Below are 121,896 nucleotides of genomic sequence, written 5' to 3'. Positions count from 1 at the left end.
AAATGTTGATCCAAGCTCGTAATAAACGTGCATTAAGAAAGAACACCGTGATCGGCCTCATTCTTGCATTCTCCAGATCATCACAGAAACACCTACTCTCACAGTTAGTCCCAAATATAGACAGTTTTTACATAAGAAAATGTAACTGTGTTGTTAATGGGGAGAACAGGAAGGGTCTGTTTTATTTTTACAAGGTTATGCTCTGTTTAACTTAAAGGACAACTTCGGTATTTTTCAACCTGGGCCCTATTTCCCCATGTGTATGTGTGCGTATGATTCATGGGTACCACTCGTTCTAAAATTGGTTTAGTATTGAGGTGCGAAACGAGCTAAAACGGTAACGGGGGCAAATGCGTCCCGTATAAAAGTGCTTTTTTTCGCCACTGACCGGTTCAGATCGCCAGTGCTATCTCTGTAGATAGCATATTGTAGTGGCCCTGAAGTGTGAATGAGTGGAGTCAGCTTCTCAGTCAGTGTTGGAGCAGAGAGGGGGAGGGCTGCCCCGCTGGGTACTGTAAGTGAGTATGTGTGTATGAAGTGTGTGTTACTCTACAAGAGTCAGAGTTTGGGACAGAGTCTTTTATGTGCTACCCCCTGGAGTGTTACCAGAGTTTTTGGAGTGCTCAAACAAACGGGCCTTTTTCCCGAACGCAAGAACAGGATGTCGCACAACACCCCGTACAGCTTTCACAGGCTGCCTTTGTCGGACGATGAGATGCTGAAGTTGTGGCTAGTTGTGCTACAAATGGATGCTAACACTCCTGTCCAGACACTGCGCCTTGCAGACCATCGGGTCTGCAGTGTTCACTTCTCCCAAGATGACTACTGCCAGCCAAAGAAGAGAAGACATCCAATCCCGAAATACCTCTTCCTCAAGAAGACGGCTGTCCCACAAGTAGAGAGAGCTACAGACACAGTGGAGCAAAGCTCGTGACATCACACAGCCCAGAGGTAAGGGAAAGGCTAGTATGCTATTTACAGAGATAGCACTGGTGATCTGAACCGGTCAGTGGCGAAAAAACACACACTTCATACACACATACTCACTTACAGTACCCAGTGGGGCAGCCCTCCCCCTCTCTGCTCCAACACTGACTGACAGCTGACTCCACTCATAGCACTCATAGCACTGGCGATCTGAACCGGTCAGTGGTTTCCAATGCTCATTTTCAGCCTGTAGCAGCAATGCACCAATTCCGTCCTTGAGGCATCCATCAACACTTTGATCCTCTTTGTCGGGTCAAAGAACGTTAGCACAGATGCTGTTGTTAGTGTTTCTTTGAGCCTTTGCCACTCTTGGTCATGTTTAACTGTCCACTTAAAGTCATTGGGCCTCATTCACTAATATGTGCGTGGAAATGTTCTTACTTTGTGCACAAAATAAGTGTGTACGCAAAATCACCTTGGGATTCATGACACCTGCGCACCGGCCAATTTTGTTCTCACCACCTTGCGCATATGTGTGAATCAGAATCATTCTAAATTGACAGGCACGTGCTCACAATTTGTGATTAGCATAGTACCACGCCCCCATTTCTCCATATAAGGAAACTGCTTGCCTAGAGTTGATTCATGAATGAAGGAAGTGGTTACGCGAGGAGAGAACGACGTGTCAGGTGATTTAGATGCTCCAGAGAATCGCATAGTTGCAGTGCACATGCCTTGGCAATCGGAAACAGCTGATAAGCCATTCATCATTTTCCTCGAACATGTTGTGTCGGCCCCTGAATATGCGCTCTCTCCTCAGGGCACGGGCTGCAATATCCTCTAGCAAGGCTAGATATGCCATTTTAACATTTGGTCAGGTGAATCAGAATCGTTCATATACCCTGCATGCCCTTTAACATGCTACCAATTAACCAATTGCCTTTGGCCACAGATGCGTAATTTCATGGCACAAGAAATTGTTGGGAGTGGGTGATCATTATTGGCCAAAACAATTAAATGAAAGCCAAAACTGTTAGGCCTACATTTCGAAATGTACATTCTCATATATTCCTTTGTAAAGTAGGACTGTTGTTATCGTTGAATATTTTAATTGTCACAATTATGAGGGTGAAAGTGTGTCACAGGGTTTCCGCGGGTCATTAAAAAGCATTAAAAGTCATTAAATAGATTTTGCGAAAATTAAGGCCTTAAATGGAATTAAAAAGCATTAAATTCGATGTCCAGAGGCATTAAAAAATTAAATACACTCGATGGAAAAAAAAACATTGTTATTCATGATTTATTTTGATTATATAAACATTTAATAATTTTGTTCATAAGTATAATGTGATGATTGACAGGCAGAACCCTTTAATTGGCTATTGTTCACGGCTGGTGCACGAAGTCACAACACCGGATGCTTGGAATGCAACGTTCTGTGAGCGTGCTCATGCTGTGGCGAAAGAGCAGAGGGAATATTAGCAAATGTCGGAAAAATGGGAAAATGCAAGTTTCAGCAGAAGTGGTTGGATGAGGAGCTATTCTGCCCTAGGCGTTTTTGGGGTATTTTTATTGCCTTTATTTTTAAACTCATATCACAGTCATTATAAAGGCTACATACACATGCTATATCTTGTTTTTTTCAGGACAATCTGGGCTAACCAGATTTGCCATCATTCCATGTCCTTCTATGTGCCTGTATTTTATATTGATTTTTATATCAATGAAAAAAACAAATCCGTGTGACTAAATTCTTACATTTTTACATGTATCTCACCATAGCATTTGGAAGAAGACATATTCTGCCATATATGAAGAGGGGAGACTCTCTGGAATCTGGCAATATAAGAACCATGATGGTGGGACATTCTGTCACTTCACAGCTGTCCAAAACATGTGGTTTGTGCCAGGCAGACATGATTGCCAGTATTTTTTCATTATTGCAAGAAATTCCATTGACTCATTCACAAGTCAAATATATGTTTTATCTGAAAGAAACATGCAATATTTACATCTAAGATCACAGAAAAATAGTCAACCAAGTGCAATGATGTCCTCCAAGATAATATTTGACACTTTGTTTGCAGTAAACAAAGTTTGTTGTTGTTTTTCAGTTTCAGTTATATACTGGGGGAACATTTTGGGCATTGGTGGGGGGGCACGTGTCCCCCTCAATGTATATGGTGACTACGGCCCTGTCAGCATGCATAATTAGGCTGCAGTTGTCTGGGTGCGCAAAGGTGAAGTGCTCTGGTCTTGTCATACAAAGTTTGATGGAGTGTCAACTGGACAATATGGAGATATTTGCATCTTGAAAGCCGGACTACAAATGTGGATAGACAGGGAGAAACACACGCAAGCCTAAGACGTGGTAAGATACTGTAATGAACCAGCCCGGAATGGGCGTTGTCAGAGGCCAACAAACACTACAACTCAGGATGTAAATAAAAGACAAAACTTTATTTAAAGATACTATTTAAAATGTACAAAATAGGGCAGCGAGACACTGAAATAACTGATTCACCTATGGGCAGACTTCTACCGTAACCGGCAAAACACATGCAGATAATCAGTGCAACATACACACATGTTTAAGAGTGAATACACACAGCCAATTCTAGGACTCTGCACAGCAAACAGAAAACTGCACGCAACAGATGAACACACAAGCCAAAGTGTAAACGGGGCTGTATCGCCCAAAACCCCTACAGTGTGGCCAGTGTCAAATGTCCCCCCACCCACAGGTTAACAGTGTCGTCAGTGTAACTCACTCGGCAATCTAAAACGAGCTCATATGTGGACTACAATAAAGCAAAACATTACAAGTCAAATATGTATAAACAGAGAGAAGAATGAAAGTGATAAAACTTATCTGCTGGCGAGACCCTCCCCCGGGGTCTGAGCGTTAGCACCGTCCGACTCCCTGGGGTAAGTAATGTTGGCCAGCGGTGCAGGTAGCGGGCGGCGGCGTGCCGAGTGCTGGAACACAGGACTGGCGAGAGGAGGTCAGCCTACACGCTCCTAAACCCCAGGCCCTAGCTAACTACAGGCTAGGCGACTAGCCCCCCCTCCTGACTCTGGTACAGCTCCCCTATTCAGCTGTCTTCATCGCCGGCAGCATTAAAAGCTGCGAGCGATGCCTCCCCCCAACGAGCGTGCAAGCTCACAGAACAGAACAACTCTCACCAGTGACAAAGAAAGTCTGCCTGCCACTCTCCTTTTGACTCAGCGTCTCAGTTCAGTCACACAGCTGCTGGCACTCAGCTCATCAAGTGTGTGAAGACGTGCAGCTCCTGCAGGTCTCCTCCCACCACAGGTGTACTACACTCTTCCCCTCCATGAAGAAAAAACTCATCCTCGAGTTATGGGTGGGACATCTCGTAGTCTCTAGACCAGAGCGGTGGTCTCCTTGGGCGACTGGGATACGGCCCCTGGCAATCTGGAACCTCCGACACAACTTCCTCCAGTGTGAGAGAGTGCTGTCCCGGCAACTGGTTCTCTGAGTGACCCCCATGGGCGCCTCCTGTGCCAGCGGTCTGGGAAGGTGCTGGTTGAGGTTGCTCCCCGCCCAGCTGATCAGAATGTCTCTCTCTTGGTCCAGGCGCCTGCAATGGTGAAGGCCCCTCTGCATTCCCCCCTGTCATGACGTGGGGAGCAGCTGCTGCTGCTACTTCTGGTGGCAGCAATGGCGGGACCCCTCCAGTAGACTCTGGCGTCTGTGTGGGCCCTTGTCTCACTCCCCCAGCATGTTTTCCCAATGGACTCCTCTCCCGATGATGGACCCAACTGCCATTCAGGGGTACCCCGGTGGAACTTCTGGGAGGAAATCCTCTGCTGGGCCTGGCCAAAGTTTCCATAGTCTCTGAAAATGAACCAGAAACAAAAGGTTTGAGTCTGTTGAAATGGATTACAAATTCAGGCCCCCCTCCTTCCAACGCCACCCGGTATAACACGTCTGTTACCCTCTCGTCTGTTACCCTTTGTACGGTCCTTTGTATCGCCTTTGCAGTTTAGGGCATAGACCTCGCTTTCTAGTTTTATTCTGTACCCATACCATCTCCCCTGCTGAATAATATTGGAAATTGGCACGGAAGTCGAAGGTAGCCTTCTGCTGCTTCGAGGCACTGGTCTGATGTCGTTTTACTGCCTCCACTACAGTAGAGAGGGTGTCGGCTGTTTTGGTCACATAATCACTGACAGAAGTAAACCTGCCTTGGGGGGCCACAGCTAGCATAACATCGACAGGCAGAACTATCTCTTGCCCAAACAGGACTTTATATGGTGTAAAGCCTGTGCTAGTGTGAACACTACTTCTGTAAGCCATCATGACATAAGGCAACAAAGAATCCCAATTTGAATGGTTGTTGTCTACAAACAAGGACAACTTGGTTAACAAGGTACGGTTGAACCTCTCAATCAAACCATCAGACTGTGGATGATAAGGAGATGTGCGGGTTTTGTTAATATCTAATAACCTACACAGCTCCTTAAACAGATTGGACTCAAAATTTCTCCCCTGATCAGAATGAATACTACGGGGGGCCCCAAACCGACACACCCATTCTTCTGCTAGAATGCGGGCAATGGTGCGGGCTTCTTGGTTGGGCATGGGAAACGCTTCAGTCCACTTTGAAAAATAATCACCGATCACAAGAACATACTTATTTTTCTGTTGGGTTTCTGGTAGGGGACCCAGAACATCAAGTGCAATACGCTCATGGGGCCGAGAGGGGACCGACTGAGTCAGTGGAGCGCGAGGAGGCCGCCCCTGATCTTTGCGGGACGCACAATCCGTACATTCCCTGCACCACTGCCTCACATCCCCAAACCAACCCGGCCAGTAGAAGCGATCTTTTACTTTAGCCTGCAATTTCTGAATTCCCAAATGACCCCCAGTGACTGAGTTGTGTAACGTAGCCAAAACGGCGGGGACAATAGACCTAGGCAACACAACTTGGACTCTAGATGCTGCAACAGAATGGGGGGGCGGGACACGGACTAAACGGTGGTCCAGTATCTGGAGTTGGTCCCATACAGGGGCATACTTCTTCAAGCCTTGGCTACCCTGTAAATCTGTCTGCACCACCCCAGCACCCCCTTTAAGTTGGAGAAGTTGACTAATCTCTTCATCGTCTCACTGAGCTTGGGCCAAGTCATCTTCCAGATCTACCTCAGAGGACCCCTCCCCCCGGGCATTCACTGCGTACACTGAGGCCTCGGGTACAGGCTGTAAGATTGGAGGGTCAACAGCCAGGGCCTGAGTACTGTTCCCCTCAACAAAGGCTGGCAGCCGAGATAAGGCATTTGCATTAAAATGCTGTTTCCCAGGGTGGTGTACTATTTCATAGTTAAAGTTAGCCAGCTGCTCCACCCATCGAGCCAACTGCCCCTCTAAGCCCTGGAAATTGTGTAACCTTAAGGAGCCATGGTCGGTACACAAAATAAACTGCTTACTCAACAGGTAATGTTTGAAGAACTTGGTAAAAGTCACCATGGCCAATAGCTCCTTTTTGGTGGTTGCATACCTGCGCTCCTCCTTAGTTAGAGCCCTGCTGGCATAAGCTACTACATGCTCTGCACCCCCCTCCTCCTGGGACAATACCGCACCAATCCCAGCATCGCTGGCATCGGTATCCAGGATAAACCTCCTTTGGGGGTCGGGGTATGCCAAAACAGGGGCTGTAATTAAACGGGACTTTAGCTGCATAAAGGCCTGTTGACAATCTCCCCCCCACTTGAATCTCCTACCCTTCTCTGTTAACTGATGCAAGGGACGGGCTATTTCTGCAAATCCCTTAACAAACCGTCTGTAATAGGAGGCTAACCCCACAAAGCTTTTAACTTCTGTCTGTCTCACGCACACTCTCAACCTTAGCAGGATCTGCCCTAATTCCCTCTGCTGAGATAATATGGCCCAGATATTTTACTTGGGTAGAAAAAAGGTCGCATTTAGATGGTTTGACTTTTAGATTAGCTGCACACAGCTTGGACAACACTTCATCCAGGTGACTGAGATGCTCAGGGAATGTACGACCAAAGACAATAATATCATCCAAATAGACTAAATGTGTGTCCATTGGAGATCTGCCAACACCAAGTCCATGAGCCTTTGAAATGTGCTTGGTGCATTGCACAAACCAAAGCTTAGAACATTAAACTCAATGAGTCCCTGTCTGGTGGAAAAGGCTGTTTTAGGCCTGTCTTTGGGGTCAACCTCCACTTGCCAGTAACCACTGGCAAGGTCAAGAGTGGAAAACAAAGTGGCGTTGGCTAAGCTATCCAGAGCATCATCAATTCTCGGAAGTGGATATGCGTCTTTTGCGGTGACATCAGTTTCCTATAATCTACACAAAATCTCAACCCACCCCTCTTTCTCCGCACTCCGTGAGTTCTTCCTAGGTCAGTATCGCTAGTACTAAAAACTGAGGCATGCCGATGTAAAAGGTCATGAACAGACTGAAGTTGGCCAGAGGAGAGGCCCTTCCCTTCTAGACCAAATTCTTTTAACAAGGAATCACCTGACCAAGCGTATGTTTCAGAGGCCCCCTCACCACTTTTAGCTGTGCCATCCATAACTGTAATATATGTGAACAGTGTGCCTACTTTCATGCCCTGCTTTAGAATTAGTGGATCTTCGGTGACATTAATGACTCTAACGGGCACTCTGCCCTGGTTCACATTACAAATAACTCTAGCAACGAGCATATTACAATGCTTGGAAAAAGAGGCCAAAGGCTCCAGCATGGCAGTTGTACACCCCCCTGACAAGCCCTCAACAGTCCCTGAGATTATGAACTCTGTTCGAGATGGCACAGTGGCATCTGTGTGAACAGTAACAACTTGGGGAGTGATTACATCAGAAGCAGAAATCAAAGGGAACTTTCTCCCCAGCAGCTGGCAGCAAGGGTTACCCACATCAACAATAGCCCCATACTTAGACAGGAAGTCTAAGTCTCAGTTCAGTCACACAGCTGCTGGCACTCAGCACATCAAGTGTGTGAAGACGTGCAGCACCTGCAGGTCTCCTCCCACCACAGGTTTACTACAATATGATATTCCTCACTATATGAAGTGACTGATATAATGGATTGTAAAGAAATTCGTCAGGTTTTTATTTTGTAGACAATCAATCTGTATTTATAGCATGATGGGATGACAGTACAATGATGTGGGTGGTATCCCTGGAAAGCTCTGCTCCCGCACTTTCATGTAATATGTGTGGCATATCTGTGCGAGCCTGCGTTCGCGAGTAATCCATCCAACAGTAATGTGTGTGCAAAGCTGTATGAAAGCTCTGTTATACATCATTTTAGTGTAACTTTATCATTTTTTTTTGTTGTGAAAACATTGGACTACCGACAAGTGCTTGGCCTTCTCGGAAAGCTACAGTTCCGCTGTTTCACGTGATATGCGTGGCTTCTCGCTATGACACACAGTCGCGGAGAAAATCAATAGAGAAGAACGGGTGTGAATTTGGACGCACTATGCGTCGTTCGGGCCCATAGGGTTAAAGCCCGTCGATGGTAAACCCGGAGAGGCATTTTGCAGCGTGTGCAAAAAGATCTTCAAACTTTGCACAATGGGCGTCAGTGCGGTGAAATTACACATGCTGTCAGATAGTCACAAGTCGGTGATTAAAGGCAGGCGGCAGTTAACTGTGCCGAATTTCTTTGCTGTGACCAGCAACGCAACTTTGTGCTGTCACCACCACAACTGCAGCTGCTGCTGCTACCACCACCACCACACCTACCGCTACAGTGACCGCCTCCAGCCTTTTCAGGTTAGAGTTAGTTTTTCACATCATTCTTCAGGCTGGTTTTGTTATTTTTGAAATGTGCAAATAAATTCTGAAGCTGTAAACCATCTTGTGAGCCATTTCTAATTCACTATAGAGTGACAGTTAATGTAAATTTAGATTTTCTCAAATATTCAAGATTAGCATTGTCAAATGCTTACAATTTTGTCTATATATATATATATATATATATATATATATATATATATATATATATATATATATATATATATATGTATACAAGAGCCTTGTATTCCTTTAGCCTTGTATTCCTTTAGCCCTTAGCAGTAATGATTTTATGAGCTTTTTTAATGACAAAATTCTAACTATTATAGGCAAAATTCATGACCTCCTGTCCTCAGATAGTACCTATCTAACCTCAGACACAGCTGTAAGACCTAATATATATTTAGATTGCTTCTGCCCAATTTCTCTTCAAGAATTGACCGCAGTGATTTCTTCATCTAAATCATCGTCTCTTAGACCCCATCCCAACTAGGCTACTTAAGGAGGTCTTACCTTCAGTTAACACTCATATATTAGATATGATCAATATATCCTTAATAAGAGGCTATGTACCACAGTCTTTTAAGGTAGCTGTAATTAAACCTCTCCTAAAGAAGCCCACCCTGGATCCAGAGGTGTTAGCCAACTATAGACCAATATCTAATCTTTCCTTTATGTCAAAGATCCTTGAGAAAGTAGTCGCAGACCAGCTGTGTGATTTTCTCCATGATAATAATTTATTTGAGGAATTTCAGTCAGGATTTAGAGTGCATCATAGCACTGAGACAGCACTAGTTAAAATTACAAATGACCTTCTGATTGCTTCAGACAAAGGACTCATCTCTGTACTTGTTTTATTAGATCTTGGTGCTGCTACAGAGACTGGAACACTTAATTGGCCTAAAAGGTTCTGCACTAAGCTGGTTTAAATCTTATTTATCTGATTATTTTCAGTTTGTTGATGTTCATAATGAATCATCCTTACGTACCAAAGTTTGTTTTGGAGTTCCGCAAGGTTCTGTGCTCAGACCAATCCTATTTACTCTATATATGCTTCCTTTAGGTAACATCATTAGAAATCACTCTATAAATTTCCGTTGTTATGCGGATGATACTCAGTTGTATTTATCGATGAAGCCAGAAGAAAGTAATCAATTAACTAAACTCCATAACTGCCTTAAAGACATAAAAACTTGGATGAGCACCAATTTCCTGATGTTAAATTCAGACAAAACTGAAGTTATTGTTCTTGGCCCCAAACAACTCAGAGACTCTTTATCTGATGACATAGTTTCTCTAGATGGCATTGCTCTGGCAACATTTGATCAAGATTTGTCATTTAATTCTCATTTAAAACAAATATCTTGGTGTCTGGCAGCTACTGGTATACTACAGTAAACTGGACTACGGATGGGATTGGAACCCATGCAGGCAGAGCACAATCGATTAGCAGTACATTGCCTTAAGCTGGGAAACTTCACCTGAGGTTCCTTGTGTTTTCCAGTAAAAGTCAGATCCAGCTCACCTTCCAGAATCTTTACATTGGACCTGAAAGTCAGAAAAAGTGTGGCATCGAGATGAAGTGGAAGGGACGAGGAAGGTGGGGCTGTACTACTGTACTTTGTACAGGGCAGTAAGTTCAAATGGTGGAGCCCTTGCTTAGCACGTGAGAGGTACTTGGGTCGATGCCTTCAGTCTCCCGAGGAGTTTGGGTTGTACTGTGTTTGTAATTACTGGAAATAAATGACTGAAATAAAGAACACAGTGGGACTTCTTGCATCAGTTCAATGAAAAAAATGAAGCTATGTTTTGGTTTCTGGTAGGTTTAAGACCACACCGTAGCTATGATGACAGTTTTGATGCCTACCACCTTAGGGGAGGATGGAGATGAGATGAAGAAACTCCCTGTGTTTCAGAGCTCTTGAAAGCACCAATCTGGTCACGCGACTTGCTTTTACACTTAAAGTGCATTCTTAACGTTAGTTGGCTTGCTTTGGACATGGTCTGGAGGATCTGAGCTTTTTGTTCCAAAGATAACGGAGAAGGTTATTTCGTTGACAGGTAATTTTTTAGGGCAGCTTAAAGGCAACTGAATTAGGACGAGAGTGGGATTCGAACCCACGCGTGCAGAGCACAATGGGTTAGCAGTCCATCGCCTTAACCACTCGGCCACCTCGTCTCTGGTGAGTCACTTTTCAGGTGACCACCGCGCCGGATACCATAAAGACGAACAAAGAACAAAGTTGACCCTAACTCAACTTTTTTTGCAATGCAATTCATCACTTTTCAAAGGGGAATTAGCTCAAATGGTAGAGCGCTCGCTTAGCATGCGAGAGGTAGCGGGATCGATGCCCGCATTCTCCACATGCTTTACTTCCAGTTGAGGAGATAATGAGTGAAAGTCAGTGATATATAAAACACTGACTGGATGGAAAGAGTGACATACTGTCTAGCACCTCATATCACTGCCTGAAGTGAAACCTGTGGTTTGCAAGCTTAGAGGCCGTTTACACGTCGCCGGCTATTTTCATAAACGGACATTTCACCATCTCCGTTTTCAAAAAGATCTTCGTTTACACTTACCCGTGTATATATACACAAAAGCATGCCAAACCTGTAGGTGGCAGTGTAACGAGAGGCTCAAGCCTTCCATGTATCCATTGTCACCATAGCAACATAGGTCGCACTTTTGACAAAGGCGCAAGTTCCGGCGCATACTGTGACGTCGGCTGCCTATAACTCCGTTTATCTCCGTTTATCTCAGTTTATCTCAGTTTACATGCAAACGCGCAACCGGAGATTTCCAAAATCTCCACTCTGGCCGGAGTTTTTAGAAAGACTCGTTTTCAGAGGAGAAATCTCCGTTTGCGTGTAAACGAAGGGCACAAACGAAGGAAGATATCTCCGTTTATCAAAATCACCGAGTATGTGTAAATGGCCTCTTAGTCACACTGCTCATTGCTTGAAAGGGTGTAACATGTATCCCTTTGAGAGGGCAAGTAGGTTCCCTGCAACATCTGCCTGTGACAAATCAGAGTGCATCTTGCAAGAATGGCCCTCTTTCCTAACCCATTGTCTTTGGTTTACTACGGAGACTCAAAAATTCTAACAAAAATTGCCTCCACCACATGGCAATACCCATGCCACTGAACAAGCGGCCCTCTGCACGCATGGACACTTCTCTTCAGACTATCCATTGCAGGAGTGAATTCAGCCCTGTTTTTGGCTGGTCTAAGCTGCCCTGTGGTTGCTTTATCCTGGTGTCTGGCAGCTACTGGTATACTACAGTAAACTGGACTACGGATGGGATTGGAACCCATGCAGGCAGAGCACAATCAATTAGCAGTACATTGCCTTAAGCTGGGAAACTTCACCTGAGGTTCCTTGTGTTTTCCAGTAAAAGTCAGCTCCAGCTCACCTTCCAGAATCTTTACATTGGACCTGAAAGTCAGAAAAAGTGTGGCATCGAGATGAAGTGGAAGGGACGAGGAAGGTGGGGCTGTACTACTGTACTTTGTACAGGGCAGTAAGTTCAAATGGTGGAGCCCTTGCTTAGCATGTGAGAGGTACTTGGGTCGATGCCTTCAGTCTCCCGAGGAGTTTGGGTTGTACTGTGTTTGTAATTACTGGAAATAAATGACTGAAATAAAGAACACAGTGGGACTTCTTGCATCAGTTCAATGAAAAAAATGAAGCTATGTTTTGGTTTCTGGTAGGTTTAAGACCACACCGTAGCTATGATGACAGTTTTGATGCCTACCACCTTAGGGGAGGATGGAGATGAGATGAAGAAACTCCCTGTGTTTCAGAGCTCTTGAAAGCACCAATCTGGTCACGCGACTTGCTTTTACACTTAAAGTGCATTCTTAACGTTAGTTGGCTTGCTTTGGACATGGTCTGGAGGATCTGAGCTTTTTGTTCCAAAGATAACGGAGAAGGTTATTTCGTTGACAGGTAATTTTTTAGGGCAGCTTAAAGGCAACTGAATTAGGACGAGAGTGGGATTCGAACCCACGCGTGCAGAGCACAATGGGTTAGCAGTCCATCGCCTTAACCACTCGGCCACCTCGTCTCTGGTGAGTCACTTTTCAGGTGACCACCGCGCCGGATACCATAAAGACGAACAAAGAACAAAGTTGACCCTAACTCAACTTTTTTTGCAATGCAATTCATCAGTTTTCAAAGGGGAATTAGCTCAAATGGTAGAGCGCTCGCTTAGCATGCGAGAGGTAGCGGGATCGATGCCCGCATTCTCCACATGCTTTACTTCCAGTTGAGGAGATAATGAGTGAAAGTCAGTGATATATAAAACACTGACTGGATGGAAAGAGTGACATACTGTCTAGCACCTCATATCACTGCCTGAAGTGAAACCTGTGGTTTGCAAGCTTAGTCACACTGCTCTTTGCTTGAAAGGGTGTAACATGTATCCCTTTGAGAGGGCAAGGTAATTTTTTAGGGCAGCTTAAAGGCAACTGAATTACGACGAGGGTGGGATTCGAACCCACGCGTGCAGAGCACAATGGATTAGCAGTCCATCGCCTTAACCACTCGGCCACCTCGTCTCTGGTGACTCACTTTTCAGGTGACCACCGAGCCGGATACCATAAAGACGAACAAAGAACAAAGTTGACCCTAACTCAACTTTTTTTGCAATGCAATTCATCAGTTTTCAAAGGGGAATTAGCTCAAATGGTAGAGCGCTCGCTTAGCATGCGAGAGGTAGCGGGATCGATGCCCGCATTCTCCACATGCTTTACTTCCAGTTGAGGAGATAATGAGTGAAAGTAAGTGATATATAAAACACTGATTGGATGGAAAGAGTGACATACTGTCTAGCACCTCATATCACTGCCTGAAGTGAAACCTGTGGTTTGCAAGCTTAGTCACACTGCTCATTGCTTGAAAGGGTGTAACATGTATCCCTTTGAGAGGGCAAGTAGGTTCCCTGCAACATCTGCCTGTGACAAATCAGAGTGCATCTTGCAAGAATGGCCCTCTTTCCTAACCCATTGTCTTTGGTTTACTACGGAGACTCAAAAATTCTAACAAAAATTGCCTCCACCACATGGCAATACCCATGCCACTGAACAAGCGGCCCTCTGCACACATGGACACTTCTCTTCAGACTATCCATTGCAGAAGTGAATTCAGCCCTGTTTTTGGCTGGTCTAAGCTGCCCTGTGGTTGCTTTATCCTGGTGTCTGGCAGCTACTGGTATACTACAGTAAACTGGACTACGGATGGGATTGGAACCCATGCAGGCAGAGCACAATCGATTAGCAGTACATTGCCTTAAGCTGGGAAACTTCACCTGAGGTTCCTTGTGTTTTCCAGTAAAAGTCAGCTCCAGCTCACCTTCCAGAATCTTTACATTGGACCTGAAAGTCAGAAAAAGTGTGGCATCGAGATGAAGTGGAAGGGACGAGGAAGGTGGGGCTGTACTACTGTACTTTGTACAGGGCAGTAAGTTCAAATGGTGGAGCCCTTGCTTAGCATGTGAGAGGTACTTGGGTCGATGCCTTCAGTCTCCCGAGGAGTTTGGGTTGTACTGTGTTTGTAATTACTGGAAATAAATGACTGAAATAAAGAACACAGTGGGACTTCTTGCATCAGTTCAATGAAAAAAATGAAGCTATGTTTTGGTTTCTGGTAGGTTTAAGACCACACCGTAGCTATGATGACAGTTTTGATGCCTACCACCTTAGGGGAGGATGGAGATGAGATGAAGAAACTCCCTGTGTTTCAGAGCTCTTGAAAGCACCAATCTGGTCACGCGACTTGCTTTTACACTTAAAGTGCATTCTTAACGTTAGTTGGCTTGCTTTGGACATGGTCTGGAGGATCTGAGCTTTTTGTTCCAAAGATAACGGAGAAGGTTATTTCGTTGACAGGTAATTTTTTAGGGCAGCTTAAAGGCAACTGAATGACGACGAGGGTGGGATTCGAACCCACGCGTGCAGAGCACAATGGATTAGCAGTCCATCACCTTAACCACTCGGCCACCTCGTCTCTGGTGACTCACTTTTCAGGTGACCACCGAGCCGGATATCATAAAGACGAACAAAGTTGACCCTAACTCAATTTTATTTTGCAATGCAATTCATCAGTTTTCAAAGGGGAATTAGCTCAAATGGTAGAGCGCTCGCTTAGCATGCGAGAGGTAGCGGGATCGATGCCCGCATTCTCCACATGCTTTACTTCCAGTTGAGGAGATAATGAGTGAAAGTAAGTGATATATAAAACACTGATTGGATGGACAGAGTGAAAGTAAGTGATATATAAAACACTGATTGGATGGAAAGAGTGACATACTGTCAAGCACATCTTATCACTGCCTGAAGTGACACCTGTGGTTTGCAAGCTCAGTCACACTGCTCTTTGCTTGAAAGGGTGTAACATGTATCCCTTTGAGAGGTCAAGGTAATTTTTTAGGGCAGCTTAAAGGCAACTGAATGACGACGAGGGTGGGATTCGAACCCACGCGTGTAGAGCACAATGGATTAGCAGTCCATCGCCTTAACCACTCGGCCACCTCGTCTCTGGTGACTCACTTTTCAGGTGACCACCGAGCCGGATACCATAAAGACGAACAAAGTTGACCCTAACTCAACTTTATTTTGCAATGAAATTCATCAGTTTTCAAAAGGGAATCAGTTCAAATGGTAGAGCGCTCGCTTAGCATGCGAGAGGTAGCGGGATCGATGCCCGCATTCTCCACATGCTTTACTTCCAGTTGAGGAGATAATGAGTGAAAGTAAGTGATATATAAAACACTGATTGGATGGAAAGAGTGACATACTGTCTAGCACCTCATATCACTGCCTGAAGTGAAACCTGTGGTTTGCAAGCTTAGTCACACTGCTCATTGCTTGAAAGGGTGTAACATGTATCCCTTTGAGAGGGCAAGTAGGTTCCCTGCAACATCTGCCTGTGACAAATCAGAGTGCATCTTGCAAGAATGGCCCTCTTTCCTAACCCATTGTCTTTGGTTTACTACGGAGACTCAAAAATTCTAACAAAAATTGCCTCCACCACATGGCAATACCCATGCCACTGAACAAGCGGCCCTCTGCACACATGGACACTTCTCTTCAAACTATCCATTGCAGGAGTGAATTCAGCCCTGTTTTTGGCTGGTCTAAGCTGCCCTGTGGTTGCTTTATCCTGGTGTCTGGCAGCTACTGGTATACTACAGTAAACTGGACTACGGATGGGATTGGAACCCATGCAGGCAGGGCACAATCGATTAGCAGTACATTGCCTTAAGCTGGGAAACTTCACCTGAGGTTCCTTGTGTTTTCCAGTAAAAGTCAGCTCCAGCTCACCTTCCAGAATCTTTACATTGGACCTGAAAGTCAGAAAAAGTGTGGCATCGAGATGAAGTGGAAGGGACGAGGAAGGTGGGGCTGTACTACTGTACTTTGTACAGGGCAGTAAGTTCAAATGGTGGAGCCCTTGCTTAGCATGTGAGAGGTACTTGGGTCGATGCCTTCAGTCTCCCGAGGAGTTTGGGTTGTACTGTGTTTGTAATTACTGGAAATAAATGACTGAAATAAAGAACACAGTGGGACTTCTTGCATCAGTTCAATGAAAAAAATGAAGCTATGTTTTGGTTTCTGGTAGGTTTAAGACCACACCGTAGCTATGATGACAGTTTTGATGCCTACCACCTTAGGGGAGGATGGAGATGAGATGAAGAAACTCCCTGTGTTTCAGAGCTCTTGAAAGCACCAATCTGGTCACGCGACTTGCTTTTACACTTAAAGTGCATTCTTAACGTTAGTTGGCTTGCTTTGGACATGGTCTGGAGGATCTGAGCTTTTTGTTCCAAAGATAACGGAGAAGGTTATTTCGTTGACAGGTAATTTTTTAGGGCAGCTTAAAGGCAACTGAATGACGACGAGGATGGGATTCGAACCCACGCGTGCAGAGCACAATGGATTAGCAGTCCATCGCCTTAACCACTCGGCCACCTCGTCTCTGGTGACTCACTTTTCAGGTGAACACCGAGCCGGATACCATAAAGACGAACAAAGTTGACCCTAACTCAACTTTTTTTGCAATGCAATTCATCAGTTTTCAAAGGGGAATTAGCTCAAATGGTAGAGCGCTCGCTTAGCATGCGAGAGGTAGCGGGATCGATGCCCGCATTCTCCACATGCTTTACTTCCAGTTGAGGAGATAACGAGTGAAAGTGATATATAAAACACTGATTGGATGGACAGAGTGATAATAAGTGATATATAAAACACTGACTGGATGGAAAGAGTGACATACTGTCAAGCACATCTTATCACTGCCTGAAATGACACCTGTGGTTTGCAAGCTTAGTCACACTGCTCTTTGCTTGAAAGGGTGTAACATGTATCCCTTTGAGAGGGCAAGGTAATTTTTTAGGGCAGCTTAAAGGCAACTGAATGACGACGAGGGTGGGATTCGAACCCACGCGTGCAGAGCACAATGGATTAGCAGTCCATCGCCTTAACCACTCGGCCACCTCGTCTCTGGTGACTCACTTTTCAGGTGACCACCGAGCCGGATACCATAAAGACGAACAAAGAACAAAGTTGACCCTAACTCAACTTTTTTTGCAATGCAATTCATCAGTTTGCAAAGGGGAATTAGCTCAAATGGTAGAGCGCTCGCTTAGCATGCGAGAGGTAGCGGGATCGATGCCCGCATTCTCCACATGCTTTACTTCCAGTTGAGGAGATAATGAGTGAAAGTAAGTGATATATAAAACACTGATTGGATGGAAAGAGTGACATACTGTCTAGCACCTCATATCACTGCCTGAAGTGAAACCTGTGGTTTGCAAGCTTAGTCACACTGCTCATTGCTTGAAAGGGTGTAACATGTATCCCTTTGAGAGGGCAAGTAGGTTCCCTGCAACATCTGCCTGTGACAAATCAGAGTGCATCTTGCAAGAATGGCCCTCTTTCCTAACCCATTGTCTTTGGTTTACTACGGAGACTCAAAAATTCTAACAAAAATTGCCTCCACCACATGGCAATACCCATGCCACTGAACAAGCGGCCCTCTGCACGCATGGACACTTCTCTTCAGACTATCCATTGCAGGAGTGAATTCAGCCCTGTTTTTGGCTGGTCTAAGCTGCCCTGTGGTTGCTTTATCCTGGTGTCTGGCAGCTACTGGTATACTACAGTAAACTGGACTACGGATGGGATTGGAACCCATGCAGGCAGAGCACAATCAATTAGCAGTACATTGCCTTAAGCTGGGAAACTTCACCTGAGGTTCCTTGTGTTTTCCAGTAAAAGTCAGCTCCAGCTCACCTTCCAGAATCTTTACATTGGACCTGAAAGTCAGAAAAAGTGTGGCATCGAGATGAAGTGGAAGGGACGAGGAAGGTGGGGCTGTACTACTGTACTTTGTACAGGGCAGTAAGTTCAAATGGTGGAGCCCTTGCTTAGCATGTGAGAGGTACTTGGGTCGATGCCTTCAGTCTCCCGAGGAGTTTGGGTTGTACTGTGTTTGTAATTACTGGAAATAAATGACTGAAATAAAGAACACAGTGGGACTTCTTGCATCAGTTCAATGAAAAAAATGAAGCTATGTTTTGGTTTCTGGTAGGTTTAAGACCACACCGTAGCTATGATGACAGTTTTGATGCCTACCACCTTAGGGGAGGATGGAGATGAGATGAAGAAACTCCCTGTGTTTCAGAGCTCTTGAAAGCACCAATCTGGTCACGCGACTTGCTTTTACACTTAAAGTGCATTCTTAACGTTAGTTGGCTTGCTTTGGACATGGTCTGGAGGATCTGAGCTTTTTGTTCCAAAGATAACGGAGAAGGTTATTTCGTTGACAGGTAATTTTTTAGGGCAGCTTAAAGGCAACTGAATGACGACGAGGGTGGGATTCGAACCCACGCGTGCAGAGCACAATGGATTAGCAGTCCATCGCCTTAACCACTCGGCCACCTCGTCTCTGGTGACTCACTTTTCAGGTGACCACCGAGCCGGATACCATAAAGACGAACAAAGTCGACCCTAACTCAACTTTTTTTGCAATGCAATTCATCAGTTTTCAAAGGGGAATTAGCTCAAATGGTAGAGCGCTCGCTTAGCATGCGAGAGGTAGCGGGATCGATGCCCGCATTCTCCACATGCTTTACTTCCAGTTGAGGAGATAACGAGTGAAAGTGATATATAAAACACTGATTGGATGGACAGAGTGATAATAAGTGATATATAAAACACTGACTGGATGGAAAGAGTGACATACTGTCAAGCACATTTCATCACTGCCTGAAGTGAAACCTGTGGCTTGCAAGCTTAGTCACACTGCTCTTTGCTTGAAAGGGTGTAACATGCATCCCTTTGAGAGGGCAAGGTAATTTTTTAGGGCAGTTTAAAGGTAACTGAATGACGACGAGGGTGGGATTCGAACCCACGCGTGCAGAGCACAATGGATTAGCAGTCCATCGCCTTAACCACTCGGCCACCTCGTCTCTGGTGACTCACTTTTCAGGTGACCACCGAGCCGGATACCATAAAGACGAACAAAGTTGACCCTAACTCAACTTTTTTTGCAATGCAATTCATCAGTTTTCAAAGGGGAATTAGCTCAAATGGTAGAGCGCTCGCTTAGCATGCGAGAGGTAGCGGGATCGATGCCCGCATTCTCCACATGCTTTACTTCCAGTTGAGGAGATAACGAGTGAAAGTGATATATAAAACACTGATTGGATGGACAGAGTGATAATAAGTGATATATAAAACACTGACTGGATGGAAAGAGTGACATACTGTCAAGCACATCTTATCACTGCCTGAAATGACACCTGTGGTTTGCAAGCTTAGTCACACTGCTCTTTGCTTGAAAGGGTGTAACATGTATCCCTTTGAAAGGGCAAGGTAATTTTTTAGGGCAGCTTAAAGGCAACTGAATGACGACGAGGGTGGGATTCGAACCCACGCGTGCAGAGCACAATGGATTAGCAGTCCATCGCCTTAACCACTCGGCCACCTCGTCTCTGGTGACTCACTTTTCAGGTGACCACCGAGCCGGATACCATAAAGACGAACAAAGTTGACCCTAACTCAACTTTTTTTTGCAATGCAATTCATCAGTTTTCAAAGGGGAATTAGCTCAAATGGTAGAGCGCTCGCTTAGCATGCGAGAGGTAGCGGGATCGATGCCCGCATTCTCCACATGCTTTACTTCCAGTTGAGGAGATAACGAGTGAAAGTAAGTGATATATAAAACACTGACTGGATGGACAGAGTGAAAATAAGTGATATATAAAACACTGACTGTATAGAAAGAGTGACATACTGTCAAGCACATCTCATCACTGCCTGAAGTGAAACCTGTGGCTTGCAAGCTTAGTCACACTGCTCTTTGCTTGAAAGGGTGTAACATGTATCCCTTTGAGAGGGCAAGGTAATTTTTTAGGGCAGCTTAAAGGCAACTGAATGACGACGAGGGTGGGATTCGAACCCACGCGTGCAGAGCACAATGGATTAGCAGTCCATCGCCTTAACCACTCGGCCACCTCGTCTCTGGTGACTCACTTTTCAGGTGACCACCGAGCCAGATACCATAAAGACGAACAAAGAACAAAGTTGACCCTAACTCAACTTTTTTTGCAATGCAATTCATCAGTTTTCAAAGGGGAATTAGCTCAAATGGTAGAGCGCTCGCTTAGCATGCGAGAGGTAGCGGGATCGATGCCCGCATTCTCCACATGCTTTACTTCCAGTTGAGGAGATAACGAGTGAAAGTGATATATAAAACACTGATTGGATGGAAAGAGTGACATACTGTCTAGCACCTCATATCACTGCCTGAAGTGAAACCTGTGGTTTGCAAGCTTAGTCACACTGCTCATTGCTTGAAAGGGTGTAACATGTATCCCTTTGAGAGGGCAAGTAGGTTCCCTGCAACATCTGCCTGTGACAAATCAGAGTGCATCTTGCAAGAATGGCCCTCTTTCCTAACCCATTGTCTTTGGTTTACTACGGAGACTCAAAAATTCTAACAAAAATTGCCTCCACCACATGGCAATACCCATGCCACTGAACAAGCGGCCCTCTGCACACATGGACACTTCTCTTCAAACTATCCATTGCAGGAGTGAATTCAGCCCTGTTTTTGGCTGGTCCAAGCTGCCCTTTGGTTGCTTTATCCTGGTGTCTGGCAGCTACTGGTATACTACAGTAAACTGGACTACGGATGGGATTGGAACCCATGCAGGCAGGGCACAATCGATTAGCAGTACATTGCCTTAAGCTGGGAAACTTCACCTGAGGTTCCTTGTGTTTTCCAGTAAAAGTCAGCTCCAGCTCACCTTCCAGAATCTTTACATTGGACCTGAAAGTCAGAAAAAGTGTGGCATCGAGATGAAGTGGAAGGGACGAGGAAGGTGGGGCTGTACTACTGTACTTTGTACAGGGCAGTAAGTTCAAATGGTGGAGCCCTTGCTTAGCATGTGAGAGGTACTTGGGTCGATGCCTTCAGTCTCCCGAGGAGTTTGGGTTGTACTGTGTTTGTAATTACTGGAAATAAATGACTGAAATAAAGAACACAGTGGGACTTCTTGCATCAGTTCAATGAAAAAAATGAAGCTATGTTTTGGTTTCTGGTAGGTTTAAGACCACACCGTAGCTATGATGACAGTTTTGATGCCTACCACCTTAGGGGAGGATGGAGATGAGATGAAGAAACTCCCTGTGTTTCAGAGCTCTTGAAAGCACCAATCTGGTCACGCGACTTGCTTTTACACTTAAAGTGCATTCTTAACGTTAGTTGGCTTGCTTTGGACATGGTCTGGAGGATCTGAGCTTTTTGTTCCAAAGATAACGGAGAAGGTTATTTCGTTGACAGGTAATTTTTTAGGGCAGCTTAAAGGCAACTGAATGACGACGAGGGTGGGATTCGAACCCACGCGTGCAGAGCACAATGGATTAGCAGTCCATCGCCTTAACCACTCGGCCACCTCGTCTCTGGTGACTCACTTTTCAGGTGACCACCGAGCCGGATACCATAAAGACGAACAAAGTTGACCCTAACTCAACTTTTTTTGCAATGCAATTCATCAGTTTTCAAAGGGGAATTAGCTCAAATGGTAGAGCGCTCGCTTAGCATGCGAGAGGTAGCGGGATCGATGCCCGCATTCTCCACATGCTTTACTTCCAGTTGAGGAGATAACGAGTGAAAGTGATATATAAAACACTGATTGGATGGACAGAGTGATAATAAGTGATATATAAAACACTGACTGGATGGAAAGAGTGACATACTGTCAAGCACATCTTATCACTGCCTGAAATGACACCTGTGGTTTGCAAGCTTAGTCACACTGCTCTTTGCTTGAAAGGGTGTAACATGTATCCCTTTGAGAGGGCAAGGTAATTTTTTAGGGCAGCTTAAAGGCAACTGAATGACGACGAGGGTGGGATTCGAACCCACGCGTGCAGAGCACAATGGATTAGCAGTCCATCGCCTTAACCACTCGGCCACCTCGTCTCTGGTGACTCACTTTTCAGGTGACCACCGAGCCGGATACCATAAAGACGAACAAAGAACAAGGTTGATCCTAACTCAACTTTTTTTGCAATGCAATTCATCAGTTTGCAAAGGGGAATTAGCTCAAATGGTAGAGCGCTTGCTTAGCATGCGAGAGGTAGCGGGATCGATGCCCGCATTCTCCACATGCTTTACTTCCAGTTGAGGAGATAACGAGTGAAAGTAAGTGATATATAAAACACTGATTGGATGGAAAGAGTGAAAGTAAGTGATATATAAAACACTGATTGGATGGAAAGAGTGACATACTGTCAAGCACATCTTATCACTGCCTGAAGTGACACCTGTGGTTTGCAAGCTTAGTCACACTGCTCTTTGCTTGAAAGGGTGTAACATGTATCCCTTTGAGAGGGCAAGGTAATTTTTTAGGGCAGCTTAAAGGCAACTGAATGACGACGAGGGTGGGATTCGAACCCACGCGTGCAGAGCACAATGGATTAGCAGTCCATCGCCTTAACCACTCGGCCACCTCGTCTCTGGTGACTCACTTTTCAGGTGAACACCGAGCCGGATACCATAAAGACGAACAAAGAACAAAGTTGACCCTAACTCAACTTTTTTTGCAATGCAATTCATCAGTTTTCAAAGGGGAATTAGCTCAAATGGTAGAGCGCTCGCTTAGCATGCGAGAGGTAGCGGGATCGATCCCCGCATTCTCCACATGCTTTACTTCCAGTTGAGGAGATAATGAGTGAAAGTAAGTGATATATAAAACACTGATTGGATGGAAAGAGTGACATACTGTCTAGCACCTCATATCACTGCCTGAAGTGAAACCTGTGGTTTGCAAGCTTAGTCACACTGCTCATTGCTTGAAAGGGTGTAACATGTATCCCTTTGAGAGGGCAAGTAGGTTCCCTGCAACATCTGCCTGTGACAAATCAGAGTGCATCTTGCAAGAATGGCCCTCTTTCCTAACCCATTGTCTTTGGTTTACTACGGAGACTCAAAAATTCTAACAAAAATTGCCTCCACCACATGGCAATACCCATGCCACTGAACAAGCAGCCCTCTGCACACATGGACACTTCTCTTCAAACTATCCATTGCAGGAGTGAATTCAGCCCTGTTTTTGGCTGGTCTAAGCTGCCCTGTGGTTGCTTTATCCTGGTGTCTGGCAGCTACTGGTATACTACAGTAAACTGGACTACGGATGGGATTGGAACCCATGCAGGCAGAGCACAATCGATTAGCAGTACATTGCCTTAAGCTGGGAAACTTCACCTGAGGTTCCTTGTGTTTTCCAGTAAAAGTCAGCTCCAGCTCACCTTCCAGAATCTTTACATTGGACCTGAAAGTCAGAAAAAGTGTGGCATCGAGATGAAGTGGAAGGGACGAGGAAGGTGGGGCTGTACTACTGTACTTTGTACAGGGCAGTAAGTTCAAATGGTGGAGCCCTTGCTTAGCATGTGAGAGGTACTTGGGTCGATGCCTTCAGTCTCCCGAGGAGTTTGGGTTGTACTGTGTTTGTAATTACTGGAAATAAATGACTGAAATAAAGAACACAGTGGGACTTCTTGCATCAGTTCAATGAAAAAAATGAAGCTATGTTTTGGTTTCTGGTAGGTTTAAGACCACACCGTAGCTATGATGACAGTTTTGATGCCTACCACCTTAGGGGAGGATGGAGATGAGATGAAGAAACTCCCTGTGTTTCAGAGCTCTTGAAAGCACCAATCTGGTCACGCGACTTGCTTTTACACTTAAAGTGCATTCTTAACGTTAGTTGGCTTGCTTTGGACATGGTCTGGAGGATCTGAGCTTTTTGTTCCAAAGATAACGGAGAAGGTTATTTCGTTGACAGGTAATTTTTTAGGGCAGCTTAAAGGCAACTGAATGACGACGAGGGTGGGATTCGAACCCACGCGTGCAGAGCACAATGGATTAGCAGTCCATCGCCTTAACCACTCGGCCACCTCGTCTCTGGTGACTCACTTTTCAGGTGAACACCGAGCCGGATACCATAAAGACGAACAAAGTTGACCCTAACTCAACTTTTTTTGCAATGCAATTCATCAGTTTTCAAAGGGGAATTAGCTCAAATGGTAGAGCGCTCGCTTAGCATGCGAGAGGTAGCGGGATCGATGCCCGCATTCTCCACATGCTTTACTTCCAGTTGAGGAGATAACGAGTGAAAGTGATATATAAAACACTGATTGGATGGACAGAGTGATAATAAGTGATATATAAAACACTGACTGGATGGAAAGAGTGACATACTGTCAAGCACATCTTATCACTGCCTGAAATGACACCTGTGGTTTGCAAGCTTAGTCACACTGCTCTTTGCTTGAAAGGGTGTAACATGTATCCCTTTGAGAGGGCAAGGTAATTTTTTAGGGCAGCTTAAAGGCAACTGAATGACGACGAGGGTGGGATTCGAACCCACGCGTGCAGAGCACAATGGATTAGCAGTCCATCGCCTTAACCACTCGGCCACCTCGTCTCTGGTGACTCACTTTTCAGGTGACCACCGAGCCGGATACCATAAAGACGAACAAAGTTGACCCTAACTCAACTTTTTTTTGCAATGCAATTCATCAGTTTTCAAAGGGGAATTAGCTCAAATGGTAGAGCGCTCGCTTAGCATGCAAGAGGTAGCGGGATCGATGCCCGCATTCTCCACATGCTTTACTTCCAGTTGAGGAGATAACGAGTGAAAGTAAGTGATATATAAAACACTGACTGGATGGACAGAGTGAAAATAAGTGATATATAAAACACTGACTGTATAGAAAGAGTGACATACTGTCAAGCACATCTCATCACTGCCTGAAGTGAAACCTGTGGCTTGCAAGCTTAGTCACACTGCTCTTTGCTTGAAAGGGTGTAACATGTATCCCTTTGAGAGGGCAAGGTAATTTTTTAGGGCAGCTTAAAGGCAACTGAATGACGACGAGGGTGGGATTCGAACCCACGCGTGCAGAGCACAATGGATTAGCAGTCCATCGCCTTAACCACTCGGCCATCTCGTCTCTGGTGACTCACTTTTCAGGTGACCACCGAGCCGGATACCATAAAGACGAACAAAGAACAAAGTTGACCCTAACTCAACTTTTTTTGCAATGCAATTCATCAGTTTTCAAAGGGGAATTAGCTCAAATGGTAGAGCGCTCGCTTAGCATGCGAGAGGTAGCGGGATCGATGCCCGCATTCTCCACATGCTTTACTTCCAGTTGAGGAGATAATGAGTGAAAGTAAGTGATATATAAAACACTGATTGGATGGAAAGAGTGACATACTGTCTAGCACCTCATATCACTGCCTGAATTGAAACCTGTGGTTTGCAAGCTTAGTCACACTGCTCATTGCTTGAAAGGGTGTAACATGTATCCCTTTGAGAGGGCAAGTAGGTTCCCTGCAACATCTGCCTGTGACAAATCAGAGTGCATCTTGCAAGAATGGCCCTCTTTCCTAACCCATTGTCTTTGGTTTACTACGGAGACTCAAAAATTCTAACAAAAATTGCCTCCACCACATGGCAATACCCATGCCACTGAACAAGCGGCCCTCTGCACACATGGACACTTCTCTTCAGACTATCCATTGCAGGAGTGAATTCAGCCCTGTTTTTGGCTGGTCTAAGCTGCCCTGTGGTTGCTTTATCCTGGTGTCTGGCAGCTACTGGTATACTACAGTAAACTGGACTACGGATGGGATTGGAACCCATGCAGGCAGGGCACAATCGATTAGCAGTACATTGCCTTAAGCTGGGAAACTTCACCTGAGGTTCCTTGTGTTTTCCAGTAAAAGTCAGCTCCAGCTCACCTTCCAGAATCTTTACATTGGACCTGAAAGTCAGAAAAAGTGTGGCATCGAGATGAAGTGGAAGGGACGAGGAAGGTGGGGCTGTACTACTGTACTTTGTACAGGGCAGTAAGTTCAAATGGTGGAGCCCTTGCTTAGCATGTGAGAGGTACTTGGGTCGATGCCTTCAGTCTCCCGAGGAGTTTGGGTTGTACTGTGTTTGTAATTACTGGAAATAAATGACTGAAATAAAGAACACAGTGGGACTTCTTGCATCAGTTCAATGAAAAAAATGAAGCTATGTTTTGGTTTCTGGTAGGTTTAAGACCACACCGTAACTATGATGACAGTTTTGATGCCTACCACCTTAGGGGAGGATGGAGATGAGATGAAGAAACTCCCTGTGTTTCAGAGCTCTTGAAAGCACCAATCTGGTCACGCAACTTGCTTTTACACTTAAAGTGCATTCTTAACGTTAGTTGGCTTGCTTTGGACATGGTCTGGAGGATCTGAGCTTTTTGTTCCAAAGATAACGGAGAAGGTTATTTCGTTGACAGGTAATTTTTTAGGGCAGCTTAAAGGCAACTGAATGACGACGAGGGTGGGATTCGAACCCACGCGTGCAGAGCACAATGGATTAGCAGTCCATCGCCTTAACCACTCGGCCACCTCGTCTCTGGTGACTCACTTTTCAGGTGACCACCGAGCCGGATACCATAAAGACGAACAAAGTTGACCCTAACTCAACTTTTTTTGCAATGCAATTCATCAGTTTTCAAAGGGGAATTAGCTCAAATGGTAGAGCGCTCGCTTAGCATGCGAGAGGTAGCGGGATCGATGCCCACATTCTCCACATGCTTTACTTCCAGTTGAGGAGATAACGAGTGAAAGTGATATATAAAACACTGATTGGATGGACAGAGTGATAATAAGTGATATATAAAACACTGACTGGATGGAAAGAGTGACATACTGTCAAGCACATTTCATCACTGCCTGAAGTGAAACCTGTGGCTTGCAAGCTTAGTCACACTGCTCTTTGCTTGAAAGGGTGTAACATGCATCCCTTTGAGAGGGCAAGGTAATTTTTTAGGGCAGTTTAAAGGTAACTGAATGACGACGAGGGTGGGATTCGAACCCACGCGTGCAGAGCACAATGGATTAGCAGTCCATCGCCTTAACCACTCGGCCACCTCGTCTCTGGTGACTCACTTTTCAGGTGACCACCGAGCCGGATACCATAAAGACGAACAAAGAACAAGGTTGATCCTAACTCAACTTTTTTTGCAATGCAATTCATCAGTTTGCAAAGGGGAATTAGCTCAAATGGTAGAGCGCTTGCTTAGCATGCGAGAGGTAGCGGGATCGATGCCCGCATTCTCCACATGCTTTACTTCCAGTTGAGGAGATAACGAGTGAAAGTAAGTGATATATAAAACACTGATTGGATGGAAAGAGTGAAAGTAAGTGATATATAAAACACTGATTGGATGGAAAGAGTGACATACTGTCAAGCACATCTTATCACTGCCTGAAGTGACACCTGTGGTTTGCAAGCTTAGTCACACTGCTCTTTGCTTGAAAGGGTGTAACATGTATCCCTTTGACAGGTCAAGGTAATTTTTTAGGGCAGCTTAAAGGCAACTGAATGACGATGAGGGTGGGATTCGAACCCACGCGTGCAAAGCACAATGGATTAGCAGTCCATCGCCTTAACCACTCGGCCACCTCGTCTCTGGTGACTCACTTTTCAGGTGACCACCGAGCCGGATACCATAAAGACGAACAAAGTTGACCCTAACTCAACTTTTTTTTGCAATGCAATTCATCAGTTTTCAAAGGGGAATTAGCTCAAATGGTAGAGCGCTCGCTTAGCATGCGAGAGGTAGCGGGATCGATGCCCGCATTCTCCACATGCTTTACTTCCAGTTGAGGAGATAACGAGTGAAAGTAAGTGATATATAAAACACTGACTGGATGGACAGAGTGAAAATAAGTGATATATAAAACACTGACTGTATAGAAAGAGTGACATACTGTCAAGCACATCTCATCACTGCCTGAAGTGAAACCTGTGGCTTGCAAGCTTAGTCACACTGCTCTTTGCTTGAAAGGGTGTAACATGTATCCCTTTGAGAGGGCAAGGTAATTTTTTAGGGCAGCTTAAAGGCAACTGAATGACGACGAGGGTGGGATTCGAACCCACGCGTGCAGAGCACAATGGATTAGCAGTCCATCGCCTTAACCACTCGGCCACCTCGTCTCTGGTGACTCACTTTTCAGGTGACCACCGAGCCGGATACCATAAAGACGAACAAAGAACAAAGTTGACCCTAACTCAACTTTTTTTGCAATGCAATTCATCAGTTTGCAAAGGGGAATTAGCTCAAATGGTAGAGCGCTCGCTTAGCATGCGAGAGGTAGCGGGATCGATGCCCGCATTCTCCACATGCTTTACTTCCAGTTGAGGAGATAATGAGTGAAAGTAAGTGATATATAAAACACTGATTGGATGGAAAGAGTGACATACTGTCTAGCACCTCATATCACTGCCTGAAGTGAAACCTGTGGTTTGCAAGCTTAGTCACACTGCTTATTGCTTGAAAGGGTGTAACATGTATCCCTTTGAGAGGGCAAGTAGGTTCCCTGCAACATCTGCCTGTGACAAATCAGAGTGCATCTTGCAAGAATGGCCCTCTTTCCTAACCCATTGTCTTTGGTTTACTACGGAGACTCAAAAATTCTAACAAAAATTGCCTCCACCACATGGCAATACCCATGCCACTGAACAAGCGGCCCTCTGCACACATGGACACTTCTCTTCAAACTATCCATTGCAGGAGTGAATTCAGCCCTGTTTTTGGCTGGTCTAAGCTGCCCTGTGGTTGCTTTATCCTGGTGTCTGGCAGCTACTGGTATACTACAGTAAACTGGACTACGGATGGGATTGGAACCCATGCAGGCAGAGCACAATCGATTAGCAGTACATTGCCTTAAGCTGGGAAACTTCACCTGAGGTTCCTTGTGTTTTCCAGTAAAAGTCAGCTCCAGCTCACCTTCCAGAATCTTTACATTGGACCTGAAAGTCAGAAAAAGTGTGGCATCGAGATGAAGTGGAAGGGACGAGGAAGGTGGGGCTGTACTACTGTACTTTGTACAGGGCAGTAAGTTCAAATGGTGGAGCCCTTGCTTAGCATGTGAGAGGTACTTGGGTCGATGCCTTCAGTCTCCCGAGGAGTTTGGGTTGTACTGTGTTTGTAATTACTGGAAATAAATGACTGAAATAAAGAACACAGTGGGACTTCTTGCATCAGTTCAATGAAAAAAATGAAGCTATGTTTTGGTTTCTGGTAGGTTTAAGACCACACCGTAGCTATGATGACAGTTTTGATGCCTACCACCTTAGGGGAGGATGGAGATGAGATGAAGAAACTCCCTGTGTTTCAGAGTTCTTGAAAGCAATAATCTGGTCACGCGACTTGCTTTTACACTTAAAGTGCATTCTTAACGTTAGTTGGCTTGCTTTGGACATGTTCTGGAGGATCTGAGCTTTTTGTTCCAAAGATAACGGAGAAGGTTATTTCGTTGACAGGTAATTTTTTAGGGCAGCTTAAAGGCAACTGAATGACGACGAGGGTGGGATTCGAACCCACGCGTGCAGAGCACAATGGATTAGCAGTCCATCGCCTTAACCACTCGGCCACCTCGTCTCTGGTGACTCACTTTTCAGGTGACCACCGAGCCGGATACCATAAAGACGAACAAAGTTGACCCTAACTCAACTTTTTTTGCAATGCAATTCATCAGTTTCCAAAGGGGAATTAGCTCAAATGGTAGAGCGCTTGCTTAGCATGCGAGAGGTAGCGGGATCGATGCCCGCATTCTCCACATGCTTTACTTCCAGTTGAGGAGATAACGAGTGAAAGTGATATATAAAACACTGATTGGATGGACAGAGTGATAATAAGTGATATATAAAACACTGACTGGATGGAAAGAGTGACATACTGTCAAGCACATCTTATCACTGCCTGAAATGACACCTGTGGTTTGCAAGCTTAGTCACACTGCTCTTTGCTTGAAAGGGTGTAACATGTATCCCTTTGAGAGGGCAAGGTAATTTTTTAGGGCAGCTTAAAGGCAACTGAATGACGACGAGGGTGGGATTCGAACCCACGCGTGCAGAGCACAATGGATTAGCAGTCCATCGCCTTAACCACTCGGCCACCTCGTCTCTGGTGACTCACTTTTCAGGTGACCACCGAGCCGGATACCATAAAGACGAACAAAGAACAAAGTTGACCCTAACTCAACTTTTTTTGCAATGCAATTCATCACTTTTCAAAGGGGAATTAGCTCAAATGGTAGAGCGCTCGCTTAGCATGCGAGAGGTAGCGGGATCGATGCCCGCATTCTCCACATGCTTTACTTCCAGTTGAGGAGATAATGAGTGAAAGTAAGTGATATATAAAACACTGATTGGATGGAAAGAGTGACGTACTGTCTAGCACCTCATATCACTGCCTGAAGTGAAACCTGTGGTTTGCAAGCTTAGTCACACTGCTCATTGCTTGAAAGGGTGTAACATGTATCCCTTTGAGAGGGCAAGTAGGTTCCCTGCAACATCTGCCTGTGACAAATCAGAGTGCATCTTGCAAGAATGGCCCTCTTTCCTAACCCATTGTCTTTGGTTTACTACGGAGACTCAAAAATTCTAACAAAAATTGCCTCCACCACATGGCAATACCCATGCCACTGAACAAGCGGCCCTCTGCACACATGGACACTTCTCTTCAAACTATCCATTGCAGGAGTGAATTCAGCCCTGTTTTTGGCTGGTCTAAGCTGCCCTGTGGTTGCTTTATCCTGGTGTCTGGCAGCTACTGGTATACTACAGTAAACTGGACTACGGATGGGATTGGAACCCATGCAGGCAGAGCACAATCGATTAGCAGTACATTGCCTTAAGCTGGGAAACTTCACCTGAGGTTCCTTGTGTTTTCCAGTAAAAGTCAGCTCCAGCTCACCTTCCAGAATCTTTACATTGGACCTGAAAGTCAGAAAAAGTGTGGCATCGAGATGAAGTGGAAGGGACGAGGAAGGTGGGGCTGTACTACTGTACTTTGTACAGGGCAGTAAGTTCAAATGGTGGAGCCCTTGCTTAGCATGTGAGAGGTACTTGGGTCGATGCCTTCAGTCTCCCGAGGAGTTTGGGTTGTACTGTGTTTGTAATTACTGGAAATAAATGACTGAAATAAAGAACACAGTGGGACTTCTTGCATCAGTTCAATGAAAAAAATGAAGCTATGTTTTGGTTTCTGGTAGGTTTAAGACCACACCGTAGCTATGATGACAGTTTTGATGCCTACCACCTTAGGGGAGGATGGAGATGAGATGAAGAAACTCCCTGTGTTTCAGAGCTCTTGAAAGCACCAATCTGGTCACGCGACTTGCTTTTACACTTAAAGTGCATTCTTAACGTTAGTTGGCTTGCTTTGGACATGGTCTGGAGGATCTGAGCTTTTTGTTCCAAAGATAACGGAGAAGGTTATTTCGTTGACAGGTAATTTTTTAGGGCAGCTTAAAGGCAACTGAATGACGACGAGGGTGGGATTCGAACCCACGCGTGCAGAGCACAATGGATTAGCAGTCCATCGCCTTAACCACTCGGCCACCTCGTCTCTGGTGACTCACTTTTCAGGTGAACACCGAGCCGGATACCATAAAGACGAACAAAGTTGACCCTAACTCAACTTTTTTTGCAATGCAATTCATCAGTTTTCAAAGGGGAATTAGCTCAAATGGTAGAGCGCTCGCTTAGCATGCGAGAGGTAGCGGGATCGATGCCCGCATTCTCCACATGCTTTACTTCCAGTTGAGGAGATAACGAGTGAAAGTGATATATAAAACACTGATTGGATGGACAGAGTGATAATAAGTGATATATAAAACACTGACTGGATGGAAAGAGTGACATACTGTCAAGCACATCTTATCACTGCCTGAAATGACACCTGTGGTTTGCAAGCTTAGTCACACTGCTCTTTGCTTGAAAGGGTGTAACATGTATCCCTTTGAGAGGGCAAGGTAATTTTTTAGGGCAGCTTAAAGGCAACTGAATGACGACGAGGGTGGGATTCGAACCCACGCGTGCAGAGCACAATGGATTAGCAGTCCATCGCCTTAACCACTCGGCCACCTCGTCTCTGATGACTCACTTTTCAGGTGACCACCGAGCCGGATACCATAAAGACGAACAAAGTTGACCCTAACTCAACTTTTTTTTGCAATGCAATTCATCAGTTTTCAAAGGGGAATTAGCTCAAATGGTAGAGCGCTCGCTTAGCATGCAAGAGGTAGTGGGATCGATGCCCGCATTCTCCACATGCTTTACTTCCAGTTGAGGAGATAACGAGTGAAAGTAAGTGATATATAAAACACTGACTGGATGGACAGAGTGAAAATAAGTGATATATAAAACACTGACTGTATAGAAAGAGTGACATACTGTCAAGCACATCTCATCACTGCCTGAAGTGAAACCTGTGGCTTGCAAGCTTAGTCACACTGCTCTTTGCTTGAAAGGGTGTAACATGTATCCCTTTGAGAGGGCAAGGTAATTTTTTAGGGCAGCTTAAAGGCAACTGAATGACGACGAGGGTGGGATTCGAACCCACGCGTGCAGAGCACAATGGATTAGCAGTCCATCGCCTTAACCACTCGGCCACCTCGTCTCTGGTGACTCACTTTTCAGGTGACCACCGAGCCGGATACCATAAAGACGAACAAAGAACAAAGTTGACCCTAACTCAACTTTTTTTGCAATGCAATTCATCAGTTTTCAAAGGGGAATTAGCTCAAATGGTAGAGCGCTCGCTTAGCATGCGAGAGGTAGCGGGATCGATGCCCGCATTCTCCACATGCTTTACTTCCAGTTGAGGAGATAATGAGTGAAAGTAAGTGATATATAAAACACTGATTGGATGGAAAGAGTGACATACTGTCTAGCACCTCATATCACTGCCTGAAGTGAAACCTGTGGTTTGCAAGCTTAGTCACACTGCTTATTGCTTGAAAGGGTGTAACATGTATCCCTTTGAGAGGGCAAGTAGGTTCCCTGCAACATCTGCCTGTGACAAATCAGAGTGCATCTTGCAAGAATGGCCCTCTTTCCTAACCCATTGTCTTTGGTTTACTACGGAGACTCAAAAATTCTAACAAAAATTGCCTCCACCACATGGCAATACCCATGCCACTGAACAAGCGGCCCTCTGCACACATGGACACTTCTCTTCAAACTATCCATTGCAGGAGTGAATTCAGCCCTGTTTTTGGCTGGTCTAAGCTGCCCTGTGGTTGCTTTATCCTGGTGTCTGGCAGCTACTGGTATACTACAGTAAACTGGACTACGGATGGGATTGGAACCCATGCAGGCAGAGCACAATCGATTAGCAGTACATTGCCTTAAGCTGGGAAACTTCACCTGAGGTTCCTTGTGTTTTCCAGTAAAAGTCAGCTCCAGCTCACCTTCCAGAATCTTTACATTGGACCTGAAAGTCAGAAAAAGTGTGGCATCGAGATGAAGTGGAAGGGACGAGGAAGGTGGGGCTGTACTACTGTACTTTGTACAGGGCAGTAAGTTCAAATGGTGGAGCCCTTGCTTAGCATGTGAGAGGTACTTGGGTCGATGCCTTCAGTCTCCCGAGGAGTTTGGGTTGTACTGTGTTTGTAATTACTGGAAATAAATGACTGAAATAAAGAACACAGTGGGACTTCTTGCATCAGTTCAATGAAAAAAATGAAGCTATGTTTTGGTTTCTGGTAGGTTTAAGACCACACCGTAGCTATGATGACAGTTTTGATGCCTACCACCTTAGGGGAGGATGGAGATGAGATGAAGAAACTCCCTGTGTTTCAGAGTTCTTGAAAGCAATAATCTGGTCACGCGACTTGCTTTTACACTTAAAGTGCATTCTTAACGTTAGTTGGCTTGCTTTGGACATGGTCTGGAGGATCTGAGCTTTTTGTTCCAAAGATAACGGAGAAGGTTATTTCGTTGACAGGTAATTTTTTAGGGCAGCTTAAAGGCAACTGAATGACGACGAGGGTGGGATTCGAACCCACGCGTGCAGAGCACAATGGATTAGCAGTCCATCGCCTTAACCACTCGGCCACCTCGTCTCTGGTGACTCACTTTTCAGGTGACCACCGAGCCGGATACCATAAAGACGAACAAAGTTGACCCTAACTCAACTTTTTTTGCAATGCAATTCATCAGTTTTCAAAGGGGAATTAGCTCAAATGGTAGAGCGCTCGCTTAGCATGCGAGAGGTAGCGGGATCGATGCCCGCATTCTCCACATGCTTTACTTCCAGTTGAGGAGATAACGAGTGAAAGTGATATATAAAACACTGATTGGATGGACAGAGTGATAATAAGTGATATATAAAACACTGACTGGATGGAAAGAGTGACATACTGTCAAGCACATCTTATCACTGCCTGAAATGACACCTGTGGTTTGCAAGCTTAGTCACACTGCTCTTTGCTTGAAAGGGTGTAACATGTATCCCTTTGAGAGGGCAAGGTAATTTTTTAGGGCAGCTTAAAGGCAACTGAATGACGACGAGGGTGGGATTCGAACCCACGCGTGCAGAGCACAATGGATTAGCAGTCCATCGCCTTAACCACTCGGCCACCTCGTCTCTGGTGACTCACTTTTCAGGTGACCACCGAGCCGGATACCATAAAGACGAACAAAGAACAAAGTTGACCCTAACTCAACTTTTTTTGCAATGCAATTCATCACTTTTCAAAGGGGAATTAGCTCAAATGGTAGAGCGCTCGCTTAGCATGCGAGAGGTAGCGGGATCGATGCCCGCATTCTCCACATGCTTTACTTCCAGTTGAGGAGATAATGAGTGAAAGTAAGTGATATATAAAACACTGATTGGATGGAAAGAGTGACGTACTGTCTAGCACCTCATATCACTGCCTGAAGTGAAACCTGTGGTTTGCAAGCTTAGTCACACTGCTCATTGCTTGAAAGGGTGTAACATGTATCCCTTTGAGAGGGCAAGTAGGTTCCCTGCAACATCTGCCTGTGACAAATCAGAGTGCATCTTGCAAGAATGGCCCTCTTTCCTAACCCATTGTCTTTGGTTTACTACGGAGACTCAAAAATTCTAACAAAAATTGCCTCCACCACATGGCAATACCCATGCCACTGAACAAGCGGCCCTCTGCACACATGGACACTTCTCTTCAAACTATCCATTGCAGGAGTGAATTCAGCCCTGTTTTTGGCTGGTCTAAGCTGCCCTGTGGTTGCTTTATCCTGGTGTCTGGCAGCTACTGGTATACTACAGTAAACTGGACTACGGATGGGATTGGAACCCATGCAGGCAGAGCACAATCGATTAGCAGTACATTGCCTTAAGCTGGGAAACTTCACCTGAGGTTCCTTGTGTTTTCCAGTAAAAGTCAGCTCCAGCTCACCTTCCAGAATCTTTACATTGGACCTGAAAGTCAGAAAAAGTGTGGCATCGAGATGAAGTGGAAGGGACGAGGAAGGTGGGGCTGTACTACTGTACTTTGTACAGGGCAGTAAGTTCAAATGGTGGAGCCCTTGCTTAGCATGTGAGAGGTACTTGGGTCGATGCCTTCAGTCTCCCGAGGAGTTTGGGTTGTACTGTGTTTGTAATTACTGGAAATAAATGACTGAAATAAAGAACACAGTGGGACTTCTTGCATCAGTTCAATGAAAAAAATGAAGCTATGTTTTGGTTTCTGGTAGGTTTAAGACCACACCGTAACTATGATGACAGTTTTGATGCCTACCACCTTAGGGGAGGATGGAGATGAGATGAAGAAACTCCCTGTGTTTCAGAGCTCTTGAAAGCACCAATCTGGTCACGCGACTTGCTTTTACACTTAAAGTGCATTCTTAACGTTAGTTGGCTTGCTTTGGACATGGTCTGGAGGATCTGAGCTTTTTGTTCCAAAGATAACGGAGAAGGTTATTTCGTTGACAGGTAATTTTTTAGGGCAGCTTAAAGGCAACTGAATGACGACGAGGGTGGGATTCGAACCCACGCGTGCAGAGCACAATGGATTAGCAGTCCATCGCCTTAACCACTCGGCCACCTCGTCTCTGGTGACTCACTTTTCAGGTGACCACCGAGCCGGATACCATAAAGACGAACAAAGTTGACCCTAACTCAACTTTTTTTGCAATGCAATTCATCAGTTTTCAAAGGGGAATTAGCTCAAATGGTAGAGCGCTCGCTTAGCATGCGAGAGGTAGCGGGATCGATGCCCACATTCTCCACATGCTTTACTTCCAGTTGAGGAGATAACGAGTGAAAGTGATATATAAAACACTGATTGGATGGACAGAGTGATAATAAGTGATATATAAAACACTGACTGGATGGAAAGAGTGACATACTGTCAAGCACATTTCATCACTGCCTGAAGTGAAACCTGTGGCTTGCAAGCTTAGTCACACTGCTCTTTGCTTGAAAGGGTGTAACATGCATCCCTTTGACAGGGCAAGGTAATTTTTTAGGGCAGTTTAAAGGTAACTGAATGACGACGAGGGTGGGATTCGAACCCACGCGTGCAGAGCACAATGGATTTGCAGTCCATCGCCTTAACCACTCGGCCACCTCGTCTCTGGTGACTCACTTTTCAGGTGACCACCGAGCCGGATACCATAAAGACGAACAAAGAACAAGGTTGATCCTAACTCAACTTTTTTTGCAATGCAATTCATCAGTTTGCAAAGGGGAATTAGCTCAAATGGTAGAGCGCTTGCTTAGCATGCGAGAGGTAGCGGGATCGATGCCCGCATTCTCCACATGCTTTACTTCCAGTTGAGGAGATAACGAGTGAAAGTAAGTGATATATAAAACACTGATTGGATGGAAAGAGTGAAAGTAAGTGATATATAAAACACTGATTGGATGGAAAGAGTGACATACTGTCAAGCACATCTTATCACTGCCTGAAGTGACACCTGTGGTTTGCAAGCTTAGTCACACTGCTCTTTGCTTGAAAGGGTGTAACATGTATCCCTTTGACAGGTCAAGGTAATTTTTTAGGGCAGCTTAAAGGCAACTGAATGACGATGAGGGTGGGATTCGAACCCACGCGTGCAAAGCACAATGGATTAGCAGTCCATCGCCTTAACCACTCGGCCACCTCGTCTCTGGTGACTCACTTTTCAGGTGACCACCGAGCCGGATACCATAAAGACGAACAAAGTTGACCCTAACTCAACTTTTTTTTGCAATGCAATTCATCAGTTTTCAAAGGGGAATTAGCTCAAATGGTAGAGCGCTCGCTTAGCATGCGAGAGGTAGCGGGATCGATGCCCGCATTCTCCACATGCTTTACTTCCAGTTGAGGAGATAACGAGTGAAAGTAAGTGATATATAAAACACTGACTGGATGGACAGAGTGAAAATAAGTGATATATAAAACACTGACTGTATAGAAAGAGTGACATACTGTCAAGCACATCTCATCACTGCCTGAAGTGAAACCTGTGGCTTGCAAGCTTAGTCACACTGCTCTTTGCTTGAAAGGGTGTAACATGTATCCCTTTGAGAGGGCAAGGTAATTTTTTAGGGCAGCTTAAAGGCAACTGAATGACGACGAGGGTGGGATTCGAACCCACGCGTGCAGAGCACAATGGATTAGCAGTCCATCGCCTTAACCACTCGGCCACCTCGTCTCTGGTGACTCACTTTTCAGGTGACCACCGAGCCGGATACCATAAAGACGAACAAAGAACAAAGTTGACCCTAACTCAACTTTTTTTGCAATGCAATTCATCAGTTTGCAAAGGGGAATTAGCTCAAATGGTAGAGCGCTCGCTTAGCATGCGAGAGGTAGCGGGATCGATGCCCGCATTCTCCACATGCTTTACTTCCAGTTGAGGAGATAATGAGTGAAAGTAAGTGATATATAAAACACTGATTGGATGGAAAGAGTGACATACTGTCTAGCACCTCATATCACTGCCTGAAGTGAAACCTGTGGTTTGCAAGCTTAGTCACACTGCTTATTGCTTGAAAGGGTGTAACATGTATCCCTTTGAGAGGGCAAGTAGGTTCCCTGCAACATCTGCCTGTGACAAATCAGAGTGCATCTTGCAAGAATGGCCCTCTTTCCTAACCCATTGTCTTTGGTTTACTACGGAGACTCAAAAATTCTAACAAAAATTGCCTCCACCACATGGCAATACCCATGCCACTGAACAAGCGGCCCTCTGCACACATGGACACTTCTCTTCAAACTATCCATTGCAGGAGTGAATTCAGCCCTGTTTTTGGCTGGTCTAAGCTGCCCTGTGGTTGCTTTATCCTGGTGTCTGGCAGCTACTGGTATACTACAGTAAACTGGACTACGGATGGGATTGGAACCCATGCAGGCAGAGCACAATCGATTAGCAGTACATTGCCTTAAGCTGGGAAACTTCACCTGAGGTTCCTTGTGTTTTCCAGTAAAAGTCAGCTCCAGCTCACCTTCCAGAATCTTTACATTGGACCTGAAAGTCAGAAAAAGTGTGGCATCGAGATGAAGTGGAAGGGACGAGGAAGGTGGGGCTGTACTACTGTACTTTGTACAGGGCAGTAAGTTCAAATGGTGGAGCCCTTGCTTAGCATGTGAGAGGTACTTGGGTCGATGCCTTCAGTCTCCCGAGGAGTTTGGGTTGTACTGTGTTTGTAATTACTGGAAATAAATGACTGAAATAAAGAACACAGTGGGACTTCTTGCATCAGTTCAATGAAAAAAATGAAGCTATGTTTTGGTTTCTGGTAGGTTTAAGACCACACCGTAGCTATGATGACAGTTTTGATGCCTACCACCTTAGGGGAGGATGGAGATGAGATGAAGAAACTCCCTGTGTTTCAGAGCTCTTGAAAGCACCAATCTGGTCACGCGACTTGCTTTTACACTTAAAGTGCATTCTTAACGTTAGTTGGCTTGCTTTGGACATGGTCTGGAGGATCTGAGCTTTTTGTTCCAAAGATAACGGAGAAGGTTATTTCGTTGACAGGTAATTTTTTAGGGCAGCTTAAAGGCAACTGAATGACGACGAGGGTGGGATTCGAACCCACGCGTGCAGAGCACAATGGATTAGCAGTCCATCGCCTTAACCACTCGGCCACCTCGTCTCTGGTGACTCACTTTTCAGGTGACCACCGAGCCGGATACCATAAAGACGAACAAAGTTGACCCTAACTCAACTTTTTTTGCAATGCAATTCATCAGTTTTCAAAGGGGAATTAGCTCAAATGGTAGAGCGCTCGCTTAGCATGCGAGAGGTAGCGGGATCGATGCCCGCATTCTCCACATGCTTTACTTCCAGTTGAGGAGATAACGAGTGAAAGTGATATATAAAACACTGATTGGATGGACAGAGTGATAATAAGTGATATATAAAACACTGACTGGATGGAAAGAGTGACATACTGTCAAGCACATTTCATCACTGCCTGAAGTGAAACCTGTGGCTTGCAAGCTTAGTCACACTGCTCTTTGCTTGAAAGGGTGTAACATGCATCCCTTTGAGAGGGCAAGGTAATTTTTTAGGGCAGTTTAAAGGCAACTGAATGACGACGAGGGTGGGATTCGAACCCACGCGTGCAGAGCACAATGGATTAGCAGTCCATCGCCTTAACCACTCGGCCACCTCGTCTCTGGTGACTCACTTTTCAGGTGACCACCGAGCCGGATACCATAAAGACGAACAAAGTTGACCCTAACTCAACTTTATTTTGCAATGCAATTCATTAGTTTTCAAAAGGGAATTAGCTCAAATGGTAGAGTGCTCGCTTAGCATGCGAGAGGTAGCGGGATCGATGCCCACATTCTCCACATGCTTTACTTCCAGTTGAGGAGATAACGAGTGAAAGTAAATGATATATAAAACACTGATTGGATGGACAGAGTGAAAATAAGTGATATATAAAACACTGATTGGATGGAAAGAGTGACATACTGTCTAGCACCTCATATCACTGCCTGAAGTGAAACCTGTGGTTTGCAAGCTTAGTCACACTGCTCATTGCTTGAAAGGGTGTAACATGTATCCCTTTGAGAGGGCAAGTAGGTTCCCTGCAACATCTGCCTGTGACAAATCAGAGTGCATCTTGCAAGAATGGCCCTCTTTCCTAACCCATTGTCTTTGGTTTACTACGGAGACTCAAAAATTCTAACAAAAATTGCCTCCACCACATGGCAATACCCATGCCACTGAACAAGCGGCCCTCTGCACACATGGACACTTCTCTTCAAACTATCCATTGCAGGAGTGAATTCAGCCCTGTTTTTGGCTGGTCTAAGCTGCCCTGTGGTTGCTTTATCCTGGTGTCTGGCAGCTACTGGTATACTACAGTAAACTGGACTACGGATGGGATTGGAACCCATGCAGGCAGGGCACAATCGATTAGCAGTACATTGCCTTAAGCTGGGAAACTTCACCTGAGGTTCCTTGTGTTTTCCAGTAAAAGTCAGCTCCAGCTCACCTTCCAGAATCTTTACATTGGACCTGAAAGTCAGAAAAAGTGTGGCATCGAGATGAAGTGGAAGGGACGAGGAAGGTGGGGCTGTACTACTGTACTTTGTACAGGGCAGTAAGTTCAAATGGTGGAGCCCTTGCTTAGCATGTGAGAGGTACTTGGGTCGATGCCTTCAGTCTCCCGAGGAGTTTGGGTTGTACTGTGTTTGTAATTACTGGAAATAAATGACTGAAATAAAGAACACAGTGGGACTTCTTGCATCAGTTCAATGAAAAAAATGAAGCTATGTTTTGGTTTCTGGTAGGTTTAAGACCACACCGTAGCTATGATGACAGTTTTGATGCCTACCACCTTAGGGGAGGATGGAGATGAGATGAAGAAACTCCCTGTGTTTCAGAGCTCTTGAAAGCACCAATCTGGTCACGCGACTTGCTTTTACACTTAAAGTGCATTCTTAACGTTAGTTGGCTTGCTTTGGACATGGTCTGGAGGATCTGAGCTTTTTGTTCCAAAGATAACGGAGAAGGTTATTTCGTTGACAGGTAATTTTTTAGGGCAGCTTAAAGGCAACTGAATGACGACGAGGGTGGGATTCGAACCCACGCGTGCAGAGCACAATGGATTAGCAGTCCATCGCCTTAACCACTCGGCCACCTCGTCTCTGGTGACTCACTTTTCAGGTGACCACCGAGCCGGATACCATAAAGACGAACAAAGTTGACCCTAACTCAACTTTTTTTGCAATGCAATTCATCAGTTTCCAAAGGGGAATTAGCTCAAATGGTAGAGCGCTCGCTTAGCATGCGAGAGGTAGCGGGATCGATGCCCGCATTCTCCACATGCTTTACTTCCAGTTGAGGAGATAACGAGTGAAAGTGATATATAAAACACTGATTGGATGGACAGAGTGATAATAAGTGATATATAAAACACTGACTGGATGGAAAGAGTGACATACTGTCAAGCACATTTCATCACTGCCTGAAGTGAAACCTGTGGCTTGCAAGCTTAGTCACACTGCTCTTTGCTTGAAAGGGTGTAACATGCATCCCTTTGAGAGGGCAAGGTAATTTTTTAGGGCAGTTTAAAGGCAACTGAATGACGACGAGGGTGGGATTCGAACCCACGCGTGCAGAGCACAATGGATTAGCAGTCCATCGCCTTAACCACTCGGCCACCTCGTCTCTGGTGACTCACTTTTCAGGTGACCACCGAGCCGGATACCATAAAGACGAACAAAGTTGACCCTAACTCAACTTTATTTTGCAATGCAATTCATTAGTTTTCAAAAGGGAATTAGCTCAAATGGTAGAGTGCTCGCTTAGCATGCGAGAGGTAGCGGGATCGATGCCCACATTCTCCACATGCTTTACTTCCAGTTGAGGAGATAACGAGTGAAAGTAAATGATATATAAAACACTGATTGGATGGACAGAGTGAAAATAAGTGATATATAAAACACTGATTGGATGGAAAGAGTGACATACTGTCTAGCACCTCATATCACTGCCTGAAGTGAAACCTGTGGTTTGCAAGCTTAGTCACACTGCTCATTGCTTGAAAGGGTGTAACATGTATCCCTTTGAGAGGGCAAGTAGGTTCCCTGCAACATCTGCCTGTGACAAATCAGAGTGCATCTTGCAAGAATGGCCCTCTTTCCTAACCCATTGTCTTTGGTTTACTACGGAGACTCAAAAATTCTAACAAAAATTGCCTCCACCACATGGCAATACCCATGCCACTGAACAAGCGGCCCTCTGCACACATGGACACTTCTCTTCAAACTATCCATTGCAGGAGTGAATTCAGCCCTGTTTTTGGCTGGTCTAAGCTGCCCTGTGGTTGCTTTATCCTGGTGTCTGGCAGCTACTGGTATACTACAGTAAACTGGACTACGGATGGGATTGGAACCCATGCAGGCAGGGCACAATCGATTATCAGTACATTGCCTTAAGCTGGGAAACTTCACCTGAGGTTCCTTGTGTTTTCCAGTAAAAGTCAGCTCCAGCTCACCTTCCAGAATCTTTACATTGGACCTGAAAGTCAGAAAAAGTGTGGCATCGAGATGAAGTGGAAGGGACGAGGAAGGTGGGGCTGTACTACTGTACTTTGTACAGGGCAGTAAGTTCAAATGGTGGAGCCCTTGCTTAGCATGTGAGAGGTACTTGGGTCGATGCCTTCAGTCTCCCGAGGAGTTTGGGTTGTACTGTGTTTGTAATTACTGGAAATAAATGACTGAAATAAAGAACACAGTGGGACTTCTTGCATCAGTTCAATGAAAAAAATGAAGCTATGTTTTGGTTTCTGGTAGGTTTAAGACCACACCGTAGCTATGATGACAGTTTTGATGCCTACCACCTTAGGGGAGGATGGAGATGAGATGAAGAAACTCCCTGTGTTTCAGAGCTCTTGAAAGCACCAATCTGGTCACGCGACTTGCTTTTACACTTAAAGTGCATTCTTAACGTTAGTTGGCTTGCTTTGGACATGGTCTGGAGGATCTGAGCTTTTTGTTCCAAAGATAACGGAGAAGGTTATTTCGTTGACAGGTAATTTTTTAGGGCAGCTTAAAGGCAACTGAATGACGACGAGGGTGGGATTCGAACCCACGCGTGCAGAGCACAATGGATTAGCAGTCCATCGCCTTAACCACTCGGCCACCTCGTCTCTGGTGACTCACTTTTCAGGTGACCACCGAGCCGGATACCATAAAGACGAACAAAGTTGACCCTAACTCAACTTTATTTTGCAATGCAATTCATCAGTTTTCAAAGGGGAATTAGCTCAAATGGTAGAGCGCTCGCTTAGCATGCGAGAGGTAGCGGGATCGATGCCCGCATTCTCCACATGCTTTACTTCCAGTTGAGGAGATAACGAGTGAAAGTAAGTGATATATAAAACACTGACTGGATGGACAGAGTGAAAATAAGTGATATATAAAACACTGACTGTATAGAAAGAGTGACATACTGTCAAGCACATCTCATCACTGCCTGAAGTGAAACCTGTGGCTTGCAAGCTTAGTCACACTGCTCTTTGCTTGAAAGGGTGTAACATGTATCCCTTTGAGAGGGCAAGGTAATTTTTTAGGGCAGCTTAAAGGCAACTGAATGACGACGAGGGTGGGATTCGAACCCACGCGTGCAGAGCACAATGGATTAGCAGTCCATCGCCTTAACCACTCGGCCACCTCGTCTCTGGTGACTCACTTTTCAGGTGACCACCGAGCCGGATACCATAAAGACGAACAAAGAACAAAGTTGACCCTAACTCAACTTTTTTTGCAATGCAATTCATCAGTTTTCAAAGGGGAATTAGCTCAAATGGTAGAGCGCTCGCTTAGCATGCGAGAGGTAGCGGGATCGATGCCCGCATTCTCCACATGCTTTACTTCCAGTTGAGGAGATAATGAGTGAAAGTAAGTGATATATAAAACACTGATTGGATGGAAAGAGTGACATACTGTCTAGCACCTCATATCACTGCCTGAAGTGAAACCTGTGGTTTGCAAGCTTAGTCACACTGCTCATTGCTTGAAAGGGTGTAACATGTATCCCTTTGAGAGGGCAAGTAGGTTCCCTGCAACATCTGCCTGTGACAAATCAGAGTGCATCTTGCAAGAATGGCCCTCTTTCCTAACCCATTGTCTTTGGTTTACTACGGAGACTCAAAAATTCTAACAAAAATTGCCTCCACCACATGGCAATACCCATGCCACTGAACAAGCGGCCCTCTGCACACATGGACACTTCTCTTCAAACTATCCATTGCAGGAGTGAATTCAGCCCTGTTTTTGGCTGGTCTAAGCTGCCCTGTGGTTGCTTTATCCTGGTGTCTGGCAGCTACTGGTATACTACAGTAAACTGGACTACGGATGGGATTGGAACCCATGCAGGCAGGGCACAATTGATTAGCAGTACATTGCCTTAAGCTGGGAAACTTCACCTGAGGTTCCTTGTGTTTTCCAGTAAAAGTCAGCTCCAGCTCACCTTCCAGAATCTTTACATTGGACCTGAAAGTCAGAAAAAGTGTGGCATCGAGATGAAGTGGAAGGGACGAGGAAGGTGGGGCTGTACTACTGTACTTTGTACAGGGCAGTAAGTTCAAATGGTGGAGCCCTTGCTTAGCATGTGAGAGGTACTTGGGTCGATGCCTTCAGTCTCCCGAGGAGTTTGGGTTGTACTGTGTTTGTAATTACTGGAAATAAATGACTGAAATAAAGAACACAGTGGGACTTCTTGCATCAGTTCAATGAAAAAAATGAAGCTATGTTTTGGTTTCTGGTAGGTTTAAGACCACACCGTAGCTATGATGACAGTTTTGATGCCTGCCACCTTAGGGGAGGATGGAGATGAGATGAAGAAACTCCCTGTGTTTCAGAGCTCTTGAAAGCACCAATCTGGTCACGCGACTTGCTTTTACACTTAAAGTGCATTCTTAACGTTAGTTGGCTTGCTTTGGACATGGTCTGGAGGATCTGAGCTTTTTGTTCCAAAGATAACGGAGAAGGTTATTTCGTTGACAGGTAATTTTTTAGGGCAGCTTAAAGGCAACTGAATGACGACGAGGGTGGGATTCGAACCCACGCATGCAGAGCACAATGGATTAGCAGTCCATCGCCTTAACCACTCGGCCACCTCGTCTCTGGTGACTCACTTTTCAGGTGACCACCGAGCCGGATACCATAAAGACGAACAAAGTTGACCCTAACTCAACTTTTTTTGCAATGCAATTCATCAGTTTTCAAAGGGGAATTAGCTCAAATGGTAGAGCGCTCGCTTAGCATGCGAGAGGTAGCGGGATCGATGCCCACATTCTCCACATGCTTTACTTCCAGTTGAGGAGATAACGAGTGAAAGTGATATATAAAACACTGATTGGATGGACAGAGTGATAATAAGTGATATATAAAACACTGACTGGATGGAAAGAGTGACATACTGTCAAGCACATTTCATCACTGCCTGAAGTGAAACCTGTGGCTTGCAAGCTTAGTCACACTGCTCTTTGCTTGAAAGGGTGTAACATGCATCCCTTTGAGAGGGCAAGGTAATTTTTTAGGGCAGTTTAAAGGTAACTGAATGACGACGAGGGTGGGATTCGAACCCACGGGTGCAGAGCACAATGGATTAGCAGTCCATCGCCTTAACCACTCGGCCACCTCGTCTCTGGTGACTCACTTTTCAGGTGACCACCGAGCCGGATACCATAAAGACGAACAAAGTTGACCCTAACTCAACTTTATTTTGCAATGCAATTCATTAGTTTTCAAAAGGGAATTAGCTCAAATGGTAGAGTGCTCGCTTAGCATGCGAGAGGTAGCGGGATCGATGCCCACATTCTCCACATGCTTTACTTCCAGTTGAGGAGATAACGAGTGAAAGTAAATGATATATAAAACACTGATTGGATGGACAGAGTGAAAATAAGTGATATATAAAACACTGATTGGATGGAAAGAGTGACATACTGTCTAGCACCTCATATCACTGCCTGAAGTGAAACCTGTGGTTTGCAAGCTTAGTCACACTGCTCATTGCTTGAAAGGGTGTAACATGTATCCCTTTGAGAGGGCAAGTAGGTTCCCTGCAACATCTGCCTGTGACAAATCAGAGTGCATCTTGCAAGAATGGCCCTCTTTCCTAACCCATTGTCTTTGGTTTACTACGGAGACTCAAAAATTCTAACAAAAATTGCCTCCACCACATGGCAATACCCATGCCACTGAACAAGCGGCCCTCTGCACGCATGGACACTTCTCTTCAGACTATCCATTGCAGGAGTGAATTCAGCCCTGTTTTTGGCTGGTCTAAGCTGCCCTGTGGTTGCTTTATCCTGGTGTCTGGCAGCTACTGGTATACTACAGTAAACTGGACTACGGATGGGATTGGAACCCATGCAGGCAGAGCACAATCGATTAGCAGTACATTGCCTTAAGCTGGGAAACTTCACCTGAGGTTCCTTGTGTTTTCCAGTAAAAGTCAGCTCCAGCTCACCTTCCAGAATCTTTACATTGGACCTGAAAGTCAGAAAAAGTGTGGCATCGAGATGAAGTGGAAGGGACGAGGAAGGTGGGGCTGTACTACTGTACTTTGTACAGGGCAGTAAGTTCAAATGGTGGAGCCCTTGCTTAGCATGTGAGAGGTACTTGGGTCGATGCCTTCAGTCTCCCGAGGAGTTTGGGTTGTACTGTGTTTGTAATTACTGGAAATAAATGACTGAAATAAAGAACACAGTGGGACTTCTTGCATCAGTTCAATGAAAAAAATGAAGCTATGTTTTGGTTTCTGGTAGGTTTAAGACCACACCGTAGCTATGATGACAGTTTTGATGCCTACCACCTTAGGGGAGGATGGAGATGAGATGAAGAAACTCCCTGTGTTTCAGAGCTCTTGAAAGCACCAATCTGGTCACGCGACTTGCTTTTACACTTAAAGTGCATTCTTAACGTTAGTTGGCTTGCTTTGGACATGGTCTGGAGGATCTGAGCTTTTTGTTCCAAAGATAACGGAGAAGGTTATTTCGTTGACAGGTAATTTTTTAGGGCAGCTTAAAGGCAACTGAATGACGACGAGGGTGGGATTCGAACCCACGCGTGCAGAGCACAATGGATTAGCAGTCCATCGCCTTAACCACTCGGCCACCTCGTCTCTGGTGACTCACTTTTCAGGTGACCACCGAGCCGGATACCATAAAGACGAACAAAGTTGACCCTAACTCAACTTTATTTTGCAATGCAATTCATCAGTTTTCAAAGGGGAATTAGCTCAAATGGTAGAGCGCTCGCTTAGCATGCGAGAGGTAGCGGGATCGATGCCCGCATTCTCCACATGCTTTACTTCCAGTTGAGGAGATAACGAGTGAAAGTGATATATAAAACACTGATTGGATGGACAGAGTGATAATAAGTGATATATAAAACACTGACTGGATGGAAAGAGTGACATACTGTCAAGCACATCTTATCACTGCCTGAAATGACACCTGTGGTTTGCAAGCTTAGTCACACTGCTCTTTGCTTGAAAGGGTGTAACATGTATCCCTTTGAGAGGGCAAGGTAATTTTTTAGGGCAGCTTAAAGGCAACTGAATGACGACGAGGGTGGGATTCGAACCCACGCGTGCAGAGCACAATGGATTAGCAGTCCATCGCCTTAACCACTCGGCCACCTCGTCTCTGGTGACTCACTTTTCAGGTGACCACCGAGCCGGATACCATAAAGACGAACAAAGTTGACCCTAACTCAACTTTTTTTTGCAATGCAATTCATCAGTTTTCAAAGGGGAATTAGCTCAAATGGTAGAGCGCTCGCTTAGCATGCGAGAGGTAGCGGGATCGATGCCCGCATTCTCCACATGCTTTACTTCCAGTTGAGGAGATAACGAGTGAAAGTAAGTGATATATAAAACACTGACTGGATGGACAGAGTGAAAATAAGTGATATATAAAACACTGACTGTATAGAAAGAGTGACATACTGTCAAGCACATCTCATCACTGCCTGAAGTGAAACCTGTGGCTTGCAAGCTTAGTCACACTGCTCTTTGCTTGAAAGGGTGTAACATGTATCCCTTTGAGAGGGCAAGGTAATTTTTTAGGGCAGCTTAAAGGCAACTGAATGACGACGAGGGTGGGATTCGAACCCACGCGTGCAGAGCACAATGGATTAGCAGTCCATCGCCTTAACCACTCGGCCACCTCGTCTCTGGTGACTCACTTTTCAGGTGACCACCGAGCCGGATACCATAAAGACGAACAAAGAACAAGGTTGATCCTAACTCAACTTTTTTTGCAATGCAATTCATCAGTTTGCAAAGGGGAATTAGCTCAAATGGTAGAGCGCTTGCTTAGCATGCGAGAGGTAGCGGGATCGATGCCCGCATTCTCCACATGCTTTACTTCCAGTTGAGGAGATAACGAGTGAAAGTAAGTGATATATAAAACACTGATTGGATGGAAAGAGTGAAAGTAAGTGATATATAAAACACTGATTGGATGGAAAGAGTGACATACTGTCAAGCACATCTTATCACTGCCTGAAGTGACACCTGTGGTTTGCAAGCTTAGTCACACTGCTCTTTGCTTGAAAGGGTGTAACATGTATCCCTTTGAGAGGGCAAGTAGGTTCCCTGCAACATCTGCCTGTGACAAATCAGAGTGCATCTTGCAAGAATGGCCCTCTTTCCTAACCCATTGTCTTTGGTTTACTACGGAGACTCAAAAATTCTAACAAAAATTGCCTCCACCACATGGCAATACCCATGCCACTGAACAAGCGGCCCTCTGCACGCATGGACACTTCTCTTCAGACTATCCATTGCAGGAGTGAATTCAGCCCTGTTTTTGGCTGGTCTAAGCTGCCCTGTGGTTGCTTTATCCTGGTGTCTGGCAGCTACTGGTATACTACAGTAAACTGGACTACGGATGGGATTGGAACCCATGCAGGCAGAGCACAATCGATTAGCAGTACATTGCCTTAAGCTGGGAAACTTCACCTGAGGTTCCTTGTGTTTTCCAGTAAAAGTCAGCTCCAGCTCACCTTCCAGAATCTTTACATTGGACCTGAAAGTCAGAAAAAGTGTGGCATCGAGATGAAGTGGAAGGGACGAGGAAGGTGGGGCTGTACTACTGTACTTTGTACAGGGCAGTAAGTTCAAATGGTGGAGCCCTTGCTTAGCATGTGAGAGGTACTTGGGTCGATGCCTTCAGTCTCCCGAGGAGTTTGGGTTGTACTGTGTTTGTAATTACTGGAAATAAATGACTGAAATAAAGAACACAGTGGGACTTCTTGCATCAGTTCAATGAAAAAAATGAAGCTATGTTTTGGTTTCTGGTAGGTTTAAGACCACACCGTAGCTATGATGACAGTTTTGATGCCTACCACCTTAGGGGAGGATGGAGATGAGATGAAGAAACTCCCTGTGTTTCAGAGCTCTTGAAAGCACCAATCTGGTCACGCGACTTGCTTTTACACTTAAAGTGCATTCTTAACGTTAGTTGGCTTGCTTTGGACATGGTCTGGAGGATCTGAGCTTTTTGTTCCAAAGATAACGGAGAAGGTTATTTCGTTGACAGGTAATTTTTTAGGGCAGCTTAAAGGCAACTGAATGACGACGAGGGTGGGATTCGAACCCACGCGTGCAGAGCACAATGGATTAGCAGTCCATCGCCTTAACCACTCGGCCACCTCGTCTCTGGTGACTCACTTTTCAGGTGACCACCGAGCCGGATACCATAAAGACGAACAAAGTTGACCCTAACTCAACTTTATTTTGCAATGCAATTCATCAGTTTTCAAAGGGGAATTAGCTCAAATGGTAGAACGCTCGCTTAGCATGCGAGAGGTAGCGGGATCGATGCCCGCATTCTCCACATGCTTTACTTCCAGTTGAGGAGATAACGAGTGAAAGTAAGTGATATATAAAACACTGACTGGATGGACAGAGTGAAAATAAGTGATATATAAAACACTGACTGTATAGAAAGAGTGACATACTGTCAAGCACATCTCATCACTGCCTGAAGTGAAACCTGTGGCTTGCAAGCTTAGTCACACTGCTCTTTGCTTGAAAGGGTGTAACATGTATCCCTTTGAGAGGGCAAGGTAATTTTTTAGGGCAGCTTAAAGGCAACTGAATGACGACGAGGGTGGGATTCGAACCCACGCGTGCAGAGCACAATGGATTAGCAGTCCATCGCCTTAACCACTCGGCCACCTCGTCTCTGGTGACTCACTTTTCAGGTGACCACCGAGCCGGATACCATAAAGACGAACAAAGAACAAAGTTGACCCTAACTCAACTTTTTTTGCAATGCAATTCATCAGTTTTCAAAGGGGAATTAGCTCAAATGGTAGAGCGCTCGCTTAGCATGCGAGAGGTAGCGGGATCGATGCCCGCATTCTCCACATGCTTTACTTCCAGTTGAGGAGATAATGAGTGAAAGTAAGTGATATATAAAACACTGATTGGATGGAAAGAGTGACATACTGTCTAGCACCTCATATCACTGCCTGAAGTGAAACCTGTGGTTTGCAAGCTTAGTCACACTGCTCATTGCTTGAAAGGGTGTAACATGTATCCCTTTGAGAGGGCAAGTAGGTTCCCTGCAACATCTGCCTGTGACAAATCAGAGTGCATCTTGCAAGAATGGCCCTCTTTCCTAACCCATTGTCTTTGGTTTACTACGGAGACTCAAAAATTCTAACAAAAATTGCCTCCACCACATGGCAATACCCATGCCACTGAACAAGCGGCCCTCTGCACACATGGACACTTCTCTTCAAACTATCCATTGCAGGAGTGAATTCAGCCCTGTTTTTGGCTGGTCTAAGCTGCCCTGTGGTTGCTTTATCCTGGTGTCTGGCAGCTACTGGTATACTACAGTAAACTGGACTACGGATGGGATTGGAACCCATGCAGGCAGGGCACAATTGATTAGCAGTACATTGCCTTAAGCTGGGAAACTTCACCTGAGGTTCCTTGTGTTTTCCAGTAAAAGTCAGCTCCAGCTCACCTTCCAGAATCTTTACATTGGACCTGAAAGTCAGAAAAAGTGTGGCATCGAGATGAAGTGGAAGGGACGAGGAAGGTGGGGCTGTACTACTGTACTTTGTACAGGGCAGTAAGTTCAAATGGTGGAGCCCTTGCTTAGCATGTGAGAGGTACTTGGGTCGATGCCTTCAGTCTCCCGAGGAGTTTGGGTTGTACTGTGTTTGTAATTACTGGAAATAAATGACTGAAATAAAGAACACAGTGGGACTTCTTGCATCAGTTCAATGAAAAAAATGAAGCTATGTTTTGGTTTCTGGTAGGTTTAAGACCACACCGTAGCTATGATGACAGTTTTGATGCCTGCCACCTTAGGGGAGGATGGAGATGAGATGAAGAAACTCCCTGTGTTTCAGAGCTCTTGAAAGCACCAATCTGGTCACGCGACTTGCTTTTACACTTAAAGTGCATTCTTAACGTTAGTTGGCTTGCTTTGGACATGGTCTGGAGGATCTGAGCTTTTTGTTCCAAAGATAACGGAGAAGGTTATTTCGTTGACAGGTAATTTTTTAGGGCAGCTTAAAGGCAACTGAATGACGACGAGGGTGGGATTCGAACCCACGCATGCAGAGCACAATGGATTAGCAGTCCATCGCCTTAACCACTCGGCCACCTCGTCTCTGGTGACTCACTTTTCAGGTGACCACCGAGCCGGATACCATAAAGACGAACAAAGTTGACCCTAACTCAACTTTTTTTGCAATGCAATTCATCAGTTTTCAAAGGGGAATTAGCTCAAATGGTAGAGCGCTCGCTTAGCATGCGAGAGGTAGCGGGATCGATGCCCACATTCTCCACATGCTTTACTTCCAGTTGAGGAGATAACGAGTGAAAGTGATATATAAAACACTGATTGGATGGACAGAGTGATAATAAGTGATATATAAAACACTGACTGGATGGAAAGAGTGACATACTGTCAAGCACATTTCATCACTGCCTGAAGTGAAACCTGTGGCTTGCAAGCTTAGTCACACTGCTCTTTGCTTGAAAGGGTGTAACATGCATCCCTTTGAGAGGGCAAGGTAATTTTTTAGGGCAGTTTAAAGGTAACTGAATGACGACGAGGGTGGGATTCGAACCCACGGGTGCAGAGCACAATGGATTAGCAGTCCATCGCCTTAACCACTCGGCCACCTCGTCTCTGGTGACTCACTTTTCAGGTGACCACCGAGCCGGATACCATAAAGACGAACAAAGTTGACCCTAACTCAACTTTATTTTGCAATGCAATTCATTAGTTTTCAAAAGGGAATTAGCTCAAATGGTAGAGTGCTCGCTTAGCATGCGAGAGGTAGCGGGATCGATGCCCACATTCTCCACATGCTTTACTTCCAGTTGAGGAGATAACGAGTGAAAGTAAATGATATATAAAACACTGATTGGATGGACAGAGTGAAAATAAGTGATATATAAAACACTGATTGGATGGAAAGAGTGACATACTGTCTAGCACCTCATATCACTGCCTGAAGTGAAACCTGTGGTTTGCAAGCTTAGTCACACTGCTCATTGCTTGAAAGGGTGTAACATGTATCCCTTTGAGAGGGCAAGTAGGTTCCCTGCAACATCTGCCTGTGACAAATCAGAGTGCATCTTGCAAGAATGGCCCTCTTTCCTAACCCATTGTCTTTGGTTTACTACGGAGACTCAAAAATTCTAACAAAAATTGCCTCCACCACATGGCAATACCCATGCCACTGAACAAGCGGCCCTCTGCACGCATGGACACTTCTCTTCAGACTATCCATTGCAGGAGTGAATTCAGCCCTGTTTTTGGCTGGTCTAAGCTGCCCTGTGGTTGCTTTATCCTGGTGTCTGGCAGCTACTGGTATACTACAGTAAACTGGACTACGGATGGGATTGGAACCCATGCAGGCAGAGCACAATCGATTAGCAGTACATTGCCTTAAGCTGGGAAACTTCACCTGAGGTTCCTTGTGTTTTCCAGTAAAAGTCAGCTCCAGCTCACCTTCCAGAATCTTTACATTGGACCTGAAAGTCAGAAAAAGTGTGGCATCGAGATGAAGTGGAAGGGACGAGGAAGGTGGGGCTGTACTACTGTACTTTGTACAGGGCAGTAAGTTCAAATGGTGGAGCCCTTGCTTAGCATGTGAGAGGTACTTGGGTCGATGCCTTCAGTCTCCCGAGGAGTTTGGGTTGTACTGTGTTTGTAATTACTGGAAATAAATGACTGAAATAAAGAACACAGTGGGACTTCTTGCATCAGTTCAATGAAAAAAATGAAGCTATGTTTTGGTTTCTGGTAGGTTTAAGACCACACCGTAGCTATGATGACAGTTTTGATGCCTACCACCTTAGGGGAGGATGGAGATGAGATGAAGAAACTCCCTGTGTTTCAGAGCTCTTGAAAGCACCAATCTGGTCACGCGACTTGCTTTTACACTTAAAGTGCATTCTTAACGTTAGTTGGCTTGCTTTGGACATGGTCTGGAGGATCTGAGCTTTTTGTTCCAAAGATAACGGAGAAGGTTATTTCGTTGACAGGTAATTTTTTAGGGCAGCTTAAAGGCAACTGAATGACGACGAGGGTGGGATTCGAACCCACGCGTGCAGAGCACAATGGATTAGCAGTCCATCGCCTTAACCACTCGGCCACCTCGTCTCTGGTGACTCACTTTTCAGGTGACCACCGAGCCGGATACCATAAAGACGAACAAAGTTGACCCTAACTCAACTTTATTTTGCAATGCAATTCATCAGTTTTCAAAGGGGAATTAGCTCAAATGGTAGAGCGCTCGCTTAGCATGCGAGAGGTAGCGGGATCGATGCCCGCATTCTCCACATGCTTTACTTCCAGTTGAGGAGATAACGAGTGAAAGTGATATATAAAACACTGATTGGATGGACAGAGTGATAATAAGTGATATATAAAACACTGACTGGATGGAAAGAGTGACATACTGTCAAGCACATCTTATCACTGCCTGAAATGACACCTGTGGTTTGCAAGCTTAGTCACACTGCTCTTTGCTTGAAAGGGTGTAACATGTATCCCTTTGAGAGGGCAAGGTAATTTTTTAGGGCAGCTTAAAGGCAACTGAATGACGACGAGGGTGGGATTCGAACCCACGCGTGCAGAGCACAATGGATTAGCAGTCCATCGCCTTAACCACTCGGCCACCTCGTCTCTGGTGACTCACTTTTCAGGTGACCACCGAGCCGGATACCATAAAGACGAACAAAGTTGACCCTAACTCAACTTTTTTTTGCAATGCAATTCATCAGTTTTCAAAGGGGAATTAGCTCAAATGGTAGAGCGCTCGCTTAGCATGCGAGAGGTAGCGGGATCGATGCCCGCATTCTCCACATGCTTTACTTCCAGTTGAGGAGATAACGAGTGAAAGTAAGTGATATATAAAACACTGACTGGATGGACAGAGTGAAAATAAGTGATATATAAAACACTGACTGTATAGAAAGAGTGACATACTGTCAAGCACATCTCATCACTGCCTGAAGTGAAACCTGTGGCTTGCAAGCTTAGTCACACTGCTCTTTGCTTGAAAGGGTGTAACATGTATCCCTTTGAGAGGGCAAGGTAATTTTTTAGGGCAGCTTAAAGGCAACTGAATGACGACGAGGGTGGGATTCGAACCCACGCGTGCAGAGCACAATGGATTAGCAGTCCATCGCCTTAACCACTCGGCCACCTCGTCTCTGGTGACTCACTTTTCAGGTGACCACCGAGCCGGATACCATAAAGACGAACAAAGAACAAGGTTGATCCTAACTCAACTTTTTTTGCAATGCAATTCATCAGTTTGCAAAGGGGAATTAGCTCAAATGGTAGAGCGCTTGCTTAGCATGCGATAGGTAGCGGGATCGATGCCCGCATTCTCCACATGCTTTACTTCCAGTTGAGGAGATAACGAGTGAAAGTAAGTGATATATAAAACACTGATTGGATGGAAAGAGTGAAAGTAAGTGATATATAAAACACTGATTGGATGGAAAGAGTGACATACTGTCAAGCACATCTTATCACTGCCTGAAGTGACACCTGTGGTTTGCAAGCTTAGTCACACTGCTCTTTGCTTGAAAGGGTGTAACATGTATCCCTTTGAGAGGTCAAGGTAATTTTTTAGGGCAGCTTAAAGGCAACTGAATGACGATGAGGGTGGGATTCGAACCCACGCGTGCAAAGCACAATGGATTAGCAGTCCATCGCCTTAACCACTCGGCCACCTCGTCTCTGGTGACTCACTTTTCAGGTGACCACCGAGCCGGATACCATAAAGACGAACAAAGTTGACCCTAACTCAACTTTTTTTGCAATGCAATTCATCAGTTTCCAAAGTGGAATTAGCTCAAATGGTAGAGCGCTCGCTTAGCATGCGAGAGGTAGCGGGATCGATGCCCGCATTCTCCACATGCTTTACTTCCAGTTGAGGAGATAACGAGTGAAAGTGATATATAAAACACTGATTGGATGGACAGAGTGATAATAAGTGATATATAAAACACTGACTGGATGGAAAGAGTGACATACTGTCAAGCACATTTCATCACTGCCTGAAGTGAAACCTGTGGCTTGCAAGCTTAGTCACACTGCTTATTGCTTGAAAGGGTGTAACATGTATCCCTTTGAGAGGGCAAGTAGGTTCCCTGCAACATCTGCCTGTGACAAATCAGAGTGCATCTTGCAAGAATGGCCTTCTTTCCTAACCCATTGTCTTTGGTTTACTACGGAGACTCAAAAATTCTAACAAAAATTGCCTCCACCACATGGCAATACCCATGCCACTGAACAAGCGGCCCTCTGCACACATGGACACTTCTCTTCAAACTATCCATTGCAGGAGTGAATTCAGCCCTGTTTTTGGCTGGTCTAAGCTGCCCTGTGGTTGCTTTATCCTGGTGTCTGGCAGCTAGTGGTATACTACAGTAAACTGGACTACGGATGGGATTGGAACCCATGCAGGCAGAGCACAATCGATTAGCAGTACATTGCCTTAAGCTGGGAAACTTCACCTGAGGTTCCTTGTGTTTTCCAGTAAAAGTCAGCTCCAGCTCACCTTCCAGAATCTTTACATTGGACCTGAAAGTCAGAAAAAGTGTGGCATCGAGATGAAGTGGAAGGGACGAGGAAGGTGGGGCTGTACTACTGTACTTTGTACAGGGCAGTAAGTTCAAATGGTGGAGCCCTTGCTTAGCATGTGAGAGGTACTTGGGTCGATGCCTTCAGTCTCCCGAGGAGTTTGGGTTGTACTGTGTTTGTAATTACTGGAAATAAATGACTGAAATAAAGAACACAGTGGGACTTCTTGCATCAGTTCAATGAAAAAAATGAAGCTATGTTTTGGTTTCTGGTAGGTTTAAGACCACACCGTAGCTATGATGACAGTTTTGATGCCTACCACCTTAGGGGAGGATGGAGATGAGATGAAGAAACTCCCTGTGTTTCAGAGCTCTTGAAAGCACCAATCTGGTCACGCGACTTCCTTTTACACTTAAAGTGCATTCTTAACGTTAGTTGGCTTGCTTTGGACATGTTCTGGAGGATCTGAGCTTTTTGTTCCAAAGATAACGGAGAAGGTTATTTCGTTGACAGGTAATTTTTTAGGGCAGCTTAAAGGCAACTGAATGACGACGAGGGTGGGATTCGAACCCACGCGTGCAGAGCACAATGGATTAGCAGTCCATCGCCTTAACCACTCGGCCACCTCGTCTCTGGTGACTCACTTTTCAGGTGACCACCGAGCCGGATACCATAAAGACGAACAAAGTTGACCCTAACTCAACTTTTTTTGCAATGCAATTCATCAGTTTTCAAAGGGGAATTAGCTCAAATGGTAGAGCGCTCGCTTAGCATGCGAGAGGTAGCGGGATCGATGCCCGCATTCTCCACATGCTTTACTTCCAGTTGAGGAGATAACGAGTGAAAGTGATATATAAAACACTGATTGGATGGACAGAGTGATAATAAGTGATATATAAAACACTGACTGGATGGAAAGAGTGACATACTGTCAAGCACATTTCATCACTGCCTGAAGTGAAACCTGTGGCTTGCAAGCTTAGTCACACTGCTCTTTGCTTGAAAGGGTGTAACATGCATCCCTTTGAGAGGGCAAGGTAATTTTTTAGGGCAGTTTAAAGGCAACTGAATGACGACGAGGGTGGGATTCGAACCCACGCGTGCAGAGCACAATGGATTAGCAGTCCATCGCCTTAACCACTCGGCCACCTCGTCTCTGGTGACTCACTTTTCAGGTGACCACCGAGCCGGATACCATAAAGACGAACAAAGTTGACCCTAACTCAACTTTATTTTGCAATGCAATTCATTAGTTTTCAAAAGGGAATTAGCTCAAATGGTAGAGTGCTCGCTTAGCATGCGAGAGGTAGCGGGATCGATGCCCACATTCTCCACATGCTTTACTTCCAGTTGAGGAGATAACGAGTGAAAGTAAATGATATATAAAACACTGATTGGATGGACAGAGTGAAAATAAGTGATATATAAAACACTGATTGGATGGAAAGAGTGACATACTGTCTAGCACCTCATATCACTGCCTGAAGTGAAACCTGTGGTTTGCAAGCTTAGTCACACTGCTCATTGCTTGAAAGGGTGTAACATGTATCCCTTTGAGAGGGCAAGTAGGTTCCCTGCAACATCTGCCTGTGACAAATCAGAGTGCATCTTGCAAGAATGGCCCTCTTTCCTAACCCATTGTCTTTGGTTTACTACGGAGACTCAAAAATTCTAACAAAAATTGCCTCCACCACATGGCAATACCCATGCCACTGAACAAGCGGCCCTCTGCACGCATGGACACTTCTCTTCAGACTATCCATTGCAGGAGTGAATTCAGCCCTGTTTTTGGCTGGTCTAAGCTGCCCTGTGGTTGCTTTATCCTGGTGTCTGGCAGCTACTGGTATACTACAGTAAACTGGACTACGGATGGGATTGGAACCCATGCAGGCAGAGCACAATCGATTAGCAGTACATTGCCTTAAGCTGGGAAACTTCACCTGAGGTTCCTTGTGTTTTCCAGTAAAAGTCAGCTCCAGCTCACCTTCCAGAATCTTTACATTGGACCTGAAAGTCAGAAAAAGTGTGGCATCGAGATGAAGTGGAAGGGACGAGGAAGGTGGGGCTGTACTACTGTACTTTGTACAGGGCAGTAAGTTCAAATGGTGGAGCCCTTGCTTAGCATGTGAGAGGTACTTGGGTCGATGCCTTCAGTCTCCCGAGGAGTTTGGGTTGTACTGTGTTTGTAATTACTGGAAATAAATGACTGAAATAAAGAACACAGTGGGACTTCTTGCATCAGTTCAATGAAAAAAATGAAGCTATGTTTTGGTTTCTGGTAGGTTTAAGACCACACCGTAGCTATGATGACAGTTTTGATGCCTACCACCTTAGGGGAGGATGGAGATGAGATGAAGAAACTCCCTGTGTTTCAGAGCTCTTGAAAGCACCAATCTGGTCACGCGACTTGCTTTTACACTTAAAGTGCATTCTTAACGTTAGTTGGCTTGCTTTGGACATGGTCTGGAGGATCTGAGCTTTTTGTTCCAAAGATAACGGAGAAGGTTATTTCGTTGACAGGTAATTTTTTAGGGCAGCTTAAAGGCAACTGAATGACGACGAGGGTGGGATTCGAACCCACGCGTGCAGAGCACAATGGATTAGCAGTCCATCGCCTTAACCACTCGGCCACCTCGTCTCTGGTGACTCACTTTTCAGGTGACCACCGAGCCGGATACCATAAAGACGAACAAAGTTGACCCTAACTCAACTTTATTTTGCAATGCAATTCATCAGTTTTCAAAGGGGAATTAGCTCAAATGGTAGAGCGCTCGCTTAGCATGCGAGAGGTAGCGGGATCGATGCCCGCATTCTCCACATGCTTTACTTCCAGTTGAGGAGATAACGAGTGAAAGTAAGTGATATATAAAACACTGATTGGATGGAAAGAGTGACATACTGTCTAGCATCTCATATCACTGCCTGAAGTGAAACCTGTGGTTTGCAAGCTTAGTCACACTGCTCATTGCTTGAAAGGTTGTAACATGTATCCCTTTGAGAGGGCAAGTAGGTTCCCTGCAACATCTGCCTGTGACAAATCAGAGTGCATCTTGCAAGAATGGCCCTCTTTCCTAACCCATTGTCTTTGGTTTACTACGGAGACCCAAAAATTCTAACAAAAATTGCCTCCACCACATGGCAATACCCATGCCACTGAACAAGCGGCCCTCTGCACACAAGGACACTTCTCTTCAGACTATCCATTGCAGGAGTGAATTCAGCCCTGTTTTTGGCTGGTCTAAGCTGCCCTGTGGTTGCTTTACCCTTGTGTCTGGCAGCTTCTGGTATACTACAGTAAACTGGACTACGGATGGGATTGGAACCCATGCAGGCAGAGCACAATCGATTAGCAGTACATTGCCTTAAGCTGGGAAACTTCACCTGACGTTCCTTGTGTTTTCCAGTAAAAGTCAGCTCCAGCTCACCTTCCAGAATCTTTACATTGGACCTGAAAGTCAGAAAAAGTGTGGCATCGAGATGAAGTGGAAGGGACGAGGAAGGTGGGGCTGTACTATTGTACTTTGTACAGGGCAGTAAGTTCAAATGGTGGAGCCCTTGCTTAGCATGTGAGAGGTACTTGGGTCGATGCCTTCAGTCTCCCGAGGAGTTTGGGTTGTACTGTGTTTGTAATTACTGGAAATAAATGACTGAAATAAAGAACACAGTGGGACTTCTTGCATCAGTTCAATGAAAAAAATGAAGCTATGTTTTGGTTTCTGGTAGGTTTAAGACCACACCGTAGCTATGATGACAGTTTTGATGCCTACCACCTTAGGGGAGGATGGAGATGAGATGAAGAAACTCCCTGTGTTTCAGAGCTCTTGAAAGCACCAATCTGGTCACGCGACTTGCTTTTACACTTAAAGTGCATTCTTAACGTTAGTTGGCTTGCTTTGGACATGGTCTGGAGGATCTGAGCTTTTTGTTCCAAAGATAACGGAGAAGGTTATTTCGTTGACAGGTAATTTTTTAGGGCAGCTTAAAGGCAACTGAATGACGACGAGGGTGGGATTCGAACCCACGCGTGCAGAGCACAATGGATTAGCAGTCCATCGCCTTAACCACTCGGCCACCTCGTCTCTGGTGACTCACTTTTCAGGTGACCACCGAGCCGGATACCATAAAGACGAACAAAGTTGACCCTAACTCAACTTTTTTTGCAATGCAATTCATCAGTTTTCAAAGGGGAATTAGCTCAAATGGTAGAGCGCTCGCTTAGCATGCGAGAGGTAGCGGGATCGATGCCCACATTCTCCACATGCTTTACTTCCAGTTGAGGAGATAACGAGTGAAAGTGATATATAAAACACTGATTGGATGGACAGAGTGATAATAAGTGATATATAAAACACTGACTGGATGGAAAGAGTGACATACTGTCAAGCACATCTCATCACTGCCTGAAGTGAAACCTGTGGCTTGCAAGCTTAGTCACACTGCTCTTTGCTTGAAAGGGTGTAACATGCATCCCTTTGAGAGGGCAAGGTAATTTTTTAGGGCAGTTTAAAGGTAACTGAATGACGACGAGGGTGGGATTCGAACCCACGCGTGCAGAGCACAATGGATTAGCAGTCCATCGCCTTAACCACTCGGCCACCTCGTCTCTGGTGACTCACTTTTCAGGTGACCACCGAGCCGGATACCATAAAGACGAACAAAGAACAAGGTTGATCCTAACTCAAGTTTTTTTGCAATGCAATTCATCAGTTTGCAAAGGGGAATTAGCTCAAATGGTAGAGCGCTTGCTTAGCATGCGAGAGGTAGCGGGATCGATGCCCGCATTCTCCACATGCTTTACTTCCAGTTGAGGAGATAACGAGTGAAAGTAAGTGATATATAAAACACTGATTGGATGGAAAGAGTGAAAGTAAGTGATATATAAAACACTGATTGGATGGAAAGAGTGACATACTGTCAAGCACATCTTATCACTGCCTGAAGTGACACCTGTGGTTTGCAAGCTTAGTCACACTGCTCTTTGCTTGAAAGGGTGTAACATGTATCCCTTTGAGAGGTCAAGGTAATTTTTTAGGGCAGCTTAAAGGCAACTGAATGACGATGAGGGTGGGATTCGAACCCACGCGTGCAAAGCACAATGGATTAGCAGTCCATCGCCTTAACCACTCGGCCACCTCGTCTCTGGTGACTCACTTTTCAGGTGACCACCGAGCCGGATACCATAAAGACGAACAAAGTTGACCCTAACTCAACTTTATTTTGCAATGAAATTCATCAGTTTTCAAAGGGGAATTAGCTCAAATGGTAGAGTGCTCGCTTAGCATGCGAGAGGTAGCGGGATCGATGCCCACATTCTCCACATGCTTTACTTCCAGTTGAGGAGATAACGAGTGAAAGTAAATGATATATAAAACACTGATTGGATGGACAGAGTGAAAATAAGTGATATATAAAACACTGATTGGATGGAAAGAGTGACATACTGTCTAGCACCTCATATCACTGCCTGAAGTGAAACCTGTGGTTTGCAAGCTTAGTCACACTGCTTATTGCTTGAAAGGGTGTAACATGTATCCCTTTGAGAGGGCAAGTAGGTTCCCTGCAACATCTGCCTGTGACAAATCAGAGTGCATCTTGCAAGAATGGCCCTCTTTCCTAACCCATTGTCTTTGGTTTACTACGGAGACTCAAAAATTCTAACAAAAATTGCCTCCACCACATGGCAATACCCATGCCACTGAACAAGCGGCCCTCTGCACACATGGACACTTCTCTTCAAACTATCCATTGCAGGAGTGAATTCAGCCCTGTTTTTGGCTGGTCTAAGCTGCCCTGTGGTTGCTTTATCCTGGTGTCTGGCAGCTAGTGGTATACTACAGTAAACTGGACTACGGATGGGATTGGAACCCATGCAGGCAGAGCACAATCGATTAGCAGTACATTGCCTTAAGCTGGGAAACTTCACCTGAGGTTCCTTGTGTTTTCCAGTAAAAGTCAGCTCCAGCTCACCTTCCAGAATCTTTACATTGGACCTGAAAGTCAGAAAAAGTGTGGCATCGAGATGAAGTGGAAGGGACGAGGAAGGTGGGGCTGTACTACTGTACTTTGTACAGGGCAGTAAGTTCAAATGGTGGAGCCCTTGCTTAGCATGTGAGAGGTACTTGGGTCGATGCCTTCAGTCTCCCGAGGAGTTTGGGTTGTACTGTGTTTGTAATTACTGGAAATAAATGACTGAAATAAAGAACACAGTGGGACTTCTTGCATCAGTTCAATGAAAAAAATGAAGCTATGTTTTGGTTTCTGGTAGGTTTAAGACCACACCGTAGCTATGATGACAGTTTTGATGCCTACCACCTTAGGGGAGGATGGAGATGAGATGAAGAAACTCCCTGTGTTTCAGAGCTCTTGAAAGCACCAATCTGGTCACGCGACTTCCTTTTACACTTAAAGTGCATTCTTAACGTTAGTTGGCTTGCTTTGGACATGTTCTGGAGGATCTGAGCTTTTTGTTCCAAAGATAACGGAGAAGGTTATTTCGTTGACAGGTAATTTTTTAGGGCAGCTTAAAGGCAACTGAATGACGACGAGGGTGGGATTCGAACCCACGCGTGCAGAGCACAATGGATTAGCAGTCCATCGCCTTAACCACTCGGCCACCTCGTCTCTGGTGACTCACTTTTCAGGTGACCACCGAGCCGGATACCATAAAGACGAACAAAGTTGACCCTAACTCAACTTTTTTTGCAATGCAATTCATCAGTTTTCAAAGGGGAATTAGCTCAAATGGTAGAGCGCTCGCTTAGCATGCGAGAGGTAGCGGGATCGATGCCCACATTCTCCACATGCTTTACTTCCAGTTGAGGAGATAACGAGTGAAAGTAAATGATATATAAAACACTGATTGGATGGACAGAGTGAAAATAAGTGATATATAAAACACTGATTGGATGGAAAGAGTGACATACTGTCTAGCACCTCATATCACTGCCTGAAGTGAAACCTGTGGTTTGCAAGCTTAGTCACACTGCTCATTGCTTGAAAGGGTGTAACATGTATCCCTTTGAGAGGGCAAGTAGGTTCCCTGCAACATCTGCCTGTGACAAATCAGAGTGCATCTTGCAAGAATGGCCCTCTTTCCTAACCCATTGTCTTTGGTTTACTACGGAGACTCAAAAATTCTAACAAAAATTGCCTCCACCACATGGCAATACCCATGCCACTGAACAAGCGGCCCTCTGCACGCATGGACACTTCTCTTCAGACTATCCATTGCAGGAGTGAATTCAGCCCTGTTTTTGGCTGGTCTAAGCTGCCCTGTGGTTGCTTTATCCTGGTGTCTGGCAGCTACTGGTATACTACAGTAAACTGGACTACGGATGGGATTGGAACCCATGCAGGCAGAGCACAATCGATTAGCAGTACATTGCCTTAAGCTGGGAAACTTCACCTGAGGTTCCTTGTGTTTTCCAGTAAAAGTCAGCTCCAGCTCACCTTCCAGAATCTTTACATTGGACCTGAAAGTCAGAAAAAGTGTGGCATCGAGATGAAGTGGAAGGGACGAGGAAGGTGGGGCTGTACTACTGTACTTTGTACAGGGCAGTAAGTTCAAATGGTGGAGCCCTTGCTTAGCATGTGAGAGGTACTTGGGTCGATGCCTTCAGTCTCCCAAGGAGTTTGGGTTGTACTGTGTTTGTAATTACTGGAAATAAATGACTGAAATAAAGAACACAGTGGGACTTCTTGCATCAGTTCAATGAAAAAAATGAAGCTATGTTTTGGTTTCTGGTAGGTTTAAGACCACACCGTAGCTATGATGACAGTTTTGATGCCTACCACCTTAGGGGAGGATGGAGATGAGATGAAGAAACTCCCTGTGTTTCAGAGCTCTTGAAAGCACCAATCTGGTCACGCGACTTGCTTTTACACTTAAAGTGCATTCTTAACGTTAGTTGGCTTGCTTTGGACATGGTCTGGAGGATCTGAGCTTTGTGTTCCAAAGATAACGGAGAAGGTTATTTCGTTGACAGGTAATTTTTTAGGGCAGCTTAAAGGCAACTGAATGACGACGAGGGTGTGATTCGAACCCACGCGTGCAGAGCACAATGGATTAGCAGTCCATCGCCTTAACCACTCGGCCACCTCGTCTCTGGTGACTCACTTTTCAGGTGACCACCGAGCCGGATATCATAAAGACGAACAAAGTTGACCCTAACTCAATTTTATTTTGCAATGCAATTCATCAGTTTTCAAAGGGGAATTAGCTCAAATGGTAGAGCGCTCGCTTAGCATGCGAGAGGTAGCGGGATCGATGCCCGCATTCTCCACATGCTTTACTTCCAGTTGAGGAGATAACGAGTGAAAGTAAGTGATATATAAAACACTGATTGGATGGACAGAGTGAAAGTAAGTGATATATAAAACACTGATTGGATGGAAAGAGTGACATACTGTCAAGCACATCTTATCACTGCCTGAAATGACACCTGTGGTTTGCAAGCTTAGTCACACTGCTCTTTGCTTGAAAGGGTGTAACATGTATCCCTTTGAGAGGGCAAGGTAATTTTTTAGGGCAGCTTAAAGGCAACTGAATGACGACGAGGGTGGGATTCGAACCCACGCGTGCAGAGCACAATGGATTAGCAGTCCATCGCCTTAACCACTCGGCCACCTCGTCTCTGGTGACTCACTTTTCAGGTGACCACCGAGCCGGATACCATAAAGACGAACAAAGTTGACCCTAACTCAACTTTTTTTTGCAATGCAATTCATCAGTTTTCAAAGGGGAATTAGCTCAAATGGTAGAGCGCTCGCTTAGCATGCGAGAGGTAGCGGGATCGATGCCCGCATTCTCCACATGCTTTACTTCCAGTTGAGGAGATAACGAGTGAAAGTAAGTGATATATAAAACACTGATTGGATGAACAGAGTGAAAATAAGTGATATATAAAACACTGACTGGATGGAAAGAGTGACATACTGTCAAGCACATCTCATCACTGCCTGAAGTGAAACCTGTGGCTTGCAAGCTTAGTCACACTGCTCTTTGCTTGAAAGGGTGTAACATGCATCCCTTTGAGAGGGCAAGGTAATTTTTTAGGGCAGCTTAAAGGCAACTGAATGACGACGAGGGTGGGATTCGAACCCACGCGTGCAGAGCACAATGGATTAGCAGTCCATCGCCTTAACCACTCGGCCACCTCGTCTCTGGTGACTCACTTTTCAGGTGACCACCGAGCCGGATACCATAAAGACGAACAAAGAACAAAGTTGATCCTAACTCAACTTTTTTTGCAATGCAATTCATCAGTTTGCAAAGGGGAATTAGCTCAAATGGTAGAGCGCTTGCTTAGCATGCGAGAGGTAGCGGGATCGATGCCCGCATTCTCCACATGCTTTACTTCCAGTTGAGGAGATAACGAGTGAAAGTAAGTGATATATAAAACACTGATTGGATGGAAAGAGTGAAAGTAAGTGATATATAAAACACTGATTGGATGGAAAGAGTGACATACTGTCAAGCACATCTTATCACTGCCTGAAGTGACACCTGTGGTTTGCAAGCTTAGTCACACTGCTCTTTGCTTGAAAGGGTGTAACATGTATCCCTTTGAGAGGTCAAGGTAATTTTTTAGGGCAGCTTAAAGGCAACTGAATGACGATGAGGGTGGGATTCGAACCCACGCGTGCAAAGCACAATGGATTAGCAGTCCATCGCCTTAACCACTCGGCCACCTCGTCTCTGGTGACTCACTTTTCAGGTGACCACCGAGCCGGATACCATAAAGACGAACAAAGTTGACCCTAACTCAACTTTATTTTGCAATAACATTCATCAGTTTTCAAAAGGGAATTAGCTCAAATGGTAGAGCACTCGCTTAGCATGCGAGAGGTAGCGGGATCGATGCCCACATTCTCCACATGCTTTACTTCCAGTTGAGGAGATAACGAGTGAAAGTAAATGATATATAAAACACTGATTGGATGGACAGAGTGAAAATAAGTGATATATAAAACACTGATTGGATGGAAAGAGTGACATACTGTCTAGCACCTCATATCACTGCCTGAAGTGAAACCTGTGGTTTGCAAGCTTAGTCACACTGCTCATTGCTTGAAAGGGTGTAACATGTATCCCTTTGAGAGGGCAAGTAGGTTCCCTGCAACATCTGCCTGTGACAAATCAGAGTGCATCTTGCAAGAATGGCCCTCTTTCCTAACCCATTGTCTTTGGTTTACTACGGAGACTCAAAAATTCTAACAAAAATTGCCTCCACCACATGGCAATACCCATGCCACTGAACAAGCGGCCCTCTGCACGCATGGACACTTCTCTTCAGACTATCCATTGCAGGAGTGAATTCAGCCCTGTTTTTGGCTGGTCTAAGCTGCCCTGTGGTTGCTTTATCCTGGTGTCTGGCAGCTACTGGTATACTACAGTAAACTGGACTACGGATGGGATTGGAACCCATGCAGGCAGAGCACAATCGATTAGCAGTACATTGCCTTAAGCTGGGAAACTTCACCTGAGGTTCCTTGTGTTTTCCAGTAAAAGTCAGCTCCAGCTCACCTTCCAGAATCTTTACATTGGACCTGAAAGTCAGAAAAAGTGTGGCATCGAGATGAAGTGGAAGGGACGAGGAAGGTGGGGCTGTACTACTGTACTTTGTACAGGGCAGTAAGTTCAAATGGTGGAGCCCTTGCTTAGCATGTGAGAGGTACTTGGGTCGATGCCTTCAGTCTCCCGAGGAGTTTGGGTTGTACTGTGTTTGTAATTACTGGAAATAAATGACTGAAATAAAGAACACAGTGGGACTTCTTGCATCAGTTCAATGAAAAAAATGAAGCTATGTTTTGGTTTCTGGTAGGTTTAAGACCACACCGTAGCTATGATGACAGTTTTGATGCCTACCACCTTAGGGGAGGATGGAGATGAGATGAAGAAACTCCCTGTGTTTCAGAGCTCTTGAAAGCACCAATCTGGTCACGCGACTTGCTTTTACACTTAAAGTGCATTCTTAACGTTAGTTGGCTTGCTTTGGACATGGTCTGGAGGATCTGAGCTTTTTGTTCCAAAGATAACGGAGAAGGTTATTTCGTTGACAGGTAATTTTTTAGGGCAGCTTAAAGGCAACTGAATGACGACGAGGGTGGGATTCGAACCCACGCGTGCAGAGCACAATGGATTAGCAGTCCATCGCCTTAACCACTCGGCCACCTCGTCTCTGGTGACTCACTTTTCAGGTGACCACCGAGCCGGATACCATAAAGACGAACAAAGTTGAACCTAACTCAACTTTTTTTTGCAATGCAATTCATCAGTTTTCAAAGGGGAATTAGCTCAAATGGTAGAGCGTTCGCTTAGCATGCGAGAGGTAGCGGGATCGATGCCCGCATTCTCCACATGCTTTACTTCCAGTTGAGGAGATAACGAGTGAAAGTAAGTGATATATAAAACACTGATTGGATGAACAGAGTGAAAATAAGTGATATATAAAACACTGACTGGATGGAAAGAGTGACATACTGTCAAGCACATCTTATCACTGCCTGAAGTGACACCTGTGGTTTGCAAGCTTAGTCACACTGCTCTTTGCTTGAAAGGGTGTAACATGCATCCCTTTGAGAGGGCAAGGTAATTTTTTAGGGCAGCTTAAAGGCAACTGAATGACGACGAGGGTGGGATTCGAACCCACGCGTGCAGAGCACAATGGATTAGCAGTCCATCGCCTTAACCACTCGGCCACCTCGTCTCTGGTGACTCACTTTTCAGGTGACCACCGAGCCGGATACCATAAAGACGAACAAAGTTGACCCTAACTCAACTTTATTTTGCAATGAAATTCATCAGTTTTCAAAGGGGAATTAGCTCAAATGGTAGAGCGCTTGCTTAGCATGCGAGAGGTAGCGGGATCGATGCCCGCATTCTCCACATGCTTTACTTCCAGTTGAGGAGATAATGAGTGAAAGTAAGTGATATATAAAACACTGATTGGACAAAGTTGACCCTAACAAAGTTGACCCTAACTCAACTTTATTTTGCAATGCAATTCATCAGTTTTCAAAGGGGAATTAGCTCAAATGGTAGAACGCTCGCTTAGCATGCGAGAGGTAGCGGGATCGATGCCCGCATTCTCCACATGCTTTACTTCCAGTTGAGGAGATAATGAGTGAAAGTAAGTGATATATAAAACACTGATTGGATGGACAGAGTGAAAGTAAGTGATATATAAAACACTGATTGGATGGAAAGAGTGACATACTGTCTAGCACCTCATATCACTGCCTGAAGTGAAACATGTGGTTTGCAAGCTTAGTCACACTGCTCATTGCTTGAAAGGGTGTAACATGTATCCCATTGAGAGGGCAAGTAGGTTCCCTGCAACATCTGCCTGTGACAAATCAGAGTGCATCTTGCAAGAATGGCCCTCTTTCCTAACCCATTGTCTTTGGTTTACTACGGAGACCCAAAAATTCTAACAAAAATTGCCTCCACCACATGGCAATACCCATGCCACTGAACAAGCGGCCCTCTGCACGCAAGGACACTTCTCTTCAGACTATCCATTGCAGGAGTGAATTCAGCCCTGTTTTTGGCTGGTCTAAGCTGCCCTGTGGTTGCTTTACCCTGGTGTCTGGCAGCTACTGGTATACTACAGTAAACTGGACTACGGATGGGATTGGAACCCATGCAGGCAGAGCACAATCGATTAGCAGTACATTGCCTTAAGCTGGGAAACTTCACCTGAGGTTCCTTGTGTTTTCCAGTAAAAGTCAGATCCAGCTCACCTTCCAGAATCTTTACATTGGACCTGAAAGTCAGAAAAAGTGTGGCATCGAGATGAAGTGGAAGGGACGAGGAAGGTGGGGCTGTACTATTGTACTTTGTACAGGGCAGTAAGTTCAAATGGTGGAGCCCTTGCTTAGCATGTGAGAGGTACTTGGGTCGATGCCTTCAGTCTCCCGAGGAGTTTGGGTTGTACTGTGTTTGTAATTACTGGAAATAAATGACTGAAATAAAGAACACAGTGGGACTTCTTGCATCAGTTCAATGAAAAAAATGAAGCTATGTTTTGGTTTCTGGTAGGTTTAAGAGCACACCGTAGCAATGATGACAGTTTTGATGCCTACCACCTTAGGGGAGGATGGAGATGAGATGAAGAAACTCCCTGTGTTTCAGAGCTCTTGAAAGCACCAATCTGGTCACGCGACTTGCTTTTACACTTAAAGTGCATTCTTAACGTTAGTTGGCTTGCTTTGGACATGGTCTGGAGGATCTGAGCTTTTTGTTCCAAAGATAACGGAGAAGGTTATTTCGTTGACAGGTAATTTTTTAGGGCAGCTTAAAGGCAACTGAATTACGACGAGAGTGGGATTCGAACCCACGCCTGCAGAACACAATGGATTAGCAGTCCATCGCCTTAACCACTCGGCCACCTCGTCTCTGGTGACTCACTTTTCAGGTGACCACCGAGCCGGATACCATAAAGACGAACAAAGTTGACCCTAACTCAACTGTTGTTTGTAATGCAATTCATCAGTTTTCAAAGGGGAATTAGCTCAAATGGTAGAGCGCTCGCTTAGCATGCGAGAGGAAGCGGGATCGATGCCCGCATTCTCCACATGCTTTACTTCCAGTTGAGGAGATAACGAGTGAAAGTAAGTGATATATAAAACACTGATTGGATGGACAGAGTTAAAATAAGTGATCTATAAAACACTGACTGGATGGAAAGAGTGACATACTGTCAAGCACATCTCATCACTGCCTGTAGTGAAACCTTTGGCTTGCAAGCTTAGTCACACTGCTCTTTGCTTGAAAGGGTGTAACATACATCCCTTTGAGAGGGCAAGGTAATTTTTTAGGGCAGCTTAAAGGCAACTGAATGACGACGAGGGTGGGATTCGAACCCACGCGTGCAGAGCACAATGGATTAGCAGTCCATCGCCTTAACCACTCGGCCACCTCGTCTCTGGTGACTCACTTTTCAGGTGACCACCGAGCCGGATACCATAAAGACGAACAAAGTTGACCCTAACTCAACTTTATTTTGCAATGAAATTCATCAGTTTTCAAAGGGGAATTAGCTCAAATGGTAGAGCGCTCGCTTAGCATGCGAGAGGTAGCGGGATCGATGCCTGCATTCTCCACATGCTTTACTTCCAGTTGAGGAGATAACGAGTGAAAGTAAATGATATATAAAACACTGACTGGATGGACAGAGTGAAAGTAAGTGATATATAAAACACTGATTGGATGGAAAGAGTGACATACTGTCAAGCACATCTTATCACTGCCTGAAATGACACCTGTGGTTTGCAAGCTTAGTCACACTGCTCTTTGCTTGAAAGGGTGTAACATGTATCCCTTTGAGAGGTCAAGGTAATTTTTTAGGGCAGCTTAAAGGCAACTGAATGACGACGAGGGTGGGATTCGAACCCACGCGTGCAGAGCACGATGGATTAGCAGTCCATCGCCTTAACCACTCGGCCACCTCGCCACCTTTTCAGGTGACCACCGAGCTGGATACCATAAAGACGAACAAAGTTGACCCTAACTCAACTTTTTTTTGCAACGCAATTCATCAGTTTTCAAAGGGGAATTAGCTCAAATGGTAGAGCGCTCGCTTAGCATGCGAGAGGTAGCGGGATCGATGCCCGCATTCTCCACATGCTTTACTTCCAGTTGAGGAGATAACAAGTGAAACTAAGTGATATATAAAACACTGACTGGATGGACAGAGTGAAAGTAAGTGATATATAAAACACTGATTGGATGGAAAGAGTGACATACTGTCAAGCACATCTTATCACTGCCTGAAGTGACACCTGTGGTTTGCAAGCATAGTCACACTGCTCTTTGCTTGAAAGGGTGTAACATGTATCCCTTTGAGAGGGCAAGGTAATTTTTTAGGGCAGCTTAAAGGCAACTGAATGACGACGAGGGTGGGATTCGAACCCACGCGTGCAGAGCACAATGGATTAGCAGTCCATCGCCTTAACCACTCGGCCACCTCGTCTCTGGTGACTCACTTTTCAGGTGACCACCGAGCCAGATACCATAAAGACGAACAAAGTTGACCCTAACTCAACTTTTTTTTGCAATGCAATTCATCAGTTTTCAAAGGGGAATTAGCTCAAATGGTAGAGCGCTCGCTTAGCATGCGAGAGGTAGCGGGATCGATGCTCGCATTCTCCACATGCTTTACTTCCAGTTGAGGAGATAACGAGTGAAAGTAAGTGATATATAAAACATTGATTGGATGGAAAGAGTGACATACTGGCTACGGTTACATGATGGCTTCTCATTCGGAATGAAATAAATCTGAATGAAATCATTCGGAATTAAAGTCTTTCCAGGTAGTTTACATGGAAAATATTCATTCCGAATGAGGGTTTTGTAGTGTAAAAGTCAAAACCCTCATCAGATATTAGACCATATAAGTTGGATGAGATACAAATAGCTATATAACTATGTTAGTGTGTAGTCGTTTGCAAAAAAAACTAATCCTGCATTCATGTGTAATATGCAATATAACAGTGTGAACTCTTAGTGACATCTCAGCTGTGAACTCTTATTGACACACATAACCTATCACGCGCTGTGAAATGATATAATGCATTAACCTACACTCACATGATGTTGTGAACTTATAGTGACACTCATACAAGTTACCACGTGCTGTGTGAAGAAGATAGCACACTCACTTGATTGTACTGCTTAATGCACTTAGGAGTTTATATAAAGGTCACACATACATTCAAATGATTGTGTCACGAAGATCTGTAGCATGTGAGTCACCAGGGATCACATGTTTTTCTAAAAATAAGAGCACGAGGGACTATAGCATGTGAGTCCCCACAGATCACATGGGTTTTTAAAAAATAGAGTGAGGGCGGCCCCAGAAATACTGGTGGCAGATTCCAGCTTGAGCAGGAATAAAGGCAAAAGTCTGCTACCAGTAAAAATGGGTCGAAATGGGAAGGGCTACAGAAATGGGTGGAGATCTCCTCGACCTCCACCAGCATATAAGCCAGAGCGCTGAGAGCAGTTTTTCAGTCGTCCTCCGGAGGCTGACTCGTGAGTTTGTCTGTGTTGTTGCCTGTGAACACAATAAACTCGATTGCACCAGATTCTGCCTATCTCCAGTGTTTTTCTAAGTACCTGCCAGCCGAACCTAAGATACTGAATTGACAACAAAAGACATTTTAGAGGAAACAAGGAGGACGGGGTCGGGAGCCGTCAGGCCCAATACCAGGCACCGATTTCAGTCACCTCAAGTGGCGCAGCCAGCCAGGAGGCAAGGAAGGTCGAAGCCAGAGATCGGGAGCACTGGGCTGTATGTCAGACACACAGGTGGCGCCACCAAATAAGGTAAGCAGAGCCTTTTTCTGGTTAAAACCGGGTGTGTCTGGGGTGCAGTGCTGGGAGCCGCCCAGGTCAAAGGTATTTGACAAATTCCTCTCCTAAAGAACCTAGTTATATAATGTACTGATTAAAGAGATATCACGAAAAAAGCAACTAACATCACTGGAGACGGATAACTCTGCTGCAATAAGGTGTGATCGTGGAGCGGAAAGAGTGAATGTGTGTGTTGGATGAATAATAACTAATGAGGTACAGGCAATAAGGTGGTAAGAGTATTTAAAGTATTTAAAGAGACAAAAGTGCACAATAAGAGAAGAAAAGAGTCAGAGATACTCAAAAGCATATACGTGGTTACCACTGCCGAAACTTGCCAACACTCCCTTTAGCCTGTAGGGGCGGGGGTGTTGAAGCCAGCCGGCAGGTTTGCGTGGGCGGAATGCTAAAGCAAATCCGCGGATACCGCTGTTGGCTTGCCTAGCACACCTTTAAGCCTATAAAAGGAGGGTGTGTCTAGGGGAGACATCAGGACTGCATGGGCGGTTTGCTATAAAGAATAAGTGAATAAAGGCCTAAAAAGCTTCTGTGGATACCGCTGTTTTGAGGAAAGTGACCTCCCAGCCAAGAAGGAGGGGAGGTCACCGTAGACAAAACGGGACTGAACGAGCAGAAAGCTAAAAAAGTGAAGTTAAAAAAGCTCCTGTGGATACCGCTGTTTAGGGGAGACCTCTTAGCCAAGAGGGCAGGGGAACTACCTCAGAAAACAGGTCTGAACGGGCAGGTAGCTAAGGAAAAGGAAAAAGAAATAGAAAAAATTAACTGATCGATCTAAGTGTAAAAACTGTAAATATATCTAAAAGTAATCTGTAAAATAGTATAAACATAATCCTTGACGTCGTTGTGCATGTCATTTACATAGTGTTGTAAATATAGTAAGCTATAGAAGAAATTGTAAAATTGTGGATGTAGAAAAGTGTTGGCAACAGAGATCTAATTAAGTTGTCGAATAAACCAACTAAACAGGCTGCACGGTTGCAATATTGTGTTAAAGGGAAATTAATAGGGCAAACACATAGAGTTACTACTAATAGTCAAAAGGTGAGGGCAAACATAATTCACAGCTGCACCTAAAATAGATGGAAGAAGGGGAAATCATTGAGGACGAAATTTGGGGAGAAGAACACTGTCTAACAGAGGGCCCTGCAGAATATAGCGGGGTGCGCACACACTTTTGGTTAGAACGAAGCTACATAGATAGTGAAGGGGCTGAGCATTGGCAAGACGAACAAGAAATCCAACAAAAACTCTGGCAAATCACTAAATTTGTTAATTTAAAGAGAGTAAAGGAAGAGTATCCAGGGGCCCCGTGGGAAGCGATTTTGCGAAGGCTGTGGGTTCCTTATTCACTAAATCCGCTACTACAGAGTCTGTGTGACAATTATCAGAACACACCAGTAGCCACACTTCCTCTGCATCAAATACGCATACAAAGCCCAGCAGGAGGGGAAATGTACAACCCGCGGCTGCAAATTGTCATTGTGCCCAGAAAAGTTGAGTGGGAAACAGGTAAATTTGGGTGTCTAAGTAAACGGAAACCCCAAGAAGACGGGTCCTGTGACTTAGAGTACAACCCTTATAGAGAAAAGAAATACAAAACTGCCATAACAGTAGGGAAGATAGTGGTGTTAATACGCACAACAGAAACAGACGAACAGCCAGAAATCCCAAGAGCTAGTGCAGTAAAACAAGGCTTCATGGGAGCCAACCAGGGAAAAATGAAAGAAAGGGTTCTGACCCCGATAGAAATGGTAATAAAACAACACCCAAGTCGAGCCAAGCGCATTCAGCGCTGTGTGGCCAAATGGCACAAAAGAACCTCCGGGAAGAATTGCTGGCCTATGGATGGTACCTTCAATTTGGCATGCTGTGATGAAGTAGAGTCAGAATTAAGACATATTGAAGCTCGAGACACCAAGGCAAGCTACAAACTAAAAAACAAGAGAGCCAAAGAAAGAGAAGTGCTAGGATGGTTCAGACAAACTGGAACAAGAATAATGGTTCAGCTGGAGGAAAGAGACAAAGAACACCAGATACAGGAAGAAGTAACGCCCACAGCACCACCCCCACCTATACCGCCACCACCCCCATACCCACAGGAGCAAACACAGCCAGCAATGGGACAGTACGCACTAAGAGGCTCCAAAGTTACGGAAATGGAGGGCCAATTAGAAGGGAGATTCACAGTGACCCTGACAAAAAATGATGACAAGAAACCCAATAGGAGAGGACTACAGGGGCCAAGGAAAAAGTTAAGACTGGAAACAGAACCGTCCTCAGAAACGGAGAGCACCGATGGGTCAACAAGTGACGAGGAGGATGGAGAGTTCACTGACAGTGAAACTGGACAGCCTCCAATGATATACAAACATCGTAGTAGAAGGAGCAGTGACTGCACCGGAACTACTGCTAGAGAGACGACAGACGGCGCCAGTGATGAAGGCTCTCGCTCCACTGAAGGGCAAGTACCAACTGCGGGGCGCAAAGACAGAGGGAGACAGAAGCAGGTGAAAAACGGGAGCAAAGCTCACCATAAAAGTTGTTCGAGCCTCCCCACAGAGAGATCTGGCTCCCCTACAATAGAATTGCGTAAGAAAAAAGGAAAGATTGAGGAATTGAAACCCAGGCCTATGAGTACCTTTGGGTACGAGTACTGGCAACAGATGTTGGAATGGGAGGTAAAGAACCTCCAGATGCGCGAGGAAGAAGATCGCCAGAGGCCAGCTACCATTAGCCCGCCACCATATCCAGACCCACCGACGGAAAGAGAGCCACACAATGAAAGTGATCACAGTCTCCAAGAACACACTCCCAGAGGTGCGTCACTGATCGACACCCGAGGACAGGAGCTGCTCAAAGAACTGGAAGGGATCAGCCGGAGAACAGAAGGCAGATTGCAGCAAATGAGTCAACTATTGGAGACAATACAAGAACAGCAGTTAAAAGAAGAGGGTCTCCAGCAGGAGCCAGAGGAGCCTCAAGCTAGCCCCACCACAGAGCACATCACCTTGACTCTCCAAGGTACAATGAAATCGAACAAAACACAGCCCAAAGAGGTACGGGACACCAACAGACGACCACCAACAGACAACAGAGCTCAAAGTCAAGGAGGCATGAGATTGAGAGGAGGAAAAGTCCTCGGAGAGACTGAGGATCTCATATATCTGTATGATGAGGAAGGTAACAGAACCACCATGTGTCCCCTTATAACACAACCTAATGGACAAAGGCAGTACGAGCCCTGGCCTTTCATGGACATGATAGGCCTGGCTGAGCGCCTACCGGCACTCACCGATGGTGCAGATAAATGGATAATGGCTCTAGAAGAAACAACAGCTGGAATACAGCTAGCCTTGGGAGATGTTAAAGCTTTGCTCACCTATGTGGCTGAGAAGCAAACCACCCAGGAAATATTCACAGAAGCCAATGTGGGAGCGGCAATTGGAAACAATTACAGCGACGATGTGGACTTTGGGCATTACCGCTCCAAGGTGTGGCGCCAATTGAGAAAACACTACCCGGCAAAGAGAGACCCATCCAAGTTGGAAGGGGAAAGGCTGGGAGAGGACGAATGTCCCTCTAAGTTCCTACACACCTTCCAAAAGAAATGGAAAGAAGAAACAGGAGAAGCATGGAATGCCAATAAAACCACTCAAAGCCTATTCAAAATGATGGTTAAGAAGGCCATGCCAGAGAGTGTACAGCGATGTTTGGAAGATGTGGTGGGACTAATGAAAATGGACTGGCCACTGTTCTCAGAACACATCGTCCACCATGTTGAGCTCTACAGAAAAGACAGAAAGAAAAAGGATGAAGAAGACAAACAACTAGTCAACAAATTGACCCAGCTGCAGCTGGGAGAACTGAGCAAGCTGGTCAAAAAGGAAAAAGAGAAATCTAAAATCCAAGCTCCTGTGGTGGCAGCGACCCAAGCAGCTCCTCCAACTATCCAGCCCCAAGCACCTCTGCAGCCACCCCCCACTGACCCCAACGCAACAGGGAAAGACACCCCTACCAACGCCACACATCACCATTATTATTACCAGCAAATGCCAAGAGGTGGTGGCAATCAGCAAACCCCTAGAGAGCGGGGCCGTGGGGGACCTGGAGGAAATGCTCAGTCTACAAACTTCAGGGGAGGATGGAAAGGAGGCAGAAATTACATACCAGGGAACCACCATGTCTTCCAGGATGCACCCAACCAGCCACCAGGCCCACCAAACATAGGAGCAGGCTATCCAGCAGCTAACCCAGCTCCTCCTGACAATCAGTGCTGGGGGTGTGGTCAACCAGGCCATATATGGGCCCAATGTCCTAGCAACCCATGGGAAGGTACAGCACAGAACTGGCCCAGCATGGAACAGCCACAACCCTGGTAGGGGTGCCCAGAGGAGCCTGAGGGGGAACTAATGTTACCAGCTATATCGCTACAGTCACATGAGGAACCCATCGTACATGTTGTCATCCATGACCGTGATTATCCGTTTATGGTTGACACAGGAGCCACATACTCATGCATTGGAAAAGAAGGCTCCGGGTTCCCCCTCTCTAAGTCATCCATAAAGACCATAGGCTTCTCTGGGAAATCACAGATCATACCGCTAACGGAGCCCGTTCCAATGCTCATTGCAGGCAAAGTCATATGTGCACCTTTGCTATACTCAGCCCATACCCCAGTAAACTTGCTAGGAAGAGACATTCTATGCCCATTAAAAGCAAAAATCATGTGTACCCAAGATGGACTGTACCTGGACTTCCCAGATGAACCCCCACAAAGCATGATGTCACAACTACCCCAAGGTACCACAGACAAACAACAAGCCCTGGCCTACTGGCTTCAGCTGACACCAGAAGACTCACACCTTAAACAGAAATGGACTGAGTGGGAGAGGTGGATTCGCATGCACTATGACACTGCACATACCCCCACTCTGCCGCTGCATTGCACGCTCATGTATGACAGAGATCAGACTCATGTAGATTACCAGGAGTGTTGGGTTGCAGGGATCAATAAAAAACCATATCTCATCACCAGTGAAGACATGTTTTTGGGACCGGAGGGCGTGGCAGCGGCTGTCCGCCTACCGGAAGAATTATCTGGATGGTTTCAAGTACCAAAGTCTACGCCGCACGTCACGTTTTTAGTGGCCAAAGATTATGAGTCTCATCATCTCGGTCCTATGGTCAGGCGTGTCTTGCAGGTGCAAGAGTGGGTGCCCACAAACAACAGGTACATTCACATTTCTAAAGATAAGCAGTTCATCAGGATCTCAGTCAAAGTAGGTGATGAGGTTTTAGCAGATAAAGTGGTAGTAGATGGAGGCACACCCACACAAATGGCAGTCACCGCAGAACATGAGGAGATGCTAAGCAAAGTTCCATCTCAGTTATGGACAGCACACAAGACTGATGTAGGTTTGATAAAATCAGCGCAACCAGTTCACATTAAGCTAAAACCACACGTTAACTTACCATATCAGCAACAGTACCCTCTCAAACAGCATGCAATTGACGGTATCAGACCAACAATCCAAGGCTTGATTGAAGCAGGAGTTTTGGTAAAAACTAGAAGCCCCTGTAACACACCCATTTTTCCCATCAGGAAACCAAATTCACCAGACTACCGTTTAGTCCATGATCTGCGAGCTGTTAACGCGGTAGTAGACGGAGAAGTACCACTTGTGCCAGACCCACACACGTTGCTTTCCAACATCCCACCAGATACCCAGTGGTACACAGTCATTGTGTTCAGCTTTCTTCAGCGTACCACTACATCCAGATTCTCAGTATTTGTTCGCCTTTACGTATGAGAATCAACAATATACCTATACCAGGTTGGCTCAAGGGTATTTGGATTCCCCATCCATCTTTAATCGTGTGTTGACACAAGACCTCGCCAGTTTGAACGTGCAAAGCACAGTATTGCAATATGTAGATGATCTGCTCATTTGCAGTCCTACAAAAGAACAATGTGAAAAAGACTCTATTGCAGTGCTCACGGCCTTAGCAAAAGGCGGACACAAAGTCAGTAAAACTAAACTACAGTTCTGCCAACAGTCAGTAGAGTACTTAGGGAGAAGACTCTGTGGGGACAAAAGGTGTATTGCACCATCCCAGTTAGAGGCAGTGATTAAGGCCCCTCAACCGCAAACGGTGGGCCAAATGTTATCTTTTCTGGGCATGACAGTCTACAGCAGACCTTGGATCTGTGACTATGCTATAAAAACTGCTCCCCTCAGGGCTCTGATAAGAGCAGCAGGACAAACAAATAACACAGCACAGTTAACATGGACAGAGGAAGCGGAAGGTGCGTTCCAAGCCCTGAAAATAGACATGCAGTCCGCTCCCGCTTTAGGGACGCCAAACTATGCTAAACCTTTTCATCTCTATGTTGCAGAAAAGTCAGGCTTTGCCTGTGCCGTCCTGATGCAAGACACACCCACAGGTAAACAGCCATTGGCATATTATAGTACTAAACTGGACAACATCGAGGCTGGCCTGCCACCCTGCTATCAGGGGCTGGCAACCGCTGTCTTTGCCTTCCAGAAAGCTTCATTGCTGACCATGGGACATCCTGTGACGCTGTATACTTCCCACCAAATTCATGCACTACTGACTAGTCCACGATTCGTCTTGACACAAGCCAGACGCATGGGCTATGAGGTAATCCTGTCAGCCCCTGAACTCAATATTCAGCGCTGCACCATCATTAACCCCGCCACTAAACTGATTTTGCCAACAGAAGGTACTCCACATGACTGCATTCACGATACAGACAAGTTTATGTGGGCTAGAGAGGACTTGCATAATCAGCCAATTCCTGCCGACCTCACATTGTTCGTGGATGGCTCATGTTTTCGTGACGCCACTGGTAGCCATGCAGGCTACGGGATTATTCAGCTCAAAAATGACGACCAAACCTTCGCCACACTACAGGCACGCAAGCTTGCTCAGCCCTGCTCAGCCCAACTCGCAGAGATAAAAGCGTTGACAGAAGCATGTAAATTAGCTGCAGGAAAATCGCTAAACGTCTACACGGACTCTGCGTATGCCTATGGCGTGTGCCATGTTCACGCGAACATTTGGAAACAAAGGGGATTTCGCAGAGCTGATGGCATCCCTGTAACTCATGGAGCTGCCATCCTCAATCTGTTAGAAGCCATGTCGCTTCCCACAGCCCTAGCTGTCATTAAATGTCCAGCCCACCAAAAGACCAACACACTGATAGCTACAGGCAATAATCTTGCAGATGAGACAGCCAAACAAGCAGCAATAGGGGCAGTAATGGCGCCCATATTAACCATAAAAGATTGCGAACCTCTCACATCCTTGCCCTCCCTTATAGCCACTCAAGATAGAGTAGAAGAGGCTGAGAAACGCTTATGGGTAAAAAGGGGAGGTATTAAGAATACGCAAACGGGCCCAATACGGGGTCCATTGCATGGAGTTTGGCTGGATGCCCATGGCCGCTTTGTACTACCAACTTTACTACTAAGACATGCAATAATTTGGGCACATGGTAGTGACCATTGCGCAAGGGGGGAGATCCTAAGGAAACTGCAAGCAGTATGGTGGTCGCCATTCATGGCAGCCACGGTGGACAGAGTACTAAATGAATGTGACGTTTGCGCAGAATACAACATCAGGAAAGTTTTTTCGGCCCCATTGGCACATATACCACCCCCAGACGGACCATTCAGACACCTCATGATGGACTATATAGACATGGGACCACAGTCAAGAGTAAGGGGACTGAGATACGTTTTAGTGGTCATATGTAGATATAGTAGGTGGGTGGAGGCAAAAGCCACTGCAAAATCAGATCACAAAACAGTCGCAAAATTTTTGTGTCAGGAAGTTTTCCCGAGATTTGGAATGCCAGACACCATATCATCAGACAACGGCAGCCACTTTGTGTCCAATGTCATACAAGAGACACTAAAGCAATTGGGAATCAAACAAAAATTTGGCTGCGTTTACCATCCCCAATCGCAGGGAGCAGTAGAAAGGGCAAATGGCATCTTGAAAACAAAAATAGCCAAGATAGTGGCAGACAGCAGAAATAAGCCTAACTGGTTGGATGCTTTACCACTTGCACTAATGTCTATGCGCTCACAAGCCAGCCGAGTCACGCATCTAACACCGCATGAAATGCTTACTGGCCGGCCCATGCCGCTACCATACTTAAGAGGTCCCCATGAGGGACCGTCCCTGGAACAGTTGCAAGGTGAAATGTTTGAATACTTATGAAGTCTAACTCGTATCCACAGGGCTGTGTTCCAGCAGGTGAAAGGAGCCACAGAGGACAGAGGGGTCGACATCCTTGCAGACCTCCAGAGAATACGGCCAGGAGAACAGGTGTACGTCAAGGTGTTCAAAAGAAAGTGGGACCAACCGCGAAGGGAAGGTCCATACAAGGTCATATTAGCCACACCAACTGCCTTGAAAGTTGAAGGTAAGGACGTTTGGTTCCATCTTAACCACTGCTGCAGAGCTAACACCCCAGAGAGACCACCTGTTCCCCGACCTAGAGCCAGACAGAGAGCAGTAACTCCAGAGCCACAAGGGGACGGCGAAGCCGCCCCAAGAGCAATAAGGGACCAACCAGAAGGGGATGGCGACGCCTCCCCACAGGAACAGGGGACAAGAAGGTCTACGCGCGTGGCACAGAGGCGCAGGGCACAGAGAGCCCAGAGTGACAGCAGCGGTTCAGCCCAGAGTGAGAGCAGTGGGTCCTTACCAGAGAGGGTATCAACAGGAGCAGAGAGCTCTTCAGAGGGAGGCTCCTCATCCCCCGGGACTGACAGCCAACCTCAGTCTCATGAGTCATCACCTGCTAGTGATAGGACAAATCATGAGGGGACAAGTGCAGAGAGAGAGGTGGCAGCAGAGGCAGAAGGATCGGAGAGAGTGGGAGCAGAGACGGAAGGAGAAGAAAGGGAGGAAAGCCTTAGCCCAGAAACAGGCGAAGCTAGAGACCCAGAGAGGTCAAACTCAAGCACAGACTCAGACTCAAGCTCAAGCTCAAGCTCAGACTCAGACTCAAACTCAAGAGACACAGACACAAGAGACTCAGACCCCGGAGAGGGACCAGCCCCCCGGCAGACTTAAGGGTTCAGTTAGCATGCAACGAGGAGCTAAAGTAGGCACAGTAGCTGTAATAATACTAACCCTATTGCTCATCGCAATGAGAGTACACCAGAGTGAGGGAGCAGCACAGGGTAAAGGAGACCAGAAAGAGAAAGGCGAGTGCTTGCTGGCGCTAGGAGCTTTGGCTGCAAAACAGGGAAAGCTACCTTACAGGGAAACAATATGACTAACCTACTATAAATCACATGCTTACGATGATGTATTGGTGGAGGGCCCAGGAGACATTAGACTGCATGGACGATCCACAGGATTGCGCTGTAGCGTGGAAGGAATGGTGACAGCAAGAGTTTGGTGTAGTATGAGAGGTTGTACTAATATGGAAGTAGGGTTCACTATATCCCTAAAAGTGGCACAACAATGGCTTCAATTAGGCCCCAGATCCCCAAGGAAGCCAAGAGATGTGCCAGTGCAACGGATGGAATTAGTAAGAACCTCCACTTGGAAGTCCAATGCCTGCTAAACAGGTAACCAATATTACATGTGTAACATGCCACAGAAGGAGGGGCCTACCTAGAGTGAGGCCTCTCCCTGACATAGATAATTGCTGGAAGCAGGATAAGTGTTTTGCTGCATGTGTCATGTGGATGGCAGCGGGTAGAGAGAGATGGACCAACACAACGGCAATCTGTCCAGAAAATCTTAAAAACGCCTCTGATCAGTTCCAACAAGAATTCCAGGTACCTCCAGTAGTACATTTGACACCAGACCTCATATTCCCATTTTTCCTACCCCGGGACCGGCCTTCCACCGCCAGCCCATCCCCCAGAGTTGCCACTGGATGAGCTCTACGCTCTACAATCAACTCCACACCCCACAGCCAGCGATCCAGACACTGAACCACCCTCCATCGACCAACCTGATCCGCTATCTACTGTCCCACCCTAACCCAGAACCAGTTGCAGGCCCCAGCTATACGGGAACCTGCCCAGAATCACTCAACCCAATTGCCAATACCTCCAGTCAGGGAGGTCAAACCCAGATGGGTCCAGGGCAAGGAGTAGATTGGTCTGTTCTTACTCCAGATTGGACTGTTGCCACTCCAGGCCTGCGTTACCCCCCCCCGTACCGGTCACCGGACCCAGTGCAGCCCCAGGCACCCTCCACCTCACAAGCACCATCCCAAGATGGACCCCCTCAACCCGATGATTGTAAGGACTTGTTGCCAGCATGCTCCCCTGCCTCATCCGCCACAACAGAGGACAATGCTGATTATTCATATAGCTATTCACCAACCACCCCACCACCTGTTAAGCCACGTCGGGCAAGCCCACCACCTCGAAATACGGGTCATCTGAGTGTGCACGAGCTAACACCGACAACCCGCACCCTCCTAGAGAGGGAGTACAATGTGGATCCAGACGCAGTAGAAATCAGCCTCCAATGTCTGCCAGATGGAGCACCAGTGACAGCCCAACATCTGAGACTAACAGCCGAGCTGCGTAACCAGCTTCATCTTGTTCTCGCATTGGCTTATCGCCGGCTGGTGCGCAGTCTTCCCCTCAACCTGCGAAAGAGGCTTCGCAGAGTCCGTCACGGTACCTACGCAATCAGGAAGGGAGAGAACAAGAAGATGCACAGGGCGCAATTGCGTCGACTCGAGCAGCAGGTGCTGGAGCTGCGTGGCCAAGTCTGCGAACTGACTCAGGCCAGGGATGCCTTACAGCAGCAGCTTAATGCTTATGAGGCCACACAAGAAGAGGTCGACGCACTAAAGAGTCAGCTGGCAAACTACCGTCGTTTGCGAATGCCAGCCTACGGGTTCGAGGGACTGTAAAGGGACAATGTTAACAACCACGGTAGCTATAAATCTTGCCAAACTGTAACCACCATATGTGAAAACTATCAGGTATCCTTTGTAGCACATGTTAGTACTGACTGTAGTCACAATCACTGTATATGAATGTCATTCTACACCCTTCTGCCACAAAGATGACATTATCAAGCTAGCGCTCACTCTCTGTGACTTATGTGTGATATATGTGTGATATCTACTACTGATTTACGGATATAATCACTGGAAAATGACATTATGTGTGGTGCTAACAAATCTTAAGCTAATGTTATGGGACTATATAGTCCCAAAGGGGGGATATATATATTTTCACCCCTTCTTCTGTGATTTAAAAGGTGTCGTGTGGGACTATGGAGCCCCAAAGGGGGGAATGTAGTGTAAAAGTCAAAACCCTCATCAGATATTAGACCATATAAGTTGGATGAGATACAAATAGCTATATAACTATGTTAGTGTGTAGACGTTTGCAAAAAAAACTAATCCTGCATTCATGTGTAATATGCAATATAACAGTGTGAACTCTTAGTGACATCTCAGCTGTGAACTCTTATTGACACACATAACCTATCACGCGTTGTGAAATGATATAATGCATTAACCTACACTCACATGATGTTGTGAACTTATAGTGACACTCATACAAGTTACCACGTGCTGTGTGAAGAAGATAGCACACTCACTTGATTGTACTGCTTAATGCACTTAGGAGTTTATATAAAGGTCACACATACATTCAAATGATTGTGTCACGAGGAGCTGTAGCATGTGAGTCACCAGGGATCACATGTTTTTCTAAAAATAAGAGCATGAGGGACTATAGCATGTGAGTCCCCACAGATCACATGGGTTTTTAAAAAATAGAGTGAGGGCGGCCCCGGAAATACTGGTGGCAGATTCCAGCTTGAGCAGGAATAAAGGCAAAAGTCTGCTACCAGTAAAAATGGGTCGAAATGGGAAGGGCTACAGAAATGGGTGGAGATCTCCTCGACCTCCACCAGCATATAAGCCAGAGCGCTGAGAGCAGTTTTTCAGTCGTCCTCCGGAGGCTGACTCGTGAGTTTGTCTGTGTTGTTGCCTGTGAACACAATAAACTCGATTGCACCAGATTCTGCCTATCTCCAGTGTTTTTCTAAGTACCTGCCAGCTGAAACCTAACATACTGAATTGACAACAAAAGACATTTTAGAGGAAACAAGGAGGACGGGGTCGGGAGCCGTCAGGCCCAATACCAGGCACCGATTTCAGTCACCTCAGTTTACATGGGAGATCAGTTCAGTCGCCTTTATTCAGGTCTGTGCAAGGTTTGGGGCAGGGAAGGTTTCTGATTGGATAGGGGGTGGGGCGGATGTTACGTGTTTACGTTTACCGGAAGAAAACACTGTAGTCCTCGCTCCGGATAACAAGATGCTTGACGACGCCGTTCTTAGTGCCTTTTTCGGGCTTGTTTTGCTTATATTCTTGAAGCAGCAGTACAACAACAACCTTGTTCTGCTAATGCTTCATCTGTTGAGGAGGAGAAGGGAGGTAGAAGATCGAAGAAGGGAGGTAGAAGACCGTGCTGTGGCGAATGGAAACCGGTGAGTGCAACAAGTCCGACTGCTCTATCTCAGCCCGTTGCTATGCAGCCCCTTGCTATGCGCGTTATATACGTCATCGCACCAGAAGGCCAAGGAAACGAGCATGCGCAGAAAGACCGGAATGAACTTAAAGAGGAATGAGTGTATACATGCACACAAAATTCTTTCATTCGGAATGACGAACGGAATAAACTACCCCCTTTAATCGGATTTAATTTTCAATCGGAATGACTGTTTTTCAATCGGAATGACACCATTTACATGACCACTTTTAATCGGAATGGCCTTTCATTCCGATTAAAAGTGGAATTAAACTGTGCATGTAAATGAACTGACTGTCAAGCACCTCATATCACTGCCTGAAATGAAACCTGTGGTTTGCGAGCTTAGTCACACTGCTCATTGCTTGAAAGGGTGTAACATGTATCCCTTTGAGAGGGCAAGTAGGTGCCCTGCAACATCTGCCTGTGACAAATCAGAGTGCATCTTGCAAGAATGGCCCTCTTTCCTAACCCATTGTCTTTGGTTTACTACGGAGACCCAAAAATTCTAACAAAAATTGCCTCCACCACATGGCAATACCCATGCCACTGAACAAGCGGCCCTCTGCACGCAAGGACACTTCTCTTCAGACTATCCATTGCAGGAGTGAATTCAGCCCTGTTTTTGGCTGGTCTAAGCTGCCCTGTGGTCGCTTTATCCTGGTGTCTGGCAGCTACTGGTATACTACAGTAAACGGGACTACGGATGGGATTGGAACCCATGCAGGCAGAGCACAATCGATTAGCAGTACATCGCCTTAAGCTGGGAAACTTCACCTGAGGTTCCTTGTGTTTTCCAGTAAAAGTCATATCCAGCTCACCTTCCAGAATCTTTACACTGGACCTGAAAGTCAGGAAAAGTGTGGCATCGAGATGAAGTGGAAGGGACGAGGAAGGTGGGGCTGTACTATTGTACTTTGTACAGGGCAGTAAGCTCAAATGGTGGAGCCCTTGCTTAGCATGTGAGAGGTACTTGGGTCGATGCCTTCAGTCTCCCCTGGTCACGCGACTTGCTTTTACACTTAAAGTGCATTCTTAACGTTAGTTGGCTTGCTTTGGACATGGTCTGGAGGATCTGAGCTTTTTGTTCCAAAGATAACGGAGAAGGTTATTTCGTTGACAGGTAATTTTTTAGGGCAGCTTAAAGGCAACTGAATGACAACGAGGGTGGGATTCGAACCCACGCGTGCAGAGCACAGTGGATTAGCAGTCCATCACCTTAACCACTCGGCCACCTTGTCTCTGTTGACTCACTTTTCAGGTGACCACTGAGCCGGATACCATAAAGACAAACAAAGTTGACCCTAACTCAACTTTTTTTTGCAATGCAATTCATCAGTTTTTAAAGGGGAATTAGCTCAAATGGTAGAGCGCTCGCTTAGCATGCGAGAGGTAGCGGGATCGATGCCCGCATTCTCCACATGCTTTACTTCCAGTTGATTAGATAATGAGTGAAAGTAAGTGATATATAAAACACTGATTGGATGGACAGAGTGAAAGTAAGTGATATATAAAACACTGATTGGATGGAAAGAGTGACATTACTGTCAAGCACATCTTATCACTGCCTGAAGTGAAACCTGTGGTTTGCAAGCTTAGTCACACTGCTCTTTGCTTGAAAGGGTGTAACATGTATCCCTTTGAGAGGGCAAGGTAATTTTTTAGGGCAGCTTAAAGGCAACTGAATGACAACGAGGGTGGGATTCGAACCCACGCGTGCAGAGCACAATGGATTAGCAGTCCATCGCCTTAACCACTCGGCCACCTCGTCTCTGGTGACACACTTTTCAGGTGACCACCAAGCCGGATACCATAAAGACGAACAAAGTTGACCCTAACTCAACTTTTTTTTGCAATGCAATTCATCAGTTTTCAAAGGGGAATTAGCTCAAATGGTAGAGCGCTCGCTTAGCATGCGAGAGGTAGTGGGATTGATGCCCGCCTTCTCCACATGCTTTACTTCCAGTTGAGGAGATAATGAGTGAAAGTCAGTGATATATAAAACACTGATTGGATGGAAAGAGTGACATACCGTCAAGCACCTCATATCGCTGCCTGAAGTGAAACCTGTGGTTTGCAAGCTTAGTCACACTGCTCTTTGCTTGAAAGGGTGTAACATGTATCCCTTTGAGAGGCCAAGTAGGTTCCCTGCAATATCTGCCTGTGATAAATCAGAGTGCATCTTGCAAGAATGGCCTTCTTTCCTAAGCAATTAGTATTTCCTAACCCCTAGTTAAACCCTAAAGAAAATATCTTTCCCGCCTCAGGAAAAAAAGGCTAATCATAATCAAGTTTTTTTTTTATTACTAATGTTGGTTTTGAGTTCAACCCCCGTCACAAACAACTTGGACCCTGTATGAACAGGAAGTTAATTCTTGTAGAACCTTAATAATGAGAATTCCCTTGTTAAAGATCACTTATTCTAAATATAATAATTATTTTTGAATACTAAAATTTGACTGATAAAGCAGGTCATAAGAACCTTATTTAACAACAGTCTTCAAACAACAGTCAAAAATATGTGTCAGTGTTTAATGTTGTTCAGACTTTTATATTATTTCATATTTTTCAGTAAACTGTACAGTACTGTGCAAAGGTTTTCGGCAGGTGTGAAAAAATGCTGTAAAGTAAGAATGCTCTAAAATTATAAAGTTTAATTGTTTATTATCATTATTATTATTATTATTATTATTATTGTTATTTTATCAATTTACAAAATGCAAAGCAAGCAATCAGAGGAAAAATCTAAATCAAATCAGTGTTTGGTGTGTCCACCCTTTGCCTTCAAAACAGCATCAATCCTTCTGGGTACACTTGCACACAGTTTTTGAAGGAACTCCGCAGGTAGGTTGATGCAAACATCTTGAAGAACTAACCACCGATCTTCCGTGGATGTAGGCTGCCTCAAATCCTTCTGTCTGCCCAGACAAACCCAATGACGTTGAGATCCTTGTTCTTCTTTACGCAGAAGATAGTTCCTAATGACATTGGCTGTATGTTTGGGTTGATGTCCTGAAATTTAGGGCCAATCAGACGCCTTCCTGATGGTATTGCACAATGGATAAGTACCTGCCTGTGTTTCTCAGCATTGAGGACACCATTAATCCTGACCTCAGTCATGCTTCACTGTTGCCTGTGGACACACAGTATTGTAACACTCTCCAGCCCTGCAGCAAACAAACTGCCTTCTGCTACAGCCAGATATTTTAGACTTTGACTCATCAGTCTAGAGCACCTGCTGCCATTTTTCTGCATCCCACTTCCTGTGTTTCCAGCATAGCTGAGTTGCTTGGCATTGTTTCCACAGTGGAGGTATGGCTTTTGGCTGCAATTCTTCCATGAAGACCACTTCTGGCCAGACTTCTCTGGACAGTAGATGGATATACCTGGGTCCCACTGGTTTCTGCTAGTTCTGAGCTGAAGGGAAATAGCATAAGGTGTCTTTCATCTGCTGCACTTAGTTCTTTGGCCAACCACTGCGTCAGTGGTCCTCAACATTGCCTGCTTCTTTGTGCTTCTTCAAAAGAACTTGAACAGCACATCTTGAAACCCCAGTCTGCTTTGAAATATTTGCCTGAGAGAGACACTGCTGATGCAGTATAACTACCTTGTGTCTTGTTGCTGTGCTCATTATGACATGTGACATCAAACTATCCTCCACAACCTCACCTTGGCAGCAGAGTTTGGCTGTTCCTCACCCACTTTTAACCCTCCTACACAGCTGTTTCTGTTTCAGTTAATGACTGTGTTTCAGCCTACATATGAAACTGATAAGCACCTGTTTGGTATAGCTGGTTTATCATACACCTGCTCTATGATCCTACAAATCCCTGACCTTGTGCAAGTGTAACTAGAAGAACTGATGCTGTTTTGAAGGCAAAGGGTGGTCACCCCAAATGTCGATTTGATTTAGATTTTTCATCTGTTTGCTCACTTTGCATTTCATACATCCATAAAAATAAACAAGTAAATTTGGAACATAAGATAGCATTGGCAATGATTTTGCATCAAAGTATAAAATTGAGTCAACTACTAAGAAGTGTCATATCAGACATTCAACCCTGTCACAATAATTCAACCCAGTTACAATGTGACAGGGTTGAAGTTTTTGGCTAATATTAGCCATAATTCCATATTTAGCTAAAGCATTATTACCACATGGCATTTAAGGCATCAAATACCGGATTCAACCGGGCACCGGATTCAACGAACCACTGTACTGTTTATATTAAAAATTGACCCCAAAGCAGTAGTGAGTACATTATATACCTTTAAAGATATTTTAATTAATTGATAGTGAAGTGTGAGGGGAGGAGAGAGAGAGAGAGAGGGAGAGACATGCAGCAAGGGGCCACAGACTGGAGTTGAACCCAGGCTGCTGCGGCGACAGCATTGTACATGGGGTGTTATGGAGCTTTATCCCTATCTTTATTCAAGAGAGTGGTCTATCAGTTTGAGAGCATTATTTATTGATTTCAAGCTCAAAAACCCTGCCTACGCACTCAAATAGCCTCTGCTTGTGCTTGGATCTACTCTGTTTCTGCTCAAACTGTGTGCTTGCACTCAGATACCATGTTGCTTGCACACAGATACCATATCGCACGCACTCTGATACCATTTGCTTGCACAGATTTCCTGCTCGAGCTTCGGCTTTTCTCCTCGCGCTCAAACTGTTTCTGTGTGCTTGTGGAATTTCTGCTCTCAGATTTCTGCCCTGCTGGTGGATTTTTTTTGTAACAACCCTGTCAAAATCCCCCAACCAATAGAATGCCATATTTACTGTTGACCAATGAAATGATCCCTGCCTCCTTGTGGGCGCGCTCGTCTTAGTTTTAGAGCGTCCCGTCCGGGCGGGTACTCTTTAACCGGGTTCATCCACTCCCACCCTCCAGGGAAAGCCCTGCAAATTAAATGTTCTTCTCTTGCTTTCTTTACCACTTTTGGAATAAAGGGACTGTTAATTTACACACGTGCGCCATATATATATGATGTCTTTAAATTTAATACTCTTTTGTCCCAGCTCATCAAACGTCTCTGTTACGTCGGCTTTGGGTCGACCCAGTGCCGTAGAATATACCCGCCCACATACGGAAGTCGCCACAGAAGACAGAATTTCATCTCCGCGGTGTTTGTTTGGAACTGAGCTCGCAGGACACAGCATCTCATCGCAGTTGGTTTCAGGTAAGCTATACTGGAATAAATTGGCAGAAAATAGCTTTGTTGTTTATTCTGTGACGGTTAAAAGAGGTTCCTGGTAAGTGGTGAGGCACCACTGGGTGTATATAGGACATGTCCCCACCAGCTAATGTTATCTTTCGTTAGCTGATAGCTAGTTTAGCTCATGCTAGCTAACAGGCTACAACTGTGGTGTTTTCATTTTATTTTCTCCAGCTGATGTTATCTGCTCATCTGGTTATCGTGAGCACTCGTTTTGGGTTAAAGTGGAAGTGCCCGGAGCTGCCACCCGTGGTTCCGGGCAGGGCTCGAGACTTGGGATCCACTCACCTATGGTCCCGCCCGGGCCTGACCTCCGCAGCCCCCCAGCCTGACCTCCACAGCCTGGACGGATGCTCAAGTGTGGGTGAGAGGAACGGAGAGGACCACGGAGGTGAAATAGTGAAATTCAAGGATGCCTTGTATGTTGTTAATGTGATTTTATGGGCAATATATCAGTCGAGGTCTCCTCCTCTGCAAAGCAAACTGACCCGGTGGCTACAGATAATAGCGCAGTTTTGAAGCCACTGTTTTTCCGAGATGAAGGACTGATTGTTGAGCTGCTGTTAACAGTTAATGGAGTTAACGCTGGATCCCGTTATTTAACCGTTTCAACAATAAATTAAGCAGAGTGACCCAAAGCCTTCAATCTGGCTAAAATACAGCTGAAATGCTAACAAAAAAAAAATACAGTGGTGAAGTTGGGATTTTTTTATTTATTTTTTTTAAGTTATGTGCTCATCGTCTTTTCTGTCTCTTGTAGGCTGCCAGGAGAAGCGGACTGGCCATCAGATATTGTTTGTGGAAATTTGAAAATAAAGTTTGTCAAATTTACTTTTGTCCCTTCATAGTGCACACTTACACACAAAATGGGTAACAGTCAAGCTAGTTTTGAATGTTAGCATTGATTTCTCACATTGAATGGTGAAATATTTGTAGTTTGAAAAGTCCGACCAAAATGAATAATGGTCATAGATAACGAAGCACATGAATACATTTGAACATGGCGTGGTGGTCGTTTTCGATTAAAGGCCGACGTCTCAGCGACGTCTTGGCAATTAGCAAATGTTCTCCCTGCTATGTGTAAACGATCTAAACTTGATACATCGGGCCGACATCGGCCAGATGTGCTGTCTGGGGTGAGAGCTGATATAGAGTATAACATCACTGGGACTTGTAACAGTAAAATCACTCCGTTCACAGGTGTTATAAATATAAATACAACCGTTAATTAACCAACTGTCGCACTCGCTACATTGACACAAACTGACACTAGCGTTACATCAAGAAGATGGATATTTTACCCAAAATTACATTTGAATTAAATTATGAGTGGTCGTCAGGAGAGGACGAGGAAAACGAAAGCCAGGACTCTTCTGTGCAGACCTCCAGGTGTGTTTGAATCCGGCCGTGCCAACATCCAGGTTTGCCAACGTTTCATCAGCCAAACTGGACGAAGTTACACAGTTGCAGATCAATGTAAATACAAAGTAGCTTGCGAGTTCCTGGCATGTGTGCTGTGTTGCCTGGCAACAGACTGGGGGAACTGGGTTTTTTTCGCGGAGCTACATAACATACTTAAATCATCTATTTCATCACCTTTTGTTAACATTTCCTTACTCAGCATTGCTGTTTAAGCTGTTGTTGAACTGTTGTATAAAAGCAATATCACATGAGAGGTTGTGATGTTGTACTGTAGGCTATCGTCACATGGCTGTAATTGTCTTCGACACTCGGCTTGCAGCCTTGTGCCACAGTGCCCATGACCAAATCACAGCCGTGACGATATATAGTATCACTCCCTCTCGTGAGATATTGCTTAATTAAATACATACATATATATATGTATATATATGTAAGGGATAATAGTGAGCCGGTGACTGTTGAAAAATAACTCCCGACAGGGGAAGAGGGTGGGAGTGGATGAACCCGGACAGGATGCTCTAAAACTAAGGCGAGCACGCCCACAAGGAGGCAGGGATCATTTCATTGGTCAACAGTAAATCTGGCATTCTATTGGTTGGGTGATTTTGACAGGGTTGTCACTCAAAAAAATCCAAGAGCAGGGCAGAAATCTGAGAAATTCCACAAAGACACAGAAACAGTTTGAGCGCGAGGAGAAAAACCGAAGCTCGAGCAGGAAATCTGTGCGAGCAAATGGTATCTGAGTGCGTGCAACATGGTATCTGAGTGCGAGCACACAGTTTGAGCAGAAACAGAGTAGATCCAAGCACAGGCAGAGGCTATTTGAGTGCGAGGGCAGGGTTTTTGAAAGTGAAATCAATAAATAATGCTCTCAAACTGATAGACCACTCTCTTGAATAAAGATAGGGATAAAGCTCCACAGGGTGTCTGCACTATCCACTAAGCCACCGACGCCCCAATACATTATATACTTTTTATTTAACAGCAGCAAGTCAGCGCAATAAAGTGCAACTCTACAGACTCTACAGTCATTCAGTATTTGGTGACCACAAAACAAATGTACAAGTGCTTTCTTTACTGTATAGGGTTTGTTTTGACAGGGAAAATGTAGTACAAGGGAATGACAAAATCTGAACAACAAATCATCTTCATTTAAACATTTAGATTTTAAATCAAATCACCAGCCAGCCAGTGTAATAAGGTGGCTCAACAAATTACCTAATGTAAGCATCAATACTACCTGAGGAAAACATCTACTTTGCTGTGATTGTCTCACATAGCTTTTGTGCAACCAACTATGACCAACAGGGACAACTATATCTCAATAAGTAAAAGTAAACAAACAAGCAGATATTGGAAAAACACTCTGAATTGCCTTTCAAATTAGTGCTAGAAATCAGTTTTTTTTAGTATGTTGAAAAACAGTCTTGTAAAACTTCTGGACATTGTAAACTGTGAATTCCATGACCTAAAGTCCCTGCTTGGCTGCTTTCTTACTTCTTGGAGATAAAAAGATTTTTCTGTAAGAAAAAAGGAACTGATCTACATGTTGCGGAGTGAGAAAGCTCCTTTGTGCAGTAACAATATCACCAGCAGTTGAAAAAACTCTCTCAGAAGGGATACTGGTCCAGGGGATACAAAGATACCGCTTTGCTTGGTGAGCCAAAAGAGGATACTCCATTGCATGCATGCTCTATCAGGTCAGTGGATTCTTAGAGAGTGGAACAGATTTTACTTCCCTGTAACTGTTTACTTTGTCCTTTGCCTTGTCCACTGGATTGTTCTGTGATACCGATTCTTTTGGTGTGTAGGCTGACCCAAGTAGAGCCATCAATGCAGAGGATTCCTCTTTTGACCTCTTTTGTGGAGTAGGGGCATCATCCACTCCAACAGGAGGACCAAGGGAATTGTCTTTCTGCCGTATGAGCACAGTTTCCTCAGCTCCATCACCATCAGATTCTTGCTGTTGAAGTATGGAAATGTTTAGAAATAAACTCACTGGGTAAATAAATTCTTTAATATTGTTGCTAACACAAAGAAAAAGACTATGTAAAATGTATACTTAAATCCTGTAGTGTATACTGTACATGAACAGTCAGTTATTTCTATACTATTATAACTTACATTAAATGTGTTCACCTGCTCCAGACCACCAGCTTCAGTCATCAGTCTAGAAAATGTGTCATCTCTTGCCATAGTACTACGATGAAAAAAATGATGCAATGTGCCTCACTCAGCCAAGCAAGCGTACAACAGCTGGAGTTTTGAGAGCTGCTTGCGAAGCTATGTTGAGTGTGTGGGCGAAACAGCTCAAGTGCAACAGCTCCATCAGTCCCACAGCATGGACCATATTCGCTGCTTTGTCTGTTACGATGGCTGGGTCTTGGTTTGTTAGCTTCCAGTCTTTTTTCGCCTAGGACAGCGGTTTTCAAAGTGTGAGGCGTGCCTCCCCAGGGGGGCGCCAGAGGACTTTAGGGGAGGCGCGAAAAGAAAGGAAAAAAAGTGTATCATCTGGTTAGCTAACTACAGCAAATGGATCGATTTTTAGTACCTCAGGTGAAAGTGAGAGTGGGCACAGAGGCGAGCAGAAAATGAAGGCAGTATGACCCTGATTATTTAAGGTTTGGTTTTTCATGCATTGGTTCTGACAATGCTCCGCTGCCACAGTGTGTTATTTGCAAAGAGGTGCTAGCTAACGACAGTATGCGACCATGTAAACTCTGGCGCCACATTGAAACTAAGCACCACAATTTAACAACCAAGCCGCGGGAGTTTTTTGATAGGAAGCTTAATGAATTGCGGTCACAGAAGAAAGCCATCCAGACATTTGGTACTGTAAATACCAAGGCAACCGAGGCATCATACCGCGTAGCGTTACGCATTGCGAAGGCGGGGAAATCCCACAACATTGGTGAGACATTGCTCCTCCCTGCTGCCAAAGATATGTGTTCGGTAATGATGGGCGAAGCTGCTGCTGCCAAGCTGGATGCCATCCCGATGTCTGACAACCCCATCCAGCGCCGCATCTCCGACATGGCAGCTGATGTGAAGGAGCAGGTGCTGGACACTATCCGTGAGAGCCCTTTCTTCTCCATTCAGCTGGACGAGTCCACCGATGTGGCTAACTGTGCACGGCTAATGGTGTATGTGCGCTTTATTAAAGAGCTCAGTGTCCAGGAGGAGTTTCTGTTTTGCCATCCTCTGCCGGCGCGCACTACAGCAGCAGGAATCTTCAAGGCTTTGAATGACTTCATTCAGGGACATCATATTGACTGGAGCCGCTGTTGTGGAATATGTACTGATGGTGCAAGGGCAATGACAGGCCGCCACAGCGGTCTAGTAAAGCAGGTGCAAGCGGTTGCGCCCGCCGCTGTTTGGTCACACTGTATTATCCATCGCCAGACCTTGGCAACCAAGAGGATGCCCAAAGAGCTGCGCACGGTCCTGGATGAGGCAGTAAAAATTGTAAACCTAATTAAATCACGCGCCATGAACGCCCGTCTCTTCTCTATTCTCTGCAATGAGATGGGGGCTCACTTCCATCAGCTGCTCCTGCACTCTGAGGTCCGGTGGCTGTCGCGGGGCAAGGTCCTCACCCGCTTGTGTGATCTGCGCGAGGAAGTCCTCCTTTTCCTCGCCGAAATCGACTCCCCACTGGTGAAGCATATGGAGGACGCAAAGTGGGTTGCAATGCTGGCATATCTGTCTGATATCTTCGACCGGATAAACACACTGAACACTTCTCTGCAAGGCAAAGAGTGCCATGTCTTTTTGGTACACGATCACGTCTCTGCATTCAGGAAAAAGTTGGACCTCTGGTGTGCTCGTGTTGTACAGGGCTCGGTGGAAATGTTCCCAACCTTGGAGGATGTTGTGGAGCAAACAGGACTGCAACTGAACTGTGTACAACAGGTGGTCATTGCACATTTGAAGGGGTTGCGTGAGCAGTTTGGAGACTATTTTGGAGAGGAGACCTTGGCAAATCAATGGGTGAGAAATCCGTTCTCTTTCCCAGTGACACCCCGTGATGGCCTGACCCTGCAAGAAGAGGAGGCCCTTGTCGAGCTGAACTCTAATATGGACTTGAAACAAAAGATGGGTGAAGTGTCACTTGCACACTTCTGGCTGTCTGTGGAGACTGAGTTCCCCCACCTCACCAAAAAGGCTATAAAAGTGTTATCCCCGCATCAACCGCCTGTGCGCATCAAAGACACAGACTCACTGTTCCCACTAAAATCGAGGTGAGCAGATGTGTTGTGTGCAGTGTTTCAACGTTAATGTGGGATAACGTCGGATGAGTGAAAATGTGTTTAAAAAAATCAGTTGAAAAGTTAAATTGTAAATTGTATTTTTTTTTTTAACAAAAAGATGTTTAAATGTATTCAAAATATGTTTAAAAACACACAAAGGTGTTAAAATGTGTAAAAAAAAATGTTAAAAACAAAGGTGTTAAAATGTGTTTTAAAAAGATGTTAAAAACAAAGGTGTTAAAATGTGTTTTAAAAAATTGTTAAAAACAAAGGTGTTAAAATGTGTAAAAAAAGATGTTAAAAACAAAGGTGTTAAAATGTGTAAAAAAAGATGTTAAAAACAAAGGTGTTAAAATGTGTTTTAAAAAGATGCTAAAAACAAAGGTGTTAAAATGTGTAAAAAAAGATGTTAAAAACAAAGGTGTTAAAATGTGTAAAAAAAGATGTTAAAAACAAAGGTGTTAAAATGTGTTTTAAAAAGATGTTAAAAACAAAGATGTTAAAATGTGTAAAAAAAAGATGTTAAAAACAAAGGTGTTAAAATGTGTAAAAAAAGATGTGAAAAACAAAGATGTTAAAATGTGTAAAAAAAAAGATGTTAAAAACAAAGATGTTAAAATGTGTAAAAAAAAAAGATGTTAAAAACATACAAAGATTGTGTTTAAAAAAATATTTGAGCACATTCCCAGATGAAGATGTTTAAAATGTTTTAAAAATATGTTCAAGAACATACAAACATGTTTAAAAAAAATAAAGATGTGTATGACATTTATTCTTGAAACCTTTTTTTAAGCCTGCGTGGAACATACAAAGCAACATCAATAACAGTAATAAAAGTAATAATAATGGGGGGTGGGGGGGCACAGCTGCTTTTGAGTTCTCTTAGGGGAGGCCCACTATCCCACACTTTGAAAACCCCTGGCCTAGGACAGTTCAGCTAGGTTACTCACTGCCTGGCTCACTTCAATCGACCTAGTCTGTAAAACATGGGACATGAGTCTCCAGCAATCATCAGTGTAGTGACAGATAATTGTCAGGTACAGGTAATACTTTACTCTGGATGAAACTAAAGTAAATAGAGGGAAATGGTTTTCAGCTTACAAAACTAGACAGGAGGTCCACGTCGCCACAATGTGTAGTTACATTTCTGGGGAGGTGCACGTCAGGCTATGGCATAGGTTACAGCGCAGAGCCTGCGACAGGTACTGCGTCGATTCGATACAGAAGTATAAATCCCGGTTAAGACTCAGCACTTCAGGCAGAAGTCAAGAGCTTTGAAATCATTCAGTCTACATTAGTAACGTTAATGTAGACTAGTCCATACCCGTTGAGTGCACAGTTGACCACGTACAGTTTCACATGGTGTGTGTTTGGGATACAGGTCATAGGAAATTGCAGATTAAATAGTCAAATGAACCCATTAAGAAGAGCAATGTATTCAGACAGAGTTTTTGAAAAACGTGGGACAGACAAAATAACTGACTGACAGAATGACACGCTGACAGTTTCCGTGATTATGTACAGCATACCTTACCATGACTTAGTCATACCAAAAATTAGAAAAAAACAAACAAACATTCGGCCACAGGGGGAGTCTGTGAGCATTTTAGCCATTTTTAAGCTTTTTTTTTTTTAAATTTATTAATAAACAAACAGACAAATCAGATATACAGGCAAGCAAACAAACAGACAAAACAAACACAAAGCAAACAAAACAACAGTAAACATCGAAAAATAAAAGAGGGAGGAAGGGAATAGAACAAAATTATATTCATGGCAGAATGAGAGAGAAAAAAAAATGAAAAACTTATTAGTGAAGTGTTAGGCTGTATGTATGTGAAGAGATGTGTGTGTATGTGTGTGTGTGTGTGTGTGTGTGTGTGTGTGTGTCCTTGTGTGTGCGTGTGTGTGCATATATAGAGTACTTATGTTTTGTATTATGTATTATGTATTTATGTTAGAAATAATGGAATCAGTGTAGGTTCATGTACCAAAGATGCTATCGATTGTGTGGTGCTGTGAAAAGGGAGTCAGGCATCTATAGAGGTCAATTTATTGATAAACGAGGACCAGATTTTGTTGAAACGGGGTATGTTGTGATTAACTGATGCAGACATTTTTTCAATTGAAATTTGATCTATTAATAAGTTCTTTTAAGCATTTTTCTGTTGTTATAGCGCCACCAGTTGCCAATTAGAGTTAAATTTCTCCAGTTACCTTGAGGCGTCCTGTTCTACATATCTACCAAGTTTAGTAAATTTCGATATGGCAGTTAGGCCTAGATAAGAAATCAGCTCTCTAGTGCCCCCATTTTGTTTGATGGGGTCAATAATGGAGGGGTCCCCTCAGATTATGTGTGGTCATATGCCTACAAAGTTGCGTGGTGATCGGTGAAACCTTTGAGATGTTATACACCTTTATGTGATGAGCCACGCCCTCTGCAATATTCATTGCCTTATAGAAGCTCAGTTTTAGTAAGTTTTCCAACTTTTGCCAAGAGGGAACTTTAGATATTGGTCCCTAGATTATGTTCACTGAGTTTCATGCAGATCGGTCAAACTTCCTAGGAAGAGATGGAATTTAAGTGTTTTTCAAAAAATTCAAAATGGTGGAAAATCTATATAACTGGAAGTTATGGGTTCTTGAGGCAAATTTGTTCCTCATGAGGAGAGGCATCTCTGTGCAAAGTTTCATGTCTGTACGACATACGGGGCATGAGATATGCCTATTCAAAGTTTGCTATTTCAATCGGTTGCTATAACGCCCCCCCCTTTGGCCAATTGATGTAATATTGCTTCATTCACATCCTCCCATGACCCTCCATTACTCTGCCAAATTTCACATGGATTGACCAAGTCAGTCAGGAGAAAAATGTGGAACAGACACACCCACAGACAGAGTTTTCGTCATTATATAGTAAGATTAGTGGAAGCATTAAGCAATTAATGTTGTCTTTCGAGGAGCAGCAGCTAGCCAACAAATAAATGCTGTATTTTTTATCGTCAAATAATTTGATAAGAATAATTTAATTTCACTAAGGTTTACATTACCACTAAAATGACATTTTTCCCAGATTAAACAATTGTATTTACATTACCATTAACATAACAATTTAGCTAAACTAAATCAAAGCCTGACATCATGCCTCTTCTACCACCTAACATTAGCATTTTTAGTGTTTTAGTAATGTGAATTAAAACAAGAGGACAAACTTGGATGTTCTGAATCATTTAGTGGCTCGTCTCTTACCTACAATCCTGCACAGTTAGTGGACAGATACAGAAATTTTGATGCCTTTGTTGTGGTAAATCAAACTGTAACCTTTATGTCTGCGCTCTTCCAAGAGAATCTCTCAAAAAAGACAGGGCAGCATTCAACCAATGAGAATATATAGCTGATCTGATTATGATGAATCAAGGATGAATTCTTAGGGGATCTATCATCCCAGAGTAAACACTACATGAGCTCTACACCAACACCAAAAAAAAAGTCCCCATAGAGAGATTCTGGCATAGCCTGAGAGGTGCACTTTATGCCCATTGTCCTCCAAAGTGTATAAAATGTACTCTGATCATCAAAACACTGGGACTGTAACACAATGGCCTTTGCTGTGCACTACCATCCTTTTCCCTGTTGCTTGTTTTCCTTTTTTTTTTTTTTTTTGTCTCCAGTAGGACCTATTTTCTCTCCATGTCTCCATAGCCTCAGGCCATCACTGTGAGGTGCTGAAAACAACTGGTGTCAACAGAGGTGTCTGACTCCGAGACAACAGCCCTGATAGATAAACTCTTGTCAGTGTCACAGACAACACTATGCCAGTACAACTAGCCAACATCACTGACAGCAGACAGACATGGACATACACATGACCACGTCCACCATTGAGTTCACAGAGGAATGGACCACAGTATCTTTTCCAAGGTGTAAATAATGAAGTCATGAAATAATCGCCAAAAAATAATGTTACCTTGGTACAACGTCTACATGTTCAGTCCTCCTTGAGTAAAGACATAGGAGTCCATCAATAGGCCATTTAACCAGACCACCTTTATTCTATCTTGTGTTCTTACCATCATCTGAATTTTCTCTCCTCTCTGCATCATGTGTTTCTAGAATAGAAACAGTGGTTTTGGTGTCAGACACTGATGCAAAAAGGCCTGTTTCATGGCGGTATTACATGCTCAGCAGCACTTTGTAACACCGCTGGCAACAACTCAATAGAAAGAGCTGGAACATTCCTATAGGACTCATGGGAGGGAGGTGGATGGTACCAACAAACCCAGGACTGGTGGGAGGGAGGTGGATGGTACCAGCAAACCCCAGACTTTCACCCAGGAGCCCGCTATTCACTTCCCGTGTGAATGTTGGAATAAACCATGATGTTTTTTTGTTTTTTTTTCAAACCTTACCATGTGCTTTTGTTGCAAAAGGAAATACATGTGAAAATGAGGGGTTTTACCTATGTTGAAAGTGTATTTTGAAAAACACTGTATGCATCTAACATGCAGAAACTGTACATTTCAATGGAAGTGTCAAAGTCAACAACAGATGGAGGAGGTGCACCTACCATGTCATATTTAGATGTGAAAATCCACTGACAAAGCGCCGATATTTGATGATTTGGGATGAGAATGTGTTGAAATGGTGTAAATCTAGAGATCCAAAAGACCTCAGTGAGTACCAGACTTTTCTATAACCCTATACCTCCAGTTTAACAGCTCTGAGGACATCTTTTTATTTTTGCAAAAATGCAAATTTTCCGGCGAAGTCATTTCAGATCATCTACTCCATTGGAACTGCATGTGGTATGTAGAATTGTGAGTATCTGTCATGTTTTGTTCTGAAGTTACTGTCTTCACAACATCTTTAATCACTGACAATTTGTCCCTCATGACATGTACACTGGTTGCCATACATAAAAATGACTAATGGTCAACAAAGCAGTTGAAACGCTTGTGGTGTCAAAGGAGTGCAGACTCTGTCATTTTCCTGCAAATACTTTTGGACATTGTCATTGCACTATACATCAAACTGACAAATGTGCTTGGATTGGAATTACGTGTTTTCGTCCAAACCCATGAGTACCTGTGAAATTGCTTTAAAAAAAACCTATGTATGCCACAGGACACACAGGTCCTTTGTGGTCCTCTATAACTTCTGTGCTGGTTGTGTTAAAGGCTCAGTTTTATGCTAGGCTTGCTGAAGCAAGCTGCTGGCTATCTTGTCAAGTGTATGGCAGTGTATGGCAAACAGAAGGATTATGATGGAGATTGGAAGCTGCTATCTGCTCTCCATGCCACTGCAGTGACAACTCTGAGTCCCAGGGCTGCACTTTCACTGATTTAGAGCCACAATTGGATAAGAAAGAAAAGTAAAAAAGGAGCATAATTAACATTAAAGTTTACAAAGCAATTAGCAGTGTAATACATTTATGTGACATAGTGATTAAATTTGCCATTGCTGTGGATGTGAATGACATGAACATTTTGGAAGGAAACAAGAGTTGGCTTGTGTTCTGTTGTGTATGTGGTGGTGTCATGTAATCTCAAAAAATGTGGCCGATTGTCCCAACTTTCAGAAATGTGTAGTTGGCTGGGCAAATTGATCAGGACCATGACTTTTAAACTTTTGATAGTCAGTTATAGAAACCATGAGTTAAGAGAAAAAGCCAGAAATGGATCAGATGTCAAAACTGTTGGGTTACGGTTAGTGAATAAAGTAACAAAATTTCCTGCATGCTTGCTTGGAACATGTAGTTTAACAACACCATGAGCTAATTTTCTGTTATTACCTCAGGTAATATCAGGTCAAAGAGTTGCAGAAAATTCTTCCCTCATGCCCCAATCAAATCTTTCTCTGACTCATGATAAGCTACCTTCAATGCCAAAATCACAGATGGATTTATTGTCTCTGGTTTAATTTTTGTAATTTGCACTGTAATTTGGACATTACTGTAATGCTGGCTCAAAAAAAGAAAAGAAAAGAAACAACATAATGTCACCTCCTCATCACTGATACTACCCACAATGCAAAAAGAGAAGCAGAAAACAGCCAACATCAGTTAATGAAAAAGACTGTGATGTATTTACACAAACTTGCCTGGAAACAAGAGATGAAATTTCTCAAGACAAGAAGGAATTTTTCAAAATGTAGCAGCAAGGGCATACAGTTAATAACACCATAATGCTATTTTTCATTTTGGATTATTAATTACTCAATCAATAATTATATTAAAGTATATTTTCCAAGTATTTTTGGTACTTTTTATGCCATTCATTTTTGGTAAAAGAGATGACAAGACATGCGGGGAGAGGGAGATATGAGGAATAAACCCAGTTGGCCACCGTCTGTCAACATCATATGTGGTTGAATTTAGGTTATGACGTCGGGTGACCACAATTCAATGTCAGGACAACCTCTAATGCGAACGCCAATTGATGTATAGAACACAGATGACAGATGGCGTTAATATTTTGTTAGTTGTAATTTGTGTTGTTACCAAAATACAACGTGTTACAAACGTCTCATGCCAACTTCATATTGATGTAGTCATATGGTATGGAGACAAAAACCCAACGGCTGTAAACATCATTATCAGCAGCAGAGCGCAAAGGCATTGTGAAGGATTCATTAGTTCCTGTGGTGCCACTGCATGTTTTTATGTGGTTTTGCGAATGTTCTTTGTGAATGTGCTATGTAATGACACAGAAGAAAGAAACCTTAGCTTTCTGCTGCAAAAGGAGTGCATGTTCTAGAGATTATGGTTTTTATTTACTTTACAGCAGAAATAAACATGTTTACACCAAAGTGAAGCACTTCATCTTAGAATTACATATTTGGTATGTTGTCAGGGATACAATAAGGATTAATTTATTTTAAGGATTTTATTAATCATTAATGTATTTTTTTTTTAGTTTCATCATAAATTATCCTACTGTAACTTTGTTTAACTAAAGAACTTTTATAGGATTCTTTTGCACAGGGGATCACTAAACAATGTGTGAATGTATGCATAGTGAATGGAAACCATCTTGTGTCGCTGTACAGAATATATCTGTGTTTTGCATGGGACAATGAGGTGATTAATGCTGCCATCTCTCATTGCTGTGTTGACCCTCAGACTCTGACACTCTAATCTGTCGAGGTGATCACGGCTCAATGAGCGTCGACACAGCGACAAACTGTACTGTGCCGGACCCTCAGCGCTAACACTCTTGTCTCTGTCATCTGCAGCAGGAGCCACATCTGTCATACACCTCCTCTACTAGTGGGAGGTCACATTGCAGTCTGCATAAAGCACTGTCACATCCTCAGTCCACAACTAGGCTATTTGTTTTTGTCACTCACCTTTTATCTCTGTTTTATGTTTTCTCTGGTTTTGTTTTGTATTTTCCATTTTTGTCTTGCTAAATTAATGGATGTGGAATGTGTTTTTGTGTGGGATGTGGTTTGGAGATTTGGGGATTTTGTTTCTAATATTTTGCCATAAAGTATCTTTGCGCAAACAGCAAAAAAAAAAATCTGAATACTCTTTACATGTTAAGCTAATGTGACCAAGCTGAGAAGAGGCTCAACCAGGTTTTGTTATAGGCACAATTACTAACAACACCACTTTAAAGAATATGCTCATTAAATACTCTAAATTCAGACACAATTACTCTTAATTTCTCCACCTCAAAACAAGAGAGTGACCCACATGCCAAGGTAAGTCCACAGAGACAGAGATGTGAGCTGTTAATAAATCAGAGGACTTAATTTGAGTTTGCTAAATGGTTTAAAATGAATAATCCCGGATTATTTTTTTCTGAAATGTCTTATGTGTAATATATAATGCAACAGACTTAATAACTGCCAAAATAACCAACTAAATAAACAAAAGATCGACTGCTACTACAGTTTATTGCAAAGATATTAGAAACTAGGAGACACATGCCTGTGCTAATACAACTCCTGCTACTCTCTCTTAAGATACAATTACCGTAAAACTTCAATTAAAAGCCAAGTCCCAATTAAACACCCAGCCCTTTTTAATAGCCTGGTGTGTCTACACATTTTGACAAATAAAGGCAGACGCCTGGTCTGGTTGCCAAGCAGTTCTTTTTATATATATATATATATATATATATATATATATGTATTAGTTCTTTGAATTTACAATACAGATCATTGGCTAACTCAAATTATGTCCCTCAATTATCCTGTAAGTTATTCATACTCCTTTAAACCATAAGGGATCAAAAGAATCAAATGGATTTTTCATAAAAATTAATCCAAGTTGTGAGTATTGTTTTAACAAAATAAAGTGGTGTGATGTGCTGTCTGTTGGAGCTAGATGAATGATTCATAATTGATATATTTAAAATTCATACTGGTTCAAATAAACAATTTAATCGTTTTTACCATCTTTGCTGAGCAACAGTTTTGTGTAGAAGGAATTAAAGGCCTGTCCCATATAGATGCCTGTCCCAAATGTAAGCCTGTTGACTTAAGCCATTTAAGCAAATAATAGCCTGGGCTACTAACTGAAGTTTACGGTATGTACAATTTGTGTAAATAATACCACCAATTTAGCAGTCATTGCTTAACCTAACCCTTGCCTAAATTTCAAAGTTGCTAAGAGAAGGCCTTAACTACTTAACAGTACTCACATCACAATTGAAGCTAACCTTAAAGGTAACTATAGGGGAGAACAGGGTTGGTTGTCACAAGGGTTGGTTGTCATACTCATTATAACTCGCCCACCAGAGGGCGCTGTCACAAAATATTGGTATTGAAATGACCAGAATTGGGAACAGAGTTAATTTACATAGTCCTTGCTGGAGTGTGATGCTTGACCTTGAGGTGAGAGGATATGACTTTTTTTCATGTCAATTTGTAAATATTACACTCTTCACTATTTTTCTTCTGGGCTTTTACACAATGGGTTTCTAACAAAGAAATTGTTACCATTAAAAAGTATGAAGGGAAAGCTATAGTTTTGGTTGTCATTTGCTAGCCAGGTAGTTGCTGGATGGTTGCTAGCTTTCTTGCTAGCCAAAAATTCCAGTTGGGGTTGGTTGTCACATTTTGAGGGGGGTTGGTTGTCACATGTGTCACACCCCCTACATTTTGAGGGGGGTTGGTTGTCACATGTGTCACACCCCCTATGTTCACAGGAGATGGCTGTTTTTCATGTCACTTTGTAAATATTAAGCTTGTCAGTATTTTTCTTCTGGGCTAGTTTTATAACAAAATATTGTTACCATTAAAAAATTAAATTAAAATTAATTAAAATCAGTTGGGTTTATAACAAAACAATTGTTACTATTGAAAAGTATGATGTAGAAGTAAGTATTAAGTATTAATTAAAATGAATATTGAATTCTGTCTTTTATGTAAAGGAACATGGGGAGAAATTTTGTTAAAAAGACAGAGAAGGGCCAGACTCCGGCAGATGTGATGATGATGGCAGTCAGGGAGGTGAAATTAAAACAGAAGACTATCCGGAGCACTGCCAAGACACTGTTTCAGACAGTGAATAGTTGACTTGTTCAGTCTATTTGAATTATTCTATATTCTATGATTTCTCCAGTGTTTTGATATCAGAGTTCAACAAAAACCTCAAGGATATGATGTTCCATGTGCCCTGTTAATGTTCCTTCATGTTTATAATGTTTGAATAAAAATTCACTTTTAAATTTTATTCTGAAAGTTGGCATCATTTTTTAATTTTTTCCCATTGAAATAACATGGGACAACCAACCCCATAGTGTGTGACAACCAACCCCGCGATGGGTCAGAGTGTCTTTGATGATTAATAAATCACTGATAAAATAAGTTAAAAGAATGAAAGTGATACCCATTGCAACACAAGACTTTAAGCTTTCCTGCAATGTAGGAATGACTATTCTAAGGTGTGTTGTTGAGGATATATTCACACAAGAGTAAAGACTGTGACAACCAACCCCGTTCTCCCCTACTTCAATATACAGTTAACAAAGAGACAGCAGGTGGACTGCTCATACCAAGGCTGAATACAAATGTCCAGACTTCACTGCGCTTCCAGACTCGCAGACTTTGTGGGTGCATTCCCGAGAAGTCTGGGACTGCTGAGAGCTGTCCACATCCACAATTCATCCAATCAACGAGGGGCTCCAAGAGGACTTTCTGACCAAAAAAACTAAACTTGCCAACTAAAAAAACAACTTGTGAATTTGTAAAATAGTTATTCATTGTTATTAAAACACTATTTGAATCCTGTTGGCCAGAAATAATATTCAACCACATCATGATACAGAAATGTGTGGAAGCATAGGCTATATAAGTAATGAAAATACATTTTATTACTTAAGCCTGCGCAGTGTAAAGCTAATTATATCAGCTAAAAAAAATGGGCTTAAAAACAACAAAAGAAGGTCTTCTAATATAATAATACCCAATTAATTTAGTCATAGTCTTGTCCTTATTTACAAACTTCTGTATTTAAATGTGTGTAGCCTATATGTTAAATTGAGATGTATGAATATCATTTAATTCAGTCATAAGAAGACCTATACATGGGATGTGGGCTATACCTTGGTATCTGCTGGGACAGACAGTAGCACCTTTGACATGACTATAGTTGTCACTCGCATGTTTCTACAGCAATGGGTGAAACAGACTTGAGGGCTGTCTATCAGCTGCTTGCAGTCTCTGCCCTTGCAGACTTTACATGACGACAGCGAACACGTCACAGTACATACATCTGAAGTCATTGAGGGCTCATCCTGCAAGTCCAGAGATTGGACATTTGGATTCAGCCCAAATCACAGCTGCCCCGGGTGTTGTTGAGGGTGACAGTTATTCCTCTCCTGGCCTGAGGTGATTCCCTGGATTGGCGGGCTGGGCGGGTGATGTGGGTTAAGAGAGGAGGAGGAAAAGCCCTGAATGGCAGCAGACAGGGTACAGTTGGTGGAGAAGAATCCACAGGAATTTGATCCAATCCCAAGGGAGATGCAGTACAACATGGTGAAAATGTTAGAGACCTCGACCTTTGGGATTATTTCATGTTACTGACACTTCAACCAAAATAGTGAAGTGCAAGATGAAGTACAGGCAAATGACCAAGGCCGTAACAGACACATACCAGCATATTAAGAAGGTGCTGGTATTGCTCCTCTGTGATGCATTATAGGCTCTCACAGTTATTTCACTATGCCCTCTGGGTCAGTTTTAATTTCTTCTCAGGGTTTCCTTGTTCTAATCTGTTTGGAAGAGCAGATGTGAAGGACTAATGTATATGGATAATTCAAGTAGTGTCAAGGAATGTCATCAACCAGAGAAAAGTTCACTGAATTTAAATTAAACACTACTTTATGTGTGAAAACCCTGCTTATCTGGTGTTTGACGGGGGTACAAAGCATTTCCACATACAGGTCGGTACCATCCAGGTCTGAACGGTACAGATGGTAAAAAAAATATAACAAATAATGTTGAATGTTTGTTTAATGTTTTTCCAGTGGCCTTAAATCATATCTGTCACTCCTCCCTCTATATTTTAGTACACAGGCATGAAACAGTCCAAATGGCTGATATGTTAATCTTCCTTTATTTCAGTACTCAGAGCCCCTGACCCTGACAACCTCTCATCTGTACCTCTCACCACCCCTCTCAGCTCTTCCTTCATCTCTGTCTCTCCCCACAGACTGTGTTATCAGCACCACAGGCTGTACTGAGTTATGATGTGGCATTAACTCTTGAACCCTAACGTGTGAAAGGTCATGGCGAGGGGATAAATAATCTCTCCCAGCGAGGGTGATATTTTCACTGGTCTGGCATGTGGCCGATACATCAACAGTCCCTGAGGAGGAGATGGCTGGAGCCTTTTGTACACAGAGAAAGTGCAATAGTGAGGTAATCCAGTAGACTTCATGGGGTCCTTGACTTCAGACAGATACCGACAATGTTGGAGTCTTATTCTTTGTCGGCAACAGGTGATTTTGGTGGCTGAGATGTCAGCTATTTTTAGGTGTGGCTTGCTTGTTAACTAACAAAAGTCAGTCTCCAGATGACTGTGATGCTTCCAGCTGACTCACATGAAAATGAAAGACCCTGGGTCAACGGATTTTACATATGAATTTGATGGATGCATACATGATATCATGCTCACTCAGCACCATGTAATGATGCCAAGAGGTTAAAGAAAAATGTATAGGTAAAAAGTGAGCATGCTCACCATTTGATGATCAACGTGGAATGCATGGAAATTATCTGCATTGTTCTTGTAGGCTTTTGCAAGACAGAAAAAAATAAATAGCCCCAACATTCTAGTTTAGTAAAACAGAAAGTGCAATTTTCTTTTATTCTTTTATTTTTACATTTTTTAAATTTGTCATTCAGATTTATTAAGGAAATACAGTTATTCACTCAAAAAAAACAATACAAAGGAGAGATTTATGTGTATATTGTAAGATTTTTCAAATGATATGTTTCATTCTTATAAGAGAAAAAGCTTTGAGGATAAGAACAAATATGAGTAGCATAGCAGTTAATAGCAGATAGTAGAGAAACTTCCCAAAAGTCAATAAAGAGCAGTAGACAGCCACTAACATAAACTCTATAGTGGTTTAGCATCCACTCTTTTTGTGCTGCAGAGTTATCAGTAACAAACTAGATTTTTACTGTACAAGAAAATTGACTGAATCTCATATTCAATGTGTCAGAGTTGGAGACTTGCAACAACATATTTTCTGTCCCAAGTTAGGTATATCTGTGCATTTAAAGCTGAGAATTATATGCACAGCTCAAATGTTAAATGGACTACCCTGCATATGAAAGCCTTGTGTAAGATTTACCATATTCACCATCTAAGTTTAATTCTAGTAAGCTAACATTATCTAACAGCACAGCTAAGGATTAGGGGTTAGGATAAAATGCCCCCCAGAATTTTTCATTGGGATGGCCAGATTGGAACACTAAAAATCTTGGGGTATTGCATAATTGTGCTAATTGCAATTTATCTCAAATTTGCATAGCTATGATTGGACAATCACTGTTTGAGGGGTTTAGCTGTGCTCCATACATGTCTGCAGTCAGGATACACCTTTCTCATGTTGTAGTAGAGAAAAAATGCATTGAAAGGCATACATTTTGTACTTAGAAATTTTAAAGGTTATGTTAAGTCATTTGGAGACAATATATCATCATAGAATGTTTTGTATGATATCTTACAAAAATGCAGGTATAACAGTTTGTATGATATCCTACAAATTAGTGTCCACAAATGACGTTACATCCTGAATGTACAGTTACAAAATTAATGTAAAGTTAAGGAGGGTAGGTTTAGAAAAAAACATGGTGAGGATGTACCTTAAAATGACTCAAAGTTCACACAGTTTAGAACACACATCTCCAAGCGAAAGTCCTGGGGGAAAATCTGCGTTTTTGTGACCCATCCACCACCCCAACCTGCCTCCTTTCAAGAACGCATGGGACTTTTTGTTTACTCCCATCAGTGGATTGGTCACGTGATCATAGCCTTTCAAAATATGTGGGATATGTACAGTGGCATGCAAACGTTTGGGCAACCCTGGTCAAAAGTTTGTTAACTGGGAATAGCTAAGCAAGTAAAAGGTGACCTGATTTCCAAAAGGCAAAAAGTTGAAGATGACACATTTCTTAAATATGAAGCAAGATTCAGGTTTGGTTTTTTTTTGTTTTTTTTTTTTTGGTCTATTACAGTTTCCAAATAACAAAAAAGGAAAAGGGCCTGAAGCAAAAGTTTGAGCATCCTGCATGGTAAGCACTTAGCAGTGCCCCCTTTGGCAAGTATCACAGCTTCTAAACAATTTTTGTAACCAGCAAGAGTTCTTCAGTTCTTATTTGGGGGATTTTCACCCATTCTTCCTGCAAAAGGCTTCTAGTTCTGTGAGATTCATGGGCCTTCTTGAATGCTCTGCTCTTTTGAGGTCTGGTCACAGATTTTTAATGATATTTAGGTTGGGGGACTGTGAGGGTCATGGCAAAACATTCAGCTTGCTCTTCTTAAGGTAATCCATTGTGGATTTTGAAGTGTGTTACGGATCATTGTCCTGTTGTAAAACCCATCCTCTCTTCATCATCGGCTTTTTTTCCTAATGCTGTGATGTTTGCTTCCAGAATTTGCTCGAAGTCCATTTTCCCTCTACCTATGAAATTTTCCCTGTGCTACTGGCTGCAACACAAGCCCAAAGCACAGACTTATGTCCAAAAAGCATCAGGCTTGTTTAGATGTACCTTTGCAAACTTCTGATGCTGAATTTTGTGGTGAGGAAACAGGAAAGATTTTCCTCTGATGACTCTTCCATGAGGGTCATAGTTGTACAGGTGTCGCTTGCAGTAGAACAGTGCACCACCACTCCTGATAAATCGTTCTGCAGGTCATTTGCAGGCAAACAGGGGCTTTAATTTGCTTATCTAACAATCCTTTGCGCAGCTCTCTCTGAAAGTTTTCTTGGTCTTCCAGACCTCAACTTGACCTCCACAGTTCCTGTTAACTGCCATTTCTTAATTACATTATGCACTGAGGAAACAGCTACCTGAAAACACTTTGCTGTCTTCTTATAGCCTTTGCCTGCTTTGTGGGCATCACTTATTTTAGTTTTCAAAGTGCTAGGCAGCTGTTTACAGGAGCCTATGGCTGCTGATTGGACAAGGTATCAGGAGTCAGAGTATTTTTAAAGCCTTGCAATTTGCATCACTTGGCCTTTCCTAATGATGATTGTGAACAAGCCATGGCTTTAACAAGCTAATTAAGGTCTGAGACCCTGCTAAAAATTGTCTCAGAGCTCAAATGTCTTCAGTTGCTCAGACTTTTACATGGTGCTCCTTTCCTTGTTTTTACTCTGAAATTGTACAAAATAAAAAAAATAATACACTGATTGTGCTTAAAATGTTGAAAAGCATGTTTCATCTTTAACTTCATGCCTTTTGGAGATCAGTTCATCTTCTCCTCACCTAACTATTCACAAAAGCAGAAATTTTGACGAGGGGTGCCCAAACCTTTGTACTTAACTTTTCATGATGGATCACCAATAATACATCAATGTTTCAGTGAGTGTGCTTTCAGGATTTTTTTTCCTTTTTTTCCACTGATGTAGAGTTTTATAGACTTTTTTAGGACACAACTGACAGCTCCCAATACCCAATACATCACTCCTGTCCTCCTTGCTGTGAAAACAAGCAGCTTGTAAACAACCCAGTCACAATGCAAACATCATCAAATCAATTCTCTACAGCCCTCACTCCTACTTTGTGAGTGCTCAGCTGCTGTCTCGTGTTATTTCCCCAATGAGGAACAAGGAAATTGCAGTAATGAACAAAGCCAAACAGATCTTCCGTGAAAATCTCTTCCACTGTCGGAGAAAGCACCTTAAAGGCAGAATTAAGACTCCTTAATGCCTCAATTGCTTCGTTAAATAGAGCCCACTAATGAAAGCACAGTTGTGTATTAGAAAGTAATTGAGAACACTGTTATTGATCTGCTGACCTTTGCCCTCTCACCTTATTGTTTCATATTGATCATCTCTGATGTCTGAAGAGGTGTTCTTATGGCATTGCCAATAGAGTGAGGAAATTCATTGTAATCATAAAAGCAAAGACCACCAAGTGTAAAAGATGTAGTAATTGGCCCTTAGTGGAAAAGTGTAAGATGTACTGTGCATGTGCATTTAAATGCCAAAAGAAAAAAATATATTTTACCTTGATGGCTACTATATGGAAGGTTTTTAGACTTTGTGTGTGTTTGTCTGTTTGTCTGTGTGTATGTTATCCATGAAATATGAATAAACTGAATTGAATTGATTCTAATTTAATGGGAATAGAATGTGTTTAGTTTAGGATGTAAATTTAATGTAAATAAATTATTTCGATGATAACGTATTCAGTTTGAGAGAATATTTGATCACACAAGAGGAAAAAAAATAGTATAAATAGATCATTTAAAATGCAATTAGAGCTGTCACTTAAAAAAACTCCTTAATATGCAAGATGCTGAGGAAAGATCACCAGTGAATGTGTGCCCATCTGTCTGGTTCCCCAACAAAAATAACTGGATTTGATAACATTAGTAAGTACAGAGCCCCTAAAGTCCTTAAAGGTGACAGTTTTTTTAATTTGTGCACACAAGTGAAGTATCTTGTCGTAATAAGTTAATAATTAGGGGTGTAAATCACAAGTTAGGATTTCAGTTCCATTTCATTTCGGGGCCTATCCTCATTGTTTTTGTTATTTTTGTCATTTGTCTGCGTATCAGTACTTGTCTGGCTTGGCCACTAGCACTGTTTGGGAAGGAGGCACGCTTGGACGAAAATGATGAGACAGTTGTACCATCGGAATTTCAAAATAAAAGCGTTTCTTTAAGATTACAGTATGTATCAATGTTTTCACTTTGCATCAATAATTTTGGATCAGCAGACATTGAATCACTATATTGATCCAGATCAATGTACCATTACACCCTTATTGATTATATTACAAGTTACAAGTGCACAAAAGATAAAAACATTTTTCTAAAAAAAAAAGCATCTTTCAGGACTTGAAATAGCCTTCTACTCTTGGCCACTTAGTAATATTGAGTCGTCATTAGTTTTCAGGTATGGAGGCTGTAGTATGTCAGTTTGATTTGTAAAGTTGTTTAGTGGGAAATGATTGAAATCTAACAATAAAACAGATCACAAGTCAGAATCATAATGATGGCACCACTGCCCTTGTAGTAACAACAAATACACTGCAGCCTTGTAACAGGCTGCTAATCAGTTAATGTTAATGGTAAAATGTTAGGCTTAAAGGGACATTGTGTAACATTTTCAGTTGTTCATTGGCAAAAATCGATGTCTGCATTCATAAATATGTCATCACTGGTGTACTATTACCTCCACCAATAATCTGACTCATTCTCGTAAAAGGAGAATTTCGGATTTGTTTGTACATTGTGCGGGTAAGTTGTCTGGGGAGTTCCATAACGTTTCACCATCTTGAGAATACATCTGCCGGCAAGGGACATACAGCCAGCGTGACTGAGAAGCCGAAAGAGAGGAGAGAGAGGCGCTTCGCTACTACCCCAGCACTACTGCAGCATAACAAAGTCCCACTCTTTGAGCATAATGCAGGATCATGCATATGCAGGATCACGGGAGACGGAATCCTCGTCACCAAGAAAGCGCAAAAGGGAATCATAAAAGCAACGTGACCAGCGAATTAAAAAAACGAGGGTCAACACCGGGATAGCCTTTCCCAGGTGGAGAGAGCTGCTGAAAGAGAAAGGTAATGCAATCACAGGCCAGCGCCGCTGATGTGATTGGTTTGTTTCGATTTACACCCGCCCCAGCAGTCCTACGTTGTAAACACAGCCAGCATGGTGAGGAGGGGGTTTGTCAACTCGCGTCTCGTGTGTCTGTGTAGGAGCCTGAATGAATACTCCATGTAGTATTGGATGACATGGTTTCATCAATGTTATCATAGCTTTTTGGTACACAGCGGCTACAGTTGTTGCAATATGCATTTGAAACAGTGAGGCGCTAGAGTGCGCTATCCATTTGAATGCAATATATGATTTCAACGTTAGATGGGAGAAATTCCTACACACTGTGGCTTTAAGTGACAGTTGGTGGAAAAACTTTTAAAAAAGCAGGCAGAATTCTCGTCCTATTCTTATTTCAAAATGAAATGTGTGAAAACTAGACGGAAAAATTATGACATTAGCCTGTTCCCCGTCCATTCCAACAGCACATAACTTTTCTAGAATGTCAAGATCTATGATTACTGTCCTCTGACACCAACCCAATGCACTGACTCATTTGATGGGATGTCTGTAAGACAGTCACAGTGTTTCACGTCACCTAAAGTGGACTGCAGTAGAGCCATGTCCCCTTTTTTTAACAAGCATGGCTGACAGTGAGGCAAGAAGGAAGAGCAAGGCACATTTTAGTCTATAAAACATATTCTTAAAATACATCATTTGTGTTAAAAGTTTTTAAGGTCAGCATGACATGTTATATTATTTATACGTGTCAAAAAATCATATGAAGGATTTACAGCTTTTACACAGGATTTTTTCAGACATATCCATCCACTGGAAGAAAGGGGGAATCTGAGTGTCACCAGAAAATCGAAAATGAGTAGAGGAATACAGTTTAAAAAGGGAAATATACTACTGTTCTGATCCAATTTTCCATCACTACAATCAGCTTATAATAATTCCTATTGATTATGTCCAGAGAATATTCATCTCTGGAACTCAACATACTGTTTTCTGGAGATATTTCACAAACAGAGAATATTCTGAGTCGTGATTACAATACAGTACAGTACAGTACAAAATATATATACAGTGTGTTTTGATGCATCACGTTATTCATTGATACAATTTAATAATTCATAGCAAATAAACAAAATAGTGTTTTTGTTATCATCATTTTTACTATTAGGTGGTTTCTGCTTTCAGATTTTCCTTCCACTGGAATTGACAGACAAAAATATCATAATAAAGGACCTGAATCAAAAATGTTGTTTTGCCAATGATTTATGTGCAATTAGAGTGGAAATCCATCATTGCAATATCTTTTGTGTGTTTAGAACATAATTGGGGTTGGAGCAGGTTAGCAGCAGCCAGTAAACCTGCAGATACCTTCAAGGTTGATGCAGTTAGTAGGAGGTCACTGCTATGGTGGCCCTGAGAGCTCAATGCACTGCAGATTAGGAAAGCACATGCAAATAGAAACAACACAAGCAAATCAAGAAATATAATCAATTTGACAACATATGCAACATATTTACCGATTTGACAAGACATGTGCAGCATTTAGATAAAGCGCTGCAAAACGCTCACAACATAATGGAAACTGTTACCAGGGGGACACTAAAGGCAGATTTATACTTGTGTGTCAGCTTTATGTAGAGCCTACGCTGTAGCCTACACGTGCGGTTTTGTGTCTGTGTCACTCTGCAGTTGCACCTTGTAAACACTAGTTGGCAGCGGGGTTTCTGTGAAGTGCTGTAAAGTTTAGTTAATCCAGAACACACAATAAATATGGCTTGATAGCAACCATTCCAAACACAGGTACACAAATAGGCTTCACTGTAACTCTCAGTATTCACAGACAAAGCATTGCTCTTTTGCTGGACACATTTTCCCCACAAGTACATGTTAATGTTATTAGCACAAGCCTGTAGTATTTTACATTGTATATATTAGTCCAACAGCTAGCAGACTTTTTCTCTACTCATATGAAGCCAGGGACAACAGCAGCATTTAACAAAGGTAATGTTACAAAATCCGGCTCCATTACAGCTCACAAGGTTCACCGATAAAACAACCTTCTTTTACTACTTTTACTAAACATGTTTCCCAAACAAATATAACATGCTAACATTATTAACACAAGCCTAAGGCATTTTACATTGTATAAATTAGCCTAGTGGCTACTGGAGATTTATTGTTTCTTATCTGTGAAATTAAAGTAAATAAAAGCTTTGTTTCCACTGACAAATTATTATTATTATTATTATTATTATTATAGATTACAAAAATAGCAGCAGGTCTGCGTTGCCTCAATGTGTAGTTACATTTTTGGGGACGTGCACATCAGGCTACGGCTTAGGTAACAGCATAAGGCATAGTCTACATCATAGGTACGGTGTCGATTCGACGCAAAAGTATAAATCCTGTTTACAAAGTGACAGGTAGTGCTTTTTGTTGTAGGTTTTTTAAGGGGTTGTTCTTTTTTTTGGCTTATTTTAACACTGTGATGGCACAGGCGGCTGTGGCTCAGAGGTTGAGTGGGTCGTCCACCAATCGCAAAATCAGCAGTTTGATCCCAGGCTCCTCCAGTCTGCATGTCAAAGTATCCTCGAACAAGATACTGAACGCCAAATTGCTCCCGATGATGCTTCCATGGGTGTGTGAGCGTGTTAAAAACTGAGTAGTAGGTGGCACCTTGTACCTCCGCCACCAGTGTATGAATATGTGTGTGAATGGGTGAATGTGACTTGTATTGTATGAAGCACTTTGAGTGGTCAGATGAGTAGACAGGCACGATGCAAATGCAGGTTCATTTACCATTTCACGATTCAGATTTTTGCAGATATCTATCTATGTTAAGAAAGCATTAGCCTTTTGCTTATTAATATCGGAATCACTGATTGATTGATTGATTGATTGATTGATTCTTTATTTCGAACATATTTTTTAAAAAAACATCTAAAATAAATCATACGTGTTATAGTTTCTCAAAAAACAAAACCAATCATGCCATCACAAGTAACAATGGTTGACGTCAGTAACTTAAAAACCCACAAACCACAAACCATGGCAATGACAAACATGTTCCATGTCATGTGCATTGTTTTTTTAGAGTCCAGTAATGTTTTTGTGTTATCAAGTTGATGAAGACGTTCTCATAAAGCTGCTTATGATGATATTTTTTCATTTTCTTGTCTTTTTGTGTGTGTGTGTGTGTGTGTGTGTGTGTGTGTGTGTGTCTTGAGCTCTCAGAGCCACCGTACATTTCTTCTGTTGGTATGAATTTTAATTAAAAATCTCCTTTCACTCAAGTTTAAGGCTCTGAACTTTGTACATATTGTGATGATTATGTCTCGGCCTACAGTTTTATACTGAGCTCCAGACATTTTCCATCACAATAGGTCAAGTTGCATTTCTCCATAGAGAAATATTCTTTCTATGTGACGACTGGCAAAGCTGGTAATGGAAAGCCTGGCAATGTTAGCAGAGCAGGTATGAGCCAAAGGTGAGAAGCAAAACAGCTTGTGAGAACATACTGTATCTCACTGTTCAGACTTGATGGAAGCTCGACTCGCTCTGCAGGGTGTGAAATAGGGAATACTTTGAGCAGAAAGGAGAGGTAGGAAAGATGGAGAGAGACACAGAGGGAAGCAGCCTGAGACAAAGAGCGAGAAGACAAATGTGAGAAAGCACACCACCTTCCATTAAATTATTCTCATATACATCTTATTTGCCTGATAATGTGCATTTTGTGGGAAACATGATGTGGCCGTTGGTCTCCGTTTGTGTACTTAATGTATTCACTAGCCTCCTCCATTAAAACTTCTGTGCAACATAATAAAATCATAATATTTGGATTGGGAAAACTGTTGCCACCAACCAGCAGCAACTGTGTTTCCTCTAAAATGCATCTGCTGGGCCAATTAGTAGTGTATCAACATATTAAAAAAAAACAGGGTTGCATGAAGGGAAAGGGAAGTCAGAGGCATAAACAGGGACCCACATGGAGTGTAGGAAGATGACAGATAAAGTGTATCAGGGAGAGACGTTCAGACTGAAGTATTGTATGAGACAAAGATGGGCAGGGAAGGGGAACAGAAAATGGCATTTGCCAAAACTGAAGCAATTTTGCATTAATTAACAGGGCTCTGTGGTTTTTAGTTGCGAACAAACAAAAGTTATGTTTCCATTCAGTTTTTCTCACCAAAACTCATTGTGTGTGTCCTTAAGGCAACTCATCAAATATCACTGTTTGGTCAGTGGACTTTCACATCTACATATGATGTGCTCAAGGTGCAGCTGGGGGAGGAAGAGGTCCAGTTTGTTGACCCCAGAATTGCATCTCTGCATTTTGCAGATGATGTGGTTCTGTTGGCTTCATCACACCGTGACCTCCAGCATGCACTGAGACAATTTGTTTGGGATGAGAGTCAGCACCTTTAAGTCTTAGGCCATGGTCATCTGCCAGAAAATGGTGGATTACCCCCTCTGGGTTGGAAGTGAGTGTTGTTCACAACTGAAGGTAGAATGGAGCGTGAGATGGATCAGCGGTTTGGCATCAGCAGTGATGCGGGCGCTGTGCCAGACCGTCGTGGTGAAGAGGGAGCTGAGCCAGAAAACATAGCTTTTGATTAACTGGTCCATCTATGTCCCAGCTGTCACCTGTGGTCATGAGCTATTGGTTATGACCAAAAGAATGAGGTCACAGGTCGCAAAATGAGTTTCCTCCAAAAGGTGGCTGGGCTAAACCTTAGAGATAGGAGTTCAGACATCTGGAGGGAGCTCGGAGTAGAACTGCTGCTCGTTTGCGTTGAAAGGCGTCAGTTGAGGTGCTTCAAGCATCTGTTTGGGATGCCTTTTGCGTCCCTCCCGTTAGAAGTGTTCCAAGCATGTGCAACTGGTGGGAGGCTCTGGGGCAGACCCAGAACACGCTGGAAGGATAACATATCTCGTCTGGCCTGGGAACGCCTTGGGGTCCCCAAGGAGGAGCTGGAAAGCGTTGCTGGGCAGAGTGGCATCTGAAATACTTTGCTCAGCTTGCTGCCCCTGCATCCCGGCCTTGGTTAAGCGGTTGAAAATGGATTGATGGGTATGACATACAAGTATCCTGGGTGCATCTGTAAAGTTAAATAAACAGTCATTTCGTCAAATCGTACCGTTGGCAAAACACCTTATATTTACGTTTCTTTTCTTGAGCAACAAAGGTATGAGGTTTTATTGCACTTACTCACAGTAACAAGCATAGTTGTTGTCAGCTAGACTAATCTTGAAGTTATACTCCCTTCATCTGCACCGCGGCTTCTCTACTGATGTCCAACTTCACTCTGTCGTGTTTGTTTGTGTGTGTGTGTGTGTGTGGAGGAGGTCAGCCCCAACATGCCCCAGGCTGCAGCATGATGATACATGACATCAGTACTTTAAAAAGTAATGATTAAAGAGCAGATCATGTCAGAGCTTATTAATACTACTGTCAGGATTAATTTTGCTTTTATTCCCCGCTTTCACCAAAATCATTGACCAATCAGTGGTATCTGACAACTTCAGAATGTGAGTGTTATTTGTTGTGCTTTTGTTTAGATATTTAGACGATATCGAAATATTAAGCTTTCTCTTGGTGCTATTGTGGAGGTCATGTGGATTAGTCAAAGTAATGCTCGCTCTTGTGTCCTGATGATCGTCTCTTGCATACCCAATTCACCTTCTTCTCCAAACTCAGGACCAGAGGGAATCAGAGACAGAGGAGGTGGGCACGAGACCGGAGCTCTGGAGCTTGACCATTGTTGGTGTAAGTGGTAAAGAGGTTTAATATTAAGGAGTCCAACTTCCCCTGGTCGATGTGTACCATTGTTAAAGTGGAAATAGTTTTTTATTATTATGAAGTGAATGTTGATGGAACAATGTACTGGCTATTGAATAATGACACAATCGGCACTTGGACTGTTTCCTTGTAAGCAGTGCTTTCACAATTGTGAAATGTAATTAGTTGCAATCCTGTCTGCCGTCGGGTACCGTCTCCTGGGAAATTTAAGGCTTGGTATTATACTTCTGTGCAAGACAACAATGTAACAGAATGACAACGTCCTTAACAGTAGTGTACCTGCATCAAGCCTTATCAAGTACATACAAAGTCCAACTCCCATCTTCTTGATGACACTGGATGTCCTGTGTGCAAAGTGAACTGAGCGGCCTGTTAGTTCCACGGCAGCATTGAGAATGTTGCAGTTCAGCCATGTCTGGGTCAGAATCAGGATGCAGTTCTTTATGCCTTGCTGTAATGTGACCCTCAGTCCTCCCTTGTGTATCTTGTTGGAAAGGGATCATACATTTACAAGAAGGATGGTTAGGAGTTGTTTGCATGGTATAGCCTTTAGCTTACTGTAGCTTGTGGTCCCGCTTGTTTCCCTCGCTTCTGCTTTTGCTCTCTGGGGATAGTAGCCCAAACTGGTCCTGATGGTCGGTCCTTAAGAAGACTGCTTTTGTGTGTTTTTTTCTTTTAGCTGTGATACACTGGAAAAAGTACTTACTGCTTTTCAGTTAGTGGATGGGGTTTTCATTAAGGTGTAAAATCCATTCCTTAATATTACCATATATCATTTTCTACATGCACTCCATTGCCTATGTCATTCTGCACTGAATAAATAAAGAAATGTCTACCTGGTGTAATTTATCCTGTAAAAACCCAATAAGCAGAACTGAAATCCTGTTAAAATTTAAATTAGTGAACGTCTCAGCAAAAACACAACTGCTGTAAATTTGCAGCTACATGACAGAAACATGAACCACAGGACATCTTGCTGCATAGTTTACCTGTGATTTTATAATAGAAAAGTGAAATGGCCCATACCAACCTGACAGATTTAACTATGCAGTTATGAATACTTGCCAGAGGGCAGAGGTTATGATGGGTGAAAATTGTGCTGTTGTGCTGCAGAGAGAGATGCTGTGCAGTGCTCGTCACCCCTCTGCCTTTACAGCCCTGTTTGTGTCAGCAAAGGCACACACACAATCTCTCAAAGGTCTTTATGACTGCTCCTGGCTTCATAGATCTTCATAGATAGGCTTACATAGATCACCGCTTGAAGGCCAGTGTGTTCCTTTATTTTATTCTCCCTGTGTGTGCGTGTGTGTGTGTGTGTGTGTGCGTGTGAGTGTGTGTGTGTGTAGCAGAGCTTTATCCTAGACAGAGACATAAAGAGGGATGAAGAAATAGAAACATAAAGAAGTAACGAGGGGTTTGAGAGCAAGATTGTTCCCATACTCCAACAAGCAGATGACCAGAGGCTGTAACTCCTGCACCAATTAGCCTTTCCTTGTTTTACACAGGGCTCATTTGGTATTTAAAGGGCTGATTCTGAAAAGACTAAATGAGGTGTGTCCTTCATAAGTTATACAGAAGACACTGGATGCTTCCGCCATGCTTCCACTACTGGCAAAATGTAAATATAATTGTGAATCAACGTTAGATCATAGTGCATACTCCACATTTGAAACTGAAGGACGTTTAATATTATAAAATTAAATTAATAAAAATACCAATATAATGGTGGAATATATAGTATTTTGTGTAATAAGACCTTCTATTCCAGTGACACAGCTGTAAAGTGCTGCTACTATGTGCCCAGTGACCCAAAGACGAGAGAGACAAATCAAAACACCTGCAAGTGCCTATCTGTACACTGCTTCTAGAAAAGAGAAGACAAAAGACAACAAAAGGCCAGAAAAACAATGTAAATACACCTGTGAGCTTAAGTCCCCTTTGCCCTGCAGTCCACCACAGTATCCCCAGAAACTGTGCTTATATATTGGACAAATCTGCAACATGAGATTTCGTCCAGTGACAACAAACTCTACTAGTGCAGGAAGGAGTGTGTCCTTTAGTGTAGCAAAAAGAAAAGTAAGGGTATAGATGTAAAAGTACTCATTATGCAGAATGGTGCCATTCTGAATCATATATATAATATTCTTGGATTTATTCAATTAGACTACATTCAACTCATTGCAGAGTACAGAGACAACAAAATGCAGTTTAGCACCTAACCAGGGGTGTGAAAAGTGACTGCTTTTAATGTAGATTAATATACTGAATAAAAAATAGAGGACATGTAGAAAATATAATTAACGGTATGGAGCATGAAGCGAAAAAGTGATTCCAGAGAGAAGCAGACAGAGGGGTAGCTCCGGGGGAAGGCCAAACAATGTTCATCTTCACACACTGCAATGACACACAGCTGGTTGAATATCAGCAAAGTTTCCCTGTGTCACTGGTTCCTGTAAAGCAGGGTAAGCTTGTATCCACTAAATAGCAAATATAGCATGTAGTAGCCAACATTACCTAGCTAGCTAGCTAACCCTACACTTTTCAGGGTCTGATTTTGATTTTGGAATGAAGAAACGCATATTTATTTCAGACCTCTTCTGGTTTCATTAATACATGTGCTTTAGGCATGTTTAGCACAAAATCAAGAAAACCAGCCTGAAAATAATGAATATCATAAACTATTGCATGAGAGTCTATAGAGCACAGCTGTGATGTTGTCAGACCCTTGTCCAAGCTTGCCAATGCTACACTATGATTGGCCAGTCTACGTTCAAAGGGTGGGACTTATTGAAGGGTCAATTTGTTCAGAAGGTCATTTTGTGTTTAACACTTTATAC

General features: G+C 43.9%; 1 protein-coding gene and 110 non-coding genes across 111 annotated transcripts; 41 read left to right on the top strand and 70 right to left on the bottom strand.

The window, feature by feature from the left end:
• Positions 1–10,825: 10,825 nt before the first annotated feature.
• trnas-gcu (transfer RNA serine (anticodon GCU)) lies at positions 10,826–10,907 on the bottom strand. Its single transcript has one exon. It is a non-coding gene; the product is annotated as a tRNA-Ser (tRNA).
• A 112-nt stretch (positions 10,908–11,019) lies between these two features.
• On the top strand, positions 11,020–11,092 carry trnaa-agc (transfer RNA alanine (anticodon AGC)). Its single transcript has one exon. It is a non-coding gene; the product is annotated as a tRNA-Ala (tRNA).
• Positions 11,093–12,718: 1,626 nt separating this feature from the next.
• On the bottom strand, positions 12,719–12,800 carry trnas-gcu (transfer RNA serine (anticodon GCU)). The gene has a single exon. It is a non-coding gene; the product is annotated as a tRNA-Ser (tRNA).
• Positions 12,801–12,912: 112 nt separating this feature from the next.
• Positions 12,913–12,985, top strand: trnaa-agc (transfer RNA alanine (anticodon AGC)). Its single transcript has one exon. It is a non-coding gene; the product is annotated as a tRNA-Ala (tRNA).
• A 226-nt stretch (positions 12,986–13,211) lies between these two features.
• trnas-gcu (transfer RNA serine (anticodon GCU)) lies at positions 13,212–13,293 on the bottom strand. Its single transcript has one exon. It is a non-coding gene; the product is annotated as a tRNA-Ser (tRNA).
• Positions 13,294–13,405: 112 nt separating this feature from the next.
• On the top strand, positions 13,406–13,478 carry trnaa-agc (transfer RNA alanine (anticodon AGC)). Its single transcript has one exon. It is a non-coding gene; the product is annotated as a tRNA-Ala (tRNA).
• A 1,180-nt stretch (positions 13,479–14,658) lies between these two features.
• Positions 14,659–14,740, bottom strand: trnas-gcu (transfer RNA serine (anticodon GCU)). The gene has a single exon. It is a non-coding gene; the product is annotated as a tRNA-Ser (tRNA).
• A 106-nt stretch (positions 14,741–14,846) lies between these two features.
• trnaa-agc (transfer RNA alanine (anticodon AGC)) lies at positions 14,847–14,919 on the top strand. The gene has a single exon. It is a non-coding gene; the product is annotated as a tRNA-Ala (tRNA).
• A 268-nt stretch (positions 14,920–15,187) lies between these two features.
• trnas-gcu (transfer RNA serine (anticodon GCU)) lies at positions 15,188–15,269 on the bottom strand. Its single transcript has one exon. It is a non-coding gene; the product is annotated as a tRNA-Ser (tRNA).
• A 1,359-nt stretch (positions 15,270–16,628) lies between these two features.
• On the bottom strand, positions 16,629–16,710 carry trnas-gcu (transfer RNA serine (anticodon GCU)). The gene has a single exon. It is a non-coding gene; the product is annotated as a tRNA-Ser (tRNA).
• A 105-nt stretch (positions 16,711–16,815) lies between these two features.
• Positions 16,816–16,888, top strand: trnaa-agc (transfer RNA alanine (anticodon AGC)). Its single transcript has one exon. It is a non-coding gene; the product is annotated as a tRNA-Ala (tRNA).
• A 264-nt stretch (positions 16,889–17,152) lies between these two features.
• Positions 17,153–17,234, bottom strand: trnas-gcu (transfer RNA serine (anticodon GCU)). Its single transcript has one exon. It is a non-coding gene; the product is annotated as a tRNA-Ser (tRNA).
• A 112-nt stretch (positions 17,235–17,346) lies between these two features.
• On the top strand, positions 17,347–17,419 carry trnaa-agc (transfer RNA alanine (anticodon AGC)). Its single transcript has one exon. It is a non-coding gene; the product is annotated as a tRNA-Ala (tRNA).
• A 1,180-nt stretch (positions 17,420–18,599) lies between these two features.
• On the bottom strand, positions 18,600–18,681 carry trnas-gcu (transfer RNA serine (anticodon GCU)). Its single transcript has one exon. It is a non-coding gene; the product is annotated as a tRNA-Ser (tRNA).
• A 105-nt stretch (positions 18,682–18,786) lies between these two features.
• Positions 18,787–18,859, top strand: trnaa-agc (transfer RNA alanine (anticodon AGC)). The gene has a single exon. It is a non-coding gene; the product is annotated as a tRNA-Ala (tRNA).
• A 264-nt stretch (positions 18,860–19,123) lies between these two features.
• On the bottom strand, positions 19,124–19,205 carry trnas-gcu (transfer RNA serine (anticodon GCU)). The gene has a single exon. It is a non-coding gene; the product is annotated as a tRNA-Ser (tRNA).
• Positions 19,206–19,310: 105 nt separating this feature from the next.
• Positions 19,311–19,383, top strand: trnaa-agc (transfer RNA alanine (anticodon AGC)). Its single transcript has one exon. It is a non-coding gene; the product is annotated as a tRNA-Ala (tRNA).
• Positions 19,384–19,647: 264 nt separating this feature from the next.
• On the bottom strand, positions 19,648–19,729 carry trnas-gcu (transfer RNA serine (anticodon GCU)). Its single transcript has one exon. It is a non-coding gene; the product is annotated as a tRNA-Ser (tRNA).
• A 106-nt stretch (positions 19,730–19,835) lies between these two features.
• On the top strand, positions 19,836–19,908 carry trnaa-agc (transfer RNA alanine (anticodon AGC)). The gene has a single exon. It is a non-coding gene; the product is annotated as a tRNA-Ala (tRNA).
• A 268-nt stretch (positions 19,909–20,176) lies between these two features.
• On the bottom strand, positions 20,177–20,258 carry trnas-gcu (transfer RNA serine (anticodon GCU)). The gene has a single exon. It is a non-coding gene; the product is annotated as a tRNA-Ser (tRNA).
• A 112-nt stretch (positions 20,259–20,370) lies between these two features.
• trnaa-agc (transfer RNA alanine (anticodon AGC)) lies at positions 20,371–20,443 on the top strand. Its single transcript has one exon. It is a non-coding gene; the product is annotated as a tRNA-Ala (tRNA).
• Positions 20,444–21,619: 1,176 nt separating this feature from the next.
• trnas-gcu (transfer RNA serine (anticodon GCU)) lies at positions 21,620–21,701 on the bottom strand. The gene has a single exon. It is a non-coding gene; the product is annotated as a tRNA-Ser (tRNA).
• A 105-nt stretch (positions 21,702–21,806) lies between these two features.
• Positions 21,807–21,879, top strand: trnaa-agc (transfer RNA alanine (anticodon AGC)). The gene has a single exon. It is a non-coding gene; the product is annotated as a tRNA-Ala (tRNA).
• A 264-nt stretch (positions 21,880–22,143) lies between these two features.
• On the bottom strand, positions 22,144–22,225 carry trnas-gcu (transfer RNA serine (anticodon GCU)). Its single transcript has one exon. It is a non-coding gene; the product is annotated as a tRNA-Ser (tRNA).
• Positions 22,226–22,678: 453 nt separating this feature from the next.
• trnas-gcu (transfer RNA serine (anticodon GCU)) lies at positions 22,679–22,760 on the bottom strand. The gene has a single exon. It is a non-coding gene; the product is annotated as a tRNA-Ser (tRNA).
• Positions 22,761–22,872: 112 nt separating this feature from the next.
• On the top strand, positions 22,873–22,945 carry trnaa-agc (transfer RNA alanine (anticodon AGC)). Its single transcript has one exon. It is a non-coding gene; the product is annotated as a tRNA-Ala (tRNA).
• A 1,180-nt stretch (positions 22,946–24,125) lies between these two features.
• Positions 24,126–24,207, bottom strand: trnas-gcu (transfer RNA serine (anticodon GCU)). The gene has a single exon. It is a non-coding gene; the product is annotated as a tRNA-Ser (tRNA).
• A 105-nt stretch (positions 24,208–24,312) lies between these two features.
• Positions 24,313–24,385, top strand: trnaa-agc (transfer RNA alanine (anticodon AGC)). Its single transcript has one exon. It is a non-coding gene; the product is annotated as a tRNA-Ala (tRNA).
• Positions 24,386–24,649: 264 nt separating this feature from the next.
• trnas-gcu (transfer RNA serine (anticodon GCU)) lies at positions 24,650–24,731 on the bottom strand. The gene has a single exon. It is a non-coding gene; the product is annotated as a tRNA-Ser (tRNA).
• A 447-nt stretch (positions 24,732–25,178) lies between these two features.
• On the bottom strand, positions 25,179–25,260 carry trnas-gcu (transfer RNA serine (anticodon GCU)). The gene has a single exon. It is a non-coding gene; the product is annotated as a tRNA-Ser (tRNA).
• A 112-nt stretch (positions 25,261–25,372) lies between these two features.
• trnaa-agc (transfer RNA alanine (anticodon AGC)) lies at positions 25,373–25,445 on the top strand. Its single transcript has one exon. It is a non-coding gene; the product is annotated as a tRNA-Ala (tRNA).
• A 1,180-nt stretch (positions 25,446–26,625) lies between these two features.
• On the bottom strand, positions 26,626–26,707 carry trnas-gcu (transfer RNA serine (anticodon GCU)). The gene has a single exon. It is a non-coding gene; the product is annotated as a tRNA-Ser (tRNA).
• Positions 26,708–27,149: 442 nt separating this feature from the next.
• Positions 27,150–27,231, bottom strand: trnas-gcu (transfer RNA serine (anticodon GCU)). Its single transcript has one exon. It is a non-coding gene; the product is annotated as a tRNA-Ser (tRNA).
• A 453-nt stretch (positions 27,232–27,684) lies between these two features.
• trnas-gcu (transfer RNA serine (anticodon GCU)) lies at positions 27,685–27,766 on the bottom strand. Its single transcript has one exon. It is a non-coding gene; the product is annotated as a tRNA-Ser (tRNA).
• A 106-nt stretch (positions 27,767–27,872) lies between these two features.
• trnaa-agc (transfer RNA alanine (anticodon AGC)) lies at positions 27,873–27,945 on the top strand. The gene has a single exon. It is a non-coding gene; the product is annotated as a tRNA-Ala (tRNA).
• Positions 27,946–28,213: 268 nt separating this feature from the next.
• On the bottom strand, positions 28,214–28,295 carry trnas-gcu (transfer RNA serine (anticodon GCU)). The gene has a single exon. It is a non-coding gene; the product is annotated as a tRNA-Ser (tRNA).
• A 112-nt stretch (positions 28,296–28,407) lies between these two features.
• trnaa-agc (transfer RNA alanine (anticodon AGC)) lies at positions 28,408–28,480 on the top strand. Its single transcript has one exon. It is a non-coding gene; the product is annotated as a tRNA-Ala (tRNA).
• Positions 28,481–29,660: 1,180 nt separating this feature from the next.
• On the bottom strand, positions 29,661–29,742 carry trnas-gcu (transfer RNA serine (anticodon GCU)). The gene has a single exon. It is a non-coding gene; the product is annotated as a tRNA-Ser (tRNA).
• A 442-nt stretch (positions 29,743–30,184) lies between these two features.
• Positions 30,185–30,266, bottom strand: trnas-gcu (transfer RNA serine (anticodon GCU)). The gene has a single exon. It is a non-coding gene; the product is annotated as a tRNA-Ser (tRNA).
• Positions 30,267–30,378: 112 nt separating this feature from the next.
• Positions 30,379–30,451, top strand: trnaa-agc (transfer RNA alanine (anticodon AGC)). The gene has a single exon. It is a non-coding gene; the product is annotated as a tRNA-Ala (tRNA).
• Positions 30,452–31,631: 1,180 nt separating this feature from the next.
• Positions 31,632–31,713, bottom strand: trnas-gcu (transfer RNA serine (anticodon GCU)). The gene has a single exon. It is a non-coding gene; the product is annotated as a tRNA-Ser (tRNA).
• Positions 31,714–31,818: 105 nt separating this feature from the next.
• On the top strand, positions 31,819–31,891 carry trnaa-agc (transfer RNA alanine (anticodon AGC)). The gene has a single exon. It is a non-coding gene; the product is annotated as a tRNA-Ala (tRNA).
• Positions 31,892–32,155: 264 nt separating this feature from the next.
• trnas-gcu (transfer RNA serine (anticodon GCU)) lies at positions 32,156–32,237 on the bottom strand. Its single transcript has one exon. It is a non-coding gene; the product is annotated as a tRNA-Ser (tRNA).
• A 447-nt stretch (positions 32,238–32,684) lies between these two features.
• Positions 32,685–32,766, bottom strand: trnas-gcu (transfer RNA serine (anticodon GCU)). Its single transcript has one exon. It is a non-coding gene; the product is annotated as a tRNA-Ser (tRNA).
• Positions 32,767–32,878: 112 nt separating this feature from the next.
• On the top strand, positions 32,879–32,951 carry trnaa-agc (transfer RNA alanine (anticodon AGC)). The gene has a single exon. It is a non-coding gene; the product is annotated as a tRNA-Ala (tRNA).
• A 1,180-nt stretch (positions 32,952–34,131) lies between these two features.
• Positions 34,132–34,213, bottom strand: trnas-gcu (transfer RNA serine (anticodon GCU)). The gene has a single exon. It is a non-coding gene; the product is annotated as a tRNA-Ser (tRNA).
• A 105-nt stretch (positions 34,214–34,318) lies between these two features.
• trnaa-agc (transfer RNA alanine (anticodon AGC)) lies at positions 34,319–34,391 on the top strand. Its single transcript has one exon. It is a non-coding gene; the product is annotated as a tRNA-Ala (tRNA).
• A 264-nt stretch (positions 34,392–34,655) lies between these two features.
• On the bottom strand, positions 34,656–34,737 carry trnas-gcu (transfer RNA serine (anticodon GCU)). The gene has a single exon. It is a non-coding gene; the product is annotated as a tRNA-Ser (tRNA).
• A 112-nt stretch (positions 34,738–34,849) lies between these two features.
• trnaa-agc (transfer RNA alanine (anticodon AGC)) lies at positions 34,850–34,922 on the top strand. The gene has a single exon. It is a non-coding gene; the product is annotated as a tRNA-Ala (tRNA).
• Positions 34,923–36,102: 1,180 nt separating this feature from the next.
• trnas-gcu (transfer RNA serine (anticodon GCU)) lies at positions 36,103–36,184 on the bottom strand. Its single transcript has one exon. It is a non-coding gene; the product is annotated as a tRNA-Ser (tRNA).
• A 442-nt stretch (positions 36,185–36,626) lies between these two features.
• On the bottom strand, positions 36,627–36,708 carry trnac-gca (transfer RNA cysteine (anticodon GCA)). The gene has a single exon. It is a non-coding gene; the product is annotated as a tRNA-Cys (tRNA).
• A 453-nt stretch (positions 36,709–37,161) lies between these two features.
• Positions 37,162–37,243, bottom strand: trnas-gcu (transfer RNA serine (anticodon GCU)). Its single transcript has one exon. It is a non-coding gene; the product is annotated as a tRNA-Ser (tRNA).
• A 106-nt stretch (positions 37,244–37,349) lies between these two features.
• trnaa-agc (transfer RNA alanine (anticodon AGC)) lies at positions 37,350–37,422 on the top strand. Its single transcript has one exon. It is a non-coding gene; the product is annotated as a tRNA-Ala (tRNA).
• Positions 37,423–37,690: 268 nt separating this feature from the next.
• trnas-gcu (transfer RNA serine (anticodon GCU)) lies at positions 37,691–37,772 on the bottom strand. The gene has a single exon. It is a non-coding gene; the product is annotated as a tRNA-Ser (tRNA).
• Positions 37,773–37,884: 112 nt separating this feature from the next.
• On the top strand, positions 37,885–37,957 carry trnaa-agc (transfer RNA alanine (anticodon AGC)). The gene has a single exon. It is a non-coding gene; the product is annotated as a tRNA-Ala (tRNA).
• Positions 37,958–39,137: 1,180 nt separating this feature from the next.
• On the bottom strand, positions 39,138–39,219 carry trnas-gcu (transfer RNA serine (anticodon GCU)). Its single transcript has one exon. It is a non-coding gene; the product is annotated as a tRNA-Ser (tRNA).
• Positions 39,220–39,324: 105 nt separating this feature from the next.
• Positions 39,325–39,397, top strand: trnaa-agc (transfer RNA alanine (anticodon AGC)). The gene has a single exon. It is a non-coding gene; the product is annotated as a tRNA-Ala (tRNA).
• A 264-nt stretch (positions 39,398–39,661) lies between these two features.
• Positions 39,662–39,743, bottom strand: trnas-gcu (transfer RNA serine (anticodon GCU)). Its single transcript has one exon. It is a non-coding gene; the product is annotated as a tRNA-Ser (tRNA).
• Positions 39,744–41,144: 1,401 nt separating this feature from the next.
• trnas-gcu (transfer RNA serine (anticodon GCU)) lies at positions 41,145–41,226 on the bottom strand. Its single transcript has one exon. It is a non-coding gene; the product is annotated as a tRNA-Ser (tRNA).
• A 105-nt stretch (positions 41,227–41,331) lies between these two features.
• trnaa-agc (transfer RNA alanine (anticodon AGC)) lies at positions 41,332–41,404 on the top strand. Its single transcript has one exon. It is a non-coding gene; the product is annotated as a tRNA-Ala (tRNA).
• Positions 41,405–41,668: 264 nt separating this feature from the next.
• Positions 41,669–41,750, bottom strand: trnas-gcu (transfer RNA serine (anticodon GCU)). Its single transcript has one exon. It is a non-coding gene; the product is annotated as a tRNA-Ser (tRNA).
• A 1,401-nt stretch (positions 41,751–43,151) lies between these two features.
• trnas-gcu (transfer RNA serine (anticodon GCU)) lies at positions 43,152–43,233 on the bottom strand. Its single transcript has one exon. It is a non-coding gene; the product is annotated as a tRNA-Ser (tRNA).
• Positions 43,234–43,339: 106 nt separating this feature from the next.
• On the top strand, positions 43,340–43,412 carry trnaa-agc (transfer RNA alanine (anticodon AGC)). Its single transcript has one exon. It is a non-coding gene; the product is annotated as a tRNA-Ala (tRNA).
• Positions 43,413–43,680: 268 nt separating this feature from the next.
• Positions 43,681–43,762, bottom strand: trnas-gcu (transfer RNA serine (anticodon GCU)). The gene has a single exon. It is a non-coding gene; the product is annotated as a tRNA-Ser (tRNA).
• A 112-nt stretch (positions 43,763–43,874) lies between these two features.
• Positions 43,875–43,947, top strand: trnaa-agc (transfer RNA alanine (anticodon AGC)). Its single transcript has one exon. It is a non-coding gene; the product is annotated as a tRNA-Ala (tRNA).
• A 1,180-nt stretch (positions 43,948–45,127) lies between these two features.
• On the bottom strand, positions 45,128–45,209 carry trnas-gcu (transfer RNA serine (anticodon GCU)). Its single transcript has one exon. It is a non-coding gene; the product is annotated as a tRNA-Ser (tRNA).
• Positions 45,210–45,651: 442 nt separating this feature from the next.
• Positions 45,652–45,733, bottom strand: trnas-gcu (transfer RNA serine (anticodon GCU)). The gene has a single exon. It is a non-coding gene; the product is annotated as a tRNA-Ser (tRNA).
• A 1,401-nt stretch (positions 45,734–47,134) lies between these two features.
• Positions 47,135–47,216, bottom strand: trnas-gcu (transfer RNA serine (anticodon GCU)). The gene has a single exon. It is a non-coding gene; the product is annotated as a tRNA-Ser (tRNA).
• Positions 47,217–47,322: 106 nt separating this feature from the next.
• On the top strand, positions 47,323–47,395 carry trnaa-agc (transfer RNA alanine (anticodon AGC)). The gene has a single exon. It is a non-coding gene; the product is annotated as a tRNA-Ala (tRNA).
• Positions 47,396–47,659: 264 nt separating this feature from the next.
• Positions 47,660–47,741, bottom strand: trnas-gcu (transfer RNA serine (anticodon GCU)). Its single transcript has one exon. It is a non-coding gene; the product is annotated as a tRNA-Ser (tRNA).
• A 106-nt stretch (positions 47,742–47,847) lies between these two features.
• On the top strand, positions 47,848–47,920 carry trnaa-agc (transfer RNA alanine (anticodon AGC)). The gene has a single exon. It is a non-coding gene; the product is annotated as a tRNA-Ala (tRNA).
• Positions 47,921–48,188: 268 nt separating this feature from the next.
• trnas-gcu (transfer RNA serine (anticodon GCU)) lies at positions 48,189–48,270 on the bottom strand. Its single transcript has one exon. It is a non-coding gene; the product is annotated as a tRNA-Ser (tRNA).
• Positions 48,271–49,677: 1,407 nt separating this feature from the next.
• On the bottom strand, positions 49,678–49,759 carry trnas-gcu (transfer RNA serine (anticodon GCU)). The gene has a single exon. It is a non-coding gene; the product is annotated as a tRNA-Ser (tRNA).
• A 447-nt stretch (positions 49,760–50,206) lies between these two features.
• On the bottom strand, positions 50,207–50,288 carry trnas-gcu (transfer RNA serine (anticodon GCU)). The gene has a single exon. It is a non-coding gene; the product is annotated as a tRNA-Ser (tRNA).
• A 112-nt stretch (positions 50,289–50,400) lies between these two features.
• trnaa-agc (transfer RNA alanine (anticodon AGC)) lies at positions 50,401–50,473 on the top strand. Its single transcript has one exon. It is a non-coding gene; the product is annotated as a tRNA-Ala (tRNA).
• Positions 50,474–51,653: 1,180 nt separating this feature from the next.
• On the bottom strand, positions 51,654–51,735 carry trnas-gcu (transfer RNA serine (anticodon GCU)). Its single transcript has one exon. It is a non-coding gene; the product is annotated as a tRNA-Ser (tRNA).
• Positions 51,736–52,177: 442 nt separating this feature from the next.
• On the bottom strand, positions 52,178–52,259 carry trnas-gcu (transfer RNA serine (anticodon GCU)). The gene has a single exon. It is a non-coding gene; the product is annotated as a tRNA-Ser (tRNA).
• A 1,401-nt stretch (positions 52,260–53,660) lies between these two features.
• On the bottom strand, positions 53,661–53,742 carry trnas-gcu (transfer RNA serine (anticodon GCU)). The gene has a single exon. It is a non-coding gene; the product is annotated as a tRNA-Ser (tRNA).
• A 106-nt stretch (positions 53,743–53,848) lies between these two features.
• On the top strand, positions 53,849–53,921 carry trnaa-agc (transfer RNA alanine (anticodon AGC)). The gene has a single exon. It is a non-coding gene; the product is annotated as a tRNA-Ala (tRNA).
• Positions 53,922–54,185: 264 nt separating this feature from the next.
• trnas-gcu (transfer RNA serine (anticodon GCU)) lies at positions 54,186–54,267 on the bottom strand. Its single transcript has one exon. It is a non-coding gene; the product is annotated as a tRNA-Ser (tRNA).
• A 106-nt stretch (positions 54,268–54,373) lies between these two features.
• Positions 54,374–54,446, top strand: trnaa-agc (transfer RNA alanine (anticodon AGC)). Its single transcript has one exon. It is a non-coding gene; the product is annotated as a tRNA-Ala (tRNA).
• A 268-nt stretch (positions 54,447–54,714) lies between these two features.
• trnas-gcu (transfer RNA serine (anticodon GCU)) lies at positions 54,715–54,796 on the bottom strand. Its single transcript has one exon. It is a non-coding gene; the product is annotated as a tRNA-Ser (tRNA).
• A 453-nt stretch (positions 54,797–55,249) lies between these two features.
• Positions 55,250–55,331, bottom strand: trnas-gcu (transfer RNA serine (anticodon GCU)). The gene has a single exon. It is a non-coding gene; the product is annotated as a tRNA-Ser (tRNA).
• A 1,396-nt stretch (positions 55,332–56,727) lies between these two features.
• trnas-gcu (transfer RNA serine (anticodon GCU)) lies at positions 56,728–56,809 on the bottom strand. Its single transcript has one exon. It is a non-coding gene; the product is annotated as a tRNA-Ser (tRNA).
• Positions 56,810–56,914: 105 nt separating this feature from the next.
• On the top strand, positions 56,915–56,987 carry trnaa-agc (transfer RNA alanine (anticodon AGC)). The gene has a single exon. It is a non-coding gene; the product is annotated as a tRNA-Ala (tRNA).
• A 264-nt stretch (positions 56,988–57,251) lies between these two features.
• Positions 57,252–57,333, bottom strand: trnas-gcu (transfer RNA serine (anticodon GCU)). The gene has a single exon. It is a non-coding gene; the product is annotated as a tRNA-Ser (tRNA).
• Positions 57,334–58,734: 1,401 nt separating this feature from the next.
• On the bottom strand, positions 58,735–58,816 carry trnas-gcu (transfer RNA serine (anticodon GCU)). Its single transcript has one exon. It is a non-coding gene; the product is annotated as a tRNA-Ser (tRNA).
• A 106-nt stretch (positions 58,817–58,922) lies between these two features.
• trnaa-agc (transfer RNA alanine (anticodon AGC)) lies at positions 58,923–58,995 on the top strand. The gene has a single exon. It is a non-coding gene; the product is annotated as a tRNA-Ala (tRNA).
• A 1,180-nt stretch (positions 58,996–60,175) lies between these two features.
• Positions 60,176–60,257, bottom strand: trnas-gcu (transfer RNA serine (anticodon GCU)). Its single transcript has one exon. It is a non-coding gene; the product is annotated as a tRNA-Ser (tRNA).
• Positions 60,258–60,699: 442 nt separating this feature from the next.
• On the bottom strand, positions 60,700–60,781 carry trnas-gcu (transfer RNA serine (anticodon GCU)). The gene has a single exon. It is a non-coding gene; the product is annotated as a tRNA-Ser (tRNA).
• Positions 60,782–61,234: 453 nt separating this feature from the next.
• On the bottom strand, positions 61,235–61,316 carry trnas-gcu (transfer RNA serine (anticodon GCU)). The gene has a single exon. It is a non-coding gene; the product is annotated as a tRNA-Ser (tRNA).
• Positions 61,317–62,717: 1,401 nt separating this feature from the next.
• On the bottom strand, positions 62,718–62,799 carry trnas-gcu (transfer RNA serine (anticodon GCU)). Its single transcript has one exon. It is a non-coding gene; the product is annotated as a tRNA-Ser (tRNA).
• A 1,400-nt stretch (positions 62,800–64,199) lies between these two features.
• On the bottom strand, positions 64,200–64,281 carry trnas-gcu (transfer RNA serine (anticodon GCU)). Its single transcript has one exon. It is a non-coding gene; the product is annotated as a tRNA-Ser (tRNA).
• A 106-nt stretch (positions 64,282–64,387) lies between these two features.
• On the top strand, positions 64,388–64,460 carry trnaa-agc (transfer RNA alanine (anticodon AGC)). The gene has a single exon. It is a non-coding gene; the product is annotated as a tRNA-Ala (tRNA).
• Positions 64,461–64,728: 268 nt separating this feature from the next.
• Positions 64,729–64,810, bottom strand: trnas-gcu (transfer RNA serine (anticodon GCU)). Its single transcript has one exon. It is a non-coding gene; the product is annotated as a tRNA-Ser (tRNA).
• Positions 64,811–64,916: 106 nt separating this feature from the next.
• Positions 64,917–64,989, top strand: trnaa-agc (transfer RNA alanine (anticodon AGC)). The gene has a single exon. It is a non-coding gene; the product is annotated as a tRNA-Ala (tRNA).
• Positions 64,990–65,257: 268 nt separating this feature from the next.
• On the bottom strand, positions 65,258–65,339 carry trnas-gcu (transfer RNA serine (anticodon GCU)). Its single transcript has one exon. It is a non-coding gene; the product is annotated as a tRNA-Ser (tRNA).
• Positions 65,340–65,792: 453 nt separating this feature from the next.
• Positions 65,793–65,874, bottom strand: trnas-gcu (transfer RNA serine (anticodon GCU)). Its single transcript has one exon. It is a non-coding gene; the product is annotated as a tRNA-Ser (tRNA).
• A 1,401-nt stretch (positions 65,875–67,275) lies between these two features.
• On the bottom strand, positions 67,276–67,357 carry trnas-gcu (transfer RNA serine (anticodon GCU)). Its single transcript has one exon. It is a non-coding gene; the product is annotated as a tRNA-Ser (tRNA).
• A 106-nt stretch (positions 67,358–67,463) lies between these two features.
• On the top strand, positions 67,464–67,536 carry trnaa-agc (transfer RNA alanine (anticodon AGC)). Its single transcript has one exon. It is a non-coding gene; the product is annotated as a tRNA-Ala (tRNA).
• Positions 67,537–67,804: 268 nt separating this feature from the next.
• On the bottom strand, positions 67,805–67,886 carry trnas-gcu (transfer RNA serine (anticodon GCU)). The gene has a single exon. It is a non-coding gene; the product is annotated as a tRNA-Ser (tRNA).
• A 1,608-nt stretch (positions 67,887–69,494) lies between these two features.
• On the bottom strand, positions 69,495–69,576 carry trnas-gcu (transfer RNA serine (anticodon GCU)). The gene has a single exon. It is a non-coding gene; the product is annotated as a tRNA-Ser (tRNA).
• Positions 69,577–69,682: 106 nt separating this feature from the next.
• trnaa-agc (transfer RNA alanine (anticodon AGC)) lies at positions 69,683–69,755 on the top strand. The gene has a single exon. It is a non-coding gene; the product is annotated as a tRNA-Ala (tRNA).
• Positions 69,756–70,023: 268 nt separating this feature from the next.
• Positions 70,024–70,105, bottom strand: trnas-gcu (transfer RNA serine (anticodon GCU)). Its single transcript has one exon. It is a non-coding gene; the product is annotated as a tRNA-Ser (tRNA).
• Positions 70,106–70,552: 447 nt separating this feature from the next.
• On the bottom strand, positions 70,553–70,634 carry trnas-gcu (transfer RNA serine (anticodon GCU)). Its single transcript has one exon. It is a non-coding gene; the product is annotated as a tRNA-Ser (tRNA).
• A 96-nt stretch (positions 70,635–70,730) lies between these two features.
• trnaa-agc (transfer RNA alanine (anticodon AGC)) lies at positions 70,731–70,803 on the top strand. The gene has a single exon. It is a non-coding gene; the product is annotated as a tRNA-Ala (tRNA).
• A 268-nt stretch (positions 70,804–71,071) lies between these two features.
• trnas-gcu (transfer RNA serine (anticodon GCU)) lies at positions 71,072–71,153 on the bottom strand. Its single transcript has one exon. It is a non-coding gene; the product is annotated as a tRNA-Ser (tRNA).
• Positions 71,154–86,272: 15,119 nt separating this feature from the next.
• trnas-gcu (transfer RNA serine (anticodon GCU)) lies at positions 86,273–86,357 on the bottom strand. Its single transcript has one exon. It is a non-coding gene; the product is annotated as a tRNA-Ser (tRNA).
• A 106-nt stretch (positions 86,358–86,463) lies between these two features.
• Positions 86,464–86,536, top strand: trnaa-agc (transfer RNA alanine (anticodon AGC)). Its single transcript has one exon. It is a non-coding gene; the product is annotated as a tRNA-Ala (tRNA).
• A 269-nt stretch (positions 86,537–86,805) lies between these two features.
• On the bottom strand, positions 86,806–86,887 carry trnas-gcu (transfer RNA serine (anticodon GCU)). Its single transcript has one exon. It is a non-coding gene; the product is annotated as a tRNA-Ser (tRNA).
• Positions 86,888–94,710: 7,823 nt separating this feature from the next.
• Positions 94,711–96,000, top strand: LOC117248616 (zinc finger BED domain-containing protein 5-like). Its single transcript, XM_033613824.2, has one exon. It carries the CDS (start codon positions 94,711–94,713, stop codon positions 95,998–96,000), a length of 1,290 nt encoding a protein of 429 aa, XP_033469715.2.
• The last annotated feature ends 25,896 nt before the right edge of the window (positions 96,001–121,896 follow it).

This window comes from Epinephelus lanceolatus, chromosome 17, assembly GCF_041903045.1.
Source record: "Epinephelus lanceolatus isolate andai-2023 chromosome 17, ASM4190304v1, whole genome shotgun sequence".
In the NCBI taxonomy this organism is placed as follows: Eukaryota; Metazoa; Chordata; class Actinopteri; order Perciformes; family Serranidae; genus Epinephelus; species Epinephelus lanceolatus.
The sequence above is the reverse complement of the archived record's forward strand: the minus strand, read 5'-3'. Positions and strand labels throughout refer to the sequence as shown.

Excerpts from the sequence above, each read along its gene's own strand:
- LOC117248616 (XM_033613824.2), top strand. The coding sequence starts at position 94,711 with ATGATGGGCGAAGCTGCTGCTGCCAAGCTGGATGCCATCCCGATGTCT.